Raw genomic sequence first — 121896 nt, 5'->3', positions numbered from 1 at the left:
AGGTGCTCTCAGAGACGTGGTGTCTGCCTCAGCCAGCACGTGTTCAGCTCCAGCATGAGGCCCGAGCCTTCCCGGGGTGGGGGCTGTGTCTACACCAGGACTTGGTGTAGTGTCTAATCAGGATAGTGCTTGCCACAAAGCTGACGCTTGACAAATTGTGCTTGAACAATTAAATGTCTTAATTTAGCTTACAGAAATAATGGATTTTTATAACAGCTACCAGATGACCCTACACACACGTGTGCACAAACACACATAACTACAAATGTTTACATGTGCAACACCTTGCACAAACCCACACGAAGCCGACGTGTGTGCCTGAACCCAGCTCAGCCGAAGTTCATCCATCAGCTGCCGCACGCCTTTGCTGTGCTAGTCCTGGAGACTAAGCAGAGAGGCCTGGGCCCCAGGCAGCCCATCTCTAGAGAACCAGTTGCTCGCCTAGGAAGCTGACACAGGCAGAACATGGTATGTTCAGACAAGGATGGTGTTTGCGTCCTTCCCCTGCTGTGGGAAAGGAGTTTGAGTAAGATAAAGAAACAGCCGTGCTGGAGGCACTTCTCCACACCTGCAATGTGTCCCACAGGTCCTACACTCCAGAGACTGGGGAGCCGCCATGGACTGGAGGAACCCCAACAGGCACAACGCAGGCCCTGTGGGACCCGGGGCATGAGAACGGATGTCACTGGACCCACAGCAACATTAGGATGAATCCCATAGGTGAGTCGATAGTATCGAATCATGTGAATTTTCTAGGGTAGATCGTTTCGTCAGTCAGGTGTTAATGTCACCGGGAGTGGTGGGGAAGGCATAGGAGATTTCTGTACTAACTTTGCAACTGTTTTGTAGGTCTAAAATTATTTCAAAATGAAAGATGGTTAAAAATAAATAGATGTGGCCGACAGGTCGCCAGTCTTAGCAAGTTTGCTTTGCAGCTGATTCCCTTTGAAGGCCCTCGAGCCGTCGTCAGAGTCACCAGCAAAAGAAGGAAATAATGACCGAGGAGCCAGGCAGGGCAGAGCAGGAGAAGCCAGGCAAGGGCTGGAGGGTGAGGAGGATGTGCAAGTGGAGACCCCTGCAGCCAGGCGGCAGGACGGGTGGGCGGTCTGTGGGCTGTGCTCATGGGCAGTTTCCAGAGTGACTGAGCGTGGGTTCTTCCAGGAATGCAGCTGAGGCATCCCAGCAGCTGAAGGGAGGTCATCAGGGTCAGCTGGAGGCCCAGATGAATCACAGCATCCTGGGAGGAGGACTGGGCCCAGGAGGGCTTCAGCCAGGACAGATTCGATGCCCCATGTCACTAGGTAAATTTTCAGCTAAGTGGCATGCAGGAGGGATACCCTGTGCCCCCCACCCCCATGCCCTGCCCTGAGCACATGCTCCATCCTAACCACCCCACAGACCCCAGCCCAGGGCAAGGCCCAGCAGAGCAAGGGGGTCTGCTCTTCCAATTGCCTGCAATAAACATGAGCACCAAGTCTACAGGTTTGCCATTTTAAAGCTATGCCAACATGGCCCCTAGGAAAGTATCAGAGCCCAATCCTTCCGTGCCCTGCCCTCCTGGGAAGGCTGAAGCCAAATGGCGCAAGACCAGGATGCCCACCATGGCCAGTCCCAGGACCTGGCTGGAAGGGATGGGAGGGGTCTGCGGCTTAGAAGAGTAATTCTGGCAACTCTGAGGCGGTGGGAGAAGAAAGGGGAGGAATCAGGCCCAGGAGGCTGTGGTGCTGCAGCTATGGGCAGAGCCCAGAGAACAGGAGGGAAAGCAGCGGGGCTGTGGGACAGGAGGGATAGGCAGAAAGGCGTCTTGCAGACAGAACCACGGTCCCCGAAGTGTCCTACTCCCTCCCCAGACCCTGTGGTCACACCACATGATGAAGGGGGTTAAGGTTGCCAACCAGCCCATCTTGAGATGGAGACACCATCCTGGATTATTGGGGGTGGGTGATGTGGTCATAGGGTCCTTGGAAGTGACCATGGGTGCAGAAGGGTCGGTGTAGGCCAGCGCAACCTAAGGAGGACTCCACCAAGGAGGGGCTGAGCTGATGACCGCTGTGGCCTGCCCATGCCTTGACCTCAGCGCTCAGACCCATTCTGGGCCTCCGACTTCCTCCGCTAGAGGATAAGCCTGTGTCACGGGCACTGAGTTGGTGGAGATTTTTCACAGCAGCCACAGGAAACAAGCCCAGAGGCCACGGCTGCGGCTCCATCCAGGGCCCCAGTGGCTATAGGCCACCGGGACCCTGCAGGTGAGTCCCGCCACTTCCTTAATGGTGGTGGGTCCTGGATGGGCTCAGGGACTGGAGATGCCTGCAGGGCCTGGCACATGGGGTACCCAGTCTGGTCCTGGGCCTGTGAAGGGATGGGGTGGGTTTGTTTGAACGTAGACAAGGTGGGGGTAGCCAGGCCAATGTGGACAGCCAGCCAGGAGTGCGGAGCAGGAGGAAGGGCTACAGTGTGGAGTGACTGGTGGTGTCGTGAAAAGGTGATGGAAGCTGCGGGAACAGATGGGACCTCGAGGGAGAGCCTGAGAGGCCGGAGGGTGGGGGCAGGGGAGAAGCTGGGAGCCCAGCCCCTGCACGGGGAAGCAGGTAGCAGAGCCCGGGCCACAGAGGGAGGTGTTTCAGGAGAGCAGAGCAGTAGGGTGCTGAGGAGGTCCCGAGGTGCCAAGGACATGTGGTAACAGCTGCTGAGAGCAGTGGTGTTTGGGTTTCATTTGCTTTGCTTTGCTTAGGGCAAAGGAAAGCTGTGCGTGTCTACAGGTCACCAGGAAGGGGGAGCTGTGGAAGGCGTTGAGGGGCGGCTGGGCAGGAAGGGAATCTCAGAAGGAGGGACAGACCCTGAAGGTCATAAGAAGTCACCTCACCTGTCATAACCCTGGGGCTCAACCTGAGGGGGATGATGGATGTGGAGCCCCTTCCCAGGGCCCTGCCTCTAGCCCTCACTTCCCCCACTGGGCTGAGCCTTCTTGCCCTTTGAGGCATGGAAACTTGTCTGAAATCATCCCACGTTCTCCCCACACTGCTGTTTCTAGAATGAGTCTCATGTGCTAGGTCCCTTGGGCCAAAAGCCGCTTAGCAATCATAACAACTGTTTTATTTTTAAAAAAAGAAAAATAAACAGCTGTTGCCTGACTTTTAAGATGGATGTTTCTGCTTTGGGTCTGACAAGTCTAATGAACAGACAGTTCTTAAAAAGGAAATACGAATGTCCCTCTCCCGCATAGAAGACAGATGCTCAGCCTCACTCATCAGCAGATGCAGTTCACACAACACCAGACACTGCGTTCACCCTCAGAGTGGCCAGAACCTGTGGGTGTGGCAACGTGGTGGGAACCCAGAAAGCATGGCCCCGGGAGGGGAGCTGAGTCACAGATTGCCTGTGCACAAAGGAGAGTTCATGTGGCTAGGCTGTCACAGCAAGACTGCTGTGACATCAAGCAACTGACAGCCACGTGTCCACTGATTGGGGCCACGTGAGCAGGCTGTGGCGCTTCCACTCCACGGAGTCCAAGCAGCTGCAGACAAATACAGAAGTGAGGATGGATTTGCCAAGTTCACTGTGTAGATTACTAAATGAAGAAAGCAAGGCGTAGAACAATAAAATAGTGTACGCTCTTTTGTAAGAAAGTAGTGCAATAAGAAAACGTGTGTCTATATCTATCTATCTTGGCATTGGCTTTGCATAAGAAATACCGGAATGATATGCAAGGTTCTAATAAAAATGGCTAAGGGATAGGAAAAAACCAGCTGAGAGAGCCAAGGGGACATGTGCTGTCTCTGGGTGTACCTTTCCAAGTGCTGTTCACTTTCTTTTTTTTTTTTTTTTTTTGACTTTTTAAAAATAACTACTTTATTGAGACTAAATTCACACAACATAGAATTCATCCTCTTAAAGTGTACAATTCACTGGTTTTTAGTGTGTTCACAGAGTTGTGCAGCCATCACCACTATCTAATTTTAGATCATTTTCAGCATCCCAAAAGAAGCTCCATACCCAGTAGTAGTTACTCCCCATTACTCCTCCCCATAAACTCTTGACAACCACTAATTTATTTTTTGTCTGTATGGATTTATTTGCCTATTCTGGATATTTCATATAAATAGAATCATATAATATGTGGCCTTTTGTGTATGACCGCTTTCATTTAGCATACTGTTTTCAAGGTTCATCCATGTTGCATCACTTCATTCCTTTTTACACCTGAACCCATGGTATGGATATGCCGTATTTGTTTATTCATTTATCAGTTGATGGACATCCGAGTGGTGTCTACTTTTTGGCAGTTATGAAGGATACTGTTATGAACATTTGTGTGCAAGTTTTCACCTGGGTAAATGTTTTCAATACTCTTGAGTATATACACCTAGGAGTGGAATTTCTGGGTGATATGGAACTCTATGTTTAACTTTTGAGGACATGCCAAACTTTCTCCAAAGCAGCTGCACCATTTTACATTCCAACCAGGAATGCACAAGGGTTCCAGTGTCTCTATGTCCTAGTCAGTTCACTTTCTAACCATCTAATATCTTACACACTCACAATGGAATTATTTTGGAAGTCAAAGCTGACCACTGATAGCTCGCTCTCTCTCTCTCCTTGGTATTTACTGAGGATCACTAAACCGAGTATTTGTCTTGCCCCACCCCAGACATTCAAGAGGAAGGGTCAGGCCAGGGCAGCTCCTGGGTAGCTCCTGGAGTGGCCACTGCACATCTACGGAGAGGGGGAAAGGGAAGCGAGAGCTGACCCTCAAGACAAGGAGCTTCTTGGGAAATGAAATAGAGACTCTTGAAGAAGGAAAGAGGGAAAGAGCATCAGAGGCTCCCGAGGAGGTTGGGCTTGATGTCCTTCCCGAATCTCTCTAGCCCATACCCAGGCCTTGTGGGTCCCCGTCTCCCATCCAGCAGGGAGGTGTGGACAGAGCAGGGGAGTAGAGCACAGAGCCAGGCTAGCCCTTCACCCAGGATCTTTGAGAATTTAGCACAAGGGCCCCTCTCTTTGGTCTCAGAGCCTGTCCCTGAATATCAGAGCATCTCTTTCTTGAAGTTCAAAGGCACAATTCTGACACTTGGTTTCTGATGTGAAAATATCCCACTCTACAGACCGGCTCTGCATTTGATGTCAGCCCTTGCAGGGGTCAGGACGTGGTCTGTGCGACTGCAGAGGTGCCAGCTGTAAAGTCTCACCCTTGGCCACTTCTCTCTTCTCTGATGACAGCCATCTGGCACTGCGCACTTACAAAGGGAAGGACAGGGCTGACCCACAAGGCTCCTGAGTTGCTGAAATCATGGCGAATCCATCCTCCACCCTGAACTCAGCCCTTTCATCTGTCTCTTGGATAAAGCATCATGGCCCTAATCAATGTAAATCAGTCTGGGCATGACATTTTGGCTGCTCATTGGAATCATGATTGATTATATTTTTTCAATAACTCATCAAAGGACCTTAGGTTTTAATCAAAGACTTCAGAATCTTCTATGGGGCCAAATTAAATCATTGCCAGCCTGGAGGGAAGTCTCCAGTGGCATACCATAGGGCTCTGTCATGTCAAATATTTCTATAATGTAGATAAAGACATCAATGCATAAATATCGCATCTACTGATTACACAAAGCTGAACAGAACCGGTAGATACAACAGGTGGCAGAATCGAGGTCATGGTCACCTCAAGGGGAGGGATTAGTGCACCAACATCAGTGAGCTCTGGCTCAACCCAAGTAACTGTAAAACCTCATGTATGGAAACCAGAAATCGATTGCACTTGGCCAAAGATCACTTTCAGGGTGACGGGTTCTTCCAGAAGTATGGTGTGGCTGTGACAAAAATGAATACACAGTTACCTACATGGGTGGACACACGGGACCCCACGGCACCAGCCCAGAGAGAGTCCAGATGAGGTGGCTGGCACATCTTGGGAGCATGTGGGAGCCACCAAAGGACACAGAGCCATGAATCCTGGAGAAGGCTTGGGAGGACGTAGCACGCTCTTGGGACTCAGGGGCTAGAATTGCTTCTGGGCCCTCCCAGGAGATGTGGGCAGAAGCATGCCCTGCAAGGGAGGAAGGGCTCTCTTCAATTACAGACTTGGTCACTACCAGACTTGGGAATTACCCATCAGTAAAAACATTCACATTGCATCAACCAAGTAAATTGCAAAAGAGCTGCGTTTTAGGCTTTATATTTCCAAAGCCCTAGAACTTTTTGTTCAAATTAAATCATATCTAGAAGGCAGGTAAGGTTTATAAACCCGATAAGAGTGGAGTTATTCTTCTTGAAACAGCAGTGGGGGCCTAGAAGCCCAGTGCGTGGGTGCCCCCACCTGTGACTTCCCTGAGGCCTCACGCGGAGCACAGCCTGACAGCCACTGTGACAGAAGGGCCCTGATCCCGGTGTGGGCTTGCTCCTTATTTCTCTCAGGTGAACTCAATGTGTCTATAATCTAAAGCTGCTGTGCATGATGGGACACATCAGATGACACCCAAAGGCCTTGGGAGAGAGAGCCGACCTGGGAGGAGACCAGGATAGCACAAAGGAGCTCTTACCAAGCCCTGGGGAGAGCCCACGATGCTCTAATAAGCTCCTGACGGATCTTGTAAGGAAGTTTAGACTTAAATATATGATGCAGAATTGCTGTCATTCCGCCCCGTGACGCCCCCTCTACCCTGTGGGCAGTGGACACCTCACACAGGAGCTCTCAACACCTTTGGCCCCAACTGCCTAAAATCTCCTGCTTCCTTCTGTTTCGTTCTGTTAATTCATTCAATAAACACTCACTGACCAGGTGCGTGCTTGGCCCTGTGATACAGCAGCGAACAAGGCAGAGGAGGTCCTGCCGTCCTGGGGCTCACACTCTAGAGACCACCCTCACAGACACAAATAGACACGTCAGGTGATGAGCAAAGGCCTCAGGACAGAGAGCTGACCTGAGAGGGAGGCCAGGATAGCACAAAGGAGCTCTGAAACAGAAAGAAAGGAAGGAAGAGCAGGAAGGGAGGAAGGGAGGAAGGGAGGAAGGGAAGAAGGAGGTAGGGAGGGACGGTAAGCAAACATTTGAAAAATCCTTATACCAATGTATGCCCACACATGAGCTACTGCCAACACAGACCTTGGAGGGCACTTGCCCTGCTGCCGGATGGAGGGGCAGGCTGCCCTCACTGCTGACCTGGGGACCCCATGAGGAACAGCAGGACATCTGCTTATCTTTTTTGTTAGTGTGCTCTTCTATGTATCTTTAAGAGAAGTACCAGACACATTTTGTTTCCGTTAGAAAACATGGTTACGTTTCATTTCTGTCTGCTAGTCAAGAACAAAAGAACATCTATCTTCTGGCAGAAATGTTGGTGCGGAATGCCCCGGGCCATATTGACAGAACCATGGGCCCGAGGAGGAGGCTGCAGATGGGGAAAGGTTCAATATCATGGGTGCTATTCCCATAATATTCTAACAATATTATCCACTCAATGTCATGCCAACTTTTAACAGAATAAACTTAAAAGCTTTAAAAGAAAAAATTAGCTCTTAGCGAATACAAACAGCTAAGGATGAGAGTGACAGCCTGTGAACCCACTTACCCATGTCAAGCATAATTTCTAACAGTTAGAAAAGCAGCCTTTACTATGATCGAGTGGGATAATTGAAAAAGTCCCGGTGGGGTGGTTTCAAGATTTCTCCAGCTCCTGATATTCCTGAACCCCCACAGTTCAAATTTATTTGTCTTGAAGATTTCTCACTCTTTAAGCCTGTCTTTGTAAAGCTACTGTCTCCCGCCATGCGGAGTGGCCCCTAGCACTGAAACTCACACTGCCTGGAGGAGAAACTGGGAATGGGCAGAGTCAGCGAGGCCAGGTCAGGAGGAGCCCAGCGCAGCGCTGCACAGTGCCAGAAGCAGGTGAGCGGCCCCATGCCCTCTCCTTCTGTCGCCCAGCCTCAGGGACAGTACTAGCTGCTTCCAGATGTCCAAAAGGCATTCCCCTCAGCTCACTTCTGCTTGGAGACCTCATTTCTGTGGATGAGCCTCTGCTAGTGTGTAAGACTGTCAGAGTCAAGCTATGTGGATAAACACCTACCCTGTTTCCTCAGAAAGACCTAGAAATGCCTGGTTTTGTCAGCCTGGTGTGGAGACAGGTGAGGTGCAATTCCCATCCAGCTCTGCCACTGCCATCTCAAGTCCTTAGGGTGCTCGGCCTCAGTTCCCTAACCCATCCACCTGCATCCTGAGGTTCTAGTAGGATCACAGGCATTAGAGCAATCTGAAAATTACAAAACTCTTTATAAGCAACTAAGAGCTGGGAAGATACCAGAATAAGCAATGTTTATATTTCAGTCAATGCTATTGAAATGTTTAGGAACAGCTGGACACAGTGGCTCATGCCTGTAATCCCAGCATTTTGGGAAGCCGAGGTGAGTGGATCCCTTGAGGTTAGGAGTTCGAGACCAGCCTGGCCAACATACAGAAACCCCGTCTCTACTGAAAACACAAAAATGAACTGGGCGTGGTGGCATGGGCCTTTAATCCCAGCTATTCAGGAGGCTGAGGCGGGAGAATCGCTTGAACCTGGGAGGTGGAGGTTACAGTGAGCCAATATTGTGCCGTTGCACTCCAGCCTGGGCAAGAATGAGACACCATCTCAAAAAAAAAAAAAAAAAAAAAAAAGTCTGGGAATGAAAGTTTTGTTTTACGTATTGCTATCACATCATGGTTTGTTTCTCACCTGACTCGAGCTGGGTAATTTGGGAGAGCGGTGGTGGACATACCCCTGCGAAGGCCCCCTCCCCTCCGGCACTGCTTGTGAGTGCCGGGTGTCTGCAGGACTGTGAACTCACTCAGCAAGCCCATCTGGCTCTCAACTTGCTCAGCCTCTATCAGTGATCGAGCTGACACTTCACCTCCAGGTGCACTGTTTAATTTCTTTCAGAACCCAGATGAGGAAGATGGAGGCTATTAGGCCCCTGGAAAATTCTACCACTTAGAGCACTGGTCAGAAGCATGGAGAGAGAACGCAGAGAATGGACGATGCAGACCCAAGGGAACTACCCTGTGTGTGGACCTCAGTATGCTGGCATTTTCTTCTCCCTTTATCCCTCCCTTATTTCTAAACATTTTGTTGAAGTATAACATGGCAGAAAAGTGCACATGTACATGGCCAGCTTGATGAATCTTCACAGAACCGTCACCAACACCAAGACCTAAAAATGCACCAGTCCCCAGAGCCCTCCCAACTCCCTCCCAGTCACTATGCCTCCCATGGAATGCACATTCCTCAGACTTCTGGCTTCACACATTTGACATGGATAGGGCTGTAGCTTGGTGTCCTGTGAATGTACTAGGCCAAGTGGGCTGTTTTGAGTTGTGTAGTTGGCTTCCAACTTCTAGACTTGGGCTAGAAAACTTAGGGTTCAGGGCACGAGCTGCTTTAACTTTGTGGGTGATGCTACTTGTAGGGGCTGGGTCCACAGGTGGGTTTCTGCACAGCCAGGAATGTAAGAAAAGTTTGGGCCTTATGTGATGCTGCTTGGGCCTCAGCAAAGGCACAAGGGCATTTGCATGAGCCCAAGAGAGAGTGGACCTTGAAAGTAGACCTTGACCTTGAACCACAATTAGCATGGGCATGTGGCAGCAGGAGCCTGAGTACACACAAGTAAATGTCAGTGCAGCTATCAAGACAGAAGGCAGTGGGTGCGACGGAGCCAAGAGTCAAGGACACAATTTAGGGAGAAGAGAGTCTTTGCACTGGGAGTAGAACAGAATTTGGGGCTTTTAAACCTGGCAGCTTCCACATGGTGTTGAACCTGCAAGTGCACAGAAGTCAAGAATTGAGGTTTGGGAACGTCTGCCTAGATTTCAGAAAATGTATGGAAATGCCTGGATGTCCAGGTGGAAGTTTGCTGCAGGTGGGGCAGTAGGGGGTGTCTCTCATAGAGAAGCTCTACTAGGGCAATGTGGAAGAGAAATTTGGGGTCGGAGCCCCACACAGAATCCCTACTGGGGCACTGCCTAGTGGAGCTGTGAGAAGACGGCCACCATCCTCCAGACCCCAGAATGGTAGATCCACTGACAACTTGCACCATGTGCCTGGAAAAGCTGCAGACACTCAATGCCAGCCCATGAAAGCATCCAGGAGGGAGGATGTACCCTGCAAAACCACAGAGGTGGAGCTACCCAAGACCATGGGAACCCACCTCTTGCATCGCATGACCTGGATGTGAGACGTGAAGTCAAAGGACATCATTTTGGAGCTTTAAGATTTGACTGCCCTACTGGATTTTAGACTTGCATGGGGGTCTGTAGCCCCTTTGCTTTGTCCAATTTCTCCCATTTGGAATGGCTTATTTACCCAATGCCTGTACCCTCACTATATCTAGGAAGTAAGTAACCTGCTTTTGATTTGATAGGCTCATAGGTGGAAGAGACTTGCCTTGTCTCGGATGAGACTTTGGACTGTGGACTTTTGAGTTGACGCTGAAATGAGTTAAGACTTTGGGGCTGTTGGGAAGGCATGATTGGTTTTGAAATGTGAGGATGTGAGATTTGGGGCCAGGGGTGGAATGATATGGTTTGGCTGTGTCCCCATTGGAAGCTCATCTTGAATTCCTATATATTGTTGGAGGAACCAGTGGGAGGTAATTGAATCACGAGGACAAGTCTTTCCTGTGCTGTTCTCATGATAGTAAATAAGTTTCACGAGAGCTGATGGTTTTAAAAAGAGGAGTTCCCCTGCACAAGCTCTCTCTGCCTGCTGCCATCCATGTAAGACATGACTTGCTCTTCCTTGCCTTCCACCATGAGTGTGAGGTTTCCCCAGCCACATGGAACTATAAGCCCAATTAAAGCTCTTTCTTTTGTAAATTGCCAAGTCTCGGGTATGTCTTTATCAGCAGTGTGAAAATGGACTAATACACCTGCACTGGCTACAACTTCTAGTAAAATGCTGAATGTAAGGGCATAACTCTGGCCATTCTTACCTTGTTCCCAAAGAAGGTTTTCAATATTTCAGCATTAAGTATGGTGCTTGCTACTGTGTTTGGGGGTAGATATCCTTTATCAAAATCAGAAAGTCTCCTTCTAGCCAGTGTTCTAAGAGATTTTTCTTGCCAATTTTTTAAGTCTTAAAAAGATGCTAGTTTTTATTAATATTTTCTGTATCTATGGGGATGACAATGATTTTCCCCATTAGATGTACTATGAATTACATTAATTTCCTAATGTTAATTAAAACCACCTAGCATTTCTGGAATAAACCAACATGGACATGAGGTACTGTCCTTTTTATATATTCTTGGGTTCTGTTCGTTAGCATTTTGTTTAGGATTTTTGCATTTCTGATGAGTGAGACCAGATTATAAATATCCTTTCTCAAATGTCCTTACCAGGCTTTGAAATGAAAAGTCATACTGGCCTTATGAGTTTGGGAATTTTTTTTAACGTGTTCTTGGGGATGCATTAGTCTTCTATTGCTGCCATAACAAATTACCATAAACTTGGTGGCTTAAAGTAATACAAATGTTTAGGAACAGCCAGGCGTGGTGGCTCACATCTGTAATCTCAGCACTTTGGGAGGCCAGGGCGGGCGGATCGCTTGAACTCAGGAGTTCAAGACAAGCCTGGGCAACATGGCGAAACCCTGTCTCTACAAAATACGTAAAAATTAGCCAGTTAGGTGTGGGTTTCCACCTGGGACTCCAGCTACTTGGGAAGCTGAGGTGAGAGGACTGCTTGAGCCCAGGAGGCAGAGGTTGCAGTGAGCCATGATTGTGCCATTGCACTCTAGCTCAGGCAACAGAGCAAGATCCTGTCTCAACACACACACACACACACACACACACACACACACACACACACACACACACACACATTTATCTTACGGTTTTGGAATTTAGAAATCTGACTCACGCCTCACTGGGCTCCAGTTGTCAGCAGGGCTGTGCTCTTTCTGGAGGCTCTGAGGGCATCCTTTTCTTTGGTCCTCCAAGCTCCAGAGGCAACCTCCACTACTTGGCTTGTGGAAGGAGCCCTTCTTCCACCCTCAAAGCCAACAGCATTGTAACTCTGACCTGGCTTCAGCTGTCACATCTCCCTCCAGCTCACAACCAGAAAAGGTTCTGAGCTTTCAAGGACCCAACCACACCTAGACAGTCCAGGATCATTTTTCTATCTCAAGGTCTGCAGCCTTAACCACATCTGTGAAGTTCCGTTTGCCAGGAAGGGGAACATATTCACAGGTCCAAGAATAAGGCTGTGGATGTCTCTCGGGGTCGTTATTTGCCGACCACAGGGAGAGTTTGTGAAAGATGGGCTTTCTTTAAATGTCTCAAATGATTTGTAATTAAAGTTATCTCAGCCTGACCTTCATGGAAACTTTAATTATACCTTGTCTTTTATTTTTCAGACAGAATCTCACTCTGTTATCCAGGCTGGAGTGTAGTGGCACGATCTCGGCTCACCACAGTGGCCTCTGCCTCCCAGGTTCAAGCAATTCTCGTACCTCAGCCTCTGAGTAGCTGAGATTACAGGCATGCACCATTACACCCGGTTAATTTTTTATATTTTTAGTAGAGATGGGGTTTCGCCATGTTGGCCAGGCTGGTCTCAAATTCCTGGCGTGAAGTGAACCACCCCCCTCAGCCTCCCCAAGTGCTGGGATTACAGGCATGAGCCACCACAGCTGGCCTGCATTGTCTTTGTTGTGAGATTTTCTATTAATTCTTACATTAACACATTAATTTTCTACACAAATTTGTCATTTCCTCCATATTTTCAAATGTATTGACAAGGTTTTAATGTCTACCACATTTGTAGTGATATCCTGTTTTTTATTCCATTTTTTTACTTTTGAAGAAAAAAACAGATTTGCTGAGGTATTTACATACCATAAACAATATTTTGGCTGGGTGCGGTGGCTCATGCCTGTAGTCCCAAAACTTTGGGAGGCTGAGGCAGGCGGATCACGAGGTCAGGAGTTCAAGACCAGCCTGAACAATATGGTGAAACCCCGTCTCTACTAAAAATACAAAAATCAGCTGGGTGTGGTGGCACGCACCTGTAGCCCCAACTATTCAGGAGGCTGAGGCAGGAGAATCGCTTGAATCCAGGAGATGGAGGTTGCAGTGAACCAAGATGATGCCACTGCACTCCAGCCTGGGCGACACAGCAGGTCTCTGTCTCAAAAAAAAAAAAAAAAAAAACAGATGAGTGCACAGTTCTGAGTCTTTACAAATGTATATAGCCATGTGACCACCACAATAAACACATGGGATGGAACATTCTACCACCCCAAAAAGTTTCATGTGCACTTTGAAATCAACCTGTGAAGACTGGCAACTACAGCTTTTTGTTTTTTGAGGCGGATTCTCACTGTCACCCACACTGGGGTGCAATGGCACAATCTTGGCTAACTGCAACCTTGGTCTCCCAGGTTCAAGCAATTCTTCCGCCTCAGCCTCCCAGGTAGCTAAGACTACAAGCACACGCCACCATGCCGGGCTAATTTTTGTATTTTTACTAGAGACGGGGTTTCATCACGCTGGCCAGGCTGGTCTTGAATACCCGACCTCAGGTGATTGCCCACCTTGCCTCCCAAAGTGCTGGGATTACAGGCGTGAGCCACCGCGCCCAGCACAACCAGTTTTGTCCCTGTAGTTGTGCTTTGGAAAAAATGTCACATAAATGAAGTCATGCTGTATGTAGCCTTCTGCGTCTGGCTTGAGAGCGTAATATGATTAGGATTCATCTGTGGTTTTCCACGCACCAGTAGCTTGTTCCTTTTCATTGTATGGATGAACCACAACTTGTTTGTGTGTTCACCAGTTGATGGACACTTGGGCTGTTTTGGGTTTTGGCAGATTATGAAGGCTGCCACAAACTTTTAGACAGGTCCTGGTGGGACAGGTATCTTCATTCCTCTTGAGTACACATCTAGGACTGGGATTGCTGGGCTGTATGGTGCTGAGCAAAACAAGTTCCCTTAGAGACAGGAATTTTTTCACTTTTTATTATTGATTTCTACCTTAACTGTATTATGATCAAGAATATAAAGGTATTGAGGCTTGCTTTATAGTAAAACATAGTCAACTCTATGTTCCACGTGTGCCTGAAGCATTCCCCGGGTGCACTGTTTTATCTATGCTCACAAGACCAAGGCTGTTGCATAGTTTCTTCAAGTCTCCCATATCTGCACTAATTTTCAGTCTGCTTGTCCTATCATTCACAAGCGGTATGTTTAAATCTCTCACTAAGTGGGGGTCTGTATTTTCCTATATTCCCATCAATCTTTGCTCTAAATATGCTGAAGCTACTATTTTGTACATAGGGATGTATAGCTGAGAACTGCTATTTATTTTACGAGTTTTCTCTCATCTCTGGCAATGCTTTTGGCCTTAAAGTTATCTTAATATATTGAAAATATGGCCAGGCACAATGGCTCATGCCTGTATTTATAATACTTTGGGAGGCTGAGGTGGGAAGATCACTTGAGACCAGGAGTTTGAGACCAGCCTGGGTGAGACTCTGTCTCTACCAAAAAAGGAAGAAAAAAAAAAAAAATTAGTCAAGCATGGTGATGTGCCTAAGGCAGGAGGACTGTTGGAGACCAGGAGTTTGAGGCTGCAGTGAGCTATGACTGTGCCACTGCACAACAGCTTGAGCAACAGAGCAAGACCCTGTCAAGAAAAAAAAAGAAAAAAAAGCTACACATTAGCTTTTGGTTAAAATTTGCATGATGTACCTTTTCCCATCTTCTTTTAACCTTTCTGTTGTCTATAAAGACAAAGTTCTAGACTGTTCTCTGTAAACTACATATAGCTGCTTTTTTAGGAAACTTATTTTAAAAAATTGAGCATGTAATCCAAGTACTTACTGATACATTTGGGTCTAAATCTACCATATTACTACATGTGTTCTGGTTGTCACACCTGTGCTATTTCCTGTAGTTTGTTTTTTTTTTTTTTTCTGTATTAGCATTTTAAAACCAGTTTTCCTCCTATTAGCCTGGAAGTTACACACGTCACCATGTTTCATGGTTACCTTAGAGATGGCAAGAAGCAATTCTGATTTACCTGTGTGACTGGGACTCTTAACCACTTCCCAGTTAATGCAAGAACCTGAGATCCCTCGATTTACCCCATTCCTAACTTTCTTGCCACTATTTTCTCATATTTTAATTCACTATGTATTTTCAAGTCCATAAGACGTTGTAATTATTTTATACAGGCTATTCATTTGGATTTATCCATACAGCTACCATTTTCATGACTATACACTCCTTTCTGCATCAGTATTGTTTAAACATACCTTACGTGAGTCTATGGTATCTCCCTAAAGGGTTGGCCTGCCCCTGGCCCAGCTGCCCCTGCCTGCCAATATCTCCTTCCCATAAACCCTGGAGAACACCTAACCTTGTGAGGCCAAGCCTTTCAATGGCTCCCACTGCCTGCTGGACAGGATTTATAAACTCTTTCCTGACCCATTCCTTACCTGCTTCTGAAACCTGGCCCTTACCAGAATCCCGCTCCTCGCTGGTACTCTGATTCTTTCATACTCTGGACAAACTGCTCCAGTCCTTCAGGACCAGTCACTTCCTTGGACGGCTCCTTGTGATCTGTGAGGAGAGGCAGACACCCTTTTGAGAGTGCCCTGCTCCAAACCCACTTGGTTGTCCAGCCTGCTCCAGCTGGTCCGTGATGCATGGATGGCCTGAATCATGTGTGTGTCCCCATTTCCCGGCCCAATAGGAACATGGGGCCTACACTGAGGTTATCCACAATATAGTGATAATAACCCCTGTCATGCTTTTTCCTTGTGTTGCTTTGAAGTTCAAATCCTAGTCTATGTGAAAGAGCTTTAAAAGTTGGAGGGGGTATGTACCAGGATTAATGGCTGTTAGTTAGAGACAACTGTTTCATAAGCTTAATGGGGAAAATTTTTAACAAAACATGAGTAGCTTTACTTTATTCCCAGGAGATTAATTTAAGCATCAGTGGATAATTCATTTTCTAATCATGTGCCTGATAATAAATTTAGCTTTGTAATAATAAGTCATTGTTAAAAACTTTTTTTCTTTGTTGTTGAACTCTTTTAAAATAAAATCTTACACGAGACCCAAATACATAAAATAAATTTAAAATTCACATTGTGGCTGAAGCAGGAGCGAGGCTTTCTCACAGCAGTCAGCAGCAGCACAAAACGACCGCCCTGCTGTTAAGTCCAGAGAGTCTTAGGCAGGTTTATTTTGTTCTTTTCAACTAGAAACTTGAATAACTGTTTACCATTCCAACAATCCATCTCACACTTCGAAGTACCTTCTTCAGAGTTAAGGAGAGCTGCTTTATAAACAGTGTGGTCCGATATAGCCACATATGTAACACACACTCCCGCAGTGTCATTGAGTCCCTCAGTGAACAGTCTGCTCAGCTGGCACTAAGTACTGTGGCGCGCTGGCCTGGCTCTGTACTTCAGGTCACCCACCCTCCAGGACTCCCTGCCTACCAGAACCCAGGTGTCACTGATCTTGCGAAGAAACTTCTGAGCTTGTTCTGTGACACGTATAATTTAATTTACTGAAGTTTTTAAAGACTGAGAGATATCTGTGAATTTCAAATGCAAAAATAAAATTTAAAGTGTCCAGATAAATTGTGCTCTGCAAGGTTTTATTTACAACTTGGATGACTTTATGATTGCTCAGAATCTGACACAGACTAATAAGTTTTATTGTCTGAAAATACTCATAAAATACCTCATCTCCAAAATAATTCAAATGAGTAATTAAATGAATGTTTTGAAAATGACAGTTTTCAAAAAGGAAAATTAAACACATTTTAGTAAATATATATGTTTTATTTGTCAAGAGTAAATGTCAGTTTTATTTAGAATACTCAAGTACAAAAAGTGAAAATTTATATATCTATGACTGTTAAGAAACGTTAGAAATCATTAAAATGTTCTGAGAATACTAGTAAGGCACTGAATGCAAATACCACCTGAAATATGAATTATGTGCATTTTCATATCTTTAATATTCAGATGTTCCTAGTTATTTTCTCCAAATGTATTTTTAATAAAATGATTCAACCTTATTATTTTTCCCCTGGAAGACAGAGTTTAAACAAGTATGTAATGAAAAGTTTTCCTAATAAAAGCTGTGATACACTCATACTCAAAGGTACTTTATCATTAGGAAAAAAGAGTTTATCTATTTGGATGTTTTAACTTTTAAAGATATTTTGTTCCACCATAGTAATACATCAGCCATAATAAGGCATAATAAAGCATGAAGTCATATTAAATAATTTGACATAAAAGCTTAAGATCGTATCACCAACTGGGTAACTGTATCAAAAATTTTTAAGTTCTATAAAACTATTAAGAGGTTAGAGTTTCAGCTCTATAATACATCCCAAAACATATTCCCCAAAATTTTTAGCATAAAAAAGGTTCACCTTGGAATATAAATGCAATCATATAGTCACGATATTAATGGGTTCTGTATTTTCAATGGCACTGACACTTTGTTCTTTGGTATAATGCACTGCAGTGACAATAGCTTGGTAGCAAGACAAAAGATTTAGATTCATCACAAAACAGCAACTTAAAAATTTCTAACAACAGTGAATATATATGAATATATAGGTACAAGCTGAGTATCCCTTATCCAAAATGCTAGGGACCAGAAGTGTTTTGGATTTCAGATTCTGGAATATCTGCATATATACAATGGGACCTGACTAATTACATAATTCAGGTTTCACATCCACCTTATACATATAGCCTGAAAGTAATTTATACAACATTTTTAATAATTTTGTGCAAGAAACAAAATCTGTTTAAACTGAACCATCAGAAAGCAAAGGTGTCAGGTGGGGAATTTTCCACTTGTGGGGTCAAGTCAGTGCTCAGAAAGATTCAGATTTTGAAGCTTCTGGATTTCAGATTTTTGAATTAGAGATGCTCAACTTGTAGTATCATTCACTCTGGCTTATGTATTGACCTTGTACTTGAAAGTACTTTTCCATAAATATCAGTAACTGTGGCCATTCACCAAATATAGAAGTGATAAAACAAATAAAAACAGCAAAATCAAAGCACACTTCTAGTTTTTCTTTAATAAAGTTTGCTTGTGATGATGACCTTCTGTGCTCTGGAACTTCTGTTTTACAAAAAATTGGAGCTGGAAAGAAAAAGAACCTTTTGATTGGTACACTTTGAAAGAAAACATTCAAGAAGTAAAAATTAGCAAATATGCATCTAGTATATTATAGGATATCTGGCTATGGGACTTTGAAAAAGCAAAGAAAAAACCAAAAACACCAAACCATATTTTCTTGAAGATAAATTCTTCTAGAGAGCTCTCAAAAAATATGGGTTTGGCCCTGATTTTGCAAACAACAGCAGGGTTCTCAAGTGGAGCAGGGAAATAATTTTTACAAAGTAAATGTAAATTATCTTTCATATAGGCAAAAAAATGGGAAATCTAATTTTAGTAACACTGGGTTAAGATGAAAGGAAAAAAGGTATTAATAAAAGAGCCATAAGCTTTAAAATTCAAAGCAGGTTGAAAAGCAGTAATAAATTCATAGTTTATCTTTTGATATTCAATGCTTGAATAAAATACAGCTTTTATACTACTTATTCTTTAAAAAGTAATTGCATGCCTACTATGTACCAGACAACTGCTCTAGGCTCTGGGGATGGCTATATCAATGAACAAGATAAAGATCCATGCCCTTGCAGAGCTTACATTAAAAGATCATACATGCGAATTCCTTCTTCTTTTCCAAAAACAAAAACAAAAACAAAAAAAACCCTGTAAAATATATAAGCCAATAAAACCTGTCAAAGTCCTGTGGTTTACTTCTCCATGTTTAAAAAATTGAAAGCCACCAATGGGCCAAGGTTATGTTTTACTATTTTAAAGTTGAGTTGCAATATTCTGAAAATGGATCTGACATAGATGCAGTGAGAGCATTAAACCAGATGTGTTGCTCTGTGGGGAACACGGGAGCATGCAATGCTGCTAGCACAGAGGCAGCTAGAGTAAACTGAGGCAGAGTCCACCAAATGAGCATTCTGAACAGAACAAGGCATGATGAATTTCCTCAACAGCCAAATAGTTAAACCAACAGGGACATCTTTAGTGGGAGAAATAAAACAAGGGACACAAAGTACAGAAGGAAATTATCAAAAAGGAAAAATAAACTTATTTTCTAAAACTTGGGTAACTGATTTTAACACATACCCCAAACCTACACGCCTTGTGATTATCATCCACATGCTACTCATGGCCGCCCCCTTGCACTGTGGCCCTCTCTACCTTTCTCTGCATCTTTACGTGGACCACTGTTTTCACAAGTTCTGACATCAACGCACAGGAGTTCGAATCCACAGCCTGGTTCCCTTATTAAAATAAAAATTCTCACAAAATCAGTATCAGTAGAATTTGTTCTAAAAAAATGAACCTAAGAATTAGTTTAATAAAATACTATCTATATCTATAATTCCCCAACAAAGGGCACAGCTTCATTTAGACATGAAATTCAAAATAACTCATGGTAGGTCAGCAGCCATTGGCTGTGTACTAGGGTCACGACTGGGCTATGAAATAAGAGCAGCCATTTTTCCCCCAGCTAACTGATCCCTTCTACACTGTGATGTATTTTTATTTTGTTCATTCATTCATTTTGGCAAATACTGAACACATAACATGTGCCAGGTGCTGTTCTGGATGCTGGGGAAACCGCAGTGGACAAGAGGGACAAGGTCTCTCCTCTCCAAGAGCTGACATTTAGTTGGAGGAGGCAGACAAAGCATAAGGAAGCAGAAGTAAGAAGCGCAAGGAAGATACGACAGGGCAATGTGACAAGTGCGGGCAGGGTTGCCAAGGAGGGTGGCTGGGTCTCTTACTTCTTACGGTCCTTGTCCTTCCTCAGGTTGCTGCCTGTTGCCAGAAAGGACTGACTGTGAAATATCTCGGAGGTAGCTTTCTTTTTAGAGAAAGCAGTAATTTCTTCTTCCAAAAGTCTTCTCTTTTCTTCAAGTTTCATTCTCTCTTCTTGGTGAAGTCTCTTAAGGTGCTCAAATTTGGCCTGTAGCTGGAAACAAAAGTGCAATCCCCACTACTGACACAGCACGGCAGCAGAGGCACGCTCTCCAGCTCAGCAACACAAAGGCGGACCCCATACCACAACACAGAATAACTTGCACAGTCAAAATCTTCCTGAAGTCTCAGAAGTTCACAGTTCAAGGAAAAGTTTACATATGGAATTCCCTTGGTAACTTTAGTTTTAAATGAGTTCCCATGCAAAAAATGCTTAAACTAAATATAATAAAAATCACAGCTTTATGAACAAAACTGTTTTTAAAACACTGTGACCTTTTCCTAGAGTTTTTATTTTCTTGGTGTATATTTTCCCCACAAAACTTCTTAAAGTCTCTTAAGCTCAATAAAAATAAGAGATGCAAAGTATAGAAAGAAATCACCAGAAAGGAAAAAAACAACAACACTATTTTCCAAGTAAAATATGTGCAGTAAACAGTTATTGAAAACTGTACTGGTAAACATCACTGGAAAGCAAGTGTCAATTGTCAACTATGTCAAGAATGTCAAAACTGTATTCTATTTTTCCAGTCTTTCAATGTCTTGAGATCTAGGCTTTAAAAAATCCTAAACTCAGAGAAAGTTTTACATATAAAAATACTCATCGTGTTTGAATTTACACTATCCAATAAAGATAAAGTCAAAGAATAAATTAATGCTCAACACGTCTGATGCAGCTGTAGGAGAGCAGAATGTGCGGGACTGTTGAGCTGAGGGCAACTAAGCAGCAGCAGATACAGGAAAGCTCTCTGACCTCCCTTTAGGTGCCTAAAGGCAGGATATAGATGTACAAAGACAAAAGGTATCCAGCTCCCTTCCCCAACCAGGGAGAACAAAGGTTAACCACCAAAGACAACTTCAGACCCTTTTGGGCCTAGAGACTGGTACCAGACAGCTCTACATTAACTAGCTTTACTGACTAGCCTTCATCTGCCAGCTATGTGCCTTCCTCCAAGTTGCTGCCCCCTAGAGACTCCAAGTCCTTTTCCTTTGTCTTGTCATTTTTGTAAAAATTAACTGTTCTTTGTTGAAGATGCTATAGAAGGTAGAATGCAGTCACTTCTTTGAGAACTACTCATTGACTGTATCACCCATGTATATGTGAAATACACATGCTAATAAACTTGTTTTTCTTTTGTTAATCTGAGAATAAGGGGTCATTCCAATTAAGAACCTATAGGGGTTATTCTTCCCCTATACAACTGTTAAATGAGTTTCACAAAAGTTTATAACATTACCACAAGAGATTTCTCTTAAGTGAAAAAAGCAGAAGAAAAAATTATTTAAAGAATAAAATTCAGTAGTTTTGCATCTCCTTGGGGCTGAAAATCACTTGATAAACCATATAAAGGGAGCAATGTCACCTTGGATGTCAACTTAGGGGCAGGTCTGTCTTTTACTTTATATTTTTCCACAATTTAAGGAATGCCCTATATGGATCATAGAAGGCATATTTCTCAAAGCTACGAAGGGTATAAAACTCTGGAAACTTACAGATAAAAAGGAAGCTTTAAAACAACTGGGATATACAAAAGAAAAATTCTATCTAACGTTTTTACCATGACGGCTGGCACTGAGTAAGCACTCAATAAATATTACCCATTGTTAATAACAAAAAATAGGAAACTTATCTTGCTCCAACTGCCACCCTGGGTAGTTCTTTCTGTGCCCTGTGCTCTGTTATAGGTGCAAAAGAGAAACCCTTAGCACACATGTGCTGGGCTAACTGTGGAGCAGCGTCTCCCTGAGGATTACTTACGAGCTATGTCTTTTTCATTTTTATACCCCCAGCACAGCATACAACGCTGCTCATAAAAGAATTCTAAACGATGTAGAAGAACTAGTAATGAGAAGAAATACAGATGGAAGTTACGTGAAGTTCTGCATGCAAGTTCAAAGAGACAAGGTCCAAGGAAGAATGTAGGTGGTCCTGGTTTAATTGTGGCTTACCTCAGAAAAAAAAAAATCTAGGGTCTTAAGCCAGCTCCATATGAATCAGTTGTGTGCTGTGCCCTCTAACAACACAAAGACAGTGTCTAGAATCTACATTTTAAAAGATAACCGTATTTTTGGTCCTCTGATCTGGTTAGGTAAATCTAACATTAATGTTTTAGTTCTGGGTAGAAACCTAGCATTCATGCAAACAAAGCAGGACTTGGTGTCTAGAAAAAGATGACATAGCCGGGCGTGGTGGCTCATGGAGGTTTACAGGCATGAGCCACCGCACCTGGCTATGTCATCTTTTTCTAAGACACCAAGTTGTCTAGAAAGAGGGAGACCTTTGGGAGGCCAAGGCGAGTAGATTGCCTGAGCTCAAGAGGTCAAGACCAGGCTGGGCAACACAGTGAAACCCCGTTTCTACTAATACAAAAAATTAACCAGGTGTGGTGGTGTGCGCCTGTACTCCCAGCTACTTGGGAGGCTGAGATAGGAGAAATGCTTGAACCCGCGAGGCTGAGGTTGCAGTGAGCCAAGATAGTGCCATTATACTCCAGCCTGGGCAACAGAGTGAGGCTCCATCTCAAAAAAAAAAAAAGACGACATATAACATTTGAGGAAATATTTCACTGAAAATCAGAGACTGAGGGAAGAAACCAGAGAGCTGAACTCTGGTCCACTAAAAGTGTTATGTTCCAAATACGGAACAGGTTGTCCTGTGAGCCAGCAAGCACCTGACAGGAGAAGTATTCCAAGGGAAACAAGGTTAAAACAGATCATCGAATAAGGCCCTTCTAACCTAAGATGCTTTTATTCCGAAGGATGTCTTTGCAGAGAAGCATCAGTTCCTTAGTATTTGTTTATTTAAATGGTTCCTGCTTTTAAAAAAGTTACATGCTAGGTACATGTGTGTGTTTAAAGGGCACGCTACCCAGATGTCATTCAAATCGGTGGCACAAACAGAGAGTGACAGTTTTCTGCACACGTGTGCACCGGTGATGTGGGAGAGGAGCAGGAGTGGGGCAAAGTCTGGAAAGGAAGCAGCAAGGGCAGGTTTCTATCACGTGACTAGAGATAGCTCTCTAGTTACTCAAATGGAGGTTGCGTACCTCATATGCATATTAAAATATCTTGAAAGGTCACAGAGCCCTTCATACATCATTCATGAGGTTGACTAAAAATTTCCAGGAAAACTATAAAGAGGGAAACATTAAACAAGATGGTGGGGAGGTGTGAATGTGACTATTATTCACACTGCGTGGCATTTCCAGCTCTGGCTATCAACAACTATTTCATATACATGAAGCATGCATGCATGGTTCCATTATTCACTATGACAGGCAGTTAATTTAAACACATTTTCAAATTCTCAAAAAATTAAAAACAAGGGATCTTTTGTGCTATCAATAGTCACCAATTCTCTTAAGAAGATTAAGTCATCAATATGGTACAACAGTCTCCCCTTTTCCATGGGGGATACGTTCCAAGACTCCAGGAGGATGCCTGAAACCACAGGTAGTACCATACCCTGTGTTTTTTCCTATATATAGACACCTATGGTAAAGTTAAAGCACAGTGTAAGAGACTAACAATAACAATTAATAATAAAATAGAACAATTATAACAATATATGTAATAAAAGTTATGTGAATGTGGTCTCTTTCTCTCTCTCTCTCAAAATATCTTATAGTAATATTTTCAGACCGTGGTTGACCACGGGTAACTGAAACCTGAGAAAGCCAAACTGAGGATAAAGGGGGACTACTGTACAATGCTATATCTTTTGTAAACACTACTTTTAAGGATACTACACATTCTGTCACTCAAAGATCCTTTTAAAAGTATCTTTTTTCTTTGGGAGGCCGAGGTGGGCGGATCATGTGAGGTCAGGAGTTCGAGACCAGCCTGACCAACATGGAGAAACCCCATCCCTACTAAAAATACAAAATTAGCCGGGCATGGCGGTGCATGCCTACAGTCCCAGCTACTCGGGAGGCTGAGGCAGGAGGATCGCCTGAACACAAGAGGCAGAGGTTGCGGTGGGCCGAGATTGCGCCACTGCAAAAAAAAAAAAAAAAGGTTACTTTTTTTACTTTTTTTTTTGAGACGGAGTCTCACTCTGTTGCCCAGGCTGGAGTGCAGTGGCATAATCTCGGCTCACCGCAACCTCTGCCTCTTGTGTTCAGGTGATTCTCCTGCCTCAGCCTCCCGAGTAGCTGGGACTATAGGCATGCGCTGCCATGCCCGGCTAATTTTTGTATTTTTAGTAGAGATGGGGTTTCACCATATTGGCCAGGCTGGTCTTGAACTCCTGATCTCAAGTGATCCACCCGCCTTGGCCTCCCAAAGTCCTAGGATTACAGGCATGAGCCACCACGCCCGGCCCCATTTTTAGAAATTAGAAATAAATACTAGGGAAAATATTTCTCTCTGCTGAGCTAGCAGATGACTTCCATCTAAATTCTGTGTGGTCCCTTCTGCCCTGCCTGCCTAGAAGTTAGAGCCTTAGAGCCCAGTCTTTGTGTTCACTTAAAAATTCCCTCGACCAGGGTTCTCGGCTGCCCTCTGTGCAAACCCCTTCTTCACACCCTGTATTATAAGGCTCCTGTTCTCTTCACGTTCATGGTTGTAATGTAGCTGCATTTTTAAATTGCAAATTACCGAGCATACTTTTTGGAAATATGAGGGGCATTAATGTTAAATGAAAAAATTATCCCAAGATATAGACTGACCTATCAAATTGGGTAGTAATAATAACTTAATGATGGTCATGTAACCTGAGGGATAAATATAAACGGTACTTTTTCTTAAAGTGGGGAGGGTATATAAGAAATCCGTGTGTCACACGCAACATGCCTCATGAGTTCTTCTAGAATGTTGTCAATAAAGGAATAGGGAAGACAGAACGTCAACGATATTTGGAGACATCATTTGTTCTGTGCATCTCCCCACTCTACTCATCTAATGTTCACACACTATTATCTAAGCATACATCATTTTACTAACCTACATATAAAAATCTAGATTTATACAAAAGATAAGGGATATTTGTTTCACAACAATATTGGCAAGGACATATTTAAATAACAGTCCTTTATTATAGAATTAAATAATGTTTTGAGTGGTATCTTTTTATTAGTGAATTGGTAAAACTAAGAGTCATGCTATATAAGAAACTCTTGAATAAAAGAAACTAAACAAACATAATACCCATGTGCAATATGTAATCTGTGATTGCATCCTGGTTCAAAAACAAAAACAGAAAAATCACCAAATAAAAAGGAACGTTTTTGAAAGCCAATCTTGGGACAACTGGGGAAATCTGAATAAGGACTGAAGACTGGGTGAGATTATGGTATTCCTATTTTCCTAGGTAAGGGGAAGGACATAGGTATCCTATACTTTCACTTTTCTAGTGTTTGAACTTTTTCCAAATACAACATCAAAATGTGAATTATAAATAAATTAGTAAACTATTACTTTCACAAAACCATTTCCTGCACAGTTCACTTACGCAGCAAGTACTAAGTGTATTTGAAATAATAAACTAGCACAACTGGATTACAGATTAACTCTTCAAGAAATCATGTATTTTCAAGAAAATAGCTTTACTCAAAACCTAAACTGCTGCTTGAGAACTAGAAGCAAACAAAACTATGGAAGTTCAGTGGTGATTTTTTTGGTGCCAGGACTACCCCAAGGTCATCTAGACCAGGGGTCCCCAATCCCCAGGCCACGGACCAGTACTGGTCCATGGCCTGTTAGGAACCACTGCACAGTATGGGGTGAGTGGCGGGCAAACAAGCAGTATTGCCTGAACTCTGCCTCCTGTTAGATCAGTGGTGGCATTAGATTCCCACAAGAGAGCAAACCCTACTGCAAACTGTGCATGTGAGGGATGTAGGTTGTGCGTTCCTTATGAAAATCTAATGCCTGAGGATGTGAGGTGGAACAGTTTTGTCCTGAAACCATCGCCCCTGGTCCGTGGAAAAATTGTCTTCAGGAAACTGGTCCCTGGTGCCAAAAAGGTTGGGGACCACTGATCTAGACCACCTAACTACACCCTGACTGACTGAGAGACTGGGTTCAAATGGGAAGTAAAGCTACTTCACAGCCTTCACAAATCCCCATTTCAGGGCAAACAACCACCCCAGCAACACTCAAAAAAGGCTTTATTAAGCCATAGTAAAAATGTTTATGGCTCATGGTTAAGACACTTCTCAGTAACCTAGTCCATTACGAGCCCTTGGTAAACCATTTCAAATGGAAGAATATTTGCTCAAAAGGCCAAAATTCTCTTTGGTCTCAGTTAAAGGAGTGAGATGACAAAGGGAAGGTCATCGTCTGGAAGGCATCACAGTAAGACGCATACACTGTGTTGCCACTGTGGCTGTGAGGCCCACCACCTTCAGGAGTTGGCCTGTGGCAAATGTGGCTTACCCTGCCAGGCACAAGAAAACATCCAGTGGTGTTTCTTCCTTTAGCCTTGGCACTAACAAAGACAAACCACCACTGAGACTGGTTGAATGAGGCACCTAAAAATCGTATACTGTGGATTCAAGGCATGGTGGATTTCATGAAAGAAAAATGTTTGCACCCAAGAGGGTAGCTGCTGCAGCTTCCAGTTCATTATAAGAATTTCAACGATTAGTCACTCCATAAATGCACTACTTTAAAAAAAAAAGAAGGCCAAAGTTTTCATTTAATTTCAGGCTATGATTTTAAGTCAATATTCAAATACTATGTGTTGGAAAAACTACTCTTTAAAGAACAAGTAGCCTACAAAAGCATCTCAAGCAAATTCTTGGAATAAATTCTCCAAATTAATAGGACATCTAAAAAATAAATGCAAACCACATCAAACCAGCATACTTGCCTCTCTCTCAGCTTCTTTCAATATGGCTTCTTTCTCCTTTACTCGTTGCACAAACATCTGCTTCATTTCTTCTTCCTTCCTCTGACGTTCACCATGGAACTCATGTCTTTTGGCTTCATAGGTCTCTTGAAGACTAAAAAGTTATTTGTGTTACTCTCCTGTTAAAAACTGATATAGGCCGGGTATGGTGGCTCACGCCTGTAATCCTAACACTCTGGGAGGCCAAGACAGGTGGATCACCTAATGTCAGGAGTTCAAGACCAGCCTGGCCAACATGGTGAAACCCTGTCTCTACAAAAATACAAAAATTAGCTGGGCATGACGGCAGGTGCCTGTAATCCCAGCTACTTGGGAGGCTGAGGTGAGAGAATTGCTTGAACCCAGGAGGCAGAGACTGCAGTGAGCCGAGATCATGCCACTGCACTCCAGCCTGGGTGACAGAGCAAGACACTGTCTCAAAAAAAAAAAAAAAGTGATATAATTGGCCGGGCCTGGTGACTCATGCCTGTAATCCCAGCACTTTGGGAGGCTGAGGTGGGAGGATCACCTGAGGTAAGGAGTTCAAGACCAGCCTGGCCAATATGGTGAAACCCTATCTCTATTAAAAATACAAAAAATTAGTCAGGCATGGTGGTGTGCACCTGTAGTCCCAGCTACATGGGAGGCTGAGGCAGAAGAATTGCTTGAGCCCAGGAAGTGGAGGCTGTAGTGAGCCAAGATCACGCCACTGCATTCCAGCCTGGGCGACAGAGTGAGACTCTGTCTCCAAAACAAAACAAAAAAAAGTGATATAATAAACTTTAAAAAATACAAGTGCTCACCTAATGACATTAACAGGTTCTTGAAAACTATAACTTTAAGTGAAACAACATATAATTAAACCAATTTTTACTGTAGGGTAATTGATAGAAACAAGAATTAAGTTCCTATGGCATATTTCTGGTCACAAAAACACTATCAAACTTGTAAGTAAAAACTCAAAACCTTCCTAATATTAAACATAGAAATAAATGTTAGCTATATACACATTTAAGAAAAATTAAAAACAAGTAGGACAATTAATTACCCAATTTTTGGTGCATCAGTGAGTGATGGCAGTCATCGTAGTGGAGGCGAAATCAGGGAATAAGTGTTTGCAAAGGGAAAACTGTAAAGATTATCTCCTACCACAATGTAATTCAAAAACAAATAACAACAAATATGGCAGGCTCACTGAGTTCTTTCACACCACATTGCTTACTGTCCTACATTTGTGTACTGTATACTTAATAAATTTTTATGTTACAATAATACATATTCATTCATTCATTCTCCAACCTGCTTACTCCAGTTCAGGGTCATGGATGGCTAGAGCCTATCCTGGAAGCTAAGTGGAAATCAGCCCTGGACAGCACGCCATTCCATTGCAGGGCACACTCACACCACCCACACCCAACTCAGACTGGGACAATTTAGACATGCCATGAACTTAACGCTGACAGCTTTGGGATGAAGAACCCAGAGAAAACCTGTAGATACAGGGAGAATGTGCCAACTCTACATAGACAGTGGCCATCACCAGGAATCAATTTTTTTTCTTATCAATGTTATAACAAAATGACATTGAACAAAACATTGCTATTCAAGAACCTGCCATACATCCCATGTTCGGCCTCATATATGTAACAGGTACCAATATCTTTTTACACATGGTAACCCAAAACATGAAATTTCCTACAGCATGAAATATGAAGTCACCTGTGTTAGTGTTGATATGGAGTACTAGAGTCCTGAAGTCTCTGCTTAAGCAACTCCTTTACAAGAAATACCCTCGTTTCAGCCTAAACACGTCCCTCTTTCAATCTCTGTTCACTGGAATCACTGTGTGTAGAAACTTGGAAATCCTGAGTCAACTTTCACTCTTCCCTTACCCTATCTCCCTATCTTATCACCAAGGTCCATTAGTTCAGCTTCTGAAGCTAAGCCTCTTAATATAACCTTCTTTCCATTTCTACAGATTATCTGATTACAGCCCAACCTGATCTTTGTGATTTTCTGCCTTCACTACTGCAACAATCTCCTAATTCATCTCTGAGCTTCTAGTTCCTCTTTCACTTTGTTCTTGTCACTCTCTAGATTTTCCACCAAAAGCACAGATCTCATTATCTTTTCTCACCACATTAAAGTTATGTTATCTATAGAATAAGGTCCCACCTCCTTTAAATTGCACTCAAGAAACTTTGTATCTGGCCTAATTTTACCTTTCCAGATTGATTTCTCACCAAACAATTCTGACACCCTCAGGTTTCAGTCACACCAATGAACAGCCACACCAGTTCACTGTTCCTAGAATGTACCTGGCATTTCAGGCTTCAATTTGTGGCCACTGTCCACTTTCTACCCCCATGCTGCCCTGCTAATCCTCTGCCCCTCAAGGGCAAATTCACATACAACTTCCTCTGTAAAGTCTTCCCCACTCTCCCCTGTTGCAGGCTGAAAGAATGAGGGTCATGATCAACTCAGTATACCACTGGAGGCTTTATAAGTAAAGAGAAACTGTTCTCACAAATGCAGAATGTTAGCAAACTGACAAACTGCGTCTGTCATCCAGAAGAAATGCTGAGGGCAGTCACAACCCAGGCACAAGTTGTTTCTTGTGACCATCTACAGGGCACATCTGAAGCCTGTTAGAAATAATATGAACCTGTGATCAATTAGGCAGCTGACCAATTGTTACCTCTTCCTCCCTGTTCTTTCTACCCAATAAATATGAAGGGCTGAAGAAGATTGGGGTGGCTGCCTTTGCCCACTAGAAGCAGGGTGCTCTCTTCTTCCCCTGGCCCCTTCCTTTAAAACAGTTTAAGTTTTCATTTCTGCATTTGTCCTCCTTCGTTCAGTCCTGTAGTGACTGCCACACTCCCTAGTTAGAATTAACTGTTCCTTCCAAGCACTGCCATGGCATTTATATCCTGCCTGCCTCTCCCTTCTCATAGGTCACAAACCTTGAGAACAGAAAATGAATCCTTATTCATCTCTGTGACTGACTATCCAGCAGAACTCTCTAGACATTTCAGTTTCTTTATCAATGTTCATTCCATGACAAATTTCTGGGAGAGAGGAGGCAGACTGAACCAGCATAACCATCAAAGAAAGGACTATCCTGGAACTCTACCGGTAGCTGCCCTTTCCTATGTGTAGCATTTTGGAAGTATAATAAACCTTCCTATATGTCAGAAATGCTGAGCCCTTCCATTTGGGCTTGCTATCAGAATATCCCAAAGGTTTGACAGAGAACACAAATTCACTTTCCAGCTGCATTAGTGAGAAATTTCTATTGCTTATAAAAATAAATCAATTTCAAAATATGATGAATTAAGAAATCTTATTAATCTTAAATTTTATAACTGGAGACATCAAGCTTTTAAGTATAGAATTCTGTACGTTCAAAGAAACACAGAGTAAGAAATACTACACAACAGCTACCATGGCTGAGAGGTGAGTGTGAGGCATGCACAGGAGGGGTTCCAAGAAGAAACAGATCCTGAACACTTGCAGAAACATGTTCTTTAAAAGAAGAGATTACAAATGTGCAAAATACCCTAGACATCATATGTCTCACACCCCAAGGAGGCATTTTACTTAGTACCAGGCTTTTTGCTTGTTTGTTTTGATCTTTTTTTTAAAGAAGCCCCTATATTTATCAGCTACTTTCATCATCTTTAGAAACTTCACTACATTTCACTAGTCCAACATGACTGATAGTCTTTATAGACAAGCTTGATGCAAAAATATCTTGAATTCATAACAAACATAAGATTTTTTAAAACAATGCTTCATTAATCTATACAAGCACTTGAGTTGTTCACAAGGAAAATAAACCTACCTGGTGAAGAGAAGAGACCTAACATTTGCTGAGTATCTGCTACTGCCAGGATACTCTTCTGGACTCCTTTATGTTGACTATTTAATTCCCACAGCAACCCTGAAGAACAAGCCCTGACATTCTAAATAAGAAAACTAAAGCACAGAGAGTAATCTGCCCAAAGAAACACAACTGAAAAGTAAAAAGTTGGGATTTGAACCAGATTAGACTTGTTCCAAAGTTCATATTCCCAACTACCACAAATCGGATTGCCTCAATGTGATGTCTCAGCAGAAGAAAGTGATGGACGGCTTCTGCATATTTTGCATCTTATTGTGCTGCTTTCCAACTTCTGACAATGTAAATTTACAAGGCCAATTTCAAGTAAAGAAACTTGTACTATTTTTCAAAAGGTGGTAAAGAAAGATCTAGAAGAGAATGGTCTATAAAGTTAGTATTCTAAAACTAATGCAATCATTGTTTCTTATAGATTTATTAAATAAAAATAAAAATTTTCTTGCTATACTATTCCCTTTTCTAGCATAAAAGTAGCTTGCTGTCATAATTTTTTTTTTTTTTTTTTGAGATGGGCTCTCACTCTGTCATCCAGGCTGGAGAGCAGCAGTGCAATTATAGCTCACTGTAGCCTCTACCTCCTGGGCTCAGGCAATCATCCTGCCTCTATCACGCAAGTAGCTGGGGCTGTATAAGCATGCCACCACAGCTGGTTAATTTCTGTATTCTTTGTAGAGATGGAGTTTTGTCATGTTACCTAGGCTGGTCTCAAACTCCAAAGATTAAGTGATGCACCTGTCTGGCCTCCCAAAGTGTTGGGATTACAGGCGTAAACCACTGCGTCTGGCCTGTCATGAATATTTAATGCCAACATACTACTATTGTTACAGATCTCACTGATTTAAAGTTGAAAACCAAAGAGAAAGAAAGAAAAAATCTCAGATGCTCATGTCATCAAGAAAAGTCCTTTCCTTCAATTGGGACATGTTTGTGTTTCAAGTACAGTTCCAATAAGCCTAGTGAACTTTTTCCAAGTCTACTATGGACTACCTGAAGAACTATTTAGTTCTTGAGAGTTCCAAAGACATTAAGTTTTACTAAAATTACACCAAACACTTAAGCAACTCTAAACTACTACGCATAAATCTTCCTTTCAAAGCTATAGGTCCCACAGTACTTCAATGACAGTGATTTTGTGCTAAAAAGTTAAAGGTGATTAACTGTGGGAAAGAGATTAGTTAGGTTAATCTTTATTAAACTTGGGGATTTAAAGAGTTTTATAAAGGCATGTTTCCAATGGTTGAAATAATTAATATAAAATGTTAAGATCAGTTAATTAAACTATAAGACTATACTGCTACTTATGTGGGGCTCGTGACAAGCCTACAATGGGTGCTGGCAGATTAGGATACCCACTATGACTCAGCATACCCATTCAATAAAACGTAAGTGGAAAAACAACGGAGGTTCTGGCAACAAAGAGGGCCAGGAAGTACAGTGACATAAAGGTCACCCAACAGGTTCGCATCACTTGTCTTTATTGCTAGATAGATGTAATACTGGGGGACAGATTTTACATGCCAACCAAATTACAACAACTACCAAATTAAATGGGAAAAGACTCCCCAGAAAACAGATATAAATTCTCTTTTATTTTTTTTTTTTTGAGATACAGTCTCACTCTGCTGCCCAGGCTGGAGTGCAGTGGTGTGATCTCAGCTCACTGCAGCCTCCACCTCCCAGGTTCAAGCAATTCTCCTGCCTCAGCATCCCACATAGCTGGGATTACAGGTGTCTGCCACCACGCCCAGCTAATTTTTGTATTTTTAGTACAGACAGGGTTTCACCATGTTGGCCAGGCTGGTCTTGAACTCCTGACCTCAGGGGATCCACCTTCCTCGGCCTCCCAAAGTACTGAGATTACAGGCATAAACTACTGCACCTGGCCAGATATAACTTCTTCAAACTATAAAAAATAAAAGTTTCCTAATACATCAGACTATAATGAGCTACAAAAGCCTTATCAAATCATTTAATCACATACAACAAAGCACCAGAAGAGACATTTTGCCTCAACTTTACCCAAGTGATCCAGAAATACCGTAGAAAGGTCTACTCTCTCAGAAGACAATACTGAGCCACTGCTCCCACTAGCTCTGTAGCCTGACCTAAACTTACTGAGTTTCTTCCAGCCGCTGCTCCCACCCAGTCCATAGCCTGACCTAAGCTGAAGAACCTCCCTTTCTAATTTCCCCTTCTTTGTGTGATCAGTGAGCAGATGCCTCCCAACCTGAAGAAATGCTCAGTAAATGGATGTGATGGGCAATCTATGATTCCTGACTGTCTATCATTGAGCCCTTTCCTCTTGGTACCATTATCCTCATTACCTTTTCGGGGGTTACCTGTCCCCCATGGGATACAGTCTTGTGGGACAATTAATCAGGTTCATACTCACTCCTAAACAAGAGATGGGAACATGACCTACACCGGGCCTACTGGACTTTCTTTCCCTGGATACGAATTGTGAGCAGTGAACAAAAAAGGCTGGCAATGGTTTCAGTTCATTCATTCCACTCCCAGAGCTAGAACGAAAATGGTTTCTTCGTGTTGTAGGCCTTCCCTTCAAATCTGCAAGTCCAGACCTATGTAGCCTTCCAACCACTGCCGTTTTTCTTTTTTTGTTTTTTTGAGACGGAATCTCGCTGTCGCCCAGGCTGGAGTGCAGTGGCATGATCTCGGCTCACTGCAAGTTCCACCTTCTGGGTTCACGCCATTCTCCTGCCTCAGCCTCCCGAGTAGCTGGGACTACATGTGCCCGCCACCATGCCGGCTAATTTTTTGTATTTTTAGTAGAGATGGGGTTTCACCGTGTTAGCCAGGATGGTCTCAATCTCCTGACCTTGTGATCTGCCTGCCTCAGCCTCCCAAAGTGCTGAGATTACAGGCGTGAGCCACTGCGCCCGGCCCCAACCACTGCCTTTTTAAACTGAACACAAAGTGGTCTTCATTATTCTCCAAGAATTGTCAAGGAAGTACCTCTGTACTTGTGCAGCATAAACTTGGCCCTCAACTTTGACACAGCAGCACACTCTCTCTTTCTTGATGCCCCCTGTCAAGTTTCAAGACGTGACACTGCTGGTTTTCCTCCTCCTCCCTTCTCATGCTCTCCTATCTGCTCCTCCAGCTGACAAATACTAAAGTGACTCAAGGCTGTTTCCGAGTCAACTTTCTTTCTAGATGTACTTCTCTCTACAGGCAGTTTTATCCCTGGTCACACTCAGAATTAATCATTTAAATGCCCATGACTCTTAAGCGTATTTCTTTGGCCCAGCCCTTCTCTGACCTCCAGAAAGATACCCCAAAGTGTTTACTTGTAATTGTCACTTTGCTGTTTCAGAGGAAACTCAAAGTCAACAGGTCCAAAACTGTGACCTCCATTGTGCCTACCACTGCTGCCTCACACACACAAAAAAGCTAGTCCTCCTTCAGCCATACCTATCTAGATGAATGCAGTAACCATCCACCTAACCATGAAACCACAAATTCAGGAGACTAGGAGTCTCCTTCTAGCCTCCTGCTTTCTCAGTTTATTGTATCCAAACAACCACTAAGTTCTTCCAATTTTACCTTCTAGTCATCTCTCAAATATGTCTGGCTCTTTATTGTCATTGATCTCACTTTGGTCAAAGAAATGCTCTCCTAACTGGCCTCTCCTAAGCATCTCTGCACACCCCTTCAATACCTCCTTCACATTAGAGCAAAGAATAATTTTTAAAATGCAAATATTATTCCTAAAATAACGTTGCCTTCCCCTTAGGACAAAGATCAAAATCCTCCCCAGGGCCTCCACAGCTGCTGCCTGCCTGTTCTCTTCTCTCATCTCATGCGAGCCCAGGCCTGCCTCATCTGTCCTGCTGTACTGCGGTGCACTGATCTTCTTCCAGAGTCTTACAGATGCCATTCTCTCTCCATCTTCAGCCCTTTGTCTATGTCTTGCTCTGTTTTCCCCAAGCTATTATAGCTCAAAATAGTCACTGCCTCAAGAAAGTCTTCCCGAATTTTCCAGTTTAAATTTGGGACCCCCCCACCCACAACACCCATTTTACACTGTCTACCTCTCCTTTAGTACTTATATCACAGCTACAATGTACTGTGCAATTAGGTGTTTAATTTTTGAACTCCCCTACGAGAACATAAACTCCATGAGAAATAATAGTAATCTCTAGCATTTAGCACAACCTTTTAAAAAACACTTAAGATTTTACCCAGTATTATTCACTGTTGACTCCCAAATTACTATGACAGCCCTAACTTCTCCCTAGCTCCAGATTCATGTTTGTAATAACCTACTCAAACTCTTCAACTGAATATTTAACAAGCAGCTTAAATGTAACATTTCTAAAACCTCTGAATTACCAATTACACCCCTAAACTCTCCGATTTCCATCCTGCTCAGGTCAATAAAGATCACTACCAGTCACCCCACTTTCTAGGTCAAAACGGTGACTGAGTTATCCTTGATTCCTCTCTTTCCTTCAAATCCCATATCCAAAAATAATTTATCAGTGGGTCCTCCTCTCTTTCCTTCAAATCCCATATCCAAAAATAATTTATCAGTGGGTCCTCCTCTCTTTCCTTCAAATCTCATATCCAAAAATAATTTATCAGTGGGTCCTACAGACTTTACCTTCAAATTACATATCCTCAGCCAGGTGTGGTGGCTCACGTCTGTAATCCCATCACTTCAGGAACCCAAGGCAGGCAGATCACCTGAGGCCACGAATTCAAGCCAACAAGGTGAAACCCTGTGTCTTCTAAAAACACAAAAATTAGCCGGGGTGGTGGTGCATGCCTGTAGTCCCAGCTACTCAGGAGGCTGAGGCATGAGAATCGCTTGAACCTGGGAGGCGGAGGTTGCAGTGAGCCGAGATCACGCCACTGAACTCCAGCCTGGGCAACACAGCGAGACTCCATCTCAAAAATAATAATAATAATAAAATTAAATTTTAAAAAATTGCACGTCCTCAGCATACTTCTCACCCCTCTGTCACTACCACTCTTTCATGCCTCCATCTTCTCATGGCAACCTCCTAACTTGACCTCCCCACTTCTGCCTGCCTCCCCCCAACTCTCTTCTTCACATAGGGGTCCTCCTCCCACCCCACAATACAGACTCTACACAGACAGGGTCTCTTGTTTGATCCCACAGTGCACATATACCCAATGACTAGCATTTGGCTGAGCAGACAGCAGACAAACTAATTATTTGCTGAATGACTAAGAATTCTGACTGCAGATTTCTAGGCTTCATCCCTGGAAATTCTGACCCTGAATTTCTTAATAATCCACAGGTGACTGATGATGACTCCACCAGACACCCAGGCCCATCTCCTCACAGAGGACTTCAAAGCTGTCCCTGCATGCTCTTACTCAGGACCCCTTCCACCTCAGTGCACAGAGGCCTCTGAAGTGACCCTGACACTTGAAAGAAATGAGAAGAGAGCCTCCTCTGAGAAACACTAGGGAAGCTAACTCAAGATGATTAATCTTTAGTGAAGACAGTATCATGAGAAAATTGTCAGTTTACCAGAATGGCCCACAACCAGAAGCATCCTATGCCTGAATTTGGTGAGGGTGGGTTAAGTACATACAATGCTTTTTTTTTTTTCTTTGAGATGGAGTCTTGCTGTGTCACCCAGGTTGGAGTGCAGTGGCACGATCTCAGTTCACTGTAAACTCTGCCTCCCAGGTTCAAGAGATTCTCCCACCTCAGCCTCCTGAGTAGCTGGTTTTACAGGAGTGCGCCACCACACCCAGCTAATTTGTGTAATTTTAGTAGAGACAGGGTTTCACCATGTTGGCCAGGCTGGTCTCGAACTCCTGACCTCAAGTGGTCTGCCCGCCTTGGCCTCCCAAAGTGCTGGGATTACAGGCATGAATCACCACGCCTGGCCGTAAGTATACACAATTCTTAATTCACTGTGCTACCAGAAGTGAAAACATTAATTAACTCCATAGACTGAAGAAATTTAAAATTTTAACTTCATCTAAGATTAAGTCTTCCAAAAGCTTATATGCAACAGCAGCACTGATTTGATGCACTCCTCCCGCTTTCTTTTGTGTTTACTCTGGTGCAGGTGCTAAGAACCAGGGAAATAACAAATGCAAACAATGCAATGGAAAAGGAATCCTCAGTCTCATAAGACAGTTTAAAATAGCATTTGTCCCAAGGATCTCATGCTTTCCTCCATGCAAACACTGTTCTGGAATGCTACATCAAATCGATTTGATTCCGTACACTAAGGATTTGAGTTTTATAAAGTCTGGGATACAGCACCATATGAAATTACCAAGGAAGTTTCTACAACTTTTAATGCTTTATATTACTGAGCAAGGAGGTGTTCAGATTCTAAAATTCTTATAACTACGCTGTAATATGGCAAGAAACAATCTAATCTCTGACTCCCTACAAGCACTCTCATTCTTCCTCTATAATATGTTTTGCTAAGCTTCACTCATTCCAAAACTTTTACAGAAGAAAAACCAACAGAAAATGTTTTAGTTTATTTTAAATGATTCCTGAGGACTGGTATGGAGGCTCACATTTGTAATCCCAAAGCTTTGGGAGGCTGAGGTAGGAGGATCACTTGAGGCCAGGAGTTTGAGATCAGCCTGGGCAGCATAGTAAGACCCTGTCTCTACAAAAAATAAACAAATAAAAATAAGAAAATGATTTGTGTTCCAACTTACCTTTATGAAAACAGTTAAATATATCATCTGTCTCAGATAAATACAAAAATAAATCAAATAATGAGGGTATTTTCCTTCAGTTACTCATGTCAGCATGAACTGAAACAGGGGGCCTCTGTCATACATTCTTCATCGTATTTAACTCTTTCTGAGTCAGACAAGGACTTAAAAAGCAAGACTCTTCAAAAGCAAGAAGGAGTCAAGTGATTCAAGCAGCACAATAATTAGTCATTACCAAATGATTCTATATCGTGGTTTTGGGAGATTCTAAACAACACATGCCCCATCACCCTGGATATATAAAAATATGCAATCCTCTCTAACTTCCTCTTTGGTTGGCTTCCCAAGAACCCAATCCTACCTGACTGGCTTGTTTTCTGGGCCCACATCTGTAAAGCCCATTTCCTCCAGTTTGCAGCGCCTGTAAAGCTCATAGTGCCTGGTATGGGTCTGCTCTCGCAGGTCCTCCATGTTTGTACAAATGAGCATTTCCCGCAGCTTTACAAAGTCACAGTGGTTTTCATTTTCCACTAGCCAAAAAAAAAAAAGAAAAGAGCAACACTGGATTTTAATTCCTGGCACACAATTAAGTGTTTGTTGAATGAACAAATAAATGAAAACATGTGAAATAACAAATAGCAAAATGATCAGTTTGTTTAATTGCTACGATTATTTTATACAGGTAACTAAGGAAGAAACTCTTGCAGTGTAAACACTGTATCATAGGCAAGGTGAATTAACAGACCAGGAGATTTACTTTAAATTTAGTAGCCAATGGACCACCAGGAAATAGCAAAAAAGACACAACTTATTGTTAACCAACTGTTCTAGTTATTTCACACAAATATTTTGTTAGCAGTTTACAAACTATCCTGAAGACGTTTCACATAATGTGTAAAAAGAGTATATAATATTAGTTCACTAAAACTTCAAAGTAGTAAATTCTACAAACTCAAGAATACTATCCATCCATGCTATAATTATCAAATTCATTTTATACAACACATTTATGATCCTGTGTTAGACACTATTCAAAATTAGTGAACACACTTACATGATCCTTCTTCTATGTTTACGGTGACTAGAGGACTACAAATAAATATGTGTTATTGTGACGAACACTCTTTGGTATAATTATTACTTTTATATTTTTTATAAAATTTAAAATGTTACATTTTCTCAATATTTTTCACTAATTACAAAATTTATCAATTAAGAAAAAAAATCAGCATTTGGAAATCTATACTAGTAAGGGTAATCTATTCACCATTAATTAGCACTATAAGTAAATGAACCATACAGTACTACTTACTTACTCATTATAATGTCAGATAAATAATCTAAATGTCAAGTGGATTTAACTTTTTAAGTTGGCTGACTGGTTTATTCTGGAAATAGCTGGCAATACTTTGATCAGTAAAAATAAATTTATAAGATGGTTGACCGTCCTCATAGTTAAGTGGTAATTAGTGATGTTTTATGTCTGAACACTAGTTTCTACATTCACATTTTGGTCAGAGTGCCCCACTGTTGTTTCCCACCTACTGACAGGGTACCGCGGGGAGGTAATGTGTGTGTGGCATAATGAGAAGGGGGAGGCTCTACATGGCCTCCAGACTTTGGCTAAAATAGTACACAGCCAACTCCTCTGACAACCAATCACATCCAAACTAAGCATCACCCCAAAGAAGGCATGAAAGGCAGCTTTGAGATTACTAGATACATATTTCTAGTCATCCTTTGTCTCATTTACCTTGTACAACACCCCAAGGGTACTGGCGAGCTTTGACCATCTTGTTTCCAACTTTCACCTCATCCATACTTCCCACAACAGCAAATGGCAACTGTCCCTGAAAAAGAATATCAAACACATCTCATACCAGTGTGATAACTGACTAGATAAAAGACATTTTATGTAAGACAGAAGAGAATAATTAAATAAACCTATTAAAATCAAATGGTCAGCTATGCCTCAGATTTTAAAACCTGTCAGTGAATATGTGCTAACTGTTCTACAAGAGTCATCTTTGGGCCCCATAAAGAAAAGTATTTACATGCAAGGCATTATGCTATTGGGAATACACACAAACAAAAAAAATCTTATTTATTTTTATTTTTTTTGAGAGTCTTGCTCTGCTGCCCAAGCTGAAGTGCAGTGACATGATCTCAGCTCACTGCAGCCTCCACCTCCTGGGTTTCAGTGATTCTCCTTCCTCAGCCTCCTGAGTAGCTGGGATTACAGTTGCTCGCCACAACACCCAGCTAATTTTTGTATTTTTAGTAGAGACGGGGTTTCACCATGTTGGCCAGGCTTGTTTCAAACTCCTGACCTCAGGTGATCCACCTGTCTTGGGATTATAGGTGTCAGTCACCACACCTGGCCGAAAAACAATTTTCCCCTAAAAGACAAAGATAATGTTGAGGAAATTACACATACACACACCCACAGTATACATATTGTGTATGTAACTATACAATAGTGTATTCCTATTGTGTGTGTGTGTACAGTGTGTGTGTGTAGCTATGATACTAATATAAAGTAGTATACAAAGTCCCAAATTAATGTCAATATAGTAAATGTCCTAGAAATTGAGAGGAGTGAGAGATCACTGGGAGCACGAAGATACAAGCTAAGCCAGATCAAGAAGAACAAGATTTAGATGGATGAGCAAAGTGGCAAGAAATGGCTTAGAAAAGGAAAAGATTCTGAACAAAATGTAATAGCTAGGTTCAGGGGCAGGGAGCAGACTGGTCTGTCTGAAGTTGAGGATTAATACAGGGGAAAAGTCTAATGTAAAAAGTATTAATTACTATGTTTAATATTTTTAAATTGACATATTTAGTTTCTTAATGGTGGCTTTCTGAATATTCTAGGTGAGCACAAGAAATAAAATTAGATGTAAAGACAATTTAACATACAGGAATTAAGATCACCTCATTTACATTAGTTTTTTTTAAAGACTTAGTTTAGGTACATTAATATAAAAGTGGTATGAAAAATCAGAAAAGGAAAATAGAAGAAATGGAATGAACAATTATTCAAAGTCACTGGTAGGCGCTTAACAAAGGTGACATCATTCATCCCTCATAACCACCCTTAAGATGGGCAGTATTAACCTAACTTTGTAGATATGTTAAGTCTCAGGGAGGTTAGTAACTCCAATGAACATATGGCCAAGCCTGTCAGATTTCAAAACCCATGATCCTACAAAATATAACCAGGTGTTTTAAAAATGTGTTAGCTTCAAGAAAGTAAAATAAAGAACTTAGTAACCTTCCATTGTACTAAACTAAAAGTTACATGAATGTAACTTGGCACTATAAGAGAGAAGGAGCGTAAATACTAGCTTTAAGAGGCCTCCTTAAAGATTTTAAGATTCTACAGCATGCAAAGAAAGGCTGTAAAGTCTTCTCATGTTTATAAAGACAGGGTAGGAAGGTGTCATCTTTCTAAGGCAATTACATATGGTTCCACAAAAGGTATATCCCAGTCTCACAAATGTATCACTTTATTTTGGTGAAAGCAGGGTGAAAGAAAAATATGCTTAAAAATAAATTCTCCTTATACTTTTTCCAATTTAAAAAATAAAACAATTTCTCATACTGGACTTTTTGAAAATTCACCTTGTTTGAAGACTTTTTGGAAGATACAAGTGAAAGTATATTAGTAGCAATATTACTCACAAATTAGTTTTATTTTCACATGGAAAACAGAATTAACATTCAATCAGGAGCTCACATTCATCGCAGCATTGACCTTAGCGATAGTGTCATCATCCGTTGGGAACTGGTATATCTGGACGCCATTGCTGACCAATTCACTCATAAGTTTGATCTTAAACTTCTGTAATTCAGTTTTAGAAACCGTATCTGCTTTGGCAATCACTGGTATAATGTTTACCTATTAAGAATAAAGAAAAACAAAATCTTATTGAGGATTTTTTTTTAATCCTGCAGCTGTTTTTTCACTCAAAACCGTTCATTCTTTTCCCTAAACCTAGATTGGAGGGCTGGCAAACTACGGTCGATCTCGCTGTTGATTTTTATACATAAAGATTTACAGGAACACTGCCATGCCCATTTACTTGTGTACTACAAGTACAGTTGCATTCACACTACAACAGCAGAGATGAGTTACTGCTGCCCGAAACCATAGGGCCTGTGAAGCCCGGTGTATTCACAGCCTGGCCCTCTGCAGAAAAGGTATGCCAACCCAGACCTAGATGGCCACTCTCCTGTATATATACACCCCTTACACGCTCATTCCTACAGATGCTGGACACACAATCCTTTTTTTTTTTTTTTTTGAGATGGAGTCTCGCTCTAATCCAGGCTGGCGTGCAGTGGTGCAATCTCAACTCACTGCAACCACTGCATTCCGGGTTCAAGCGATTCTCTTCCCTCAACCTCCCAAGCAGCTGGGATTACAGGTACCTCAATCAATGCTTTCAGAAAGCAGAACTCTTGTAAGATTAATCTTTCATTTGAATTTAGATTTAGAAATCTCACATTTTCTTTTCTCTCAAAATCTTGCAATTTCATCAAACACTTAAAAAGTAAAATGTGATAAAAGGTAAACTGAATTGGCTCCTTAATTCACTAAGAATTTTTATTTTTTAGTAATCTAAGCACTAAGTAACCAGGGTGATTGATCCCTCAGCAAAACTAAAAGACAGGTGAAGCTTCTCTTTCTGCCTCTTGTTTCAGGACTGACTCCAAGCCTACCTGTGCCCCATTGTCACAGACTTAGACAGCAGAGGAAGGAAACCGTACGTACTAATACCAATTAAAAGTGTTCATGATGCAAAGGAATAACTTTCTCAATATTATTTAAAGTCCTATCACTGACAGACGGGAAGAGATATGGGGTTGTGAAGACCAAATAACTTGTAAATTTAGTTCTATAAGATTAATATCCCCACAAAAGACTGATAGCTCCACAAATTTGTGACTGGTGGTTCTTAAGTTTTTTAGTTTGGTTTTCATCAAAAACCTCAGGCTAATCAGTCATATGTATCAAGAGAGTAAAACCTAATTTTCAGATTAAAAGTAAAAAATTGGCCGGACATGGTGGCTCACGCCTGTAATTCCAGCACTTTGGGAGACTGAAGCAGGTGGATCACCTGAGGTCGGGAGTTCGAGACCAGCCTGACCAACATGCAGAAACCCCATCTCTACTAAAAACACAAAAAAATTACGTGGGCATGGTGGTGCATGCCTGTAATCCCAGCTACTTGGTAGGTTGCGGCAGGAGAATCGCTTGAACCCAGGAGGCAGAGGCTGCAGTGAGCCGAGATCACGTCATTGCATTCCACACTTCAGCCTGGGCAACAAGAGCGAAGAAAATGTGGCACATATACACCATGGAATACTATGCAGCCATAAAAAAGGATGAGTTCATGTCCTTTGTAGGGACATGGATGCAGCTGGAAACCATCATTCTCAGCAAACTATCACAAGAACGGAAAACCAAACATCGCATGTTCTCACTTATAGGTGGGAATCGATCAATGAGAACACTTGGACACAGGAAGGGGAACATTACACACTGGGGCCTGTTGTGGGGTGGGGTAGCGGGGAGGGATAGCATTAGGAGATATACCTAATGCAAATGACGAGTTAATGGGTGCAGCACACCAACATGGCACATGTATACATATGTAACAAACCTGCACGTTGTGCACATGTACCCCAGAACTTAAAGTATAATAAAAAATAAATTAAAAAGAGGAAAAAATTATAATTCCTATTCTATTCTTAATTTTTTTCTCTTCTCAAATTTCACACTGATGCCAAGTATATATCTGAATGTATCAGTCTTCCATATGCTCCAAAGGAGAGAAATTTTTTCTATCTATCTATGAAATTAATGGCAGAAAACTTTCTAGCGATCCTAAGTAAACAACTTTCCTGTTAAATTAGTCAAAGTACATAAATATTTTGATGCCAGGTCCTTAGTTTCAATATTATATACTTAGGTATTCAACAAATTATGCCAGGTTAATAACTTAGAATTGCTTGCACAATAAACTGCAGTAGACTGAATACTAAACATCAATGTTTACATGACTATTAGCGGGAGGGAAAGTAACAGATATTGCCCAAAGAGGGTCACTTGCCACCAATGGCATAAGAGAAGATAACTTTCCATATCAAGCAGTTGAGTGTTCCGATTTTGAGGAACAGAAGACAACTATCCGGAGGCAGCCTGGGGAGTGGAGAGATGAGGTCAGCAAGCACACCTCTCATATTTATGTAGTGCCCTTGTGTAAGTTAGAATTTCCCTACGCCCGCCAGCTGGCCCTACAAAAAATCTGTGTATTGCTATTTAAAATGGGCCAAATCAAGTAATTTAAGCATATCCTGGTTTTTCCTTTAAACTTATAACAAAGCTTAGGTGTTAACTTCCTGTCTAGTTTGTACAATAGAAAGATAAAGGCAGGATTTTGATAAGGGAGTTCCAATTTTAGAATTCGTCTCTCATCAACTGAATACGGCAGAAGTGAGTAGTGACAATCTTTAAATGAGTGCATGATACCTGTGACCTTTACTGTTACCATAAAATATTTCATTTTGGTTTGAATAAAATAAGGTATTGGTCAAAAGGTAATATTGTAATGCTCATCAATGTCTTTACAGCTGCCCCCCTCATCATCTGTGGGTTCTGCATCCAGATTCAACCGAGGATCAAAAATATTAGGGGAAAATCTTTTTTTAATGACAATACAATAAAAATTATACAAATTTAAAAATACAGTATAGCAACTATTCACATAGCATTTACATTGTATTAGAATTTTTTTTTTTCAAGATGGAGTCTAGCTGTAGCCCAGGCTGCAGTGCTGTCGCTTGATCTCGGCTCACTGCAACCCCCGCCTCCCAGGTTCAAATGATTCTCCTGCCTCAGCCTCCCAAGTAGCTGGGATTACAGGTGCCTGCTACCATGCCCAGCTAACTTTTTGTATTTTTATTTATTTATTTTTTGAGACGGAGTCTCACTCTGTCGCCCAGGCTGGAGTGCAGTGGCGCGATCCCGGCTCACTGCAAGCTCCGCCTCCCGGGTTCACGCCATTCTCCTGCCTCAGCCTTCCCAGTAGCTGGGACTACAGGCGCCGCCACCTCGCCCGGCTAATTTTTTGTATTTTTAGTAGAGACAGGGTTTCACCGTGTTAGCCAGGATGGTCTGGATCTCCTGACCTCGTGATCCGCCCGCCTCGGCCTCCCAAAGTGCTGGGATTACAAGCATGGGCCACCACACCTGGCCTGTAGTAGGTTTTATAATGAGTAATCTAGAGATTATTTAAAGTATATGCAAGGATACAAGTAGGTTATACACAGTCATGTGTTACTTAACCATGGTGACATGGTTTGGATTTGTGTCTTCACCCAAAATCTCACATAATTGTAATCCCCAGTGTTGGAGGGGTCTGGTGAGAGGGGACTGGATCATGGGGACAGAGTTGCCCCTTGCTGTTCTTGTGGTAGTGAGCAAGTTCTCACGAGATCTGGTTGTTCAAAAGTGTGTAGCACCTCCCTCTGCTCTCTCTTCCTCCTTCTCAGTTCACATAAGACATGCCTGCTTTCCCTTCACCTTCCGCCATGGTTTTAAGTTTCCTGAGGCCTCCCCAGCCAGGCTTCTTGTACAGCCTAAGGAACTGTAAGTTAATTAAACCTCTTTTCTTCATAAATTGCCCAGTCTCAGATAGTTCTTTATAGCAATGCAAGAAGGGACTAACACACATGTTGATAGGAATGTGAATATGACCTTAGGTGATTTTGAGGATGTGTGAACATCACAGAGTATACTCACACAAACCTTGATGTTATAGCCTATGACACACCTAGGCTGTATGGTATGGCTCATTGTTTCTAGACTAGAAGCCTGTATAGCACATAACTACACTGGATACTGTAGACTAACTATAATACAATGGTAAGTATGTGTATATGTAGGCAACTATAATACAAACATATCTAAATACAGAAACATATAATACAGTACAGTAAAAATAAGGTATAATCTTATGGGACCACTATTCTATATTTGGTCCCTTGCTGACTAAAATATAGTTTTTCACTGCAAGACTGTCCTACACTATTTTATATAAGGAATTTCAGCATCCTCAGGGTATTGAAGCCAATCCCCCTTGGATACCGAGGGATGACTAGGAAGCATCTAGAATTAGTTATTACAAGAGTTTGCAGGTTGAACTGCTGGTTCAAGGTGGACTGCCTCTGAACAAGTGCTCATTAGCTCTTCCATTTATTCCTGAAAATCCACTAAGGGAATACATCAATATAAATTGCTCCTGGCTAACACTTCTTAAAGACTTCTGATGACTCAAAGGTGGGTGGGTTGGCCAGTACCTCAAATACCAATATGTAAATATCCTCAATAAACTGTGCCTGTTAATTTTTAAATGTTTTAAATAACAATAAAACAGAGGTCCTTCATATATGCCAGGCACTGTGCTAAATGCTTTGTAATGTTCATCTCAGCTAATCTTCCCAAAAGTCTTAGAGTGAGCTCTCTCTAGCCCTTTTTTTTTTTTTTTTTTTTTTTGAGATGGAGTCCACTCTGTTGCCCAGGCTGCAGTGCAGTGGCATGAATTCAGCTCACTGCAAGTTCCACCTCCCGGGTTCACCACATTCTTCTGTCTCAGCCGCCCGAGTAGCTGGGACTACAGGTGCACGCCACCACACCCTGCTGATTTTTTTTTGTATTTTTAGTAGAGACAGGGTTTCACCATGTTAGCCAGGATGGTCTCGATATCCTGACCTCGTGATTCACCCGCCTCAGCTTCCCAAAGTGCTGAGATTACAAGCATGAGCCACCAGGCCTGGCCTCTAGCACTATTTTACACATAAAAAATTGAATCCGAGTTCATCCAGGGCCACAAAGCTACTAAGTGGCGGGGCTGAAGCAGAATCCAGACAGTTCAGCATGACGGCCATGTCCTAACCCCTCTTGACTGCCTGTTTTATACCCGGACGGGGAGACCTCAGCTAACTTTTAAGACAACCTTTTTTTTTTTTTTTCAGATGGAGTTTCGCTCTGTCGCCCAGGCTGGAGTGCAGTGGTGCAATCTCGGCTTACTACAACCTCCACCTCCCGAGTTCAGGCGATTCTCCTGCCTCAGTCTCCCGAGTAGCTAGGGCTACAGGCGTGTGCCATCATGCCCGGCTAATTTTTGTGTTTTTAGTAGAGACAGGGTTTCACTATGTTGGCCAGGCTGGTCTCGAACTCCTGACCTTGTGATCCGCCTGCCTTGGCCTCCCAAAGTGCTGGGATTACAGGCATGAGCCACCATGTCCGGCCCAATAACCTTCTTATGTAAAATAAGAGGCAGGTAGTTTTACAGGGTAGTTTACACTTTTATCATAAAAAATAAAGAATATATTTAAGTTACCAAAGTTGGAAAAGATTAGATAATATATACTTACACAGTATACTAAAGCAAACTTCTATGGCAGATAGGCTCTTACTGAGCATGCCTATTTGCTAAACCCTCTATTTACATGGATCAATTTAATTAATTTTCATATCTGCCTCTTGAGGTAGTTCTTCTCCCTAGTTTTTATTTAAAAGTGGAGGACACTGAAAATCACTTAAGTTCACTGAGGCTCAGAGGGCTAAAGAAACTTGCAAGATCAGATAGCTAGTAAATGACAGAGCCAATATTTAGAGCCATCCTCCACTGACACCAGCTTCTACAAATCTTTATACAAACTACCTCATGTTGCTCCACTCTAGCTAAGACAAAACTGCACACTCTTGTTTTTATGTTCCTTTAACAAATATGAATCTCCACATAATCAGACTCAACTATGAAAACAACTGGTTAAATGGTTAGAACATCTGATCACGTTATCAGGTGAACGGACTGTCATATAAGCTACATCAATTTTTGCTAAAACCAGGGGACCAAGTGACTAGTCAAAAGTAAATCGACCGATGTGCCAAAGTTTCACTAGGCAGGCCTTCAGGCTTTCCATACAGGTTTCTGCAGAGAAAGAAGCAGCATCCAGAACCTTGGATTTTGAATTCAACTGAACACAGTTAGTAACTAGGATCATGAAAGCTTCATTTCGCATACCATTTGAGATTACAGAAAATTCTAATGTTTCTTTAATATAAGATTATTGTCTTTAGCCATCTTTTAAACAAATATAAAAATCTGAAGTGAGTTAGTTTATGAATTTTTCTATAGCTCCCCCAAATTTATATATAGCTCCTTGACTCGGAAATTCAAAAATAGGTTTTCTCTGTATGGTCCAAATTAAAATGTATTTTACAACAATATCTAATGAAACATTAGACCTTGATCCTTGTTAATGAAGTTCTTCTCACTTAATAGTTTCATAAAGTAAAATTAGTATCAACTAAATTCTGCATTAAAAATGTAGAGAATACCCATGTTCTGGCATGCAATTTAATCACTAAAAAAGGAACTACAATTTTATTCCAATATTCCTTCTTTGCATCTCATCTTCCAAATTGAATTTCTCTGAAAAAATAAGCTAGATGGAAATATAAAATGTTTTAAAGATTTCCAGGCACTGGGCATGGTGGCTCATGCCTGTAGTTCTAGCATTTAAAGAGACCAAGGAAGGAAAATCACTTAAGTCCAGAAGTTTGAGACCAACTGGGTGACACAGCAAGACACCCAACTCTATAAAAAAAAAATTTAAAAGTTAGCTGGTGTGGTAGTACATGCCTACAGTCCCAGCTACCTGGGAGGCTGAGGCAGGACCACGAGCAGTGAGCCACGATCTCACAACTACCTCCAGCCTGGGTGACAGAGTGACTCTATCTCTAAAAAAAATAATAATTAAAAAAAGATGCACAGGATAAAAGTTACAATACATACCCATATTGTAAAAATATTTTAATAGTTCAAAATAAATATGAAAGTATGGTAAGTTGATTCCTTTCCTCAACCCACCTTGCTGTCAAGGTTCTTCATGGTTAAGAGATCAAGTGTCTTCAGAGAGTGGCCTGTCGGTGAAATGAAGTAGAGGCACACATGGATGCGAGAATCATGGTAGGTAAAGAGAGAACGCTTAATCTTCAGCTCTTCTTGCAGATAGGCCTCAAACTGAGCATCTATGTAGTCAACTATTGGTTGGTAGCTGAAAAATTATTTAAATGTTTAATACAACATTACTTGTGCTACCTTAAGATATCTGTGCAACTCTTAGAAGTTTGAGGTCTATATTTTCATTGATTAATAAACAGTTAATATCTATGCTGAACAGATAACTGTAGTGATAAAAAAAAATGTGCAGAACATGCACAAAAGCTATACAAATGCTTCTCAACTTACAATGATGTTACATCATGATAAATCCATCATATAAGCTGAAAATATTAGCTGAAATGCATTTAATATCCGAATAAACCTATCATAAAGTTGAGAGATCATTAAGTCAAACTCTCCTAAATTCAGTATCATTTGTACTTCCAAAACCGTTAGAGCAATCTGTGCTTGAAACGGTATTGAATTTACATTGATTCATTCTCACAGTCATTCACACACTGGGTCCCTTTCTGACATAGCTTCCCACACTTACCAGACTGCTGAAAGAGGCTGGCAGCAGTCTAATTTGTAATCAAACTGGTACATGGCTTATTATTTAACTAATTGAGAAAATGCATAGGTATCAATATTCAAAAGATATTTAAGTCAAAGTCCATGACTCCTTGCCTCTTAGATTTATAAGGCACGAAAAGCATAAGTAAAGAAGAAAGGCATACATCAGCTGAAAGTATCTAACTAGTAATGCTGGCATGTTTTTATTTTCATTTGATTATAAATAAAGGAAAGGCCAATTATATCCTCTGCTCAAATAACTCCTCCCTGGAAATGCAGTCTTCCTTCTGGCTGTCTCATGTTATTCAGCCTTCAAGACGCAAATCAAATCACAGTGCATGTGCAGAGCAGTGTGCTAATGCTATTCCAAGAACAGTCTGTGAGCATTCCAAGTTCTGGTATGTTAAACCACTGCCTTTGCAACTTACTCTTCTACTCTTAACTATTCTCATTAAACAAATCTGGGTTTCCAAGTGAAAATAACAGCAAACAGTTCCCATGTCAAATTCCCTGGAAACCTTTGTAATTATCCTTCTAGCCCTATAATGAACCAGTACCTTGAGCAGCTGAGGTACTTAATAAATGTGTACAGAATTAAATTCTTCTATAAAGTTGCCTGACCTTCTAGTCCTTGAGGATCATCACTTCTTTTAAAATTATAGAATACACATTGTTCTCCCTATGCAAATGGTAAACAATGTGAGGACTGAGACAGTATCTTATACATCTGTGTTTTCCACTAGAACTAGCATAGGCTAGGCTCAGTGGCTCACATTTGTAATCCCAATGGTTTGGGAGACCAAGGCAGGAGGATCACTTGAGGCCAGGAGTTCAAGAACAGCCTGGGCAACAACACAGTAAGACCCCCTAAAAATTTTTTTAAATCAGCCAGGCATTGTGAGGTGCCTATAGTCCTAGCTACTTGGGAGGCTGAGACGGGAGATCCCTTAAGTCCAGAAATTCAAAGCTGCAGTGAGCTGTGATTGTGCCACTGCACATCAGCCTAGGTGACAAAGCAAGATTCAACAAAGCAGGGTCTCGCTGTGTTGCCCGGGCTGGTCTTGAACTCCTAGCCTGAAGCAATGAACCTGCCTTGGCCTCCTAAAGCACTGGGATGACAGGCATGAGCCACCACATCCGGCCTCAAAAAATGACATATTTTTTTAACAAGTAAATAAATTAAATTAATAGCATAAAACTTTGAACATTACAAGAATTCAATTCATCATCAGAGTGATTATTATAACAACAGTAAGTGATCCTTCAGAAAGTGGTCTAAATGTGACCCAATAGGATTCACTTCCCAAAACAATAAAATGGGAAAAATTAATCTGTTAAGTATATATTTCAAATAAACATTCCAAAGAAGCTTTTATTAATGACCTGAAATAGGTCAGTGAGAGGACCTATTATATGACCTAAATAAATAACCATAAATGTACCTCTAACTGAATGTTTTGTCTTATGCTATTCAAGAACGAAAACTGTAAAGATTTTCTGCTAAATAAATAATATGCCATTCTTTCATAATCTGGACAAAAAGATAAAAAATATGAATCAGAGAGATTAAAAGACACAAGATATAATGAGAAGATCTAACATACGTTTCATCAAAGTTTTCAAAGAAAAAGGGGCAGAGGCAATATTTACAGAAGAAATGTCTGAGATTTTTTAAAAAGAACTGATGGACACTATTCCGAATCAAGAACTCAAACATATCACAAGCAGGGTAAATTAGAAATAATAAAAACCCAGATACAGCATAGCAAAATTGGAGAACAATAAAAACAAAGATCTTAAAAGCACTGGAGGAAAAAAAGGAGAGGACCCTTAAGGGAGACTCCTTAATAGCAAAGATGGAAGCCAGGAGAGAGTGGAATGATATTTCCAATGCAAGAAAGAAAATAACTGGCAACCCAGAATTGTATATCCAACTAAAATTTCAAGTATGTGAGCAAAACAGAAATTTTTGGTTAAATAAATGGTAATAAACATACACTGGTCATATAATAATACCTTGTGTAGTTAAAAAATAGAGAACTCGGCCAGGCATGGTTGCTCACTGTAATTCTAGCACTTTGGGAGGCCAAGGTTGGAGGATTACCTGAGGTCAGGAGTTCAAGACCAGCCTGGCCAACATGGTGAAACCCTGTCACTACAAAAATACAAAAACTAGCCAAGCATGATGGCGGGTGCCTGTAATCCCAGGTACTCAGGAGGCTGAGGCAGGAGAACTGCTGGAGTGCAGGAGGTAGAAGTTGCAGTGAGCCAAGATCGCTTCATTGTATTCTAGCCTGGGTGACAGAGTGAGACTCCACCTCAAAATTAAAAAAAAAGAAAAAGAAAAAGAAAAAGAGAGAGAGAACTTGGTCAGGTAGTGGCTCACGCCTGCAATCCCAGCACTTTGGGAGGCCAAGGCAAGAAGACCGCTTGAGGCCAGGAGTTTGAAATCAGCCTGGCCAACATGGCAAAATCCCATCTCCACTGAAAATGCAAAAATCAGCTGGTGGGGTGGCATGTGCCTGCAGTCCCAGCTACACAGGAGGCTGAGGCTTAAGAATCACTTGAACCCAGGAAGAGGAGGCTACAGTAAGCCGAGATCGCACCACTGCACTTCAGCCTGGGTGATGGAGTGAGACTTTGTCTCAAAAAAATAAAATAAAGAGAGAGAGAGAGAGTTAATATAAAATAGCAATCAGGAGAAGGGATTAACAAAATTTAACTGTTCTAAATTTAATTTCATTGTCTATTTGTATTATCAAGAAGTATAAACACTCATCTTCAACCTTAAGTGAAAGACTGTATGTGATAATGTGTAAGAGAACTGGACCCCTACGTTTTACCATAAACAAAAATTAACTCAAGATGGATTAAAGACTTAAATGTAAGACCTCAAACAATAAGAATCCTGGGAGAAAACCTAGAAAACACCATGCTGGACACTGGCCTTGGAAAAGAATTTACGATTAAATCCTCAAAAGCAAAGGCAACAAAAACAAAAATTGTCGAGTGGGACCTAATTACACTAAAGAGCTTCTACATAGCAAAACAAACCATCATCAGAGTAAACACATAACCTACACAATGGAAGAAAATTTTTACAAACTATACATCCAACTATAGTCTAGCAGCCAGAATCTGTAAGAAACTAACAATTAAACAAGGAAAAAAACAACCCCATTAAAAAGTGGCCAAAAGACATGGACATACAAGCAGCAACATGAAAAAATGCTCAACATAACTCATCAGAGAAATGCAAATCAAAACCACAATGAGATACCATCTTACAACAGTCAGAATGGCTATTACTAAAAAGTCAAAACACAACAGATACTGGCGAGACTGTAGAGAAAAGGAAATGCTTGTACCCTGTTGGTGAGAATGTAAATTAATGCAGCCACTGTGGAAAGCAGTTTGGAGATTTCTCAAAGAACTTAAAACTACGATTTGACCGCGCTATTCCAACTCAGAATATATCCAAAAGAAAATACATCATTCTACCAAAAAGACATATGTACTCGTATGTTCATCATAATTCTGTTCACAATAGCAAAGACATGGAATCAACCTAGCTGCCCATTAACGTGGACTGGATAAAGCAAATGTGGTACACACATACCATGGACTCCTACACAGCCATAAAAAAGAACAAAATCAAGTCTTCTTTTGTAGTAACATGGATGAAGCTGGAGGCCGTTATCCTAAGCAAATTAACTCAGGAACAAAAAACCAAATACCATATGTTCTCACTTATAAGTAAGTGGGATCTAAACATTGGGTTAAAGTGGGATCTAAACATTGAGTACACATAGATATAAAGATGGCAACAACAGACACTGGGGACTACTAGAGTGGGAAGGGAGAAGTGGGGTAAAGGCTGAAAAATTAACTATTGGTACTATGCTCACTACCTGGGTAACTGGATCACTTGTACCCCAAACCTCAACATCACACAATATACCCATGTAACAAACCTGCAATTGTACCCCAAATCTAAATGAAAATTTGAAATTGTTTTTTAAAAGGAAAAAAAATACTTATAAAAATGGAAATAAGACTGGGAGCAGTTGCTCACGCCTGTAATCCCAGCACTTCGGGAGGCCGAGGGCAGTGGATCGCCTGAGGTCAGGAGTTCGAGACCAGCCTGGTCAACGTGGTGAAACCCTCGTCTCTACTAAAAACACAAAAAAATTAGGTGTGGTGCCAGGTGCCTGTAATCCCAGCTACTTGGAAGGCTGAGGCAGGATAATCGCTCGAACTGGGGAGGTGGAAATTGCAGTGAGTTGAAATCACGCCACTGCACTCCAGACTGGGTGACAGAGCGAGACTCCTCAAAAACAAAAACAAAAACAAAAAAAATTGAAATTCATTTCAAAAAAGAAAATGAAACAAAAAGTTATTGCTTTAACAATCCTTTTCCCCCTTTTATAGTTTAAATTTGATACAGAATCTCTACTCAATCTTTATACGAGCTTAGGAGAAATATGAAAAGAAATAGAGGCATCACGTAAAATATAAATTAAAATTTCACTATCAAAACTTTCCTGCAATGATTAATAATTTAACTGGCTAATTTGATTAGAATTTTACAAAAAATTCACGCATCAGGTATTTGGCCATTGTCTATAATTGTTCTTACATGTCTTATTTTTTTTTCTTCAAGGAGATAAGCCCTGCCTGAAAATTAGTATAATTAATATACATTGAATTTGCATGTCAGGAAATAATTAAAGCTACTTTTGCTGAAATGCACATTTTGATAAGGTGATTCAAATTATTCTAAAGAAATTAGACAAATGGATAGAAAAATGTCAATGTGCTAATAAGAAAAAAATATTGCTTAATTATTTTATTGTTAAAAATTAATGTATGGAAGGAAAGGTATGGATTACCATAGGAGAAAATCAAATCATAGTTCATAGGGCTATAAGGCAAATGTCTTGAAATAAGAAAAACTTGTTTTATTACAAGAAGAAAACACGTACCTCTCTTCTTTATTTATTTGGTCACCAAATCCCACTGTATTCACAATGGTCAATTTCAATCGAACATTACTTTCCTGGAGTTCATATGTCTGAGCTTTAAGTTTAACATTTGGGCAAAAATGTGAGGATTCATAGTCTTCAAAATTAGTATTAAACAATGTGTCAATCAGTGTTGATTTTCCAATTCCAGTTTCCCCTGAAACACACAAAGGTACATCTTTATGGCTATACGAATGGCTGAAAAGAAACATAACTGTAAATGCCTAGAGTGGTTTCAAAGATCCCAAGTATTTCAAAGGCCAGGGTGCACATGAAACAAATACACACTATGGCTGGTCCCCCAAGTCATTAGCAGAGCACAGAGTAAGTGTGCTAAAGCTACTCAGGACTCTGACAACACTGAAATGTTTATAGAACAAGCCAAAAGTTTAAAGCTAACAAAAACAAAACTAACAGAATCTAAACAACTGAAGAGAATCCCTGGGATCATGATTTCAAATTGATAACATAAGCATCGTTCTGCCCATGACAAGAATGAAGTGAGTACAAGGAATATGAAGGAACAACTTAGAGGAAGATAAGGTGGCACATACCCACACAGAGAATATTAAAGCAGAAACCTTGCTGAATGGATCTGTTCACCAGCTGATCAGGCAAACTCTCAAAACCAACATGGCCAGACATAGTCAAGGAACGAACGTTTTCTCTTTTCTAAAGGAAAATAAGAACAAAAGCAACAGCAATAATAACAGTAATAAAAAACTTTGACTTAAATAGGATGTAGGCGTACTTGAAAGGATAAATATATCAAATAAATTAAAAATTTTATAATCATTATACCTCACCTAAGACACAAGTGATTAGGTAAATTTTCAGGAAAAGAAACCTGTGTCCAGATCCTCAAAACACACATTTCTATCCCTTTCATACAACAAGAGTCTAGCACTATGTGTAACATTAAAACATTCGATTTCCAAAATAGGAAAATATCCAACTATGGCATATTCACTTACAAAATAAAAAGTTAAAGTCCATTTGTTTATAAATTTTTAACAACTTAGAAAATTCTTACATTAAAATGTCAAGTGAAAAAAAAAATACACAACAAAAGTACAGATACAAGTTCAGCTCCCGGTAATGGCAGAGTAACTTAGGTCAAACTTATCCGCCCACTGATAACTATTACAAGCAACCCTTTTAAGTCACTAGAGTGCAACCAAAGGCAGATAGACACTGGACAGAATAAGACTAGAGGGAAGAAAACTTATCAGGTGAGATGAGTTTATCTAGCTTTTTCCCTGAAGACACTCCCTAGTCATTATGGCAAAAGGAAGATAGAGTTCAGGAGGGAAGTTATAGTCTTCATGGGTTAAGATGTCCACTGGAGATTGGGGCAGGCAGATTGGTTGGGAATTCAGGGAGAAAATTCCAGAAAGAAGGGAATCCAAAATCTACAAACACACTCCACTCAAATCCATGGCTGATGGCCAAACTGCACACATATAAAGGGAATACAAAGATCCCAGAAGGGGGAAAATGGGAATTGGGAGGAGTTATGCAGAGTTTTCAAGTGCCATCTTGAGGAGATGAACAGAGCTTAAATTTTAAGCCTGTAAGTTAAACGGTCTCCTGTAAACACCCCAGCCTTCTACTGAAACCCTAGGAGTAAGGTCCATAACTCAGCAATCAGAAAGCGTAGCTGAAGCAGACGTGCCTTAACAAAGCCTTTAACAAGGCTCAACATGATCGATGTGATCAGTCAGCAATTTAATTACCTGTTAGAACAAAGTTCAACATTCTGCAGAAGAAAACAGAATCTAGCATCTCCATAGTATCTACTATACAATAAAAAATATTATGATAGGGGAAAAAACAGAAAAATGTGATTCATGGGCAAGAAAGAAAGTCAACAGAAAGAGATCCACAATGAACTAGATGTTTAATTAGCAGGTAAGAACTTCAAATAATGACAACAAATATACTAAAGAATCTACAGGAAAAAGATGGCTATAATGGGTGGCATGACAGGGAATTACAGAAAGATATGAAAGAGCTCGCAACAGCAAAAAGCAGCAGACAATTTCTAGAATGTAAAAATGCAACATCTGAAGTAAAAAATATATTTAGCACTAACAGCAGATCAAATAATGGAAGAGACATTTGTTCAATAGTTATCCAAGCTAAAAATCTCACAGAAAGAAAAAAGATAAAACTATGCCAGTCTTAAAAACTTGTATGAGAGTATCAAATAGTCTAACATACCAGTAATTGGAATACAAGGAGAAAAGTTAGAGAAAGAGGAGAGAAGGTGAAAGTGTGGGGTAGGAGGGAGGGAAAAAAAATCTAAGTAATAGTGACTGAAAACTTTCTAATTTTCTAAACTTGAACTCAGAACAAGAATTTTAGCAAACTACAAAGAGGAAATATCCAAAGGAACCCACATCTAGTGACATCACAGCAAACTGCTAAAAAACAAAGATAATGAAAACTTTAGGCCCGGCGTGGTGGCTCATGCCTGTAATTCCATCACTTTGGGAGGCCGAGGCAGGTGGATCATGAGGTCAGGAGATTGAGACCATCCTGGCTAACATGGTGAAACCCTGTCTCTACTAAAAATACAAAAAATTAGCCAGGTGTGGTGGCGCACACCTGTAGTCCCAGCTACTCAGAAGGCTGAGGCAGGAGAAGCGCTTGAACCTGGGAGGTGGAGCTTGCAGTGAGCCGAGATTGCACCACTGCACTCCAGCCTGGGTGACAGAGCGAGACTCCATCTCAAAAAACACCACCACCACCACCACCACCACCACCACCACCACGAAAATTACCCGGGCGTGGTGGTGCCTATAATCCCAGCTACTCGGGAGGCTGAGGTGGTAGGATCACTTAAACTCGGGAGGCAGACATTGCAGTAAGCTACAGATGTTGCTTAAGAAACAATGCAAACCAGAAGACAAAACAATGACCCCTATAAAATGCCAGAAGAAAAAAAAAAAAAAAGACAATGTAGAATTCTATAGCCAACGAAAACATCCTTCAAAAATGAAGGCAAAATGAAGACAACTTCAGATACATAAAATCTGAGAAAATCCACTGCCAGTTGGCCCACGGTATAAGAAATGATAAAAGTTCTTCAAGAGAAAGGAAAATGACAACAGATCTACAAAAAGGATGAAGATCATCAGAAAGGTAAATATGTAGGTAAATGTAAGAGAGGTTTTTTTAACTTCTTGAAAATAGAAATGTTTAAAGCAATAACAAAAACAATGTGTTACAGGTTATATGCACAAGTAAAATGTATAAGAAACACAAAATACAGGAGGAGGACTGAAGGAATATTGTTATAAGGTTTCTACAGTATACATAAAGTGTTACATATATAAATTTTTTTTTTGAGATGGACTTTTGCTCTTTTGCCCAGGCTGGAGTGAAGTGGTGTCATCTTGGCTCACTGCAACCTCCGACCACCAGGTTCAAGGGATTCTCCTGCCTCAGCCTCCCGAGTAGCTGGAATAACAGGCGCCCACCACCATGCCTGGGTAATCTTTGTATTTTTAATAGAGATGAGGTTTCACCATGTTGGCCAGGCTGGTCTAAAACTCCTGACCTCAGGTGATCCATTCACTTCAGCTTCTCAAAGTGCTAGGATTACAGGCGTTGAGCCACCGTGCTGGGCTAAAATTTTATATTGTCTGAAGGTTGGGTGTGGTAAGTTAGAGCCTAGGTCAATTACTATCAAAAAAAAAAAAAACAAAAAAAGCCAAAGAGGTATAGCTAATAAGCCAAAAGCAGAAATGAAATGGAGTCATAAAAATTCTCTATTAATCCAAAAGAAGGTAGGAAAGAAGAAAACGAAAGGACAAGGGCACATATAGAAAACTAGTTATCAAGAAAATGTACAATGTCCGCCTCCCGAGTTTAAGTGATCCTCCCACTTCAGCCTCCCGAGTAGTTGGGATTATAGGTGCCACCACGCCTGGGTAATTTTCGTGGTTTTGTTTGTTTTTGTTGTTGTTTGTTTTGTGTTTTGTTTTTTGTTTTTGAGATGGAGTCTTGCTCTGTTAACCAGGCTAGAGTGCAGTGGTGTGATCTCGGCTCACTGCAACCTCCACCTCCCAGGTTCAAGCAGTCAGGTCAGGCGCGGTGGCTCACGCCTATAATCTCAGCACTTGGGGAGGCCAAGGCAGCAGGTTACTTGAGGTCAGGAGTTTGAGACCAACTGGACCAGCATGGCAAAACCCCATCTCTACTAAAAATACAAAAATTAGCTGGGCATGGTGGTGCATGCCTGTAGTCCAGCTACTCAGGTGGCTACAGCATGAGAACCGCTTGAACCTGAGGCGGAGGCTGCAGTGAGCCAAGATCCTGCCATTGAGCTCCAGCCTGTGCAACAGAGCAAGACTCTGTCTCAAAAAAATTCATAAAAATAAAAATAAATAAAAAGTAAAATTGAATATCCAACAAAACAGCTAAAATAAAAAGGCTGAACATGTCAAGTGATGGAGATAATGAAGAACTGGAATGCTGGTAAATTTGCTAGTCTGAATGCAAAATGGTACAGTTGCTTTGGAAACTAGCTTGGCAGTTTCTTATGAAGTTAAAAACATGCTATTATATAGCCAAAAAAAAAACCCGCTTGGAGGTATCCAAAATAATGAAAATATATGTCCACACAAGAACTTATGCATCAATGTTCACAGCAGTTTTATTCCCAATGGTCAAAAACTGGAAACATCCCAAATATCAAACAAGTGGTGAATAGACAAACAAATTGTAGTATACTAAACTACTGATATATGTCACAATATGGATGACAAGGTAGGTATCCCGAAAGTGATTTATTTACTGAGGTTTGAGTTTTTAAAAATATGCATTATGTGCATTTTTCACATAATCATATATTCATATACATACACACACACACACACACACACAGATGTAAATGTCTCAAAGGGTGATGACAGACTATTGAGAGTGGTTACCAGTCAGCAGTAGACTAACAGGCTGTGGTGAGAAGAAATCGCTGTTTATTGTATATAGTGGGCAGAATTCTAAGATGGTCGCTAACACTGATGCCCCTGGTGCACACAAACTTTCTCCCAGTTATTAAATCAAATGCTAATCTAGGTGTCACTGAGAAGAGATTTTACAGAGTGATTAAGTTCCCAAACCAGTCAGTCAGCCTTCGAAAGGGAGATTATCCTGGGTGGGCCAGACCTAATGAGGTAAATCATTTTTTTTTTTTTTTTTTTTTCTTTTGAGACAGAGTTTTTGCTCTGTTGCCCAGGCTGGAGTACAATGATATGGTCTCAGCTCACTGCAACCTCCGCCTCCTGGGTTCAAACAATTCTCCTGCCTCAGCCTCTCAAGCAGCTGGGATTATAGGTCCTTGCCACCATGCCCACCTAATTTTCATATTTTTAGTAGAGACAAGGTTTCACCATGTTGGTCAGGCAGGTCTCGAACTCTTGACCTCAGGGGATCCACTCACCTGGGCCTCCCAAAGTGTTAGGATTACATGTGTGAGCCACTGTGTCCGGCCATGAGGTAAATCCTTAACAGGGCCTGGACACTTCCTGGCCAAAGACCTGAAGCATGAAGAGAACTCCACCTGCCAGTTCTCCCTTGCTGGCTTTCAGAATGGAATGGTCTCCAGGAGCTGACAACAACCCCCAGCCAGTAGGGAACTGAATTCTGCCAACAACCGGAAAGAGTATGGAAGGAAAGCCTCCAGATAAGAACCCAGCAGCTGACCTCGTGAGCATGAAACCCAGAGCAGAGAAGGCAGATGGGTCACATCTGGCCTTTGACCTACAGAACTGTGAGCTAACAAACAGATGCTGTTTTAAGCAGCTAAATTTGTGACGATTTGTTATGCAGCAACAGAAAACTAGTATACTATATTCTCTTTTGTGCCGTTTGAATCATTTTTAGTCATGTAAGCATGTTATCCTCATATATTTTTAAAGAGCGCTGAAGAAGCACTAGGCTTCTTCCTCGTGAAAGTGTTCAAGATGATAAGAACTTCATAACTTGTTAAAGTTGCTATCTGATAGGCATATGCTTATTACACACAAGTTGAACTAAATGGACTCTAGGATTCCTTCTAGTTCTACAATGACAGGATTTTAATGCCACCAGAAAAAAGAAGTATTTCAAAAATGAGGGTGTGGTCCCCACGATGTAACACAGAAGAGGGGCCAGGGAAAAAGAAACTAAGCTAACAGTCACCGGATGGACTAGTCACTAAAGATTACTAGTGACTCTGACAGTAATCTCTGGAGGATTAAACATCATTCAAAAAGTCTGTGAGGAAGATGGAACAGACCGTTAGTACCACTGATATATGGAGAAAGAGGGAAAAACAAGAAGAGACCACAGTTATTGGAGCACAGAACTAAAGAAAATTATTTAATCTTATTGAATTACTGGCCAGGCGTGGTGGCTCACGCCTGTAATCCAAGCGCTTTGGGAGGCAGAGGCAGATGGATCACTTGAGGCCAGGAGTTCGAGACCAGCCTAGCCAACGTGAGCGAAACCCCGCCTCTAATAACAATACAAAAATTGGCTGAGTGTGGTGGCACATGCCTATAATTATACCTATTTCGGGGGCTGAGGCATGAGAATTGCTTGAACCTGGGAGGTGGAGGTTGAGTGAGCCGAGATTGCACTACTGCACTCCAGACTGGGCAACAGAGCGAGCGAGACTCTGTCTCAAAAACAAACAAAATAAAAAACAACTTACTGAATTACCCATGTTTGTATTTGCAATTTTCTTTCTAGCTAAAGTTTAAAACGTTCCTCTTTCACCAAATTAAATTTACTTCCTATTTTTAAATACAAATTTCAATATAAATTACCAAACCCCTCCCTGCAGATCCTTAGAAGAATCAGGTCTAATCTTGTATAAGGGAGGCATCTGGCAGGACCACCCAAGGGCTCCCTAAACTCTGCCATTCACAGGAGTTCTATGCACCCACCACATTCTGCAGTGTGCTCAAAAAATAAATAAATAAATAACAGCTGGGCGTGGTGGCTTACGCCTGTAATCCCAGCACTTTGGGAGGCTGAGGTAGGCAAATCACTTGAGGCCAGGAGTTCGAGACCAGACTGGGCAAACTGGCAAAACCCCATCTGTACTAAAAATACAAAAATCAGCCAGGTGTGGTGGCACACACCTGTAATCCCAGCTACTTGAAAGGCTGAGGCATGAGAACTTCTTGAACCCAGGAGGCAGAGGTTGCAGTAACCTGAGATTGCACCATCGCATTCCAGCCTGGGCAAGAGAGCAAGGCTCTGTCTCAAAAAAGAAAAACAAACAATGAATGAAAAAAAGAAACAGGGCTGGGCGTGGTGGCTCATGCCTATAATCCTAGCACTTTGGGAGGCTGAGGTGGGCAGATCACTTAAGGTCAGGAGTTCAAAACTAGTCTACCAACATGGTAAAACCCCATCTCTACTAAAATACAAAAAAAATTAGCTGGACGTGGTGGCAGTCACCTGTGATCCCAGCTACTCGGGAGGCTGAGGCAGGAGAATTGCTTGAACCCAGGAGGCAGAGGTTGCAGTGAGCCGAGATCACACCACCCCACTCCAGCCTGGGCGACAGAGCAAGACTCCGTCTCAAAAAAAAAACAGAAAAAAAAATGTCCTTAATGTCAGAATATTGTGTATACTCAATTATTCAATCCATCATCGACTTTTCACTTGAATCAACAGAAAAATTAATTCATGTTGGAGGTGAGTACAAACAGAAGTCTCTATCACAAGAGTCTATGAGCACTCCAAGTAGTTATTTTAAAATCATAGAAGCATTTACAGTACAATATGGTATCTATTTAAAAGACATACTCACTCTCTGTTCATCATCAGATCCTTGTGAAGACATACAAGTTGTTTTCGTTGCCATGTGAGACTGAAAGAGCTAAAAAAGAATACAAAGGCTTAAAAGGAAACAGAAACATTACTCCCCAAAACCCAATATCTAAATAATATATTTACATGAATAAGGTGTTATAATACTGTTGTTATCACCAAGTTTTGAAGTGTAGTCTACATTATTGAATCATGTTTGAAATTGTGGCTTTCTTGCTGGATAGGCATCTACATAAGTAAATTACATACAATATTCAACACATATGGTAATATACTTACACACAAAAAAATTGTAAGAAATTAGTAAACTTCCATTTACAAGTAGGGAGACAAATAACTTTTTTTTTTTTTTTTTTTTTTGAGATGGTATCTTGCTGTGTCACCCAGGCTGGAGTGCAGTGGCATGATCTTGGATCACTGCAACCTCTGTCTCCTGGGTTTAAGTGATTCTCCTGCCTCAGTCTCCTGAGTAGCTGGATTACATGCATGCGCCACCATGCCTGGCTAATTTTTGTATTTTTAGTAGAGACGGGGTTTCACCATGTTGGTCAGGCTGGTCCCGAACTTCTGACTTCATGATCTGCCCGCCTCGGCCTCCCGAGCATTACAGGCGTAAGCCACCACACCCTGCCTTTTCATTTTTAAAGATACTCTAAGAGCCATGAAGTCCCTCAAAATTAGGTATGTTCCACTGTAGCGTGTCAGAGGAAATACAAATGTCAAGAATGCTACAACTGCAGTGTGGTGGGGAAAGCAGGGATTTTATAATTTTAACAACTACCTTTGTCACTAACATCATCATTTATAGAACTCATATTACACGCCCATATCACTATGCTAGCTCGTTAAGTTCATTTTCTTATTTAATCCTTACAATACATCTGAGCTACACATAGTATTATTCCCATAGCCTAGATGAAAAAATTCGGATTCTGAAAGGTTGAGTAATTTACCCAAAATCATACAAGCCAGTAGGGTGTAGACACAGGTCTGATTTGACTGCCAAACTGGTGTTCCTTCTACTGCCCCAAGTTGTAAACCAAATGGATATTCACTGTTCCCAACAGTAGAGAATGAGGGAAGAGAGATACAAGAAAAACTGTACTAATTCCAAGGTACTGCTATCCTACTTCTGAATACAGCACAAGATACTGAGGAAACGTCACGTTATTTAAAAAGTAGTATTAATATTGGTAAAAAAAAATTGCAAATGGTACCAATGAGAATACAGTGCACATTACTCCCTTCCCACTCTTGATTCTCTAGTAGCTCAGCGCTCTTCCCGAGAGGCACCAGATCCTTACGCATCCTTCCAGAGAGAGGCTGTGCATGTCTAAGCAGGCCTCCTTTGTTTATATAAATGGTAGCTGTCTACTGCTCTGTGCTGTGGGTTTTTTTGCTGAATCTTTCCTGAGACTGTTTCGCAGTACTATTTAGATCTACCTCATTCTTACTACAGCATAGTGTTCTCCTCTGTATACTACAGTGGGGTATATATACAGACGCTCTTCATTGAGACTGTCCTCTCCTCCGTACTTACAATGAACCATGCTGCAACAAATGGCACTGCAATGAAAGACAGAACTTGGGTGCTCCCACCACCTCACCCTGATCCTCTGCATGCGCACACACAGTGAATGAATCCTACACAGACAAAATAGTGCACATCGTGACTGACAACAATCTTTTGCTGATACATTTTGATAAAATAGGCTGACCTTGTAACTGAACACTCCGAATGACAGTGTTTTTTTTGTTTTGTTTTGTTTTGAGACAGAGTCTTGCTCTGTCACCCAGGCTGGAGTGCAGTGGCGCAATCTCAGCCACTGCAACCTCTGCCTCCCGGGTTCAAGCGATCCTCCTGCCTCAGACTCCCAAGCAGCTGGAATTACCGGCAAGCGCCACCACGCGTGGCTTATGTTTGTATTTTTAGTAGAGATGGGGTTTTCACCACGTTGGCCAGGGTGGTCTCAAACTCCTGACCCAAGTGATCCTACCGCCTTGGCCTCCCAAAGTGTTGGGATTATAGGCCTGAGCCCCCGCGCCCAGCCAACAGTGTTTTCAAATACTAAGTTTTTCCAACACAAAATGATGTTTGTCAGTTGGAAGATGCTCCTATAGAAAAGCATGCAAAAGCTCAGTGAGGGACACAATGGTCCTGGTTGTGTTTTGACAATCTGAAAAGTGAAAAGTATGTAATGATACAAAGCACATCAGAGACTAGCCTGATTTTAATACCTGGCCTCAGGCTTTAGCTTTTAACTACACATATACTTCACTTACACCCTGCCATTCTGAAAGGCCCCCTAATCCCAGTCACCATGTGGTACCTAAGCAGTATTACATCCCTCTAGTCTGTAGAATACAAGCAAAGTGAGAGCCCCCGGAAACAAACCGTGGTGGTTACAGAAATTTGGAGAAAAATTAGAGATCACTGAAGGCAGGAGTCAAAGAAGAAAATGACTTTGAAGTGAGCCAGGAAAGAGGTACAGATCTAGATGAGACATTTAAGGTAGAAAAAAAAAATCCCTAAATACCACAAGGCAGAATTTCGTACTTGAAGAAAACACAGTAAGTGCAAGAATTTGATGGAAAAAAAGGAACAGATTAGGGACAATACCTGAGTGGCAGACTGAGTAAACCAGAAGTGTCCATTTAGAGTCTGACTTTCTGCTAAAGGCTAAGAAGTGCCACAGATAATATTTGGCTAGGGGCCCTGTTCAGAGCCCTGCACTAGACACAACGAGGAGTAGGGTAGAACATTCCATGCTTGTCATTAATTCCGGACCTAACATACTACCTGCTTGCCTCTCAGCATCTGTCTCTACTATAAGTGATGTACTACACATATAATTCACTGAGGCTGTATTATTTTGACTTGTCAGGTATAGAACTTTAAGGAAAAGTTTAATTTTTATTTTATTTTAGAGACAAGATCTCCCTCTATTGCTTAAGCTGGAGTGCAGTGGTGCGATCACAGCTTGCTGCAGCCTCAGCCTCCTGGGCTAAGGGGATCCTTCCACATCAGTCTCCCAAATAGCTGCGACTACAGGCATGCACCACCACACGCGGCTGAAAATCAAACTTTAAAAATTACTGATAAAAAAGTGGTTTTTAGTTTTTAATATAGTGATGCTATATGATCAGCATATGATGAGTTTTGGTAAAATGCTGCTTAGTGTTGATAAGTAAAATTTGCTTAGAAAAAAATTAGAGGCTTTAGGCTGGGTGCCGTGGCTCATGCCTGTAATCCCAGCACTTTGGGAGGCCGAGGCAGGTGGATCACGAGATCAGGAGATTGAGACCATCCTGGCTAACATGTGAAACACCATCTCTACTAAAAATACAAAAAATTAGCCAGGTGTGCTGGCGGGTGCCTGTAGTCCCAGCTACTTGGGAGGCTGACGCAGGAGAATGGTGTGAACCCAGGAGGCGGAGCTTGCAGTGAGCTGAGATCACGCCATTGCACTCCAGCCTGGCAGACAGCGAGACTCCGTCTCAAAAAAAAAAAGAGAAAAAAGAAAAAAGAAAAAAATTAGAGGCTTTATACTCATTTACCATTAAATTTAAATAAAATACAGGTTAAATTTCTGTCATTTATGTAAGTTCATATCAAATATCTGCTTTTGTTTATTGATTTACTGTGTTTCTGAACATCTGCCAAAAAGCCTACATAAAATCTCAGTGGATGAATGTTTTGATCAGGAAGTTTAAATGAGTCACATTAAAGTAATGAATAATTATTTCAAATATTTTCCACTAGTACTACTTGGTCAGTTAAATTTCCAAAACAAGTTTAATACTGGAAAAGGTTTTAATTTTTTTTTAATTTATTAACTTAGTTATTTTTGAAACAAGTTCTGGCTCTGTCACCCAAGCTGGAGTACAGTGGCACGATCTCGGCTCACTGCAGAGATCCTCCACTTCCCAGGCTCAAGCTATCCTCCTGCCTCAGCCTCCTGAGTAGATGGGACCACCAGCACATCCCAGTATGCCTGGCTAAATTTTTTGTAGAGACGAGGACTCACTCTGTTGCCCAGGCTGGTCTCAAACTCCTGAGCTCAAGCAACTTGTCTGCCTCAGCCTCCCAAAGTGCTAGGATTATAGGCATGAGCCACCGCGCCCGGCTGGAAAAGGTTTTTAATAAATTAGCAGGAAAAATAACAATAGGACAAGTGTTGGCTGAATCCCTCTAATGGCAAACAGAGCTCTGTGTAGGGCTAAGAAACACTAAATTAGAAAAAAATTAAAAATCTGCCAAGAAGAATTCTGGCCTGCTCTACCGTTGACCACTACTTAGTATGTGTAAACCACTCAGCTAGGCTCTGCAGTCTCAACAGTAGTAAGATACGGCCCTTGACCTTGTGACTGTGTCTCAGAGAAACATGAATGCACAACAGGCAACCACAATCTCGTTTCAACGTACAAGGGGGTAAGGAGACTAACCATCTCAACCCACCTGTGACTACATAGTCGATTTGCTTCTATTTCAAAGATACATATATCACACACACACACAAAACCATATATAAATCTACACACCTACTTTCCAAAAGGAAAAATCCCATACAGTAACTTAACTCCTAGCAAAGTCTACCATACACTTTTTAAAAAGTTGTATTATCTATGAGTCCTAGAAAGAAGTGCCAGACGTGGGACAGCTGGAGGAAGGTCAGGTGCTCCACCTTCTTTAAAATCTCAGTTTGTGGGATACAGGCAATGTGAGAGACACACAATTCATCCTGGGGCCCTTGGGAGACATGGCCTTTTCCTATCCGCCAATTACAGATAAACTTATGATGGTTCTTTCACAACAGGCCCCAGAGAACAATTTTCCTTACCCTGCTGGGAAACATTTCTGAAAATGCCTTACAGCCGCCCCTTAAGCAGAACAATGAGGCTCAGGCAAGAGAATCCTAACTTAGCTTTATAATCGCTTCACTTCGTTTTTGTGTTGTTTTGTTTTGTTTTGTTTTTTTGAGATGGAATCTCATTCTTGTTGCCCAGGCTGGAGTGCAATGGCATGATCTCAGCTCACTGCAACCTCTGCCTCCCGGATTCAAGCTATTTGTCTGCCTCAGCCTCCCAAGTAGAGAAGCTGGGATTACAGGCATGCACCACCACACCCAGCTAATTTTTGTATTTTTACTAGAGACAGGGTTTCTCCATGTTGGTCAGGCTAATCTCGAACTCCTGACTTCAGGTGATCTGCCTACCGCAGCCTCCCAAAGTGCTGTGATTACAGGCGTGAGCCACCGCGCCCGGCCTTATAATCGCTTCCCTTTAACTTCACTTTTCCAAAATGTTTTATTATTATAAAGTTAGTCCAAAACATAGAACCAAAGTTTTTAAACCGTCCCTTGGGATTCTATGAGCTGTTTCTTGGCATTCTTTAGGACAATACGAGCAAGAGAGAAAGAGAGAGAGAACAAAAAGCAAAAAGTGGCCTAAATAATTATCATCTGGAGGCCGGGAGTGGTGGCTCACGCTTGTAATCTTAGCACTTCGGGAGGCTGAGGCGGGTGGATCACTTGAGGTCAGGAGTTCAAGACCAGCCTGGCCAACATGGTGAAACCCCGTCTCTACTAAAAATACAAAAACTAGCCAGGCGTGGCAGTGCATGCCTGTAATTCCAGCTACTCAGGAGGCTGGGTTCAATTAATTTGCTCATTTGCTCCATTTACCAGGAGGCAGGAGAACTGCTTGAACCTGGAAGGCTGAGGTTGCAGTGAGTCAAGACCACACCACTGCACTCCAGCCTGGGAGACACAGAGAGACTTGGTCTCCAAAAAAAAAAAAAAAATTAAAATTAAAATTATTATCTGGGCCTATTTTATGAGTTTTAGGAGGCTGGGGTATTTGGCTTGAAACAATACTTTGAAAGATTCCACAGACTCATTATTTAAAATCATTTTATAAAATCTTCAGGTTACGGGAAAATTCAAGTTAAAATAAAGTTACAGATTAACAGTGATCTAAAATTTTCCTAAAACAAGTAGTAACATTAAGTTATTCAAGTTAATGCAGACCATACTGCTAGAAGGGGATGCTAATTACAGCCCAGAAAAAAAAAAGAATTCAAGTGGAGGCCGGGTGCGGTGGCTCACACCTGTAATCCCAGCACTCTGGGAGGCCAAGACCGGCAGATCACTTGAGGTCAGGAGTTTGAGACCAGCCTGGCCAACATGGTGAAACCCTGTCTCTACTAAAAATACAAAAATTAGCCAGGCTTGGTGGTGTGTGCCTGTAATCCCAATTACTTGGGAGGCTGAGGCAAGAGAACTGCTTGAACCCAGGAGGCAGAGGTTGCAGTGAGCCGAGATTGCGCCACTGCACTCCAGCCTGGGCAACAGAGCAAGACTCAGTCTCAAAATAAACAAATAAATAAATAAAAGAACTCAAGTGAAATTACCAAGAGTGAGCAACATAAGACAGCAGCAAGTTGGCCTCCAGTGTGCGTGGCCTGTTTGCATATCCCCAGGAGGGTGTCAGTACAGCAAGGCTTAGAGTTGTCCAATCCCATCAAAATAGCACCTCCATTATATCATCAAACTCCAACAAATACATCAAAAGTTAAAGGATAACTGCAAATTCTACTTTTTAATCTCAAAAGATCATCAAGATGGGGAAATTCTTGAAGTAGTTCATATAAAAGTTAAGAGTCTCAAGCTTAACAAAAGCTTGCACTACAACAATAACAGTTGAAAATACAAATGCAATTTTATTTTAAAATTACTCCTCCTAATTAGAAAATTATTATAGAAAAAATATCATTTCTAATTTGTGCTGTTACTAATTAGTAACATTGCAATGAATGTTCCAATTTGTGCTATTTTACTAACACTACAACAAACTTCCTCTCATGGCAGCCAAAGAGGTGTGCCATTCCGATTCTCCCTTCAAGCAATACCTAGTCCTGTGCCTACAAAGATTGCAGCTCGCTGACCGTCTCTACCTGCAGAGCCTTCGGAATCTGCTGCAGTATAGACCCAAGACCACTTTCTCCCTAGGCAGCTGGTAGGTGAAGACTGGGCACAGTAAGGATGTCAGGGCTGCCTGGCCCAGACTTTGTCAGATCCACACTGCTCTGCAGCTCTCACTGCCCAACTGGGCTTCCTCCCTTCTTTCCTTGCATGGCTATCAAGATCTGGATCAGGGTCTGAAGGCTTCCTCCCCAACACCCACATGTCCTGCCTTCTTCCCTCTTCAACTTTCACAGGCAATATTCCCCCTGCCCCTCATCTCCAAGAAATCTCCTACACTGCTAGCTCCTCCTCCGTGTCTGCTTCCAGAATTCCACCCAACTCACCAGTATAACCAACAATTATTCTGTGCATCTGACAATATCTTCGTGATAAATTCCTAGAATATCGTTCCTGTTCCAAGCAAACTGCCAAGCTGCCCCTCAAAACGACTGGACCTGCTTATATTTCTAATACTAGCAATGAGTTGAAAAAACACACACACACAAACTGTTTTTCCTCTGCTCTCACACAACACAGGATAATTTTGTGACCAAATGTGGGAAGTTTTTCCCCCCGACCAAGCAAGAATCAGTTCTGTAGTGGACACTAGCTGGGTGCCCTCTAATTTAATTCTGACACTGTCCACTTGGCAATAGAGTCAGATCCCACAGACTGAGGGCTAGTCCCCAAGACTCTGCCCCATCCCCACTCGACTTCTGCTCATCGCAAGTAACAAATGGTTAGAAATCAGGATTCCCATAACCCCCATCTCAGGTTCAATTAATTTGCTCATTTGCTCCATTTACCAGTTTATTACAAAGAATATTTTAAAGGATACAAATAAACAGCTAGATAAAGAGAAAGAGATACAAAGCTCAAGATCTGGAAGAGTCCCAAGCCCAGGGGCTTCTGTCCCCATGGAGGGGGGTGTGCTACCCTCCCAACACATCGATGTGTGTAAGCCTCCACGTGTTTGGCTATCTGCAAGCTCTCTGAACCCAGTCCTTTGTTCTTAAGGAGCCTCCATTATACAGGCATGGTTGATTAACCACTGGCCACTGGTGATCAATTAACTCTCAGCCTCTCTCCCTTTCCTAGAGACTGGGGGATGAAGCTGAAAGTCCCAATACTCTAATCTTGCCTTGTTCTTTCTGGTGACCAGCCCCATCCTGAAGCTACTGAGGGGCTGCCAGCCACCAGTCATCTCATTAGCATACAAAAGACATCACTTTGGAAGTTTTAAGGATTTCAGGAGTTGTATGTCAGGGGGTCAAAGACCAAATACGTATTTCACAATAATCACAAATGTATAAAAGGGTCCATTTCATTATATATTAATCAGTACGGGGTATTAATTTTTAAATTTTTGTAAATTTGACAGGCAAAACTGACATCTTAATTTGACTTCTGGTATTTTAAACATTTTGTGGCTTACTGGCCATTTCTACTGTATTTCCATAAATCACCAATTCATGTTTTCCCACTTGCCTATCAGGGTACTCCTTTGTTTCTCTTACTAGTAAGAGCTACTGAGTAGTGTAACTCTTTGCTTGTCATGTGTATCATAAATATCTTTTTCTGATTTATTACTGATCTTTCCAGTTTTCATAAAGTCTAATCTATAAATCTTTTCTTTATGGCTTCTTCCTTAAATATAAAGCTTAAAATATCTTTCTACACCCTGAAGTTAAAAAAAAAAAGTAACTAAATTTTATTTTATGATGTCTTACAGATTAAGTTTTATAATACTCTATGAGTTACTTTCTAGTACTGTATGAGTTAAGGAAACATGACTTTTTCCCAATATTGTTAGCCTATTGCAGCATAAGAGGATTAAGGGACGGCAAAGTCTGTCATATGGAAATGAGCTTCCCAAGGGAAAAACCAGAACCCATGAATAGACTAGTGAGGCAGATTTTGACACAAGGAAGGGAAATGACTGAAGGACTCAAGTTGTCTAACAGAAATGAGCTGCCAAGGAAGCACTGAGCTCAGGCCCTGGAAGGGTTCCAACAACGGCACAGTAACCCCTATCAATACTACAGAGCTGATTTCTGTACTATGTGGGTAACAAAGGTAACAATTTTCTAAGATCCCTTTCAGCTCAGACTTTATAACTATAACTTGGAACAAGCAATGAGAGAAAGTATGTGATGTGAAGAATGAAAACAACTTACTGCATGAACAGAAAGGGAGATTCTGGATAATAAAATTAAGATTAAGACAATAAAATTGCATCTCATTGATGTGAAAAGATCCTGTGGAACTAAATCTCAAGGTTTATTTAAATAAAAAGTAGGCCGGGCACGGTGGCTCACGCCTGTAATGCCAGCACTTTCGGAGGCCAAGGCGGGTGGATCACCTAAGGTCAGGAGTTCGAGACCAGCCTGACCAAAATGGTGAAACCCCATCTCTACTAAAAGTACAAAATTAGCCAAGTGTGGTGGTGCATGTCTATAGTTCCAGCTACTCAGGAGGCTGAGGCAGGAGAATCGCTTGAACCTGGGAGGCAGAGGTTGCAATCACACCATTGCACTCCAGCCTGGGCAACAAAAGCGAAATTCCATCTCAAATTTAAAAAAAAAAAAAAGGATTACCAGATGGCTTGAAGTCCTTCAAAAGAGAGCATGTTCCATGCAGGCTAGGTGACAGAAAAGCCAATGAAATTTGAGAAGGCATTAATTTAGCCCAGGAAAAGCAAATGAGAGAGGAGTATTTAGCCAGGCACAGTGGTGCGTACCTGTAGAAACAGATACTTGGGAGGCTGAGGCAGGAGGATCATCTGAGCCTGGGAGGTCAAGGCTGCAGTAAGCTGTTACTGTGCCACTATACTCTGGCCTGGGCAACAGAGCACGGCCCTGTTTCAAAAACAAAAACAAAAAACAAAACAAAAAAGCATTAAAAGCATTAAAAGGAAAACAACATTTGAGGAAAAAAGAATACTTAGGAATCAGTGAGAAGTCTATCAATGCTTTTCACTTATTCCACAAATGTATACAATATTATCATTATTATTATTATTTTGAGACGGAGTCTTACTCTGTCACCTAGACTGGAGTACAGTGGCACAATCTCGGCTCACTGCAAGCCCCACCTCCTGGGTTCACACCATTCTCCGGCCTCAGTCTTCCCAGCAGCTGGGACTACAGGCACACACCGCCACGCCTGGCTAATTTTTTTGTGTGTATTTTTAGTAGAGACGGGGTTTCACCATGTTAGCCCAGATGGTCTCAATCTCCTGACCTCGTGATCCGCCCGCCTCGGCCTCCCAAAGTGCTGGGATTACAGGCATGAGTCACCACGCAGTGCCTCACAATATTATTTCTAAAGCCTTACATTTTAAGGACAGAGTAACAGACCCCAGGCATTGTGGATCAAAGCTGTATAAATCAATATTCTTGCAATTTAAATCTTAGTACAATTGGGAGACATACATACAACTAAAAATATGGAAAAGACACTCAGGGTATAATGAAATCTGCATAGTCAGAGAAGGCACTGGCAAGAAAAGGCTTGAACAGAGACTTGAAGAAACAGGAAATTTCCTAGCAAATAAAGACTGGCTGGGCACGGTGGGTCCTGAGGTCAGGAGTTCGAGACCAGTCTGGCCAATCTGGTGAAACCCCATCTCTGCTAAAATTTTTTTTAAATAGTTAGCCGGGTGTGGTGGCGGGTGCCTGTAATCCCAGCAACTTGGGAGGCTGACACAGAAGAATTGCTTGAACCTAGGAGGTGGAGGTTGCAGTGGTTGAGATTGTGCCACTGCACTCCACCCTGGGTGACAGAGCGGGACTCCATCTAAAAAAAAAAAAAAAAAAAAAAAGAAGAAAGAGAGAAAAGAAACAAAGGGGCCGGGCGCAGTGGCTCACGTCTGTAATCCCAGCACTTTGGGAGGTCGAGGCAGGTGGATCACGAGGTCAAGATCGAGACCATCCTGGCTAACATGGTGAAACCCCGAATCTACTAAAAATATAAAAAATTAGCCAGGCATGGTGGCAGGCGCCTGTAGTTCCAACTACTTGAGAGGCTGAGGCAGCAGAATGGCATGAACCCGGGAGGCGGAGCTTGCAGTGAGCCAAGATTGCACCTCTCCAAGCTTGGGCAACAGAGCAAGACTCTGTGAAATAAAATAAAAGAGAAGGGGAAGGGTGGGGAGGGGAGGGATGGGGAGGGGTAGGGAAGGGAAGGGGAGGGGAGGGGAGAGGTGGGGAAGGGGAGGGGTGGGGAAGGGGAGGGAAGGGGAGGGGTGGGGAAGGGGAGGGGAGGGGAGGGGAGGGGGAGGGGAGGGGAAGGGGAGGGGAGGGGTGGGGAAGGGGAGGGAAGGGAAGGGGAGGAACAAGACAGTAGTGGAATCAGCATATGCCAAAGGTACGAATATAACCGGTATGGTTGGAAAAGCACAGTGAGCTCATCATTGAAATCCAAAGAGGCTTACATGTAAATGCAAGGACAGCAGAAAAGGTGAGGCTGCAAGAGGCCAGGAGTCCCTTATGACTTAGTGACTTCATGATTCTGAGTCTAAGTGACTCAAACTAAGGTCACTGGAGAGACGTCACTGTGAAGCAGGAAAAAGAATAGCAGAGGAATCAGCACAGGTTTGATGCAATTTTGGAACTACTGAGTTTATGGTTCCTATGAGCACCCTGGATCCCTCAAAGAACTTTTATGTAATCACCCAAATCTTTAGTCAAGCATATAATTAGGGTAAATTTTACATTATCCAAAACAAATATATGTGGCCCAGTGGTAATTCTCACTTCTCTTGAAGTTTCCACTGATTCCTTGAGACTGGAATTGTTCTATACTGATAAGAGCACTAAAGATTCAGCTTAATTCATCAAGCCAGTTAGGCTTAGTTTTTAGGCTGAATATAATTATACCATATTACTAGTATCAGGCAGCAGTTTATAAAATATTATCTCATTTTTATAGTCAGAAAAAAAATTGTCAAAAGGAAGAAAAAAGTTGCATATATTGAAATGGGGGAATTATTACTACAATGGGCAATTACTACTACAAAGATTAGAAGAAATAATAAAATTGAGAGAGATGGATATGTGACATTAAGCAGTAGAAGAATACAGGTTTGTGCTGTATTAACACCATGGTTAAAAGTAAAAATGATTTCTGCATATAAACAAGTATTATGAAGTCTGATTCTTGGAGGGGGAATAAATATTTCCCTTTCTTTTTGATATCTATTAATATTATTACTTAGGTGAATTTAACAAAGACTAATACAGAAAAAAGACTACAGGTCTTCCTCAAATATCTATAAAAATGCATTTAATCAGCAGCTATGTATTGAGTGCCTACTATGTTGCAGAAACTGTCTTAAGTACTGGGGATGCATAAGTTAAAAAACAGAAAAATCTCTGCTCTTACATGGCTCCTATTCCAGTTAGGGAAAGACAGACAAAAATCTAAGTAAAGCATACACTTTGCTAGAGGATGATAAATGAAATAAAGAAAAATAAGGCAGGGAAAGCAGATAGGAAATGCGGAGGTGGCATGAGCAAGGGATGGGCACCTCTACCCTGTGTGTTTACTCGCTTAGGGGAGCACAAGGACAAGGGCAGAAAACTGAAAAGGTGGGGACTGAAAGGGTAATCTATGCAGATGCTGAAATCATCCAGAATTCTGACAGGTCTAATGTTAGAGAATTATAGGCAGTCAGTAGCTAAACCATCAGGCACCAGGAGAGGTGGTGTTTCAGATATGAGTGCAACAAAGGCATGTGGTTAGCAGACAGTATGACAGCTGAGTGAGGTCAGAACTGTTAGTGGGGAGAAGAGGAGGATCTGGAAATTGACGTGAGGAATGTGGTAATCAACTATTCCATCTACAGATTCTAGGGTACAAGGTGAATCCATTAATGACAGAAAGTTCCCAGACATTCCCTCTGGGAAAAAGTTCAGTCAACATAAAATTAGTCAAATATTTCTGTATTCTGACTAAAATCACGAATACATAAAGGAAGGCATGGCCCACCTTAACCAAGAATAGCAGTGGGCAAACCTTCCTAGGAAGCTGTGTAACAAGACACAGGTCATAACGAATTGAAAACTGTCACTGATTATCCCTCTTTCAGCTATGCTGACAAACACATGATTCCTGTTCCTGCTCAGAGGCAATCCTTTTGTCCCCAGTCATAGCCTCTGGTTACTCCGGCTGCACCCAGGCCCTGCGGGATCTGGCCCTACCTAGTCTCCAGCTTCATCTTGCTCCTGATGTCCTCCTCTGGCATGTTTCAGACACACCAAAGCTCTACTCACCACCAGCCCTTTGCAATGCCATTCCCTCTACCTGGATGCCCTTCCCATCCTTTGTCCCACACAAAGGTTCTTCCCCTCAAGGGGCTTACATTATAGTGAGGAGACAGAGTTAAACAAGAAAACAAACTGTGTAAGTGCTGTGAAAGAAAGAAGTAATGTGATAAGAGTGTAACTGAGGTGGTAGTAGGGAGGAGATTTTCACAAAGGCCCAAATGCAATTCAATGGAGAAAGTAGAGTTAAAAAAACAAAAACAAAAACAAAAACAACAACAAAAAAAGTGCTGGAACAATTGGATGCCCACATGCTAAAATGAGTAAAAAAAAACCTCAATTCATTTCTGGTACCACATGTAAAAATTTATGCAAAATGGAACACTGACCTAAAAACTTCTAGAAGAAAAGGTCTAAAATCTTTGTGACTTTGGGTTAAGCAAATACTTTTTAGCTACAACACCAGAAGCACAATCTATAAAAGAAAAAATGATGAACTGGACTTAAATAAAAAACTTCTGCTCTTCAAAAGATGTAAAGAGACTGAGCTGGGCACGGTGGCTCACAACTGTAATCCCAGCACTTTGGGAGGCCCAAACAGGTGGATGGCTTGAGTTCAGGAGTTCAAGACCAGCTGGGCAACATGGTGAAACCCCATCTCTACAAAAAATTTTTAAAATTAGCTAGGTGTGGTGACGCATACCTGTAGTCCCAGCTATTCAAGAGACTGAGGCAAGGGGATCAGCTGAGCTGAGAAGGTCGAGGCTACAGTGAGCCATGATCATGCCCCCCTGCCCTCACTTCAGCCTGGGAGATAGAGGGAGACCCTGTCTCAAAAGAAAAAAGGGACTGAAAAGACAAGAAAGACAAGACACAGACTGAGACAAAACAGCTGTAAATCATCTATCTCATAAAGGACTTATACAAGAAATATATATATATGTATATATATTTTTAAACTTGTACAACTCAATATTTAGACACTAACCCAATTAAAAATTGGGAAAAGACGGAACACTTGACCAAGGATGTACAGATGGCCAATAAGCACATGACAGTCATTAGGGAAATGCAAACTAAAACCACAGTGAGATATCACTACATACCTATCAGAATGACTAACAAACAAACAAACAAACAAACAAAAACCCAAAAAACTGACAATATAAAGTACTGGCAAGGATGCAGAGCAACACACTCTCATTCATCACTAGTAGGAATACAAAATGGTACAACCAACTTGTAAACAGTATGACAGTTTCTTATTAAGTTAAACCCACACTTACTATACCACTCAGGAATCCTACTCCTAGACACTGACCAAAGTGAAATGAAAATTTACATTCAGCTGGGCGTGGTGGCTCACGCCTATAATCCCAGCACTTTGGGAGGCTGAGGCAGGTGCATCAACTGGAGGTCAGGAGTTCGAGACCAGCCTGGCCAACATGGTGAAACCCTGTCTTTACTAAAAACACATAAATCAGCCGGGCATGGTGGCCCGCACCTCTAATCCCAGCTACTCGGGAGGCAGAGGCAGGAGAATCACTTGAACCCAGGAGGCAGAAGTTGCAGTGAGCTGAAATCATGCCACTGCACTCCAGCCTGGGCAACAGAGTGAGACTTCATCTCAAAAACTAAAATCACATTCACACAAAAACCTGTAAGTAAAGGTATACAGTATCCTCACTCATAATTGCCAAAAACTGGAAACAGCCCATATGCTCTTTAAATGGAGAAAGGATGAATAAACTAAATTGCGGCACATCAATATAATGGAATATGACTCAGTGATAAACATGGATGAATCTCAAAGGCATGGCATTGAGTGAAAGAAGCCAGTACAAAGGCTGTGAAAATTCCATACAACCGACACTGCGGAAGGCTAAACAATAGAGGCAGAAAACTGGTCAGTGGTTGTCAGAGGAGGGTGGGATAAGAGGTTGACTACCAACAGCACAAGGACATTTTCGGGGGTTATGGAACTAGCTTAAATAGCTGGTGGTTACACAACTGTATGCCTTCACCAAAACTCATTGAACCTTATACTAAAAATGGTAAATTTACTGTATATAAATTGTACTTGAGGCTGGGCGCAGTGGCTCATGCCTATAATCCCAGCATTTTGGGAGGCCAAGATGGGCAGATCACCTGAGGTCAGGAGTTTGAGACCAGCCTGCCCAACATGGCAAAACTCTGTCTCTACTAAAAATACAAAAATTAGCCGGGCATGGTGGTGGGTGCCTGTAATCCCAGCTACTCAGGAGGCTGAGGCAGGAGAATCACTTGAACCTGGGAAACAGAGGTTGAAGTGAGCCGAGATCACACCACGGCACTCTAGTCTGAGCCACAAGAGTGAAACTCCATCTCAAAAAATAATAAATAAATAAATAAATAAATTGTACTTGAATAACAAAGTTAATTCATAAAAGTATAACAATTTTCTGACTAAAAGGTAGGTAAATGGCAAAGTGTAGCTAAAATAATCAGAATATCTGAGGATAAACTAAATAATATCTGTATAATTTTTGTAATCAACAAAAAAGAAAATATATAGCAAAATATGCAAATACAAAGCAGAATTAAAATATTTTCTCCAACTGTTCAAATTATAATGCTGGCTTAGGTTCTTTGGTCCTCAGAGTTACATAGAAACTGTAAATTATAATTCTTTTCTATACAACAGAATTTCTGTTACTATATGACAAGCAGCCTATCTTCTACCAAAACAGAGAGCCCCTAGAAATTCTCTCAATGACCCATGTGACAAAGGAGAAGAGTTAACATGACATCAGTATAAATGTATGTTAAGAAGGCTGTTAGAATTAACTGTTTATAGTAGCAACAGATGCAAAATGCTGCATCATTAAGAACTGCCGAAGCCTGGAATGAGGTCTGGGGCAAGGAGGTACAAAGACAACATGGAGGAAACAAGAGACATTTTGTGCAAGGATGTGTGAAAGTTGCATCTCATCCAAAAAACTGGAGATCACAGTACTCAGCTCATGGGCTGGGAGAATAAAATGTGATAACACACGACGGGCGCGCTGGCTCATGCCTGTAATCCCAGCACTTTGGGAGACCAAACAGGGTGGATTACGAAGTCAAGAGATTGAGACCATCCTGGCCAACATGGTGAAACCCCATCTCTACTAAAACTACAAAAATTAGCTGGGTGTGGTGGCACATGCCTGTAATCCCAGCTACTCGGGAGGCTGAGGCAGGAGAATCGTTTGAACCCAGGAGGCAGAGGTTGCAGTATGCCGACATTGCACCACCGCACTCCAGTCTGGCGACAAAGTGAGACTCTGTCTCAAAAAACAAAAAATAAAAAATAAAATGTGATAACCCAAGGGAAGTACTTGCCACGGTGAATGCACTTCAGCATCTGGTAGCATTCAATTACCATAGTGGACATAGTTATAGCCACAAAAAACAAGTCCATAGAAAAATATATCTTAACTACTCTATTACCTGCAAAGATCTTCAGAGATTACTGGGCCACTAAAAGTTGAAAATAACAGCTAAAAAGTTCCCTTTTATTAAAAAAAAAAAAAAAATTTGCACTAAAAATTTTAAAGCTATTTCTTTTTTTTTTTTTTTTGAGATGGAGGCTCACTCTGTCACCCAAGCTGGAGTGCAGTGGCACGATGTCAGCTCACTGCAACCTCTGTCTCGCACGTTCAAGCGATTCTCCTGCCTCAGCCTCCCGAGTAGCTGGGACAACAGGCACACACCACCACGACAGGCTAATTTTTGTATTTTTAGTAGAGACAGGGTTTCACCATGTTGGCCAGGCTGGTCTCGAATCCTGACCTGAGGTGATCCACCCACCTTAGCCTCCCAAAGTGCTGGGATTACAGGCATGAGCCGCCGCACCCAGCAAAGCTATTTCTTTAAGGAATAGTGAAGAATTGAAAGGCTTCTCATGTTATTTTAAGGCTGAGCATATAAACAGTGTCAGACAGTGAATATTCTTCCTGTCTAAAATGCCTAGCCTGATCTTCTCCGCTAATCCGTGCCCATCTCTTCCTTTACTATTTAGCTCAAAATTGAGCTTTTGTAAAAAGCTTTACTTAAAGGTAGTATAAATCATAATCACACAAATAATTTGTATTTTCCAAAAATTCATATTAGTAAGCTGCTTGGAGTAAGAATACAGTCTTCATAGAACAATATTACAAACAGCTAAGGTCCTAAGTAGGTTCTCGAATGCCTCATTTAACTTATAATGTACAGAGTATTTAGTCTTAGGCTGTTTTCAAATCTAGTAGCAGACTAAGAAGAAAAAACATGTTGCCCTATTGCTAGGATGGCTAACTATAGATAATGCATTCTCAATGGGGGCAGGATCTGTATTATCTCTCCCCCTAAAGAGAGCAGAAATTGGTTCTTGGGAGGACAAAAATAAATAAATAAATAAATGGTCTGTGGCCTTCACCAAAGCTCAACCTTATCTGAAAAATGTATATTCTTTAGTACTGGATTCCTCCCATTAGGGAGAACTTAATTACTTGGATTAATTTAATAAAAATCAAATGTTATTAATTAATTACATTTTATTTAAACTTAATTTTTCTCCTGAGGGTACAATAATGAAAAAAATGTTGAGAAACACTGTTCTAGACAAACCTTGAAAAAGGCAAAGTTTAGATTTAGTCTTTTCCCACCTCCCTTTTTGCAGCCCTCCCCTCCCCTGACTCCTCACCCAACTTGCCCTAAATCAAAACTACCTACCTGTGTTCACCCCTAGGGAAACTCTGTCTTCCTTGATTCCCAGGATCTCCCTAGGCATTAGGAAAGGCACTTTTGTCGTCTTATAAAAGTATAGATACTTCCAGGCAGGTTAGTCAGGCACCCACTGACTAACCTGCCTGGAGGTATCTATACTTTTATAAGACAACTAAAGGACTTTCTATAAAGTAGATTTCATGCAGTGCAAATGGGAAAAAAAACTGAAGATTATGCTGGAGATGGGGAAAAGTTCAATGTCTGTTTCTGAAGCCGTGACTCATTCAGAGTGAGCAGAACTAGCTACTAATTTGTCAATGAGAACATTTCTCATCTATTCACATAGAATTACCTTAGTCAACTATTCCTCTTAAAGGTCCTTTATAATAAAAGCAGTTTTTAAATTTAATTTTCAAAAATCATTTGAGTTAATTCTAGCCTAACTTAGAGCTCAAGGTAATGTTCCTGCCAAATAGTATACATGCAGCTAAGGGAAAATGTCACCATGCACAGCTTCTATTTGTCTACGAGAAAACTGGGATAGTTTTCTCATGGACACTCACTAAACATTCAAGGTATCCATCAACATACTCCCTACCTAATATTTCACAATTTGTGAACTCTTTCTATGTAACACACACTCTAAGACAACAGGACTTTCTTGCTATCCCCATAAATACAGACCACACAGAGGGCAGGATAAACTTGACCTGATTCTTAAGGGAGGAAGGTAAAGGAAATCAGAGAATAGCCACATTTCCACCTTATCGTTGATAAGCTCCTTGGTTATGTGAAGTTAGGCTGAAACTAGTGTGGAGGGGCTGGGAACCCCATCCTACCTGGCACAGACCAGGCAGCCTATTTACTAAAAATAATACCAACAAAGTATAAGTGCTATATCCCAAGCTATTAAATCTTATTTGTTTTAAGGTGTTTAACATTAGAATTTAAAATAGTTTACTTTTGTCATTATGACTATGAGATACGTGATTCCTCCTCCATAATCCTTAAATCAGTAGTAGATACAAATCCTAAAAAGTATTAAACTTTCTAAATAAAGCATTATCTAAATCAACCTTCCAGATGTAATCAGAAGAAAGTGTAAGAATTAAAGTTCTCATTACAAAAGCTTTGCGCATCAGGCATTTTATACTACGAATGCCCAAAATCTAAAGCAGAGACAAATTACATTAATACGGTTGAAAACAAGGGTCCTGTACGTATTCTTGAAGAGAGGGAATCTATCCTGCAGTGGATTATAAAAATTTAAGAGCATCCTTCTCTTTCTTTCCCACACACCAAAATATAATCAATCAATCAATCAATCATTCAATCAATCAATTAATCCAAACAGAGTCTGGGACTACGTTATAATGAAAATCAGTCTGGGAATATCTGAAAAGCATGAGACTATCAGTGTTACAGCCTAGGGAAGGTGGGGCTTCATTAGAACATACATGTAGATGAACAAACAGCTCCTGGCTGCCTGCAAGCATTTATAATTTATTCATTTAACATTCAGCAAGAATAAAATTGTCCAAGATAACATATTTTCCATATAAAAAAATCAACACCTGTCCTCAAAGATGTATGAGTACGGCTATGGAGGATACAAAGAATAACACAGGTTGCTCTTCCTGAAGGCAGATCATTTAATTAAGGACGAAAAAATGCAGAGGTTACTTGATGCAAAAGGTTAACCACACAAAAACATAAATTAGGAGGTACTGCAAGGTAGCATATGACCAAATGCCAAATGAGAAGTAGCCTGACTGCCAGGGGCTGGGGTTCCCTGGGAATGCTTCAGAGGAAGTAGCATGGGAACTGAGTCTTTCATTATACTACAATGATTATAGGATCTCCAGATGAAGAGATGGGAATATCCGAAGGCACGGAGATGGTAATTAACAGGACATGAAAGAAAAGAATTAAGAATCACAACTTCAAGACAGAAAGTAAAACAAATGAGAGAAGCCTCTTAGATACAAAAATTATCCTCACTGAAGAATAACTGAGAAGGAATGAGAAAAAAAGTTCAGAAGCATTGTAGCTAAAACAGAAAACGACAATTGTGGACAGGAATTGCAAAGATTTAGACACCACTTAAAAGGTAAGGATAACTGAAGAAGTAGAAAATTACGGCTGTTTCTCAAGAGAGGAAAAGGCAGTCAGTGGACTGTACTCAACACTGTTTCAAGATCCACTATCTCAGTCAGCAATAACTAATTATACAGTCAGGATCTCCTGAATCATAAAATGATGCAATTCCCTAATAAGGGGCATGGTGGAGATAATGGCAGGGACAATATGACACAGAGCAATCTCACGATCACTAGCTGTGATTCCTTGAGCGAGACACTAAACTTACCTGAAGTGTTTTTTTTTTTTTTTTTTAAGAAAGAGTCTTGCTCTGTCGCCAGACTGCAGTGCAGTAGTACAATCTCGGCTTACTGTAACCTCCACCTCCCAGGTTCAAGTGATCCTCCTGCCTCAGCCTCCCGAGTAGCTGGGACTACAGGTGCACGCAACCATGCCCAGCTAATTGCTGTATTTTTAGTAGAAACGGGGTTTCACCATGAGGTCATTAGGTCTTGATCTCTTGACCTCATGATCCATCTGTCTGGGTCTCCCAAAGTGCTGGGATTACAGGTGTGAGCGACTGTGCCCAGCTACTTCCCTGAGTTGTAATATCCTCTTCTATTAATAAAAGGTCTGGGCTGGGCACGGTGGCTCATGCCTGTAACCCCAACACTTTGGGAGATTGAGACGGGTGGATCACCTGAGGTTGGGAGTTCAAGACAAGCTTGATCAACATGGAGAAACCCCATGTCTACTAAAATGACAAAAAATTAGCCAGGTGTGGTGGCGCATGTCTGTAATCCCAGCTACTCGGGAGGCTGGGGTATGAGAATCGTTTGAACCAGGAGGTGGAGGTTGCAGTAAGCTGAGATCACGCTATTGAACTCCAGCCTGGGTGACAGAGCAACACTCCGTCTCCAAAAAAACGAGAGTGAGAAATGAAGAGAAATACTATGTACATGATTTAGAAAATTCAACATAGTAAAGCTATCAATTCTCCCTAAATTGATATAAACATTGAATGTAATTCCTCTCAAAATCCCAGCAAAATTATTTGTAAATATAGATAAGATGATTCTAAAACTTACACAAAAAGGCACAGAACTAGAGTACCTAAAAATCTGGGGGAGAGGGGAATCAAGTGGGAGAAATCAGTCTACCTTATTTCAGATGTACACAGCTACAGGAATCAAGACTGTGTGCTAATGGAGAATCCAGAAACAGACTGAAATAGACCCACACAAATATGCTCAACTGACTTTGACAAAAGTGCATCAACAATTCAGTAATTGAAAGCGAGTCTATTCAACAAATGGTGCTGGAGCAACTGGACATCCATAGGCCAAAAAATGGCCCTCAACTTAAGTCTGACACCTAACAGAAAAATTAACTCAAAATGGGTCATAACATAAATATGAAATATAAACTATAAAACTTTTAGGAAAAAAAATACGAGAAAATCTTTGGGATCTAAGGTTAGGCAAAGAGTTCTTAAACTTGACACCAAAAGCACAGTCCATAAAAGGAAAAAATGACAAATTGCAACAACACTTAAAAATTTTGCTTTGCAAAAGACCCTATTAGAAGATGAAAAGATAAACTACAAACTAAGAGAAAACATTTGCAGATGACATATCTGAGAAAGGACTGGAATTTAGTATGCCTGAAAAACTTTAAACCCAACAGAAAAAAAAAAAAAATCTAACTAGAAAATAGGCAACATGTTGGGAGGCTGAGATGGGACGATCACTTGAGCCCCGGAGTTTGAGACCAGCCAGGGCAACATGGTCACACCCCTGCCTCTACAAAAAATACAAAAATTAGCCGGGTGCGGTGGTGCACACCTATAGTCCTAGCTACTTGGGGTGGCTGAGGCAGGAGGATCGCTTGAGCCCAGGAGGTCGAGGCTGAGGTTGAAGTGAGCCATGTTGGCACCACAGCACTCTAGCCTGGGTGACAATGTGAGAAATGCAAGTTAAAATCACCATGAGGTGTCACCATACACCTATAAGAATGGCTAAATTAAAAATAGGGACAACACCAAATGCCGGTGAGGATGTGCAGAAACGACCTCTCCTACTCTTCTGGTGGGGATGGAAAATAATACAGCCATTCTGAGAAAGTTTGGCAGTTTCTTATAAAACTAAGCATGCAATTACCATATGACCCAACAATTGTATTCCTGGGCATCTACCCCAGAGAACTGAAGACTTATGCTTACATTATGAGTTACTGTACATGAATGTTTATAGCAGCTTTATTCCCAAGAGCCAAAAACTGAAAACAACCTAGATGTCCTTCAAACTGTGGCACAATCATACCATGGAATACGACATCAGCAAACTACAGATACATGCAACAACCTGGATGAATCTCCAGAACTTTGCCGAGTAAAAAAAAATCCAATCTCAAAAGGTTACTAACTGGGTGATTCCATTATATAAGTCTTGGAATGACAAAACTATAGGAATAAAAACGAATCACTGATTGTCTGGGGTTAAGAAGGAGGCAGGGCAGGAAAGAAGTGAGTGTGGTTATAAAAAGGCACTATGGGATCCTCCTGGTCCTGGGAACATCCTTTATCTTCACTGTAGCAATCAATGACAATATCTTGGTTGTGATATCATACTACGGGTTTGCCAGATATTACTGTGGCAAGCTGGGTAAAGGGTGCTCTCTATACTGCATTATTTCTTACAACTGCATACGAATCTACAATTAATGCAAAATAAAGTTTAATTCGAAAATAAGTTAGTCTCAAAGCAAATTAAGTACAATTAAAAAGAAATCTAACATCAGCTAAATGAAGTGCTCTCTTCTGCTCAAGCCTGTCTGGATACGTACTCTACGAATCAAAGAGTTTATAAAACACATTTTCCTCACCAGGACCCCTCAATTCTCCCTCACTCACACATGCACACAAACACCGCAACTGAGACAAGGGGCTCCAAACAGAAAATTTGAGATTTTTTTAAAACACGCGATAGAATGAAAAGAGACCTGGGCTGAATTGGGGAGAAAAATCTTTGTCCAGGTTCTATAAAACAAACCAACAGTGTCACTTTGGAGGGATCCTCTAATCTCTCAGCCTACAATCTGAACTCTTTCTACAATTTAAACTTCTCATGTAGGAGGCTGCTTAGGAAAGTAGTTCTCAAACTTTTTGGTCTCCAGCCTCCAAAGGGCTTTTGTTTACATATATTAAAGCCACTAATGTTTACTATCAGAAATTAAAAGGGAGAATTTGTTTTTAAGAATACACAGACCGGAGCTTGCAGTGAGCTGAGATCTGGCCACTGCACTCCAGCCTGGGCGACAGAGCGAGACTCCGTATCAAAAAAAAAAAAAGAATACACAGACATCGACCCTCCAAACGGCAGTATCATTCCATATCATGTAGCCTTTGGAAAACTCAATGTACAGGTCCTTGGTACTATTACGAAAATAGTTGTAACGACACTTTGAAAACCGCTGGCTTACTAGCAAGCGAAATAAATATACAAAAGTAACTGGAAAGGTTCAAAACAATGAACAAACGCGTTCTTTTAGAGTACAAAAGAGTCAAGGCGGGAAAAAAAAAAACGGTTCAAAATCCTAATGGAGGAAAACTTGGACGACCACACCATTGGGTAAAACGGGAAAGCTTTTGAAAAGCCAGGGAAGCCGGGCTTTCTCCCGGGGGCAGGGAGGCTGGGAAGTGCTCACGGCTGTAAAAGATGACCGCTATTCAGTCAGTCCGCACTGCGCGCTCAACACCGTTACAGCCATTTAGAGACCCACAATCACCGCTGTGGATTTAACTTTTGGCAAAGACCGGGAAGTCGTTCAAGAACTCCCCCACCGTCCCGACGCTGGCACCGCGCCCCGTGCCCCGCGAGCCGGTGTCCGGCCGCGCCCAGGCTCCGCAGAGGCTCCTCTCCCGCCCCAGGCGCCTGGCCGCCGCGGAAGCCGGGAAGGACTGGGCAGGCGGGGCCCGAGGGGGCGCGGGTCACAATCCCGGGCCGGACCAGGGGGCCGGCGGACCGGGGTCGAAATCCGGGAAGTCCCGCGGGGGCCGAGGAGCTCGGGGCGGGGGCCCCGGCGTCGGCGGGACTCACCAAGTGCCGCGCCACCTCGGAGGAGGCCATGGTCGCGGGCAGGGGCGCGGTGAAGCGGCTGTATCAGCCCGGCCCCGAGCGGCTGGTCCCGACAACGGCGGCGGGAAGGCGGGAGCGCTGCAGTAACGGGCGGGGCGCTAGGCCAGGCGGCTCCGCCACAGGGAAGGGACAGGGGCGGGGCCGAGCTGGAGGCCTCCGGAGACGGTGGACGGGGGGCGGGGTCGGGGCGGACGCCCTGTGGTGCGCGCTGAGCGTTTTGAGTTAGCCAAACGAGCCCCTCGCGGGAGCTGCCCTCCACGACTGAGGACTGAGTGTCAGTATTGGGGCGGGCTGAAGGAGAGCCGTGACTCCAGGAAGAGGGCGCGAGGAATGCAGGCGGGAACTGCGGAACAGTGATTGCGGCCCACGCGAGGCCGGAAGTGGGCGGGCCCTGAGGCGAGGCCGCCCTAGGTGGGTGTGGCTGATACAGGGGGAGCGGAAGTGGGCGTGGCCTGTTGTCGTGGGCGCGGGGCGGGGATGCGGGGGGCGTGTCCCCCCGGGCGCGGCCCAGTGAGGCGGTGGCCGAGTTCTCCGGCCTGTGACGCCTAGGCTGGCAGCCCGCTGAGCCCGCCAGACTCCGCCGTCGTCGGGAGACGGCCGCTGGGAGCCCGCCGCGATGGGACCGCGCTGAGCCGCTCGCTGGCGGGGGAGCAGCGCGGTCTAGGATGGAGGGGTCGGCAGAGTGGGGCCCCGAGGCAGTGCTGGGCCCCGAGGCGGTGCTGCGCTTCCTGGCGGAGCGCGGGGGCCGGGCCCTGCATGCGGAGCTGGTGCAGCACTTCAGGGGCGCACTGGGCGGCGAACCCGAGCAGCGCGCCCGGGCCCGCGCGCACTTCAAGGAACTGGTGAACGCCGTGGCCACGGTGCGCGTCGATCCCGCCGACGGCGCCAAGTACGTGCACCTCAAGAAGAGGTTCTGTGAGGGGCCGTCCGAGCCCTCCGGGGACCCGCCGCGAATCCAGGTGACCGCCGAGCCCGAGGCCCCCGACTGCCCGGCCGGGCCCGAGGTGCGCGATCGGCTCCCCGACGCAGCGGCCCCGGAGGCGCTCCTTGGACAGGGCCGGGAGCTGGGCGAGGGAGAGCCCCACGCCGCCGCTCACGGGCCGCCCCTGAGCGCCGGGGCTCGCAGGAAGAACTCGCGGCGCGAAGTGCAGCCCCTGCCCCGGACTCCGGCCCCGGGACCCAGTGAGGACCTGGAACCCCCGCCCCATGGCTGCGAGGAGGCGGACAGGAGCAGCTCCCTTTGCGGGGCCACCGCACAGAGGCCGGCCCGCCAGAACTTCCGCGACCTGGTGATGGGCAGCTCCCCGCAGCTGAAGAGGAGCGTGTGTCCCGGGGGCAGCAGCCCGGGCAGCTCCTCCGGGGGAGGACGCGGCAGAGGCGGTGGCGACTCAGACAGCGCATCGGTGGCCTCGTCGTCCGCGGAGGAGGAGAGCAGCGGCGGAAGCTCCGTGACGCTAGACCCCCTGGAGCACGCTTGGATGCTCTCTGCCTCCGATGGCAAGTGGGACAGCCTGGAGGGCTTGCTCACCTGCGAGCCCGGCCTGCTGGTCAAGCGGGACTTCATTACCGGCTTCACTTGCCTGCATTGGGCCGCCAAGCACGGAAGGCAGGAGCTTCTGGCCATGCTAGTCAACTTCGCCAACAAACACCAGCTGCCGGTGAACATCAACGCCAGGACGAGCGGGGGTTACACCGCCCTCCACTTGGCAGCCATGCACGGGCACGTGGAGGTCGTGAAGCTGCTGGTGGGGGCCTACGACGCCGATGTGGACATCAGGGACTACAGTGGGAAAAAGGCCTCCCAGTACCTGAGTCAGAGCATCGCTGAGGAGATCAAGAACCTGGTGGGAGCCCTGGACGAGGGTGACGGGGAAAGCGCCGCGGGTAGCAGCGGTGGGCGCTGGAGGCTTTCAAAGGTGCTTCCCTCGCATCTCATCACCTACAAACTCTCACACGTCCTAGATGATGGAGGAGACCATCACTACCATCACCATCACCAACATCACCACTTGGCTGAGGGGTGGGTCGGAGGCAAAGCCAAGGATCCAGGGCGCAAAGCCTCAGGCAGCTCTAGTGGACGTATAAAACCCAGACTCAACAAAATCCGCTTCAGAACCCAGATTGTCCACACCACACCCTCTTTCAGGGACCCAGAACAGCCACTGGAGGGTGGCGGGGAGGAGGAAGTGGAGGAGGAACGGTCTGTTAAAGGCCACTCGTCCTCCTTCAAATTGAGACCAAAGTCCAATGTATTTGGGTAAAAATTGTTTCTTTTAGAAGGGTTATTTGTCTTAGGAAATTGAATACTAGGTGTTGTAAGGAAATGAGACCAGAAGGACAAGCTAAATTATGCATTCTTACTTGAGGGACTGGAATGGATGGGGCGGAGTTCCCTTCAGGTTAGCCTTCTGGGGAAAGTGGATTTCTTTTAAGAGATTCATCATACCTTGACCTGTGCCTCTTTTCTGCCCTCCACTTCCCTGCCCTGGAGCCCGTTTCTGGAGACTAGAAATGTATCTAAATTGGGGGAACAGAATGAATGAATGAGAGTTCCTTTGCTTTAACCATTCCTGGATGTCTGCAAAGTAAGGAATAGTGCACTTTTTATGTATCTGATTTTATAAGGGGTTACTCTTTCAAGAGCAACAAAAAAATGCAAATTGTAATGAAACTGGTAGTATTTCTGAGTGTGAAAACGACAGGCTGCCCCATTTTTTACTAATTGCATTTGCATTTTAAGGTACTACTGAAGGTCAGATCAAAGTTGAAATGCAAAAATACTAATTAGGTAATAATGTGAATAAAATAGGAATCCTCTTGGTATTTTATGTATATTGTAAGTAGCAGTTAAATTATTTTTGTAAAAGCAATTTCAGTTTTAATCACTGAACAAAAGAAACAGGCAACTTCTGTAGTATGGTTTCCAGCTATCTCTAACACCACTATTAAGGTACACCAGTGTTAAGGTACATTAATAACTACACAAAATTTTATTTAAAGAGGGCACTTAGCAGCCTATGATAGTTTTAAATAAAATGTTGCCTCTCCTTCGGATTCTCACTAACTTGTGTTACTATTCTAAAAGTTTGCATTTGCTGGGGTGTTTATTCTGAGGATCATATAACCATTGTTCTACTTGGCATAACCCTGTTTAATGGTGCTTAGAGCTGAATTACTTACAGAAACTGTTTCTGGTTTAAATAATTAGCACAAATTGGCTCATGAGCCCATGTTTCTGTGAAATAATTATTAAACCAACTTAATGATCCTCACGTAAGGTACACTTTTTATTTTACTACATTGTAGTCTCTATGACTTATAGCAATGTTTTATAAATGTTTAAAATGCTAAACTTAATTTTCCAACCTTTTCTTGACAATTAGATACCTATCCTGTAGTTACTGAAAATCTGGGTAGTAAATCTACCCAGTTAAAATGGCACTTTATAAAAGGGAATAGAGAAGATATGGGACTATTTCTATATTTAAATGCTGCTGGCTATTAAATTCCTTTGTATATAAATGAAAAATACCATTCATTAAAATTAAGGACTTAAGTGTGGTTCTTAATTACATTTCATTCATTTATATTAGAGTAAATGGCTTCATAATTACTTTAAAATTTAACCCACAAGCATATGAAATCTGTTTGTCATAAAATTGGAAACAGTTTTTGAGAGGGACTAATTTAAACAAGTCCTTCTCCTTTAGTCTTTTGGGTCATGTAATTGCTGAAACCTAAGTACCTACAGACTACAGGATAAGGAAGTTCACAGTCTGCAGGGTGAATGAACCCATGTGTGAACTGCACAAAGCAATTCATAGAAAATGCACAGAAATTTGTAACACTTTTGTCACGTCTGTCTCTAGATGGTCATTGAATTTGTTTAAAGACGGATGAAAGGCCGGGCATAGTGGCTCACGCCTGTGATCCCAGCATTTTGGAAGGCCGAGGTAGGTGGATCACTTGAGGCCAGGAGTTTGAAACCAGCCTGGCCAACATGGTAAAAACGTGTCTCTTCTAAAAATACAAAAATTAGCTGGGTGTGGTGGTGCGTTCCTATAGTCCTAGCTACTTAGGAGGCTGAGGCATGAGAATCACTTAAACCTGAGAGGCGAAGGTTGCAATGAGCCAAGATCATGCCACTGCACTCCAGCCTGGGCAACGGAGACTCTGTCTCAAAAAAAAAAGAAAAAAGATGAATGAAAATATGAAATACCTAAACTATTATCCATTCGATTGCCTTTTGTTGTGGGATTTTAGATATGAACTGTGCAAATTTGAGAAGCACTTATGCATACACGTGGGTGAAAAACCAATCTAATTTTGTATAAATAAAAATAGGCTCCTGGAAGGTGAGAAGTAGTCATTTGTGCTAAATCTATACATATTGCCTGTATCTAGTGCGGAATAAGCTATGACGTCCCATTGAGGAATCTTAAATTTCATAGACATGTAAAGCTGAAATAACTCTAAAGAGTAGATGTTTCAGAACCATCAGAAGGTTCTGGTGAACAGTCAGTATTATCTCTTAAATGTATATGTTGGTCACTAATTGCACAAAATCTATAATTTGCTAGGGCTTTAGAGATTGAGTCAATATGTCATTTACCGTGGTTTTACCCCAAAGGCTTTAACTTTTCTGATAAAATAATATTTTAAATTTTCAAAAACCCATTCCTGAGGGGAACTACTAGCATTCCTTTTCATGATGTGCTTGTTTGTGCAGTAAGTAGCATTTTTGGCTACTTAACTCTACATTCCTCTTATTTTTCAGTTTCCAGTCAAGATTATAAAAAGCAAGATTATAATTTGATATTCATAGAGTTGCGCCTACCTTTAATGGAAAAATGTATGTCAGATACTTACATGTTTATTGATATGAGACCATGTGGTTAAAAAACCCAAGTATGTCCATGTGTTTCTTATAAGGTACACTTGAAACTAGTGAGTGTTTGTCACATTTCACTTTCATGGTATGTAAAATGCAGTTCGCATATATAACTTGAATATCTGGTACTAGTTTTTTCATGCCTGAAATCTTGGAGTCTAGGTTGCCTTGTCTCTCCTTTTTTTAAATAAGTGAAATTTGGGAGATTGTAAAATCTGTAAAGTTTGTTTTGTCAAAATAAAATGTTCACAGTAGAATTTTTCTCTGAATTGTTTAAGTTTCTGTCGTCTTTTAGACTTTTTACATATACTGTGTTTTACAGTTCACAAAATGCTTTTTGAAGTTTCAGTTTATTTGACCCTTTTCCTATCCCTTAAGATTATGGGCCATATGTTCTTGACTTACAGATAAGAAAATAAAGGTTAATGGTTGTTCAGGGTCACACAGTAAAAAGCTGTTAGTAAGATCTTAAGAGTCAGTGCTTTCCCACAACGTTACCTTTTCTGCACGTTGAATTGCCACATTTTTAGCAAAACAGCTGTAGTTTGGCACCAGTGATGGACGAATCATCTAGGAGAGAAGGTAATACCTCCACCACTACCTAAAAAAAAGCTGTATAGGTTTTGCACACACCATCCGCCATAAACCCTCCCTACCCAGGGCTGACTTCAAGACAGGTGTAGGAATACTGTTTTTCATTTTTCAACCTCTGTCAAGCATTAAGAGTTAATTAATTTCCTCATCAAGGCTGCCTGTGATCTGTATTTTTAGCAAAATTCAACTCTGTTGAATGGCAAAGGGATGTGGTACTCCTTGGTGTAATCGCCCACTATTGCTCTCTCCAGGAGATCCCACTATTATGGCTGCTGGGGTTTTTGTTTTATGACAACCCATAAAATATTTTTCGGGATAAGTGAAAGACTAGATAAGTAGTTTATTTGTCTTGAATAACTTCTTTCCTTAGAAGTACATGTCTTAAAAGGATTTATTAACCAGTTCACTTAAAGATATTTTTGAAATTTTCCTAGTAAAAATTATTTTTATTTTGCTAAGTAAATAGCATTATTTGGAGTTTCTTACATGATTAATTCCAGTAGTAAATACTTGGAATTTGCTGTAAACCAGCATTCCTTCAATGATGACCCAAGTCTTCATAAATCACTGAATATTAGAGGGTTGAAAGATGACTCTACAGGAACTTGTTTCTCAAGATACGGAAGTCATATGGTTCACATAACTACCTGCTTTTTCCCTGAAGAGCACTATACTTTTTTTCTCGATCTCTTTAAATGTCAGTTTCACTTCAGTAAGTAGCTTTCCTATTCTGTTAACTAATAGCCTATTTTTCCACATCGATGCATTGGTAAGGAATATGTGACAGATGTTCCACCCTTGCACAGTACCTGGCAAGTTGAAGGTACCCAGTAAGGGTCTTTTAATGGAAAACATTAAATATTTTATAATGTTACATAATATGGATAATGCAATAACATGCGTTCATGCTATGCAAATAAAGTTATTTTTTATGTAAGATGGCTCTTAAATGCCAGCCTACCAGTTCATCTGCAGCTCAGCCAAAAGAACAGCAAGTTATTCCAATCCTGAAGATAAAATCAACTTTATTAGAATTGTACTTCATGAGCAACTTAACGGATTTTCAAGAGTAAATTTGCTTATAAGAAAGTTTTGCTGTATGTGGTGGCTCACACATGTAATCCCAGCACTTTGGGAGGCCGAGGCAGGAGCGTCGCCTGAGGTCAGGAGTTCAAGACCAGCCTGACTAAGATGGCAAAACCCCGTCTCTACTAAAAATACAAAAATTAGCTGAGCGTTTTGGTATATACCTGTAATCCCAGCTACTCGGGAGGCTGAGGCAGGAGAATCATTTGAACCAGGGAGGCGGAGGTTGCAGTGAGCCGAGATTGTGCCACTGCACTCCAGCCTGGGCGTCACAGTGACTCTGTCTCACAAAAAAAAAAAAAAAAAAAAAAAAAAAAGTTTCCTTACAAGCTGACTCAAGTCCATGACCTGTAGGAGAATCTATTCTAACTGGCCTTAAATCGTCTAAGTACTGTCAGTTACACAAATGACTACTTATTCTGTGAAATCCCAAAAAGCAAATGAATAGGGAAATGAAGTTTAGTTTAGCATAGAGAACTTTCTAATAATCATTTTAAACATACTATGGACTGCCTTGTGAGATAGAACATTCAGCCTTTGGAGATAATGTTTCAGAGGTTGCATGAGCACCTGAAAATTTAAAATAGATCATTTTAAAGCACACTTGTGACCAGTTCTGTCTCAAGAAACACTGCTCTAAACTATATTCATTCTGATCGAAACTTTGGCCAAAAGCAGCCTGACTTAGGATAAAGTTAACCAGTACTTTGCCAGTGGTGTAAAGTATAATCATGTAAGTTGTTGTTTTGTTGTTGTTGTTTTCTGTTTGAGATGGAGTCTTGCTCTGTTGCCAGGCTGGAGTGCAGTGGCATGATCTCGGCTCACTGCAAACCTCTGCCTCCCGGAATCAAGTGATTCCCCTGCCTCAGCCTCCCGAGTAGCTGGGACTACAGTTGCGCGCCACTATGCCCAGATAATTTTTTGTATTTTAATAGGGACAGGTTTCACCATGTTGGCCAGGATGGTCTCGATCTCCTGACCTCGTGATCTGCCTGCCTGGGCTTCCTAAAAGTGCTGGGATTACATGCGTAAGCCACTTTTTTTTAAACCCAACTTTATGCCATTCTGATCAAAGAACCTGGGGGCCCTCCATTAGAATAGAATAGTCTTCTGGGTCTCTAAGAAACTTTGAATACATTCAGAAATGTAGATGAGCATTCTGGAGATTTGTCCAGAAATTTCTGATATTGATGTGGGATCTTTGAAATTTGCATTTAAGAGGCAATTATGGAGGGGGCAGTGGCCCACACCTGTAATCCCAGCACTTTGGGAGGCCAAGGCAGGCAAATCACAGGTTAGGAGTTCGAGACCAGCCTGGCCAACATGGTGAAACCCCGTCTCTACTAAAAATACAAAATATTAGCTAGGCATAGTGGTGGGCACATGTAATCCAAGCTACTTGGGAGGCTGAGGCAGGAGAATGGCTTGAACCCGGGAGGCAGAGGTTGCAGTGAGCTGAGATCGTGCCACTGCACTCCAGCCTGGTCGACAGAGTGAGACTCTGTCTCAGAAAACAAATAGATAAACAAATAAATAGGGAATTATTTGGTTGTAGTCAGTTCAGTACTATTGAGCAAAGAATCACCTTTGGCTTAGTCAGGTTTAGAATCACCTAAGTGCTCACTTGGCAGCAAGACTAAGGTTAAGACTAAGATGGCTAAGACTTTCAGGAAGCTTACTGTATATACCTGATGAGGTTTCAAGTACTTTATAAAAAGCAAGCTGTTTAACCCTCATAATACCCCTTCCCTGATTCTAGTAGCCTCACTTCTATTGATGGAGAACTGAAGTACAAAAACCCAAGTAGCTGCTACTTGCCCAAGGTCACAAAGGTAGTTCTTAGCAGTTCAGCTTTGCGCTCAGGCAGATTGGCTGTAAGGTTTGTGGGAAGCGCTAGTGGTATAGGAAATACCACTTCTTTGGGAACATAGGAGACAGTCAGCTGGCCTGAAGTTTATGGGGCTAGCACCTAATGAAGTACAAATGAGATAGGAAATTCATACTATTGCAGAAGAGAGCCAACTAGGAACCAAAAACAAGCACTAATGATTTAGACTGATAATGACTTTAACACTCTGTTATTACTGCACAGCAGTAGGGTTAGAACTGGATTTTTAGGAGTTTGCATTTTCTGGTGTCACCTAGGATCAGGAAAGAATATTTGGGTCAGGAAAGAATATTTCTTTAGCTCAGAATGGTAGAGCTGCTAAAATATTTGAGGTGTAGTTATATTTCTTTCTTTAGGCTCACCTCCCCTCTGTCCAGCCCCCTTTCACTTGTCTGAGTATTTAAGCATTAACGGAAAGGCTTAGCCCATTTCCACATAATCGTGAGATTAAAGGCCACTGTAGAAGAAAACCAGTAACACGGCATCTGGTTTCTGTACTATACATTTATAAATTTGCAGCCCACTAAAAGAATTTTGATAGTTCATTTTGAGACCGGGCGCGGTGGCTCATGCCTGTAATCCCAGCACTTTGGGAGGCTGAGATGGGCAGATCACCTGAGGTCAGTAGTTCAAGACCAGCTGGCCAACATGGTAAAACCCTGTCTCTACTAAAACTACAAAAATTAGCCGGGTGTGGTGGCACATGCCTGTAATCCCAGCTACTCGGGAGGCTGAGGCAGGAGAATCACTTGAACCCGGGAGGCAGAGCTTGCAGTGAGCCGAGATTATGCCATTGCACTCCAGCCTGGGCATGATGAAACTCTGTCTCAAAAAAGAAAAAAAAAAAAAGTTCATTTTGGCACAGGCAGGAGTGTTATGTTTGTTCTATCAGAATCTATTACAAAGGGTGCTATTTTCCCTGCGTGTAAATCCCTGGTGGCCTCTTCCTTGAGCCCATACCCACACCCAGCCACTCGTCATTGTCCTCGTCTGCGGCCCTGCATGTCCCTCTCCGGTGCACCGCCAGTTTTCTTGTCCACTGTGCAACTGCTCTCCAGAGTGGATGTCTCAGCCACACAGCCATCCTGAGCAGGCTTGTACTCGGGGGCTGTTTATGGGTTAACAGAATGAATGGCTTTTCTTGCCAGCTGGCCTCCTGCAGTCCGGACTCTGCCCCACAGTTCTTGGATCTCTAAGAGGGTGACCTATCTGGAGCTTCCCCTAACCAAAACCCAGAGTGACTCTCATGGACGGCTGTGGGCAGGCAACTCCAGTTTCTGTGTGGTCAGATGGAATTTGCCTAAAAGCTATCCCACCCTGATTATTCTTCCCAATGTCTGACACCTTGAAATGGCACATGGCTTAAGGTGTGCACCCAGGTGGGTGCTGTGAGAGAATTCTGTCCAGGAAAGAGAATGCTCTGGTCCATAATCAACTTCTAGAAAACCATGATGCCTTTATCAAGAAGGTGGATACCCCCATGGAAGTGAAATCAGTCTCCTAAAAGAACTCCAAAAACAAGGTTGGTAGGTTTGGGGTCGGGAGAGGAAAGGAGAAGGGAGAGGACCCAGGAGAGCCTAGGATGGGGTCTGGACAGCCAAGAGGTGCTCATGGGAGTCTTTGGCAAACCACAGGGGTCTTCCCCTGTGTCGTCTTTGTGCCCATTTAATTTTAAAACAACGTGATGGGTGCCTTCTGTGCACTGCACAGCTCGGGAAGGAGCTGGGTCTGCTGTTGACTCAGAGCTTTGCAAGCCCCCTTCTTCAAAAGAGGCCAACGGAGCATGGAGGGTGGCCTGAGGCTAAGACAAAAATAAATACCAAAGTTCAGCCCATCTTACAAAACTGTTTTGAGATAACCTTCACTCAGGTGGTGCTCCACGGAGGGGTAGCAGGAGGCAAGCACAGTGGAGCAGGTAGGGACCATCTGGAAGAGTACTTTGAAAGCTAGCCTGAGAAATTCATTCAGAAAGAGGCTCTGGGAAGCTTTTTGAGCAGGAAGGTAACACGATGCGTATTATATTTTTAAGAAATTCATCTGGAAGAATCAACTGCTTTTACTATTCTGACCATTATTGTGAACCGTGACATATGCTTTCAACGGAACTTGCCCACATCTCACAAACATGATTTCGCTCCTAGACTGTTCTTCAGGTTTCCATCTACAGCCATCTGTGAGTTGTCTGGGGAATGTTGCTGGAGGTCTGCTCCTCTTCTTCTTTCCCTGTACGGAGGTAATGAATAGTCTAGCTATCTGAGAATCTTGTGATTGTGGTCTGATCATACCAAGTGCTGCTAAAAATGTGGTGCAACGAGAATTCTCATATGCAGAAAGGGTGTAATTAGTGCCACCGTGGAGAGTGATGTGGAAAAACTACTTGGAAACGCAGTTGAAGACACACATACCCTTTAACTCAACTATGTCACTTCTCATCACATATGCTGCACCAGTGGTGCCCTTGGGACCAGCAGCATCCGCTTCTTAGACATGCAGAATCTAGCCAGGCATGGTGGCTCATGCCTGTAATCCCAGCACTTCGGGAGGCCAAGGCGGGCAGATCACCTGAGGTCAGGAGTTCGAGACCAGCCTTGCCAACGTGGCGAAACCACTTCTCTACTAAAGATACAAAAATTAGCCTGGAGTGGTGGTGGGTGCCTGTAATCCCAGCTACTTGGGAGGCTGAGGGAGGAGAATTGCCTGAACCCAGGAGGCAGAGCTTGTAGTGAGTGGAGATGGCACCACTGCACTTCAGCTCTGGTGACATGAAAAAAAAGGGGGGAAGGGGAGGGGAGGGGAGGGAGGGGGGAGGGGGGAAGGGAAGGGGAAGGGGAAGGGGAAGGGGAAGGCAAGGCAGAATCTCAGGCCCCTCCCAGTCCTACTAAATTGGAATCTGCATTTTAGACCCTGGGAACTCCCAGGCACTGGCCTGGAGATCTCAAATATGTGTGCATATGTCTTTGTTGCAGCATTGTTTGTAATAACAGTAGAAAAGGGAACAACCCGAATAGCCAACATATGGAGAACAGATAAATTGTGATGCTATCATACAATGACATGTATAAAGCAGTTAAAAATAAATGAAGTAGGCCAGGCGCAGTGGCTCATGCCTGTAATCCCAGCACTTTGGGAGGCCGAGGCAGGTGGATCGTGAGGTCAGGAGATCAAGACCACCCTGACTAAGATGGTGAAACCCCATCTCTACTAAAAATACAAAAAAAAAAAAAAAAAAATTAGCTGAGCATGGTGGCACGTACCTGTAGTCCCAGCTACTCGGAAGGTTGAGGAAGGAGAATCGCTTGAACTCGGGAGGTAGAGGTTGCAGTGAGCCGAGATCGTGCCACTGCACTCCAGCCTGGGCAACAGAGCAAGACGCCATCTCAAATAAAATAAAATAAAAATACACATAAATGAAGTAGAGCCATATATGCCAGCATGGGCTGCATCCAAAATCATAACATGAAGGGAAAGAAAAGCAAATTGCAGACTGAAATGTAGAGTAGGATACACTGTATACAAAATGTAAAAACAAAACAATATTCTGTTTCATCTGGGGATACAGGCACGCTTAGTCAGAGTATTGACCACAAAGACCAAATTAAAGACATGGTTACCTCCAGGAGAAGGGGAGTGAAGTGGAAAACTGAACTAGATCTGCAGTGTTCCCTTTAAGAAAAAAATTAGAATGAAACATAGCAAGATGTTTAAATATGATAAAGCTAGGGTATATATTTGTCTACTACGTTTTTCTGTGTTAGAAATATGGTATAAGGGGAAAAAAGAATGAAAATGACAGGTGGACCTTGGTCTCCCTTGCCATAACCTTCCTGTTCTTCTTTATTTTGTTGTTTCTTGAACTCACTGACAGTAACATCTAGATGATAACATCCAAATGCCCCTGAGAAGGGCCAGGCGCAGTGGCTCACACCTGTAATCTCTGCACTTTGAGAGGTTGAGGTGGGTGGATCATTTGAGGTCTGGAGTTAGAGACCAGCCTGACAGACATGATGAAACCCCGTATCTTCTAAAAATACAAAAAATTAGCCATGTGCCTGTAGTCCCAGCTACTCGGGAGGATGAGGCAGGAGAATCACTTGAACCCAGGAGGCAGAGGTTACAGTGAGCTGAGATTGTGCCACTGCACTCCAGCCTGGGCAAAAGAGTGAGACTCCATCTCAAAACAAAAAACAAAACAAACAAACAGACAAACAAAATGCTTCTGAGAAGGTTGTCTTTCTATTCTTGACACACCAGACAGAACTGAACTGAAGAGGTGGACATCAGCAACATCAGCCAGTTGATGGGGAGGTGAGTTGACGAGGAGGTTAGGCTGCTGTGCAGAGTGGCCACTTGACTCCATTCCAGCCCACTTGCCCAGGGCCCCCTTCCAGAAGCTGGTACGTTTCTTAGGCTCGCTAGGACGCTGTTCAGACCTGCACTTCTGAGGATTTTCAGTAGATTGGCTTCTGCCAAGCTGCGTTGCAGATGAGGAAGGCAAAAGTAAAGTGTAGGCTGTTTTTCTGCCATTGTCACTCTTGCAGGTAAGCTGGCAATAGGGCCTTTCCTGGGCAGGGGAGCCGTTGTTGGGACTTTAGCTTTGTGGGTGTCCAGAAGGGTGTGCAGGTGTCCAGTCTGCTGGAGTGGACTGTGGCTGGGTGGTGTGTGCCCAGACCCATGGTGGAGGCAGTAGTTAAGGAGTAGTTGTGACTTAAAAACAAACAAACGAACAGGGCTGGGTGTAGTGGCACACACCTGTAATCCAAGCTACTTAGAAGGCTGAGCCCAGGAGTCCAGGAGTTCCAAGCTATAGTGTGCAATGATAACACATCTATGAATATCCACTGCACTCCAGCCTGAGCAGTATAGCAAGACATCAGATTACAAAAACAAAAACAAAACAATTATTTGTGTATTTATTTATTTTGAGATGGGGTCTCACTCTGTCACCCAGGGTAGAGTGCAGTGGCGCTATCTCAGCTCACTGCAACCTCTACCTCCCAGGTTCAAGCGATTCTCTTGCCTCAGCCTCCCAAGTAGCTGGGATTACAGGCATGTGCCACCACACCTGGCTGATTTTTGTATTTTTAGTAGAGATTTTGTATTCTGCTACTTTAGTAGAGTAGCTTCCCAAGGTGCTGGGATTATCAAAGACGTGAGCCACCGCCTGGCCAAAAACCACCTTTTTTTTTGAGACAGAGTTTCGTTCTTGTTGACCAGGTTGGAGTGCAATGGTGCAATTTTGGCTCGCTGCAACCTCTGCCTCCCAGGTTCAAGTGATTCTCCTGCCTCAGCCTCCCAAGAAGCTAGGATTACAGGCATGCATCACCATGCCCAGCTACTTTTGTATTATTTTTAGTAGAGACGGGGTTTCACCATGTTGGCTAGGATGGTTTCGAACCCCTGACCTCAGGTGATCCACTCACCTTGGCCTCCCAAAGTGCTGGGATTACAGATGTGAGCCACCATGCCCCGCAAAAAATAATTTTTAATGGAAGAATATAAAACACCTGAAGAAAACACATACGTACTGTATATATAATGATGGCTTTTCATAAACTAAACACATCTGTGTAACCAGCACCCAGAACAAGACAAGAAACATCAGCTCCCTAGAAGCCCCTCTTGTGTCCCTGTGGGGCATGATCTTCTTCACAAGGGTGGCACTATCCTGACTTCTAACACCTTAGGTGATCTTCCACACTTTCTGTATGTCCACGCAAATGGAATTATGAGGTACATATTATGTGTCTGACTTTACTCAGCAATGTTTGTAAGATTTATCCATATTGTTGCTTATAGTTGTAAATAGATGGTCTATTCTCGTTGCTAGATAGCTGTATGACTATAACACAATTTATCCCTTCAACAGTTGATAACCAATTGAGTAGTTTCACTTGGAGGGCTATCATTTGGGGGTGTCACTATGAACATTCCAATGAAAGATTCGTGGTGAACATATGTACAATTCGTGCGTTGCTGGGCTGGAGAGGGTGCGTAAGTATATCTTTGATGGACATGTGGCAGTGACTTCTTGATTCTCTGTCTTCTGGATGGTAACAGTGGTGGCTGCTCCTGTGGCCCATTTCATGGACATCTTCTGGGAGGATCCTGACAGCTGGGCCTGCAGCCATCCTCCATTATGCAGAGATGCTCCAGGCTACTAAACCACTGCAGAAAATCACATTTAAAAATATAGATTCCAGCTGAGTGCGATGGCTCACGCCTGTAATGCCAGCACTTTGGGAGGCTGAAGTGGGTGGATCACTTGATGTCAGGAGTTCCAAACCAGCCTGGCCCACATAGCAAAACCTCATCTCTACTAACAATACAAAAATTAACTGGGTGTGGTGGCTTGCACCTGTAATCCTAGCTACTCCGGAGGCTAAGGCATGAGAATTGCTTGAACCCAGGTGGCGGAGGTTGCAGTGAGCAGAGATTGTGCCACTGCACTCCAGCCTGGATGACAAAGTGAGACTCTGTCTCAATAAATAAGTAAATAAATAATTAATTAATTAAATTCCCATTATTCCCAGTATGGCCACATTCAGTTTATACAAATTTAAGCCTCCATCATTTATATCCTCATTTATGTTCTAATACTTTCTCAGGTGGATACATTTTTTTCTGCTAACCTCGTCCTCTTTTTTTCAAAGTTCTCTGCTTGCTTATATATATTCCAAGCCATCCAGATTGTGCTTTAAGGAACTTCGCCAATAAGATGACATGGTACTTTTTCAAAGCACATCCCAGGTAGCGTGTTTATCTACTTGAATAGAGTAGATTTTTTTTTAACCTCACCAAAAAATACTTAAGTGAGTGAGATTTATTTTTCTCTTCCCTTTTGAGGAATTTCGGGCTCTTGGCAGGCAGGTTGGCAATCATTTAAAATGTCTAACTAGGCTGGGTGCAGTGGCTTACGCCTGTAATCCCAGCTCTTTGGGAGGCTGAAGTGGGTGGATCACCTGAGTTCAGGAGTTTAAGACCAGCTGACCAATATGGTGAAAACTTGTCTCTACTAAAATTACAAAATTTGCTGGGTTTAGTGGCGGATGCCTGTAATCCCAGCTACTCGGCAAGCTGAGGCAGGAGAATCGCTTGAACCCGGGAGGCAGAGGTTGCAGTGAGCCGAGAGCCTGCCAGTGCACTCCAGCCTGGGCGACAGAGCAAGACTCTGTCTCATAAATAAATAACTAAAATGTTTAACATTTAAATACTGAAGGGCTGCCAGCAAGTACAAATGTCACTTGGCCTAAAGATATATGTATATATATACATATCTTTTTTTCATTTTCCTGGGCCTCATTTTCACAAGCTTGAAAAATTGTAAATCTCCACCTTAATATAACAATTAACTTACAAATATTTACTAAGTTGAGAATTGATTTTTAAATCTCAACACCATACTATACTAATTTGAATAGTAAGTATGAAAATGTGTGTATGAGGTCAGGCACGGTGGCTCACACCTGTAATCCCAGCACTTTGGGAGGCCGAGGCAGGTGGATCATGAGGTCAGGAGTTCGAGACCAGCCTGGCTAATATGGTGAAACCCCGTCTCTACTAAAAATACAAATCTTAGCCAGGCATAGTGGTGCATGCCTGTAGTCCCAGCTACTCAGGAGGCTGAGGCAGAAGAATTGCTTGAACCCAGGAGGCAGAGGTTGCAGTGAGCCATGATCACACCACTGCACTCCAACCTGGGCAATAGAGCGAGACTCTGTTTAAAATAAAAAAATGAAAATATGTGTATGAGTATGACTTGGTAAAGACACATACACGTTATGTACCCTGCTGATATTTATTCATTAAAAAGCAATTCTAGAGCTCATACTGGGAGCAGCAGTGCCTCCGCTGTGGAGAACACAGTGAGCTAGATGTCCCAGGCTCTGCCCTGAAGGGACTCACAGTCAGAAGTAAAACACAACACGCCCACACATCACTGAAGTGCAAGAAAGAATGAGAAGAAAATCCATGTGGGCTAGACAGACAAGGCGACACTAAGGTTTAGGAGACAGGAGAAATTCCAGCTGGAGGACTACATATATTATGTGTGTGCATGTGTGTATAATTACAATCCTCTAGCTGGAATACATGTATGTGCATATATATATATATATATTTATGTATATTATGATGTTTTGACATCTTTAAAAAAAAAAAAAACCCTCCCTGGGGCAGCCAATTCTTGGAGATAAGAAACAGGCTCAGGTTGGAGCATGCCTTTGATAGGCAAACAAACGATCCAGAGCCAGCACTCCTCTAACTTGCCTGCAAACCCTATTAGACAGCTCCTCTACCTCAATCATCCCAAGGTCAGGTAGTACCCCAGGCAACCAGGGACCATCCCTAGAGTCCAGAGCCCACCAGAAATCTCCGCACTAGCCAATCCTATACTGTCCACTCTGCCCTGCCTTGCCGTTCCTGTGGAAACCACCATAAAGGCCGTGGCCTGACCCTTCCCTGACTCCCGTCTTCCGCCTCCTGGCCACCCTGGTGTCTGCTGTGTGGCCTGTGTAGCAAGGCATGCCTCCTTTCTCTAGGACCTATGAGTATAATGCACTTTGCTCTCCCTAGTCACTCCTTTGTTGCCTAAAAGAGTACAAAACAAGGATCAGGAAAGACTTTGTGGAGGTAATGTTGAGGGATGTATAGTACGAGTTTTCAAGATTGAGGCTGGGCGCAGTGGCTCATGCCTGTAATCCCATCAGTTTGGTAGGCCAAGACAAGTGGATCACCTGAGGTCAGGAGTTCGAGACCAGCCTGGCCAACATGGTGAAACCCCATCTCTACTGAAAATACAAAAATTAACCAGTCATGGAGACAGGCACCTGTAATCCCAGCTACTCAGAAGGCTGAGGCAGGAGAACCACTTGAACCCAGGAGGCGGAGGTTGCAGTGAGCCAAGGTCACAGCACTGAACTCCAGCCTGGGCGACAGCGAGACTCCGTCTCAAAAACCAAAAACAATGAACAAACAGAAAACAAAAAGAAACTATCCAACATTAATAACCTGAAAAGCAAAAAGGGCTAGCTGTTAATGATTAAACAGACATGACATCATTGCTATGTGACCTGGATGCTGACTGTGCCAGTCACAGGATTGCAGACGTCATCTCATTCATCTCCGAGATAAGGGATAAGTCACCTTGTGGCAGAGCCAGGACTTGAATCTACAACTGCAGATGCTCAGCCCTACATTCCTGCCTCCATGTAGACTATTTCCTATGAATTGGACAAATTATACTTTCTTGTCACATGGAATATTTTCAAAAGAAGTCTTATTTGTAATCCCAAGTCTCTTTGGAAAGTGAGTTAAGTATATAGAAATCAATTAACAGGTTGAATTATGACATCTATAATAATTTGTCAAATTCTGGCCAGGTGCAGTGGCTCACACCTGTAATTCCAGCATTTTGGGAGGCCAAGGAGGGCAGATCAACTGAGGTCAGGAGTTCGAGACCAACCTGGCCAACATGGTGAAACCCCATCTCTACGAAAAATACAAAAATTAGTGGGGCACGATGGGGGGGCACCTGTAATCCCAGCTACTCAGGAGGCCGAGGCAGGAGAATCGTTTGAACCCAGCGGGTGGAGTTTGCAGTGAACCGAGATTGTGCCTCTGCACTCCAGCCTGGGTAATGAGCGAAACTCAGTCTAAAAAAAAAAGAAAGAAAGAAAGAAAAAGAAATATCGTTATCTCTGTTGTATAACAAAGATATAATTCCTGAATTCCTGGTATGGAGCTCTAAAATCCCTTGGGGTTTTCTGAGTGGTAGTGCTTTGTTATGCTACTGAGGCAATGGTGGACCCCTAGACAGCCTCAAGATGGGTGCTGGTTACCAAAAGAGCAGCCCAGCTTGGTGATTAGAGGGTTGGGGAAGTTGAGGCACCTGACCTTGAAGAGAGGAGGGGGTCTGGAGGTTGAGATTAATCACAGGTTCGGTGGTTTAATCACTTGTGCCTACAAAATAAAACTCCAGTAAAAGCTCTGGAACCGGAGGCTTCCAGGGCCTCCTGGTTGGTGAACATGTTGATGTGCCAGGACAGTGATGTACCCTGATTCCACGAGGAAAGGCCACTGAAGCTCTGCATTTGGGACCCTCCCATATTCGTGTGCTTTACAGTGAAACTAACCGTAAGCATCATGCTTTCCTGGGTCTGCCAGTTGTGCCAGCAAATGATCAAACCTAAGGGGGTCATGGGAACTCCCGAATTTGCAGCCAGTCAGAGTACAATTGCCCTGATGACCCTCTGAGACTTGTGGCTGGTGTCTGAAGGGGACTGGTGGTCTGTGGTGAACTTTGCCCTCAATCTGTGGCATCTGCACCAGCTCCAGGAAGTTAGTGTCAGAATTGAATTGCTGTACACCCAGCTGGTCAGGTCAGTTTGGGTGGAAACAGAATGTCATATTATCCATTTAAAACTTGATGTCCAGCCGGGCGCGGTGGCTCATGCCTATAATCCCAGGACTTTGGGAGGCCGAGGCAGGTGGATCACAAGGTCAGAAGTTCGAGGCCAGCCTGGCCAATATGGTGAAACCCTGTTTCTACTAAAAATACAAAAATTATCTGAGTGTGGTGGTGGGTGCCTATGGTCTCAGTACTCAGGAGGCTGAAGCAGGAGAATCGCTTGAACATGGGAGGCAGAGGTTGCAGTGAACCGAGATCACACCACTGCACTCCAGCCTGGGCAACAGAGCGAGACTGTCTCAAAAAAAAAAAAAAAAAACTTGATGTCTAAGATGAAATACACAATAATCATTTTAGATTTGTTTCCCTTCAAATTCTTTCAGTTCCCAACTCTTACGAGTCACCACAAATGTGATGCCTTCTTTGTATTGTACTCATGCTCTGTGGAGAACAGCATGGCTTAGAGAAGGGGAACTGCCTTAGGCAGGGTTTTGATGGGAAATAGAATGCACATCCACTGGAATTTCTTTTTTTTTTTAAGTTTTGAATGAAGACATGATTTTAAAAAGAACAGACAGGTACTGTCGTGGTGGCTCACACCTGTAATCCCAGCACTTTGGGAGGCCAAGGAGGGTGGAATCACCTGAGGTCAGGAGTTCAAGACTAGCCTGCCAACACGGTGAAACCTCATCTCTACTAAAAATACACAGATTAGCCAGGCGTGGTGGCACTCACCTGTAGTCCCAGTTACTCGGGAGGCTGAGGCAGGAGAATCACTTGAACCCAGGAGGCGGAGGTTGCAGTGGGCTGAGATCGTGCCGCTGCCCTCCAGCCTGGGTGACAGAACGAGACTCTGTCTCAAAAAACAAAACAAAACAAAACAACAGACAGAATGAAGGGAACAGGCGGGAAATGATGCTGAGGCACCCAGGGAAGCAGTTACTACCCTCAAGCCTGAGGTATCATCAGTGCCTGGGTGGCAGAGGACCTCAAGAAGGGGCCATCCAGCAGGACCTGCCATTGCAGAATGACACAGCCCTGCAGAGCCACCGCCAAGTGGGAAGGGACAACCCCAACCTCTCTCTTCTCTCCTCTCCCAAAATAAAGCCAAGATAAAACGGAAACCCAGATGACTCACCTCCCAGGTAGAGGATGAAGCTGGGGGAAATGAATGATTTAGTGTTGAAATGAGCATAGGTCATTGTAAGAGACTGCTAGATTCCAGGACTGTCACAGATGGGTTGATGTTCAAAAAGTCAGCCTGGCGCGGTGGCTTACACCTGTAATCCCAGCACTTTAGGGAGGCTGAGGTGGGCGGATCACAAGGTTAGGAGTTCCAGACCAGCCTGGCCAATATGGTGAAACCCCATCTCTACTAAACACGCAAAAATTAGCCGGGTGTGGTGGCGGGCACCTGTAGTCCCAGCTACTCAGGAGGCTGAGGCAGGAGAATCACTTGAACCCAGGAAGTGGAGGTTGCAGTGAGCTGAGATCGCACCACTGCACTCCAGCCTGAGTGACAGAGTGAGACTGTCTCAAAAAAAAAAAAAAAAAAAAAGCTTTGATTGAATGTATTCAAAGATATAATATCCAGGAATGTTTCCCAGTTGATGAAAAACACCAGTCACCGATCACGAAGTCCAACAAATTGCAAGCAGAATAAATAAATAGAAACTAATAGAAACCCACACCTACACACATCATAATAAAATGTTAAAATGCCATTTACAAAGAGAAGACATTAAAATAAGCCATTAAGAAAAAGATTATCTCCAAAAAAGGGTGATTAGGCTGAATTAGTATCTGAATCACATCACTGAGGGCCAGGAGGCCGGGGAATGAGAGCTTCAGAGCAGGCACAGAAGTAGCTCTCAGCCGTTGCAGAAGGTGGAGTTTCCAGGACTTTCTAGATGGAGGGAAAAATAAAGATGTCCTTCAAACAAATAAAAATGGAGAGAGTTTGCCTCCAACACAGTTACTCATTAAAGAACTATACTGGGGCTGAACTAAAGGAATCCCAGATGGAAATCCTGAGATTCAAATGGTGATGTGTATATTGGTGCATATATGTAGAAAAATCAAAAGAATATTGACTGCATAATACAATAATAACAATGATTCATAATGTTAAAAAGTAAGAGAGAACTAACATGGGAAGGAGGCTTAGATTAGCATAAAGATTATAACCAGTATTCACCATAACACTAATTATTTGCACATAACACAAAGTCACAACCACGAATGCATATTCGTGAAGAAATAAAAGGATGAGTAAACAATTATGATTGTCCCTTTATGATTAAATATTCCTTTGCTGACATGTTTACTTATTTTGTCATCTACCAGCAATCATTCACAAATAGGCTATGGCAAAAGTCTAAGTGATAACACACATTCATGGAGAAACTTGAAACTAATGATACTCTAACATTTTCTGTAAATTGCAAAAATAATGTTTTGTCACTGACCTAGGTGTTTAATCTACTGTGTAAAACTCCAGTGTTTAAAAAAAAAAAAAGGGAAACTCCAGTGTTCAGCAGAAGTGAAAGAACTCCTTGGCATATGTTATTTTGTTTTATTTTATTTTATTTTATTTTATTATTTATTTATTTATTTAGAGACGGAGTCTCACTCTGTTGCCCAGGCTGGAGTGCAGTGGTGCCATCTTGGCTCACTGCAACCTCTGACTCCCAGGTTCAAGTAATTCTCCTGCCTCAGCCTCCTGAGAAGCTGGAATTACAGGTGCATGCCACTATGCCCAACTAATTATTGTATTTTTAGTAGAGACGGGGTTCCACAATGTTGGCCAGGCTGGCCTCGAACTCCTGACCTCAGGTAATCTGCCCGCCTTGGCCCTCCAAAGTGCTGGGATTACAGGTGTGAGCCACTGCACCCAGCTAGCATATTGTATTTTAAGCAGGCATTTGTTCAATAATTCAACACCTATCAAGTACTGGAGTGAGTGGCAGAGCCTCGCTGTGAGAGCGTTTTCCTAATTCATGAGGAGAGCCAGATGCTACATCCAAGAAGGGAGCTGAGCCCTAACTGGGTTGTCGGACCCTACGTCGTCTCAGATGGTCGGTGGGGGACACAGAGCAGAAGTCAGAAAGCTGAATTGTGCAGATGAAGTGAGAGTACCCTCTCCCTCAAAAAGAATTCACTCGAAAAATATTATTGGATACCAATTAGGTGCCATGCACTTTGCTGGGTGCTAAGTTGTAAACATGAAAAAGATATGCTGTCTAACTTTCCCCACTACTGGAAAGTGGTAAGTAAACACAGAATTGTATTATGGTTATTAAGCGCTATGGCATGAATGTTGGTGTACCCCCAGAATTCCTATGTTGAAATCGTCACCCCAACGTGATGGTGTTAGGAGGTGGGGGCTTTGGGAGGTGATCAGGTCACAGGGGAGCCCTCATGACTAGAATTAGTGCCCCTACAGAAGAGGCCCTGAGAACTCCCTCTCCCATTCCTCCACGTGAGGGCACAGAGAGAAGGCACCATCTGTGAACCAGGAAGTGAGCCCTTACCAGACACTGAACCTGCTGGCACCTTGATCTTGGACTTCCAGCCTCCAAAACTGTGAGAAATAAATGTCTGTTGTCTATAAGCCACCAAGTCTGTGACAATTTGTTCTAGCAGCCCAAATGGACTAGGACATTAAGAATCTGATGATGGTTTAGAACTCTCATGGTTTTTTTTCACTGAGAAGAGCATACCAGGATATACTTTTTCTATTAAAAATAATATGCCTTCTGATAGGACACATATTACTTCTATGAAAAGAAGAACACACTACTTCTATGAAATCTTTGCCAAAAGTGCATAACCCAAAGGAGACAATGAGGAACACTTGACAAACCCAGAGGGAGGGACATTCCTAATCCTGGTATGTAGTCTTCAAAATGCCAATATTGTAGAGGACAGAGAGACTGTGGAGCTCTTCCAGATTAAAGGAGACCCAAGAAATATGACAACAGAATGCAATATGTGACTCAGACTTCTGCTATGAAGGACATTGTTAAGATAATGGCAAAATCTGAATAAGATCTGAAGATTAAAACAGTGTTGGCCGGGCACAGTGGCTCACACCTGCAATCCCAGCACTTTGGGAGGTTGAGGTGGGCAGATCACCAGAGGTCAGAAGTTCAAGACCAGCCTGGCCAACATGACGAAACCCCATCTCTACTAAAAATATAAAAATTAGCCGAGCGTGTTGGTGGGCACCTATAATCCCAGCTACTCAAGAGGCTGAGGCGGGAGAATCGCTTGAACCCGGGAGGCGGAGGTTGCAGTGAGCCGAGATCGCACCACTGCACTCCAGTTTGGGTGACAGAGCAAGACTCCATCTCAAAAACAAACAAACAAACAAATAAACAAACAAAAAATAGTGTTGCGACGATGCTAGCTTCCTTATTCTGATCATTGTTCTGTGATTGTGTAAGAGGATGTCCTTGCTGCTGGAAATGCATGCTAACTATCTGGGCTAAAGAGCATCATGACTATACATGACTGTACTTTCAAAATACAAGCAAGAGATAGAGGAGGATAATGTAAATGTGGCAAAATGTTAACATTTGGAAGCAAGATGAAAGATAACACGGGAGGTCTTTGTGTGCTCATTAGAACTTATATTTAAAAAGGTAAAAGAACAAGAGTTAAGAGTTAGGCTTTTCAAGGATTCCTAGCACTCATTAGAAGCAAAATGAGGTTCATTCAAAGAAAGGAGTAAACACTGCGTTTGCTCTCTGAAAATAGTTTCCAATGAGGCATAACTACTCCCTGAAACTTTCATTTTCATGTTCCATCAAAGCAAGCTCAAGTTCCAAATTCCCCACCAGGTGTGCACGTTATGTGTTTGGATGGGTGTGGGGTTGCTTTGTTTTTCCTGAAGGTGAGTTCCAAAGTGGAGCTGAGCCATCTACAAAAAGAGAGCAGTGATCTAATTGCTGGTCTCCGGCATGACCTCTTGCCATTGACTAGCTTAAAAATCAGTTAGATTTAGCTTCCAAGCACGTGTCAATAAAATACATTCCAGATTTCTCAGCTAATACATTTCCAAAGAGTAGGTTTGCACAGTAGTACAAAAACAAAAATTGTTTTTGAATGGAGTCTCAGCAATAGGGAGCCTGTTTTTCAATTCTCTTTTAGATTCTTTTAATGGCTCATTCATGGGGGCTTGATCTCAGCTGCAAACACTGAAAAAAAAGAACCCCATAGTTCTAAATGCCTAGGAAATTGCATTGCTGAAGTGATTCTCTTGTAACACTCTCTGGTTCTTTTGCCAGCCCCCTGAGATGATGCTTCTTGGCATACATAGAGACTGGAGACTTTTTTCCTACCTCCAGTAGAGGTCTGGCCTTACTCCAAAACAAAGCCTGCACCCAACAGATGTTACTGCTAAGAGACGTCGCCTGGAATTCATACCCAATATTCTTTGACAGAAGGGGCTAGTTGACTAACACTTAGAATGATTTTTGTCATTGTATATTCCTTTCACATGTCAAGGTAGTTTGATCTCCAGCACCTACTCATTTGCAGATATTCACTCATATTTTTCCTTCTGAATTGAGAAATTGATAATAATCAGCGATGGATTTAGCATTAGGCCAAATCTACCCTAAGAAAACAAGCAGGTGTTTCTCTACCTCAGTGTGGAAAAAAGAATTCCTCTAAAATCTTCTACAGGCTTTAATAAGTGTTTATTGGACCCCAGAAATCATATAAGAAATATTGGCTCAGCCGGGCGCGGTGGTTCATGCCTGTAATCCTAGCATTTCGGGAGGCCGAGGTGGGCACATCATGAGGTCAAGAGATCTAGACCATCCTGGCCAACATGGTGAAACCCCGTCTCTACTTAAAATACAAAAATCAGCTGGGTGCGGTGGCACACACCTGTAATCTCAACTACTCGGGAGGCTGAGGCAGGAGAATTGCTTGAACCCAGGAGGCGCTGGTTGCAGTGAGCCGAGATTGTGCCACCGCACTCTAGCCTGGCAACAGACTGAGACTCCATTTCAAAAAAAAAAAAAATTGGCTGTAATCTCAAGGCTTTTTATAAAAGCCTTGTTTTTTCTATTTATGTTTCTATTCATTTATGTTTTCTAACAATACTAAATTTTTTTTTTTTTTTTTTTTGAGATGGAGTCTTGCTCTGTTACCCAGGTTGGAGTGCAGTACTGATCTTGGCTCATGGCAACCTCCACCTCCTGGGTTCAAGCAGCGAGTCTCCTGCCTCAGCGTCCTGAGTAGGTGGGATGACAGGCGCGTGCCACCATGCCTGGCTAATTTTTGTAATTTTAGTAGAGATGGGGTTTCACCTTATTGGTCAGGCTGGTCTTGAACTCCTGACCTCAGGTGATCCACCCACCTCAGCCTCCCAGAGTGTTGGGATTACAGGCGTGAGCCACCGCACCCGGCCACAATACTAGATTAAGGTCAGAAAAGAACCCAAGTAACTTCCTTCTCTGCGAAGCTGTGAATATCTCTTTCCTTCTTCTGCTTTCTATTTTTTTATTTCTGAAAGCATGCACTAAGCAGAATAGAGGAGTCCCACGAATGCTTTGAAATGATATGATTCCAGCTCAGCACGGTGGCTCATGCCTGTAATCCCAGCACTGTGGGAGGCCAAGGCAGGCGGATCACCTGAGGTCAGGAGTTTGAGACCAGTCGGGCCTACATGGCAAAACCCCGCCCCTACTATAAATACAAAAAGTAGCCAGGCATGCTGGTGTATGCCTGTAATCCCAGCTACTTGGGAGGCTGAGACAGGAGAATCGTTTGAACCCAGGAGGCAGAGGTTGCAGTGAGCCAAGATTGCGCCACTGCACTCCAGCCTGGGCAACAGAGCGATACTCCATCTTAAATAAATAAATAAAACCATTCCTTTTGTTTTCAAAACCCAAATCTCCTTTAATATTTCATCTTTCCTCACAATCAGTTTGACCAGTAAGCATGTGTTTCAGGATCCCTTTTCTGAACAGACTTAAGCCTGGCGGAGAAGCTTATTCTCCGAGGGCCTTGTGGGACTGCAGCACGGCAGCAGGGTTCACTGTTCTCAGCTCCGGACAGTGCCTTCCAACTGCTCTTACGAGTCCTGGCCACACTCAGTCATAAAGTAGAAGGCTCAGATTCTTGGGCTCTGTCTTCCTCCTGTCTGACTGCTGTTGACTAAACAGTCATATCAAGTCCCTAAGCCTAGAGACTGAGCATCTGCTGTTCTCAGTCAGGCCCAGGTGTAGCAGGAAGGACTGAATCCTATGACTGAGTGCCTGTCCACAACCCCAGCCCTTCCTCCCAAATCGACTCTTAAAACCTCCTGACACTTAGAGGCTGTGGCTTTTAGGTGGGGCTTACTAAAGGATAGCAATGGAGGGTAGATCTTCGAGAATTAAAGTAGGGAAAAAGCGAGATATGTGGGATGTCTAAAAAGTACATAACTACAAATAATGGCCTCCAAACATGGACTGGGCTGAGTATATACCTAAATAATTGAAAGCAGAGACTTGGGTTTTGAAAACAAAAGGAATGGTTTTATTTATTTGTTTGTTTGTTTGTTTGAGATGGAGTATCGCTCTGTTGCCCAGGCTGGAGTGCAGTGGTGCGATCTTGGCTCACTGCAACCTCTACCTCCTGGGTTCAAACGATTCTCCTGTCTCAGCCTCCCAAGTAGCTGGGATTACAGGCACGCACTAGCGTGCCCATTCATAGCAGCATTATTCACGGTAACTAAAAGATGGAAACAACCCAGATGGATGGATGAATGGATAAGCAAAATGTGGTCCATACACACAATGGAGTGTTATTCAGCCTAAAAGAGAAGGAAATCCTGTCACATGCCACAACACAAGTGACCTTGAAGGCATGATGCTGAGTGAATAAGTCAGTCACAAAAAGCAAGCACTGCTTGATTGCACTTATACGAGGAGCCTAGAGTAGTCAAATTCATAGAGACAGAAAGTACAATGATGGTTGCCAGGGGCTGGGAGGAAGGGGCAAAAAGGAGTTATTTTTAATGAGTGAAGAGTTTCAATTTGGAAGGATGGAAAAGTTCTCCAGATGCATGAATCCAAATTAGGTTCCTGTATTGCATCCGGCTGATGTATCTCTTAAATCACTTTTAATTTATAGTTCTTGCTCCACCCCATCACCATCTTTTTTTTAATACTTTGCATTGTACTGTGACAGTTGCACAATATGAGTGTATTTTATTTTATTTTATTTTGATATGAAGTTTCGCTCTTGTTGCCCAGGCTAGAGTACAATGGCGTGATCTCCATTCACTGCAATTTATGCCTGCCAGGTTCAAGCCATTCTCCTGCCTCACCCTCCCCAGTAGCTGGGATTACAGGTGCCCGCCACCACACCTGGCTAAGTTTTGGGTTTTTAGTAGAAATGGGTTTTCACCATGTTGGCCAGGCTGGTCTCAAACTCCTGACCTCAGGTGATCCACCCTCCTCGGCCTCCCAGAGTGCTGAGATTACAGGCGTGAGCCACTGTGCCTAGCCATGAATGTATTTTATATCGCTGAACTGTGCACTTAAAAATGGTTAAAGAGGGCTGGGCGCGGTGGCTCATGCCTGTAATCCCAAAACTTTGGGAGGCCGAAGCGGGTGGATCACGAGGTCAGGAGTTTGAGACCGGCCTGGCCAAGATGGTAAAACTCCGTCTCTACTAAAAATACAAAAATTAGCTGAGCGCAATGGTGGGCACCTGTAATCCCAGCTACTTGGGAGGCTGGGGTAGGAGAATCGCCTGAACCTGGGAGGCGGAGGTTGCAGTGAGCCGAGATCACGTCACTGCACTCTAGCCTGGGTGACGGAGCAAGACTCCATCTCAAAGGGAAAAAAAAAGAAAAAAACTGGTTAAAGAGACTGGGCACGGTGTCTCACACCTGTATTCTCAGCACTTTGGGAGGCCGAGGCGGGCAGATGGAAGATTACCTGAGGTCAGGAGTTCAAGACCAGCCTGGCCAATATGGTGAAACTCTATCGCTACAAAAATTAGCCAGGTGAAGTGGCACACCTGTAATCGCAGCTACTCAGGAGGCTGAGGTAGGAAAATAGCTTGAACCCAGGAGGCGGAGGTGGGTGGATCACCTGAGGTCAGGAGTTCTAGACCAGCCTGACATAGATGGTGAAACCCCATCTCTACTAAAATACAAAAAAATTAGCCGGGTGTGGTGGCAGGTGCCTGTAATCCCAGCTACCCAGGAGGCTGAGGCAGGAGAATCACTTGAACCTGGGAAGCAGAGGTGGCAGTGAGCCAAAATCATGCCAATACTCTCCAGCCTGGTGGAGTGAAACTCCATTTCAAAAAAAAAAAAAAGAAAAAGAAAAGAAAAAAAATGGTTTAAATGGGTAAATGTTATGCTAAATATACTTTATCACATTTGGAAAAAGCCATGTGGATTGGAGAATAAAGGGACAATATTCTAGCCAGTCATGGAAATGGCAGAGATAGGCTCTTCGTTTCTCAAATAATCGTTCCCTTTTCTCCTTTGGCTATTCGAAATGCATTACAGGAGTTAGGATTAAAAAAAGAAAGCCGCTGAGTGAAGCAGTTCAGGTATTTCAGCAGATGGTGTGCTGGGCCACTGACCACTGGCCGCAGAATGCCTGCTGCAGGCAGGAAATAAAAGCCCCTTCCATATGCAGGAAACGACAGTTGGTTTAGAGTCCAGGAGGAAATCTGCTCATATCTGTTAGATTCTGCTTTAGGGTCATAAGGCAGAATCTTCCCACACTAAGCCCAAAGTATTCAGAAAGCTGTCACCAGGTAATGCTTCATTCTTCTAAGCTTTCAGTTTTCCTTCTTTTTTTTTTTCTTTTGTTTTTTGTTTGTTGTTGTTGTTGTTGTTGTTGAGACGGAGTCTGGCTGTAGCAAGGCTGGAGTGCAGTGGCGTGATCTTGGCTCACTGCAACCTCCACCTCCCATGTTCAAGTGATTCCCCTGCCTCAGCCTCCTGAGTAGCTGGGACTACAGGCACACACCACCACGCCCAGCTAACTGGTTTTTCTTTGTTTGCTTGTTTGTTTGTTTGTTTGTTTGAGATGGAGTCTTGCTCTGTCGCCCTGCCCAGGCTAGAGTGCAGTGAAACGATCTCGGCTCACTGCAACCTCTGCCTCCTGGATTCAAGTGATTCCCCTGCCTCAGCCTCCAGAGTAGCTGGGACTACAGGTGTGCACTATCACGCCTGGCTGAGTTTTTAGTTTTTGGTTTTTTTTTTGAGATGGAGTCTCATTCTGTCGCCCAGGCTGGAGTGCGGTGGTGCGATCTCAGCTCACTGCAACCTCTGCCTCCCGGGTTCAAGCGATTCTCCTGCCTCAGCCTCCCGAGTAGCTGGGATTGCAGGCGCCCACCACCACGTCTGGCTAATTTTTGTATTTTTAGTAGAGATGGGGTTTCACCACGATGACCAGGCTGGTCTTGAACTCCTCACCTCGTGATCTGCACGCCTCGACCTCCCAAAGTGCTGGGATTGCAGGTGTGAGCCAATTTTTTTTTTTTTTTTGTATTTTAATAAAGACAGAGTTTGACCATGTTGGCCATGCTGGTCTCAAACTCCTGACCATGTGATCCACCTGCCTTGGTCTCCCAAAGTGCTGGGATTATAAGTGTGAGCCACTGCGTCTGGCCACTTTCAGCTCTATTTTTCCTAACTTTACTTTCAGGTGTCATCATCTTTTTCCTTCCAAGCTTTCAAAGTTCTACCACTAGCATTTAACTGATTATTAACATTTAAGTCAACCAGATTCATTGACCACTTACTCTGGACTGTAGTGCTATGTGTGCCAAAAAGTGCCAAAGTTCTTGGTCTCGGTAATTTATAACCTAGATGGATAGGAAAGTCATATGCACAAAGAAAGGTAACGAACAAGGCCAGGAGCAGTGGCTCACGCCTTAGGCTAAGTCATGTGACGACTTAGACTTAGGCTAAATCATGTGATGACTGAACGCTTGGTTCCAGCATAGGACGGTACGATGTATGTACTCAAAGTCTGGAATCTGCATCTCATATTGGAAGATAAAGAATAGTCTTGGCCAGGTGTGGTGGCTCACGCCTATAATCCCAACACTCCGGGAGGCTGAGGCAGGTGAACTGCTTGAGCCCAGGAGTTTGAGATAAGCCTGGGCAACACGGTGAGACCCTGTCTCTACTAAAAATTTTTTTTTAATTAGTTGGGTGTGATGGCTCACACCTATAGTCCCAGCTACTCAGGAGGCTGAGGTGGGAGGATTGCTTGAACTCAGGAATTTGAGGCTGCAGTGAGCTGTGATCGTGCCATTGCATTCCAGCATTTTAGCCTGGGCGACAGAGCGAAACTTTTTTTCAAAAGAAAGAAAAACAAAGATCGTCTCCTAACTTGGCTAGAAAAGCCTATACTAGTATATAAATGTTCCGTAAACATAACATAAACTCTAGTTCAATTGTCAGAGGCATTTGAATCAGAGCAACTCCATCTTGAAGAGGGGCTGGGTAAAATGAGGCTGAAACCTACTAGGCTATTTTCCCAGACAGTTAAGCATTATAAGTCACAGGATGACATAGGAGATCAGCACAAGATACAGGTCTTAAAGACCTTGCTGATAAAGCAGGTTGCAGTAAAGAAGCCCACCAAAGGCCGGGCATAGTGGCTCACACCTGTAATCCCAGCACTCTGGGAGGCGAAGGTGGGTGGATCACCTGAGGACAGGAGTTTCAGACCAGCCTGGCCAATGTGGTGAAACCCTGTCTCTACTAAACATACCAAAAAAATTAGCCAGGTGTGGTGGCATGTGCCTGTGGTCCCAGCTACTCGGGAGGCTGAGGCAGGAGAATCACTTGAACCCAGGAGGTGGAGGTTGCAGTGAGCTGAGATCACACCATTGCACTCCAGCCTGGGCAACGGAGCGAGATTCTGCTTAAAAAAAAAAAACTCCAGTCTCCTGCACAGCTGACTCTGCATGAATTTTTCTTTCACTATTGCAATTTCCCTGTGTTGATGAATCTACTCTGTCTAGGCAGCTTGCGCGTGAATGCCTTGGGCAGTTACAATGGTATTGAAAACCACGGCCTCTTATCAGATCACTAAGGGAGAGAATCTGGTTAAAGAAAAGTAGTTTGTGTTAGAGTTGGGGTTTTTCAGAATCTAAGGAAAAATTGCTTAAAAACTGTCTGCAAAATAGCTCCAAGGCAAAAAGAGAAAAGAAAAGAAAAGAAAAGAAAAGAAAAGAAAAGAAAAGAAAGCGGGCTTTTATAGTAACCGCTGTGAACTGTGAACTGGCTCCTGTGTTCCTTTTATCCCCAAGGGCATGTGAAACACTGTTTCCCAGGCAGTCACAGCAAGGCTGCCTGGATGCGGCCACTGGGACTGGAATTTCACCCTGCGGCCTGCCCTCCGCTTTTCTTAGCCGAGCTGTCATCTAAACCTGGACCTTGTTTTCTGCCCTGCTTCCCCCAACTGCTTGTCAATATTTGCTTTCTAGATCACAAGATCCTAAGCCCCAAGGCCCATCGCTTTAAACAAACAGAAGAGGAAGTCAGCAATAACCACTCCGGTGAAGCTGTCTACTTAGGGACGTTTCCCTAGTTGGTTTGCTCCTGCCAGTTCCCACTCCCAGGGAAAGCACTGCAGTGCTAACTGAGCAGCTTTGTTTGCCTCCCGACTGTGGGGCCCCCAGCAACTATGCCAGGATTCACAAGCCAGCGGGATCCTAAATGTCTGTGTGCATGGCGGCAAGGTTGCTCTTCAGTCTGTTGGCAAAATTCTTCCACAGCGCTTTTATTTCTCAGCCACGCCTTCATGGACCCCAGAACTTAATTCCTTGACGGCTGTTGTGGGGCCTTGGTTGCCAGCGAGTGGCAACCAAGGTTAAAATGTAAATTAGCTTACAGAGTGAAGGGAGGTTGCAAATACCCCTCCATTTAGTATGTAAATTCAGCGACCTTGGTCTAGAACAGCAAGGAGTATTAGAATTGGCACAGAGTGGGCACCCAGCCCCTTTTGGCCAAATTCCTGACAAGAGATGCTGAAATTCACCCTTTCAGCCTGAGATTTTGTTCTCTGTGTAAAGCCAATCGTTGCTGTCATTAATAAGCGAAACTACGCTTTACAAAAGTAAATGCGGGTCCTCCTAAGTTTGCATCTGAAAGAAGGCTTTCCAGGAGGGGAAGGTGTGCTAAACCAGGCCTGGCTGTACCCGCAAGCTCAGGCTGCCACAGGGTCTGAAGCTTGGATTCCTGAGAGGTGGGACAGGCTCAGGGTTCCCTGCCTGGACTCAAGAGTCAGCCTGTCTAGATTGGAATTCCCGATCCATCACTTAAATATGTGGACAAACCTCTTTCTGCCTCAATTTCCTCATCCGTCAAAAATAATTATTCCTAGTGCCTACCTCCTAGAGCTGCTTGGAGGTTAGAATTTGTGAACATAGATGAAGCTCCTAGACCTGCATCTATATCCAGTAAGTCCAGCATGAGTGTTCGTTTTCTGATTACGGCTGCCACCCACATACTGGGTCTCAGGGGTGCGCCATTTCCATTTCCAACTCTATGCTCAGAGTGTGGACAGAACTTTCAACACAGCCAAAAAAGGCTGAAATGCTCACGAAAACTTCACAGACACCAGGGAGAACTCAAGGGAGCTAAAGTCAAAGGAAACGTGAAGCCTGATGCCAGCTGAGCTCTACTAGCTAGGGCTGGAATGCTGTCTTCAACCTTCCCTCCTCTGGCATTTGGTCCTTCTGAGGCAACCTACCATGCTCTCGCCCTAGGCTATGTTCCGTTAGCTGGTTTTATTTCTGGTCTTCTCCCAGGTGACTGGCCCTCTCCCAGGTGACTGGCCCTTATCTGGAAGGCGAGAGCTGACCTACTTCACCCAGAAAGTGGCTGTGGCTTCAGACCAGGACCAGGGTCAGGTGTGTGAGATGCTCACCTCGGGTGCAAAATGTAAAGGGGCAAAAAGTCATCCAGATAAATGATATTTTGATGTAATATTTTTAAAAATTAAATGAATTTTTTAAAAACCATCACAAATAAAATATTACTATTTTAAATACAGACAGTCTTTGACTGTGTCATGCCCAACCACATTGGAGCCTGAGGCAAAAGGAGTAATGCTCTCCCCTGTATTCACGTTTGCATGTATTTGTAAACAGCTAATCATGTTTTGTGTTTTAGATGGAGTCGCACTCTGTTGCCCAGGTTAGAGTGCAATGGCACAATCTCGGCTCACTGCAGCCTCTGTCTTCTGGGTTCAAGTGATTCTCCTGCCTCAGGCTCCCGAGTAGCTGGGATTACAGGTGCCTGCCACCATGCCTGGCTAATTTTTTTTTTTTTTGTATTTTTTGGTAGAGATAGGGTTTCACCATGTTGGCCAGGCTGGTCTTGAACTCCTGACCTCAAATGATCCACCCACCTCGGCCTCCAAAAGTGCTGGGATTACAAGTGTGAGCCACTGCATCCGGCCATAAATGGCTAATAATTTTAAGAAAATATTGTTGTGAAGGGTTTGCTTCTGTCAAAGCCAGGAAGGTAAAATGGTAATTCTATTTTGGGTGTAAGCAAAATGTTTACATTGAAAACAATACTAGGAGTTTTAATAAACTTGCTTTTCAAATTTTCAGTATTTTTTCACTACTTCACCATTCTATGGAAGTTTTTAAAATCGTGGAAGAAATACATAAAATACCTGTAGATGAGATGAAGTTTTTCGCCTTGCCTGACCCACAGGGCAGGGTGCTGGGCTCAGCTTCCCAGCCCAGACCTTCCTGTGCGTGACCCTTTTGGGAAGTGTCAGCCAGTCAATGGCTCTCCTCACTTTTTTATTTTTTTATTTTTTTTTTGAGAAGGAGTCTCGCTGTGTCACCCAGGCTGGAGTGCAATGGCACGATCTCAGCTCACTGCAACATCCACCTCCCAGGTTTAAGCGATTCTCCTGTCCCAGCCTCCCTAGTAACCGGGATGACAGGTGCCCACCACCACACCCAGCTAATTTTTTGTATATTTGATAGAGACGGGATTTCACTATGTTGGCCGGGCTGTTCTCAAACTCCTGACCTCAGGCAATCCACTCGCCTCAGCCTCCCAAAGTGCTGGGATTACAGGCATAAGCCACCACGCCCGGCTTGGCTCTCCTCACTCAAACACCCTTCCTTCATCCCAGTGTGGCCCTGGAGGTCCCATCTGCAGATGTAACCCTACTGAGGACATCTGACTGAACTTCTAACTCTGGATGTTCCAAGCCGAGTAGATCTTGTTTGAGAATTGGGAACTGGGACCAGAGAAGGCAGTCCATACTGGAGACATGTTGGCTTGGAAGCAAGGGCACAGCTGTAACCACTTGTGTGAACAGTCTCAAGGACAACAGGGGCAGATGTGCAGAGGAGAATGGAGATGAGGCCATAGGATCGGGAGCAGAACCTGGAGACAACTTCCTAGGTCCTGTTTGTTTTCTCACAAGGTGGCTGCACAGCTGGCATGGGTAGATTTCTTTTCTTTTTTTTTTTTTTTTTTTTTTGAGACGGAGTCTCGCTCTGTCGCCCGGGCTGGAGTGCAGTGGCCGGATCGCAGCTCACTGCAAGCTCCGCCTCCCGGGTTTACGCCATTCTCCTGCCTCAGCCTCCCGAATAGCTGGGACTACAGGCGCCCGCCACCTCGCCCAGCTAGTTTTTTGTATTTTTTTAGTAGATACGGGGTTTCACCGTGTCAGCCAGGATGGTCTCGATCTCCTGACCTCGTGATCCGCCCGTCTCGGCCTCCCAGAGTGCTGGGATTACAGGGTAGATTTCTTACACCGGCTATTACTTAGAGTAAAAAATCCTTGAGGCAAATTTGGTGAGTCAAATAGGATAGTCGTGGCCTAATAGCAGGGCTACAACTTGTAGACCTGTCACTGACAATGACCAGATTCTACATGAATCTAGACAATGTATGCAAAAGGTCAGAGAAGGCAGATGCTAATAGACTGATTTGCAGGTGTAAAGTAACGAGGGCTGTATCGAGGTGGCCATTCCAAGCAACTGCAAAAAGTCTGATGGACTAACCCTTAGGTTGCAATTTAAACACTATTTCTTCAGGGGATCCTTCCTTGACCCCCAGACAGAAGTGAGTTCCCCCCAAATTAGGTAAATATGTATAAGGCTGAGAGGGATGGCTCCTGCCTGTAATCCATTTCGAGAGGCTGAAGGGAACGGATCACCTGAGGTCAGGAGTTTGAGACCAGCCTGGCTAACATGGTGAAACCCCATCTCTACCAAAAATACAAAAATTTAGCCAGGCATGGTGGCATGTGCCTGTAATCCCAGGTACTTGGGAGGCTGAGGCAGGAGAATCGCTTGAACCCAGGAGGCAAAGGTTGCAGTGAGCCAAGATTGTGCCATTGCACTCCAGCCTCTGTTTAAAAAAAAAAAAAAAAAAAAAAAAAGTGTAAGAATGTTTTAACTTCTGTCTTCTCTGCTAGAATGGAAGCTCCCTGAGGGTGGGCGCCTGTGTCTGTTTGCTCATAATTTTACCGTCCCCAGGACCTGGACAGTGGGGAGAGGGGGCATGTCAGGTGCTTAATAAATACTAGTTTACTAATAATATAGGTTAACAAATACTTTGGGTAAGACAGTATCTTACTGTAATATGACCCCCAAAGCAATCCTATAAGTTACAAATCCATGTTATAAGGGAGTCTCATTTATTACAAATACATATTTGTTTTTAGATTGAATAGAAACAGCTAGTGCTTAAGTAGTACTTTTTCTGTGCCAGTACTATTAAAAGCACTTACAAAGTTAGCATTTTAATCCTTACAACAGCTCTACTGGAGAGCCGAGCAGGGCCAGGGTTTGGATCAGCTCCTCCAGCTTCAGAGACTACATCACCTCTCTTTTTTTTTTTTTTTTTTTTTTTTTTTTGAGACGGAGTCTCGCTCCG

General features: G+C 42.8%; 2 protein-coding genes across 3 annotated transcripts; one reads left to right on the top strand and one right to left on the bottom strand.

Annotated features, from left to right (window-relative positions):
• Positions 1 to 16807: 16807 nt before the first annotated feature.
• SEPTIN10 (septin 10) lies at positions 16808 to 86463 on the bottom strand. 2 transcript variants are annotated; one of them, XM_008008354.3, is made up of 11 exons: positions 86091 to 86463; positions 61936 to 62004; positions 54677 to 54794; positions 54084 to 54279; positions 48451 to 48637; positions 41244 to 41405; positions 39258 to 39354; positions 37866 to 38034; positions 26899 to 27031; positions 19892 to 20079; positions 16808 to 18158 (listed from the first exon to the last, which is right to left on the bottom strand). In XM_008008354.3, exons 1-11 carry the CDS (start codon positions 86118 to 86120, stop codon positions 18143 to 18145), a joined length of 1365 nt encoding a protein of 454 aa, XP_008006545.1. In that variant the 5' UTR covers positions 86121 to 86463; the 3' UTR covers positions 16808 to 18142. The 2 variants fall into 2 exon arrangements, with proteins under 2 accessions (XP_008006545.1, XP_072879266.1); XM_073023165.1 differs by lacking the exon at positions 86091 to 86463 and adding an exon at positions 71661 to 71776.
• A 206-nt stretch (positions 86464 to 86669) lies between these two features.
• SOWAHC (sosondowah ankyrin repeat domain family member C) lies at positions 86670 to 91289 on the top strand. Its single transcript, XM_008008350.3, has one exon. The coding sequence runs from the start codon at positions 86795 to 86797 to the stop codon at positions 88388 to 88390; it is 1596 nt and encodes a 531-aa protein (XP_008006541.2). The 5' UTR covers positions 86670 to 86794; the 3' UTR covers positions 88391 to 91289.
• The last annotated feature ends 30607 nt before the right edge of the window (positions 91290 to 121896 follow it).

The sequence above is a fragment of the Chlorocebus sabaeus genome, chromosome 14 (assembly GCF_047675955.1).
Source record: "Chlorocebus sabaeus isolate Y175 chromosome 14, mChlSab1.0.hap1, whole genome shotgun sequence".
Classification (NCBI taxonomy): domain Eukaryota; kingdom Metazoa; phylum Chordata; class Mammalia; order Primates; family Cercopithecidae; genus Chlorocebus; species Chlorocebus sabaeus.
Note: the sequence above shows the minus strand (reverse complement) of the source record. Positions and strands in the feature narration are given on the sequence as shown.

What these genes read in the sequence shown, in the direction of transcription:
- SEPTIN10 (XM_073023165.1), bottom strand. Translation starts at nt 71,702, where the DNA reads ATGATCCTCCTGCCTCAGCCTCCCAAGTATCTGTTTCTACAG. An exon ending in GATCTGATGATGAACAGAGA is followed by an intron (nt 54,795 to 61,935) that starts GTGAGTATGTCT and finishes ATTTTCCTTTAG; the next exon opens with AAAAGAGAAAACGTTCGTTC. An exon ending in CCAGAAAACAAGCCAGTCAG is followed by an intron (nt 27,032 to 37,865) that starts GTAGGATTGGGT and finishes ATAACTTTTTAG; the next exon opens with TCTTCAAGAGACCTATGAAG.
- SOWAHC (XM_008008350.3), top strand. Translation starts at nt 86,795, where the DNA reads ATGGAGGGGTCGGCAGAGTGGGGCCCCGAGGCAGTGCTGGGCCCCGAG.